Source organism: Manis javanica, chromosome 6 (assembly GCF_040802235.1).
Source record: "Manis javanica isolate MJ-LG chromosome 6, MJ_LKY, whole genome shotgun sequence".
In the NCBI taxonomy this organism is placed as follows: domain Eukaryota; kingdom Metazoa; phylum Chordata; class Mammalia; order Pholidota; family Manidae; genus Manis; species Manis javanica.
The window spans coordinates 148,240,337-148,365,646 of NC_133161.1; the positions used below are offsets into that span (position 1 = coordinate 148,240,337).

A 125,310-nucleotide genomic window follows, 5' to 3' on the forward strand; every position below is an offset into this window, starting at 1 on the left:
CAGATTTGCAAGACAGGAGGTAGAATTCATGAGACACTGTGGCTGGCCGCACATGGAGGGAGTTTGGCTTGCCTGCTGGACTGTGGCAGCACAGAGATGCGAGAACGTGCAGGGGACCTGTTCCCGTTTGCCTTTGTTTCCTTTTTGCCGAGGAGGGCAGTGAGGGAGATGATACACTCAGTGTGCAGGTCCTTGTGCTGGAAACACCAGCGCGCAGTGAGGCAGGGATAACCGATGAGCAGCACATACCCAGGAGCAGGACACAGAACAGGTCTCAGCTCTGGGAGAGGTTCTCAAACTTTAGCAGGCGTAACAATCAGCTGGGGAGCTTACTCATGCCTCATAATCTTAGGCTTGAGCCCAGAGATCTCTTTCTGCCACGGAGCAGAGCCCAGGAACCAGCACTTGACACGCACATGAGCAAAGACCGGAATTCTGGTGCAGAGTGCTCAGGCTTCACTTTAAGAAACACTAATATTGGTAGAAGACGGTGGGACCTGAACCTATGAATTAAAGGCCACGAGTCTAAGAGCTCTGTTATTCACCAGCTCACATCCTTGTCTGAATGTCCTAGACTCAGGGTTCTTATCTTGATCTGGGAGTGATAAACTTTTAAAAGAGGTTGGGTTCAAATTAGAAGGGCTTTGAATGGCTAAACTAAGGCATTCGACCTCATCAGGGCTGTCACGTGTGAAAGCCACTGGTAAAAGTTTTTATCAGGACAAGAAGATGATGAAAGCAGAACTTTTGAAAGATTAGTTTTGGACTAATTAACTGGGAGAAGAAAGTAGAAGCCAGGTCAGTTAAGAAAGACTGCAGAAAGGGCAAACTTAAAAAACATTAACTACTCAAAAAATAAGCAAACCCCTATGAAGATGGTGGAGGACTGAAACAGAGATTTAACTGGACTGGAGTCTCCGAGGCCAAGGTCAGAGAGCGTGTTAAGCGGTAGGGTTAGCAGGGACAAACGTACAGAGTCAGCTGCAAAGCCACCTGCCACTAGAAAAAAAACAATAGCCGTATATTGTCAAAGGGATTAGTGCTGAACAGAGAAACCTCTTATTCACATGTCGCTAACAGGATGTGCTTTTAACTTTTTAATCCTTGCCTTGATAAAGGTATGCATTCAAAGTTACCATGACCTTCCCTGAAATTCTAATAAAAGAAACAATTCCTACCTTTGTGTGGTCTTTTGAAGCCAAGTAAGTGGCCCAGAAAACTAAGGGAAGCATCAACCTCAGCAGTAATGTTGGAGCCACGGCGTTTGGAAACAGTGAGCAGAAGGCAGGACAGAAGAAGTGACCACACACCACATCAGACAGACATGGCACTGCTCTGAACAGCTATCTCTGGGGTTTCCAGAAAGTCCCATCACGTGTACCACCAGAAACCAGAAACAGCCTCCCTCCCTGGAGAAGGGAGCTGGACTAGTTGCTGACTCCCAGGCTCATCTGCAGTTTGGAGTCGCCCTGGGGCTCTGAGCCTGCCCCCCCACCCCCACCCCCGGAGCTCAGCAGGCCTAGCAAGGTGTTAGCAACTGTTTACCCTAAGGAGCATGTTTCTCTGGGGCCTTTCGAGAAATCCTGGCCTCTGAACACATTCACACACCCGCGTGTCTGGCGCCCTCCTCTCTCCTTGGTCTCATTTGCCTCCACACGCTTCCTTCTAAATCTCCCATTTGTTTTTTTAGGCAGCTTGTATCTAATTCAGGTTTTTAATCTCCTCACGTTAAAGTAGCTGAGAACTTTGCCATAAAGGGCGAAGGTGTATTCTTGAGAAAAGGTCATTGTTGAGTGGCCAGAGTTTGTTTTTTAAACCCAGAATTCCAAAAGTTTGTGGCAAAAAGCTAAATTATGACAACGCTGGTCAAGCATTTTTGCCTGGGACCCACAATGAGAAAACTATATCAAATCCCATTTCAGAGCCCACATGTGTGTCCACACACACACACACACACACTCTCATAAAATAATACTTATCCTTATTGCATGCAACATACTGTGATGTTGCTAGTTGCTTTTTATTTCTATTCCACTATATTCCAATTTTAAAGTATTTTCCATGCCCAGATAAAACCTCTTTACTCTTCCCTAATGGGTTACAATGCACCACTCGGAAAGCACGGCCCGATCTCTGGTTCTCCCTCACGGGAACCACAGCCACTCAGAGTGTCTTTGGTTAAATCAGTCTCTGCATTTACGTCACTGTTAAATATCCCTATAAGCTCCACTGACCAAAAGCTGATGCTACTTGCAGCCCAGCGCGTCGTCGGCTGGAAGCCCAGACCTTCTGTAATGACCTGGTCCTGCTCGGCCTGCAGAGCCAGAAGACAGGAGCCCAGAGGGAGATCTTAGGGTTCTTTCAGAGGTTGGACATATCAAACCCCCGCCCAGGGGCTCCTTTGGTTGAGGCCTTACATATTTTAATACAGAGTGTGTTTCCTTTGCCCACGCCTTTGTGTTGCTGTCACATGGGTGAGTCACCTCCACAGTAGCAGGAGAACTATCTGAAAAACGGGAGAGAAGAAAACAGAAGCTCACATCTCAAGTTCCTGAATGACTGAGATGGGCTGACTGGTTCCTCTCAGCGTCTGGAATTCTTTCTCTGCAAACGCCTTCCCTTGCCCCGACGAGAGCCAAGGTCTAAACCCCATGCAGTTCGGATCTCTAACAGGGCAGGAGAGAGTCCAAAATAACGAACTCTGGGCATGTGGGTGTCACTGTCACTGAAGGCGGTAAGAGGTCACAGTCCAGCCACCTAGCAGGTGGCCTGGTACCACCTATCACACTGGCCATGCTGTGTGCCCTGCTGTGCATGGGGAAGTCTATATAAAGGTATAGATACAGCTAGAGAGAGATGTAAATAGACAGATCTAGATCTAGAAAGAGATATCAAGATATAGATATGAATATGGATATACTTGCCTGTATTTTATGTGTGTGACATATGTATATGCATATAACACTTGCTTGCCTCTGTGCCTATCCTTCCAGGCACAGGTCCATACAGCTGTATGGATACTAAAACTGTGGTCACATCAGGCTGGAGACGGTCAGAGATTCAGTAAATAATTCCTAAAGGAATTGATTGGAAGAAAAGAGATACAGATCCTGCCAATCCTTCCCCACCGCCTGTAAGGCACGTGCCCTCCTCCTGCCTGGTACTGCAGTATTGTGACAATTAAGATGGGGGGTCTGGGATTCTTAAACTAAACCCTGGAAGCCTTCTACCCTGTGTGGAACTAAGAGGAAAGATTTGGCTCCATAAATCCTCGAGGGTGAATGTGTGCTCTGAGCCGCAGGACAATTGCCACAGCCACACAAGTGAGAGTAAACGAATGCTTTGTACCCCTAACATATATAATTAACTCGTGTTGTTTTCATAAACTGCTGTCCTAGTCAGGACACATACCACCACCTCTGTGTAACAAAGAGCCTGGACATGCAGAGGGGCCACAAAACTGGGCTGAGCTTGTGCATCAGCAATTCTGCTGAGGCCAGAGCTCCAGGCCCTTGACTTGTGCAGACCTGCAGCCACAGGGAAGGCTCAGCGGCCTCAGGGTACGACTCCACAATCCTTAAGAGTGACAGGACAGGAAATAAATGTAATGAAGGAGAGCTGACTGTCGCTCAGAGTGACACAGCCCTAGCTTGTGCTTCTCAATAAAAATGATTTTATCAGTTTCTATTTCCTGATTAACTTCTTAAACTATTTTAATAATTCTATGTGTTGAAATTTTAAAGCTCACTGTTGCTTTTCTAACTGGAAAACATATGGAATACACGGCTAGATGTAAGCTATTTGGAGATGAAAGAATAGAAAGATAATAGAATATAAAGCAAGTCCAGCAGGTTTTATGGATGAGAACTTTGTGAAAGACAAACTGTAGGAAGGAGTGAAATTCTTGGTGTCTGGACACTGGGAGCAGAGAGAGAGAGGAACCAGCTGTGATCTAGCGATGCGGGATCACAGCTAAGCAGCTGAATGAACTGGCTTGGAGCCCAAGAAAGCAGGCTGGGGAAGACATCTGTGGGTTGTACATGCTCAGGTCTCACACACAACCACACTGCCTACTGGAAAAGCCTTAAGAAATGACACACAAGCCCAGCAGTGTTGGACAACAAAGTCTTAGTGTACCTAGATTCAAACTACAACGGCGGAAGGCCTGGAATTGACAGCCTTGTCTCGGAGCTACAGGCTACGCTGCTAACCTCCAGTCGATGGTGAAGAGCCTGTACACTACTGTCTTTCATTTTCAGATTTACACTAGGCTTCGGGCTACTTAAGAGCAGGACATAATTTTTCCATCTCTGTATCCCTTGAACCTCACACAGCTACAATAAACCGGTGAGGAAGGAGTAGGCATGCAACCACCACCTGGTAAGAAGCATGAACTGAGAGATTCTCTGATGGTTCTTTGAGCTGAAACCTGTGCATGGGTATTAACATGACCTGTGCTACATTCAGACCTGCCGAGACCGGGAAAAACATGGTGGATTCTTCTGAAACTTGCAAGGGTATAAGAAGGGCTGTAACAAAAAGAGTGGCGCTGAATATTGCTAAGGAGGGGTGTTTGTTTCACCAGAGAGTGAAAAGGTGAATGAAAAACGCAAGAATCAGATAAGGCTTCATCTCCCGGTGACTACCCTTAGAAAGGGAGATGGATTTCAGAAATTTGCAAACACTGAATTAACACCATCAATGACCACTTGAAAGGAAAACTTACTTGCCTCATGAGAGATTCTATGCCAATAGATTTACAACTTCCCCAAAGTTTTTAAAAGTACAACTCTTCCTCTACTAATGATGTGGTTACATCCTGATCAGCCTAGTGTAAAATGAAAGTATCTTAAGTTGAAAATGCATTTAATACACCTACCCTACCAAACATCACAGCTTAGCCCAGCCCACCTTACACAGGCTTTGAACATTTACATTAGCCCACAGCTGGGCAAAATCATCTGACACAAAGCCTATTTTATAACAAAGTGTTGAATATCTCATGTAAATGGGTGAATACTGTACTGAAAGTGAAAAACAAAATAGTTGTATGTGTACAGAATGGTTGTAAGTGTATCGGTTGGTTACCTTTATGATCCCGTGGCTGACTGGGACCTGCAGTTCATGGCCCCGCCCAGCATCCCGGGAGAGGATCATACCCCGTGTCACTATCCTGGGAAAACACCACAATTCAAAACTCAAAGTACGTTTCCTCCTGAAGGCATATTGTTTTCCCGCCATCACAGAGTCAAAAAATCATTAAGCTGAACCATTGTAATTGGAGACCATCAGTACATTCTTCCATCCTAATTTTAAAATTGAAGCTTAGTTTTAAAGTTTCCGTAAGTATGGTCGTTCCGTGCTCTTGATCTTATTTGGGTTTATCCTAACCTTTTTCACTTTGAATTTCTATTTTTAAAATTTAATTTCTCCTCTCACGAGAAATACAAAAATATTTGTCCTCCTCCCATTTTAATGAAAAATTTTGTCATTGCAATTTTAATTCATCTGAGCTAGTATTCTGTCCTTTTTAGACAACAATGCTCTAAAGTTGATTATTTTACCACGTGTTTTAAAGCCTTACCAAAATCTAGGATGCGTTCCTTTTCTGCGCCAGGCTTACTTTAAAATTTGTTGAGCAATGAGATGCTTTCAAAACACCCATCAAAAGTGTTCACTCTTTTCCAGGGCAGCATGAAGCAATATTCTGATATGAAACCTCAGCTTTCAGCTTTTTGCCACAGAGTGATACCTTCACGCCACCCTCACACTAATCTAGGAGCCCCCTGGTGCCAAGGGTTAGACACCCAGGCTCTGTGGACACGACAGGGTGAAGGTTCTCAGTCCTTTTGCTCATTCCCTGGGATAGAAATCGTCCTTGGTGAATCCATTCCTAACCCTAGAATCTCATCCGAGGCAAGTTCAGAAGGCTGAGACTCTCTGTTCTCTAAATAAACAAGAAGCATCGTTTCTACAAAGTTATTTCTCAAATCAACCAAGCAAATACTGTACATTCTCTTCCCTTGTAATAAACACCATTCACTTTCCTGAAAGGAAGCATACTGCTCTTAAATGACTTAAAATTCAAGTCACAATTTGATTATTCCTCTTTTTTTTATGATAAATATAAGGGGATTAGGGTGGTGGGCTTTGGGCCCATAAAGGATGTTTAATAAACATCTCCCAGAACATGCAGTAAATACTTTAACCACTGGGTCACTGGACTAATTAGGGCTCCTCAGTCACTAATGACAAAAGCCCGCCTCCAATCAGCTTAACCGAGAAGAGGTTTATTCGCGCGACTAGGAAACACAGGATTCAGAGTGACGGCTGGACCCACGCTAACAGCCCACCAGAGCTCACCTCTCAGCTGTTTCTGGCTGGGCGCCAGCTTCCTTCCGCAGGGAAGCCCTCAATATGCAGCAAGAAGGGTGGCTGCCAGCAGACCCAGATTCACATCCTACCAGCTCAGCAACCACAACAGGAAAAAGTGTTTTCCTCCCCTAACCTATCCCGGGAAGGGATCTGTATTAAGATCTGCTCCCTAAGAAACTTTCAAATATGCAACACAGTATTAACCGTAGTCACATGACACCCCAGGACTTTTTTTATAACTGGAAATTTGTACCTTCTGACCCTCTTACATCCATGTGCCCATCCCTAACCCAAACACTTGACCCAGGGGGAGGGCTATGTGACTGTTGCCCACGTGGCGGGAGGCAGGGCACCAGGCCTCACAGCTCACCTGGAGGAATGAGGACCGGTTCCTGGAGAGATCTGGCAGAAACATGGCTACTGCGGTCAAACACATTAAAGTGACAAATGCTATTGTTTAAAAAATAAAAGAAGAACTCTACTATTAATTTACCATCAGCAGTAGTTTTGTGGTTTTGGAACTGTATTACTTAAGAAACATATACTTGCAATAATGGGCTAATACCAAAACATGTAAAGAGCTCAGACAACTCAACATTAAAAAAAATAAAAAACAACTCAATTAAAGTGTGGACAGAGGATATGAGCAACTGTTTCTTCAAGGAAGACATACAGATGACCGACAGGCACCTGGGAAGATTCTCAATATCACTAACAGAGAAATGCAAGTCGAACCACAATAACGTATCACCTCACACCCATCAGAATGGCTGTTATTGAAATGAAAAGACAATAAATAGCAAGGGTTGGTGAGGACGTGGAGCAAAGGGAGCCCTCCTACACTGCCGGTGGGGATGCAAATCGGTGCAAACACTGCGGAAAACAGTCTGGAGGTCCCTCAAACAAATGAAAGCAGAACCACCACACGATCCAGCAATGCCATTTCTGGGTATTTGCCAAAGAAAATGAAAACACTAGTTTGTGCGTGCACACACACACACACACACACACACAATGGCAACACTAGTTTGTGTACACACATACACACACAGAATACCATTCACCCACAAAAAAGAGATCTTGCCATTTACAACATGGATGGACCTTGAAGGTATTACATTAAGTGAACTAAGTCAGACACAGGTGGATACAGTATTGTATGAAATCTCTTACGTGTCGAATACAAAAAAAAAAAAAAAAACTAGCTCATAGGACAAATTGGTGGTTACCAGAGACGGGGTAGGGGGTGGGTGAAACGTGTGAAGAGGGTCAGAAGGTACAAACTTCCAGTTATAAAAAAGCCCTGGGATGTGACTAGTTAATACTATGTTGCATATTTGAAAGTTTCTTAGGAAGCAGATCTTAAAAATTTTCCTAACAACAAAAAAAATTGTAGCTATGAATGGGGACAGATGTTGGTTATAATTATTGTGGTCATTTTGCAATATATACAAATATCAAATCACTACATTGTACACCTGAAACCAACATTAATGTGTAAAATATACCTCAACTAAAAGAATAAATTAAAAAAAGAAAAAAAGAAATACCACTTCTCTGTTCCCACCCCAGACATCAGGGATGGAGCCTAGAAATCTGTGCGGGAACAAACCCTCCAGCTGATTCTGACCCATGCTAAAGTTTGAGAACCACTGGCCTACATGACTTTCCCATTTGAGTGAAAAGATTTCTTTATCGGCTTGGGTAATTAAGGAGAATTAGCCAACAGCAGGAATTGCAAAATTTTTCCATAAAAGGCTAAACAAGCAAGTATCTTAGACTATGGGATCAAGAGACAAAATCAAGGTTGTGTATGTATTCATGTAATCTGTAATCCCTTAAAACGCAACCATTGAAAAATGTTAAGACCAATAGCAGGTAACTGGCCATATTTGCTGACCCTGACTCCAGAGTTTGGAGTCAGCGAGACTACAAAGAAAAGAAACGTGTACTTCTTTCCAGATGCAGTAAAAAACATTTGCACTCAGTGGAAAAAGCACAGACTCCCATCTGTCACTCTGCAGTTCTCGGCGAGTGAATCACCCAAGATACTGACTGGCAGCAAAATGTGCAGCCACTGATGTCACCTGGGCCAGCACCTCAGACCCTCTCCTACCTATGTTTTCATCTAAGGGACAAAAAGCCCTGCATGAACCCAAAGTGAGATGGAAACATTAACAAAGTGCATATGCAAGGAGAGAGACCAGGGGATTTTGTGGCTATTGACTCACTTATCCTGAAGGGCGCGCTCTAAGATCTCCATGTCAGTGTGATTGGTGCCTGTAAAACCGTGCAAGTGGCACTAGGAATAGCCACTCTCCACTCTCCAGACCGTGTGACTGGAAAGGAGACTGAGATGATGTTACTGTCCTTTTGCTAAATCACAAAAAGAGGAAATCACCAGGGGCCGCTCTTCGTGGGCATCTGCATGGCTGCAAGGCCCTCCCAGCTTTCCTCCCCTCCAGCCATTCCTGTTCCGCAGCTACTGCTGGTTCCTCTCCTCTTCCTCCCAAAATACATCCTGACATTGCCCATGCTTTCCTCCCGACCTTCTCCCCTTCCCATCTGCGGCCTGACTGTCTCATCCACTCCCAGTCACTCACCATCTGTCGGCTGACCACTGTCAAGTCCCCACCCCCAGCCCAGCCCAGAGCTCCCGAGTTTCAAACTCCGTTCTTCCCACCGAACTTCTCAACGTGGCTGTGGCTGTCACTGTTAAAAAAATCAGCACCTCTCAACCCCAAACTGCTCTTCCCAGCATGCTCATTACCTCGGGAAATGACACTACCGTCCAGCCGGTACTCCGGCGAGGAACCTGGGAGTCACCCCGAAACCTCCCTCTCCTTCAACTTCTCCTTTCACATTTGAACCCCAAAATCCTATTCTACCTCCTGAATGCCTCAAAACAGTTTCTCGATGCCTGCTCGCCTAAGCTACCATCTCTCTTCCCTTAACTACTGCAGTAGCTGCCTAACTACCCACAGTCCTTCTTGTCCGGCCCTTCCTCCAATCCATTCAGATTCAATTATATCGATCTCTGCCTTTAGAAATCCTGCAAGGCTATAAAGCCCAGAAGGGATGTGTTGGGACTAATTGCACCAGAGTCCTATAGAGGAGCTTGTTAGAATGTCAGCCCTTGAGTAGCACTAAACTCAAAGAATCAAAATCTCTAGAGAGACCCCGAATACTGATTTTTAACCCCAAATCCTTCCTGTGGTTTCAGGCCTTCTGTAATCTGCCCTCTGCAGCTCCAGGCTATACAGTTGGGCACTTCATTCTTGCTGCTGTCCCAAGGCACCCTTATTTCCCCAGGAGTGGCACTTGTGGCAGTGGTTACTAGGTGGTGACATGTCTGCCTCCCTGCCAGGGGGCAAGCCCCAGGCCCTCCTGCAGGTTTACCTGTATCCCCTCGCTCAGGACCACGAGTGCTTCTGCTTAATATTCATCACCACTCAGGACCAAAGAGACTTTAATGTAAGGGGCTTTCTCAGCCTGTTTGGTTAGACACGCCTGAAAATGTCTTCATTTGTTGGCAGAGTGCTCAGACGAAGGAAGGGGCTGAGATACAGTGACTGGAGAAATTAATTAGTGGCCTGAAGGACAAAGTTTAATCGTCAAAATCAAAGTAATTATTTGGAGGTTGATAACAAGCTCTTCACAGTCTCCAATGAGATCAAATGAACAGAAATAAGCTTTGTACTACCTTCAAAGAGGTTCTGATAAGTACTATAAGCGTAAATACAAATCTTAATGGAAAAAAAGCTGGTATAAAAAAAAGTAAAAAGACTTTCCCCCCACCTCCCTTTTCTTAGGGCATTTCCTTTAGAAAACCTGTAAATTCTTTCCTGTCCTTTTGAGATGTATGTACATCTTTTTAAGAGCTAAATTCGCTTTCTGCCAGTTTTATAACCCAGGAATGTCTTTCTCAAAGACCTAGGAGTCATCTCTTAAAACATAAAACATAACGTAACATCCCGTTCATCTCCAGGAGAGTTTAACGTGGGGGTATCTGGCTCCAAATCGCACCTACCTACGTGTCGCAGAAACTTGAGAAGGTGCATTATTGCGGATTAAGGCAATCAGCAAACACCGGCGGTCGCCCCAGTCGCCAGGTGAGTGTAGGATGAGCTGTGCGACAGATGACGCTGCCGCGTCCTGCGCGGAGGGCTGGTCAGCACTGACCCTGCGAGCCCAGGGAACAGCGGCACGTGCCGGCTACGGGAAGGGGACACACTCTCTTCGGCGTCCACGTTCTCTGGCGCTGATGCCTCTGGCGCAGCCCGTCCGGTCGAGCCGCCCAGCACCAAAAGCCCCGCCTTTTCTGCCTCTGCGGAGAGGTTTTCTGCGTTGGCAGGTTTCGTTGGCAGTTTTATCTTCCCGACAGGACCAGTCACCGGCTGGACTGGCCAAATGAAAGGTGGTGAGTTCACATACACGTTACATTTACAATCTGTCCTATTTTGGGGGTTATCTTAAGTCAGTTTGGGGAAAATGAAGAAGCCTGTGCTGAGGCTTACCGACTTCCTAGACCTCTATTCTACACTACATCTTATTAAAAATATACCTTTTCTCCCCAGAAAGAAAACATTGAGCTTTTCATCAGTTAAAAATGTGGAACAGATTAGATTTTAGTACAAAAAACAATGTATTTAGAAACTTTTGGTAGGTACTAAAACAGGTTTAAAAAAATCCTACCAGTTTTTCTTACCACAATATAAAAATGCTACTAGCAGTTCATAGATTTATTAGTAAGTTAAATTTCTGAAGCCCTGACCTTTGACAAATGTCAATGTTTTTCTTTCACCATAGACGTATATGTTTTCCCTTGGATTGCTTGAAAAAGCATGACCACTGTATTTATGAGTCACTTAAGATAAAATTTTGTTAAGGGGTCAGAAGGTTATAGTTTCTTGACTCGCTTAAATTCAGGGTCACCACCCTATTATAAGGACGGTTGTATTTCGAGTTACGTCTTATCTGGAGGCTGTCGATACGTGACTTAGGGAGCTGGCAAGCATCGGAGCTCACATTTAGGAACTCGAGCTCGACTCTGAAATCTGGGCTACATCATTTCTACCAAATGATCATCTTCTCTCTGCAATAAAAGAAGACTAAACTTCTCTACTTGAAATAAGAGGGAAAAGGGTGGGTTATCTGTTCCTGAAGAGGAGGGAGAAAGAAGGACAAAAGGCGCTGAAGTAAAAGGCAGAGACCACACTGGAGGGGGGACTGCAACGAGGGGTGACTGCCTAAACATAAACAAGCTTTAAAAGTTAATTTAAAAAATCAGTGCTTCCACAATAAAAATTAGCAAAGGACACAAACATTTCACACAGAATGACAACTGGGTAATATATGGATAAAAAAGTTAAACTTTACTTATAACTAAAGGAATAAAATATAACTGATATATATATATATATATATATATATCCTTTAAATAGCCAGAAATTATTTTTGAAAGGTAGTTCCAAAACTGCTCACCAAGGGACAGGGTAATGGGCACATTCATATACTGCTGGGGGTCATCTAAATTGACACTTGACAAAACATAAAAACACAAAATCAGTACACCCTATAATATCATTATGGTTACAGTGCTAAGAAATTTCAGGTTATCAAAAACACATAACTAAAATCAAGAATATAATGGGAAGACAGATGGAATGGAGTACAGAGTTTCAGAACTGCAATACCAAAATTATTTTCACTGCAGGAATTTCAATAAAGGTACTTTTATTCATCTAAGTACATTTTGTTATTCCAAGGTATAAATAACAGATTTAATCAATGACTGTCAAAACTACCTCCAAAGAGACTATGTTTTATGAGTATAATATAGCACTATTACTAGAAAGACTGAACAATCTATGTGCCTGAAAAGTAAAATACAGTCTACTTAAATAACACCTGTTTTAAGGAGAAAAGAATAAGGAAATTTTAAAAAGAGTTCGAACTAAGTAAAAGCACATGAAAAATTTGTGAGATGCAGCTACAACCATATTTATCAGGAAGCATTTTGATATTGTTAGAAAACAAAATTCAACCGAGTAAATCTGAAGATTTAATTGGCTTTTTTAAGCAATTCATGAATCGAGCAGAATCCATCCAGCAGGTGGAGAGATGCTCTGAAGGGCCACCAAAGGGAAGGGTTTCAAAGGCAGGACAAGGACATCATAAATGGAAAAGACGTTAATTTGGGTGAGGTCACTTTCCTTTGGGGGTGGAGAGGGTACATGTGACAATTACATTTTAAGCTGACCAGAAAATCCCTGACTGACGGCGTTGCTGGGGGAGGCTGAAACTGCAGTTAGGGGAGGGATTAAAGCCCCAGTTTGGTGACTTGACCTAAAAGAAGTGGCTCCAGTTTGAGCCTGTGGTTTTCTTTCTAACACTAGTCATTAACAATAATAAAATGCATTTTCTATATGTCATGCATTTGTTCAAGTTCTCATATAGTATCCAATGTAAACTTTGTTTTTATTGTAAAATATCTACTGGTGAAAAAAACATGAGAAACATGCATATCTTTTCAAAGAATAATCACTGTTAAAAAGCAAGCACCAGAGGAAACGCATTTTGTCTGAGGATATTGCCAAAACGGCAGAAGCGACCTGGGCGCCCCTCCCCCTCCCTCTGTCCTGATTCGCTGACTTCATAGTTTGTCCCACCCATGAATTCCTAAAAACCCCTAAACCTACACTGCTAAATACTGGCTGTTCCTCTATCTAAATGGAATCATACTGACTGTATTCTTCTGTAGCCTGATGTTATTTGCTCAACGTTATCTTTCAGTTCATCCACGTCACTGCTTGTGGCCACACATGGTTTTCATGGCGATTATCACCCACAGGTACCTCCGCTAATTACACACTCACTCTACTGATGATCGAGACTTGGGTCATTTTCATCTGGGGGCTGCTATGAATAAACCTATACCCGTCCAGTGCACGCATGCAAGATTTTCTCTAGGTTACCAGAAGCAGAACTGCTAGGTTCTAGAGGTAAAACCAGGGATCTTAGGTTGTCCATCTTTAAATTTACTGAGTAATCCCAAATTACTCTCCAAAGTGACTGAACCGCATCGATTTACATTCTCACCAGGAGGGCTTAAGAGTTCCTACTGCACCGCATTCCTGATCCCAGGTATTAGCGGACATAATACTGCCAATCTAGTAGGAACGGCTTTTGTTGTGGTTTAAGTTTGAATTCCCTAATTAATAATGAAGTTGAACATTTTTCGTGTTTGCTGATATTCAGGTTTCCCATTTTGTGAAGTACCTTTTCTCATGTGTTTCCCATTTTTCTATTAGATCCCTTTTTTTAATTTTTGGCTATTTCGTAGGAATTCTTTATATATACTAGGTATCAGTTTTTATCAATTATATAATGGGTAAAAACCTTCAGCCAGTTTCTGATGTGTGTCTTTACTGTCTTTATGGTAGCTTTTGAGAAAAGATATTCATTTTATTATAACTGAATTTTACAACCCCTTCTGTTATGCTGTGCATATGTGTGTATGCATGCACACACACGTTCATGCACTTTATTTTGCTTTTGATATGCATGTGTCTATGCAGTCTTGCCTAGGAAATTCTTCCTTACCTGGAAGACACAATAACATAGAAGAAATTGAAATAGTAACCTAAAAATCTCTTGGGGGAAAAAAAAAAACTTTTCCCAAATGGTCTTACAGGGGAATTCCATTAAATTGAAATAGATGATCTCTGTGACATAAATTTATGAAGAAAAATTGTAAAAGATGGCCACTTCATTTTTTTAAGGTAGTACAACCTTAAAAAACAAAAAACTGATGAGAACTACATAGAAAGTTACAGGCCAACTTCACAACAAACACAGAAGCAAAGTCCCTAAGTGGCTAACAGGATCTGACAGGAGGTTTGAAAAAAATAACCCTAATAATACTTTCATTAAGTACTTTATTGAGTTTATTCTAGAAGTGCAAAGACAACTTAATATCAGGAAACCTATAATGTATTTATATGTATATATATGTACTTCACCACAGTAATGAAATAAAGAAGAAAATACTTGATTATCTCAAAAGACATAGGAAAGACATTTGCTGAAATTCAAAAATTGACCATTCAAAGCAAAGAGATCATTATTTTTGGAAGCTGACTTTATAATACACATAGAAAACCCAGGATAATCACCATCCAATCAAAAAACCTTATAAGAAATGAAGACATAGTGCACGAGCATGGCACAAACAAAAACAAGAAGACAGTGGCACAGGCCAGACGAGACCAGCGGACAGAGTGAAAGGCCCAGAGACAAACCCGCCCGCGTCCGAAAGCCTGTAGACAGAAGGCTACTTTGCCAACAGTGATGGAAAACGGCTTTACTGGAAAATGCGCTCTACTGAAAAAAATCAATTTGGAGCCTTACCTTGCAGTCTCCAGACGTGGACTCCAGAGGCATTAAAAACCCAAACAGGAAAAGCAAATTAAAATATAAAACTAATAAAAGGTTATACAGGAGAGTATCTTCATAATCTTTAGGTAAACAACTATTTCTTACACATATTCGCAAAGTACCTTACGGAGAAGTGAAAGATGTGACAGTAGCAAAATTAAAGGTCCCCGTCTAAAGAAAATCACCTATCAAAGTTGACAGTTAACAGATTGGGAGTAAATAACTGAAACGAAAATCACTCAGAAAAAGACAGAAAACCTCATAGAAAAATGGACAAAGGATACGGATAAACAATTTACAGAAGAAACAAAACTGTGATATGTATGAATACAGGCTGAAACTCACCTGTATTCAGGGAAATGCAAATTTAATAAGGAAATATTATGTGTACATTAAAAAAGGCAAAACTTGTAAGTTCATATCATTCTAAGTACTGATAAAGATCTAGAAAATGTTATGAATACTTAGAGAAATTAAGTAAGGAGCTATCCAGTGACTCAGAACCCCTACTCCTGTGTCTGTACTTCAAAGAAACCTCCAAAGTCCCACATGCAGTGGGACTTTTACATCAAGTAATAACATACCCATACAATATCATATACATTAAGAATAAAATAGGTAGAGTGGAGGGACATATATTCAATAAAACAGGGACAGGGGTTAGGAATGGAACAGATGGGGAATGTAATAATATAAAACAGAGGACTTTTGCACTGATCAACAATGATGTGCACGAATGAACTGAGGGGTGCAACTAACTCAGTTCAGTAAACGAAGAAACCAAAATGGAAAAAAAAAATATTTTGATAAAATGTGAGAAAAAGCAAACCTCCGCAAGCCTTTAAATGCATTCATTCACGGCCTTTTTGAAACCTGCTGTTTACCTTGAACTAGCAATCTGGTAGCCTGCTACTGCTAAAAGTAAACAAAGGAACAATAAAAATGTCATTCTTAAAGTCTAAGTGGCCCGCAGTTCAAGTGGAGTTACGTGTTCCTATGAGTTACTCAGGAAGCTGTTTTCCTGCTGGGCTCTGTTAAACCCCAAAAACTGTCCATTTGTAATAAATGGAGGTCCATGTAATCAGACTGTTCACACTGTAATCCCGAATCGCTCCATTACTTTTTATCCATTTTGCTTTATAAAAACTTGTATTTATCATGAGGAACGGCAGGACTCCAGCTTTCTGGGGTTTTTTCCTTAGGATCTAATGAAAAGAACTCAAACTCTTCGCTCTAGGAAACTCCGGTCCCTCCTGGAGGCTGGAGGTGCCGGGAGGGGCCTGGATTCCAGGCCCGTCTCCCCTCTCCCGATGACTGCTGCTCCACGGCTGCTGAGGCCATTCACCAGTTCGTTCATTCTGCAGCCATGCATGCGCCACTTCTGCTTTGCTTCGCTAATTAATGCCATGCCAGTTGCAGGACATTTAGCAAATGTCATTTAAATTGGGAATTGCAACACATGGAAAGAAAACCTGCAATTCTAGCCACGACAGCTCCTACAGCCCCTCGGCCAAGGGAGTGCCTTCGGTCATTCGTTTCCTTAACCGCCTCCTGGAATATCTGCTCAGCTGTGAGTCTCTTCTTCCACCTTCTACTCTACCAGCCCCAAGGAGACAACCAGAAAAAAATCATTTGACATCAAAAGAAATCTCTGGATTCCCCTCCTTCCTCCAGAAGGTGGAGTTTAACCCATCTCTCCTCAAACATGGGCTGCACTTAGTGACCGGCTTCAAAGAACTCTTTTAAGTATGGAAAGGGAAACATAGTAAAAAACCAAACCTAAATCTCATTGATTCACTAGATACAAATGCCAATTATAAATGGGAGATACAGAATAGGGAAATGTATATACTTACTGCATGATATTAAGAAATCATTGTTAATTTTTTTGATAAAATAACCCTATCATGTTGTTTTGTTGTTTTTTAGAGCCCTCATCTTATAAGGATACATGCTTACAGAGGAAATGATACACTGTTTGGGGACTGCTACAAAATGATCTGTGAGATGAGACACAGGAGTAGAGATTAATGTTCAGGCTGGTGAAGGTTTATGGGAGTCCATTATACGTGTCTCTTAACTTTTACGTATGTCATAAAAACACCATTGAAAAATTTTTCTTAAACTTTTGCTGAGAGCTTCCCTCAATGAGAAATATTTACATTATTAAACAGATTACTTAGTATTTCCATTTGACTTATTTACATTTGATTGCTTTACCCACATTATTAAAAAATACAAGGATATTTGTATAATAATGCTATAAGCAAAGAGGCACTGTGATCCCCTTACTAAAGCAGAGGTCTGTGCATGGTGTGGTGTCACCTCTGACAGTCGGCTTTAAATATTTGTGTTCAGAGAACTTCGTTTTCAAGTCCGCCCCCCTGAGCAGCCGGCTACGCATATAGATGCACAGGAAAACCGCAGGCACCAGAGTACTAACAGCGGTAGTCTCTGTACAGTGTGGTCATTTTCTACAATATTCACCTGTTACTTTATGATCAGGAAAAAACTGACATACAAAAAAATATATACAAAACAAAAAACTGTCAAAAAGAAGCAAGATAATGAAAAAGGAAGCCCAGAAAAAGCTAGCCAGTGACCTAAAAGTACACATAAATTGAGTTATATCCTAAAAAGAAAATAAATCCAGAGAACACTTGCAACATCAAAGGCTTCCCTCATTGTGGAGCAAAGATGTCTCAGCAAGCCTTAACTTGACCTACACAGAATATTCCTCAAGACCTCCCTGGTCCCATCCTGAACTTGCTCAGTGGGCTTCTGATTGCAAACTCATTTTCCCAGTGCCTTGATGCTGGAAAAGGCGGTACTCCTTACAGTGCACGCGAGTATGGTATTTGGGCATTAGAAAGGGAGACCCCAGTGCAAACTGATCCGCACTCAGAGTCACCCATCCATCCCTGGGGGTCCGGCTGGAATGAGTTCCTCCTTAAGGGACTGGTCTGTTGCTGTACTGATGAATCAAATTCCTGGACCTGTAATGTGGAACCTAAAATTTGGGTGCCCAACTGAGATATGCCCTAGCGTCTCTGTGCTGACCGGCTGACCACCATCCCCACCTCTCAGTGTCACCTTCTCTCAGTCTGCAAAAGGGCTCTGCCAGAATGAAGGCTATAAAAACCACACATTCCTTCACTCACTAAGCAAATCCTAGGGTCCTATTAAATAGAGCCTAGAGTGTTCCCTTCTCCCTTAGGCACTAAGCTCCATCCACGCGGACTTCCCGGCGGTTCCGAGAACACCCTGCATCCTTTGCTACCTCCAGGCCATAGTCCCCTGGCGCCTCCTGCAGCTTCCTTCCCGTCCTCCCGGACTAGACTGACACGGTACCCAAGCAAGGCGACCTGCACTGGCCGTCCTATTCACAGTGGTCCTTCCTCCTGCCCAGCTCCCACCGTCACTTGCCTTTCACAGCACTTTTTTATTTAAATAGCACGATTATTTTTTTGACTTCCGTATTGCCTCTTTCTCACTAGGACATGAACTCTGTGAGGACAAGGATACGTCCAAGTCCTGGCTGGGTTTCCAAGTTTGGAAACAACACTCGGCACAAATCAGAATCTGCAATGAATACGTATTTAAATAGTAAATGAAAGAACGAATTATTAAATTGTTTTCTATCAACTAAACACCTAATATTTTCTTCAGAAATATTGAGGCGTGCTATCACACTTAACTAGTTAAAGCTAAACATATTTAAGAGGAGAAATTCCCAAAGCATGAACCATTTTCCCGTATAATCTTAGAGCTGTTTTTATCGATGATCTATAACACTACATAAAAACATTTGTCATGTTTTCCTCAAAAACTAGTATTAACCACAGGGAACACTTACCCATATTCTTCAAATGTAAACTAGATTTAGGATTTAATTCAAATGAAATTAGTTTTAAGTCTCTCAGGCTTCATCTGGAACTCTAAAATAATTTTAAAACTCATAGCTGTCCCCTCTCCTCACCCATCCTCGGAAAACCAAGGTTTGGACATCAAAAACTTTATATCTGAAAGGTCACACAAAAACAATTTCAGAATGTCAAAACCTGAAAAACAAGGTTTCAAATAACCAAGGAATTCACAGCACTCTTAGAATTACCTGGGAACAATGCAGAGGGTCACCAGTGGCGTAAAACGCATGGACAAAGCATGTTCCTATGACGCTCTGATCATTAACACACCATACAATCTCCTCTCAACCAGGCTTTTTGGATATTTTTTTTTCCAAGTGCTTTCATTTAATACCTTGTAAAAAAGAATAATTTGGGTAATTTCTTTCTCTTCTCCCCCAGGAGAGTGTTTTGGACAGAAGTTCCAGTCATAAATACACCTGTGATTCTCAGACTCTAATCTGGGGACAGACACAGGCCCAGGACGAAGCTGGTAGGACTTTTAAATCAACCTCAAGTGCCATGAAAGAAATTTTTTGCATTAGATTTTTTGCAAAGCTAAATGTATTCAATTTAAAGTACCTGTCCTTTCTCCTGAGATTATGTCCCTTTGTATGTTTTAAAATATCTTTTCTTTTATAAAATAATGGTGATAGAAGACAGTATTTTTAACATCCTTATTTGGAAAAATAAAAGTTGGCAATCTCTAGATTCACAAATCATGTGAAAATTTTACTCTTTATAAAACCGAAGCTGTGTAAAACAAATACTTACAGTCTGAGGAGGGAACACGGTTTTCCAGTAAGAGTCGACTCCGGATGAACGCCAACCCGCACACCTCGGGAAGCTTATATTTAACATAGACAGTTCAAACAGGAGCAACCTCTGCTCCTTTTCCACTCCGGAGAGGCCTAAGAATTTTTCTTCATAGCGTACCTAAGATCTATCCTACTTTTCATCTGAAATTGCTTTCTAATAGTTGTTAAATATGAACATAAAATGATCAGGCTATCATGTCAACCTTTCTCACAAAACACCTCAAAAACAAAATAAAGGAGGATAGATGTAACAAGGTACTTCAGAAACCCTCAAAGGGTCAAGACGGGCGTGTCCGTAAGAAAAATCTATGTCTGATTTGGACAGAGTTCATCCAAGATGAAAGGTATATGCAGTCTCTAATTTAACAGTGAATTTGATTACTCAATGTCTAAGTTGTGTGCTGGTGAGAGGGAATGCAAAATGGAAAAGAATTTCCTCAGGAATAAAACAGGGCTGGGTGCCGAGGCAGCCTACGTGAGCCTCCTGACCTAGATTACACAAGTGCGCCTAACTCGGAATTCACAAACATCTCTCCCCTCCCTCACATGGCTAAATTTAGAGGTAGGGAGGCTCCTAAAGGATATTCATTTGTTCAGTCTCCATCATTGTAAACCAAACCTTCCATCCCTTATGCCACTTGGACACTGACGTAAGAGAAAGCACCTCCCTAAAGTGTCTGCTCCTTGCTATTCCAGATTGGGTAATAAAAAGAAGTCATTCTTCCCAACAGCACAAGCAAGGGTCCCAAGTTCAGCTCCTTTACGCTGGCTCCCATCATACATTGGTCCTAAGACAGCATCACTCTGGAAATGGGTTGTAGCAAATTACGCATTTTTTGTAGTAAAATACACATAAAATTTTCTATTTTCAAGTACAGAGTTCAGTGTCATTGGGTACATTCACATTATTGTGCAACTTGAATGACGCAATTTATCCTGGGTCCCCAAGGATTCTGCAGGCTGTTCGTGGTATGTTTTCATTTGCACAAGAATGTGTCTTTGCTCCACACTCCCCAAACTTCCCGTTCTCTAGGGCTTATTCCTAATGAGAGACGCTTTTGTTTTCTGTATCACAGAAGACCAGTGGTGTTATAACCCAAGTACAGAATCAAACGGGTTACATTATGCTGAAGACCAAGTCCAAGCTCTGGTCCTATACATTCAAATTAACAAGTCCATCATGAAAGGCGCGATCACATCCGCCTGCATCCTAGGGCACTGCAGACTTACAATCCCTCCTTTACAGCACACACACATTAACAACTTCACTAACATATAGAAATTATGTATTTAAGGTATACAATTTGATGTTTTATATATATGTGTGTAGATTGTGGAAAAAAGTCAACATCAAGCTAAATATCCACCACCTCTACGTAGTTAACCATGTGTGTCGGGAAGATCCAACTTAAGAGCTACCCTCTCAGGAAATGTCCGGCATCCCTCTACTCAACAGGAAATACGCAACTAGGGAGGAACTCTCCGTGGACATCACCACCACGGCTTTGGTTTTATCAGGAGCCACAGAAAATTAAAGGCTTTGCTCAAACTAACTACAACCCAATTAATTTTCACAGGAGATAGGCAGCACCCATCCGCAGGGATGCAACATCCCGGCTTGGCCCTCACCAGTGTTCGCCCTGCGGCTTAGCCAAGCAACAACTGATTCCCCTCTGTCCCTGCTGTTCATCAATTTGTCAAGATGTTAGGGCATCTGGATGTGCCCGGGAATCTCATAGGCACCATCACAAGGCGATCAGTAGGCTAAAATTGATCTAATGACGAACCTGTACTCAAACACTACAACTAGCTGTACTTCACTTTTTAAGGCTTACACGTCTAAGAACAGCAGTACTGCCAGGTCAAACCAGCGCTTTCCCTATGTATTTGGCAGCTGGCTCATTAGGGTAGGGAGAGATTATTTCATAAATGAGGTCCCATTCTTATCTTCGATGGCTAGCTGCTGACAGAAAGGGGTCTTTCTTTGCCCACATGCTCAGGACAAGGGCTCAATCACTGGGGATACTAAAGGACACTGCCTGGAGACTGTGACCACAGTACTGACTCACCACCTCGGGAGTTTCATGCAGGGAAACACACCCGGAAAATGCTAAGAGCACAGCCTGCAGGGTGATCACAGCACAGAGAGAAGACACCCCACGTGCACTGCCCCCAGGGGCACTGCAATGGTGGCTCTGCTAGACAAACACACTGATCGTGTTAAGGCTGCACTTACATTTAAACAAACCTGCACAGCCATTCATTTCACAGAAATTACTTCACAGCTTCAGGACTCCCCTGTGGAATCAGTCACCAGCACCACAAATTTAAATGTCTCACTTATAAGCAGACTAACAAATAATGAACTGATCATTAAATCATAATATCTTTATTCAGCCCTGCATCAGACCAGATTTGCTTATCTCACAAGCTGCCAATTATTGTACTAGAAATTAGCACATGCTCCATCAGGGTAATAGAAAATTCTTGTGCATAATGAAGATACAGAACAGAGGATTAAATCAGTAAGCTGGCCATTCATGTGACATTAGATTTCAAATGAACACCAGGAGTTAAAATTCTTAAGAAAACTAAATGGTAGGGTTCGATTAACGATGAATAAACAGGCCGTCTGTGTGGGAGATATCCTATAGCATTCATAGTAGTATCTACTGCCTAAGAACCTCTTTCTCAAGCCCAGGGGTTTTGTATCTATTCCTGCATTAGGATTTATAACATTCCTAACAGCCAAGTAAGGACAAGGACAATCTTACCAAATTTTACTTGGAAATACTAAGCCGCATCAAAGTCACACTGTTGGCGAAATGGTGCGCAGCATCATGCAGGCACAGGCAGTGAGTGAGGACGAGTCTGAGAGGACGGCCCGGCACCCCTGCCCAGAGGTCCTGGCCTGAGTCAGTCCGTTATCACTGCATCAGCTGTCATGACAGGGCGCTCAGTGTGTAGCGGGCACTGAGCTCCGATCTATGCGGGCAGCACTGAATCCCAACGATTCTCTGAGTCAGGTATCACCCTTCTCAGTTTATAAACTGAGGCTTTGAGAAGTGAACTTGCCAGAGTCACTCGGTGTGTCACAGAGCTTGGATCTGAACCCAGGGTTTGACTCAAGAACTTGTTCTGTACACAGAATCCTTCTTCCAACCCACTCAAGTTGGTACATAAGCTAAAACCCCTGCCATTCTGGAAGGAGAAACAACACTGGCCAGACAAATCAATGACTCGTGTTTTCATTAACTCACATCTTTACTACCTTTGAATTTGAGCCTTAATCTACCATTCACATAGTCTTTTTCCACTTAAAAGGTTACTGTGTAGGTAAAAGGATTCAGTAAATGAAATTATGAAATGACTCTGGTCTACCCACAGTCTTGTTATTTCTTACCTGTAACTCTCACCATATTAGGATCCCATTGCTCTGCTCATATAATGGCCATAATCGAGCAGGAATATAATTTGAGATTGCTGCAGAAGTCGTTCAGCCCAGTGGTTCTCCAGCACAGACAGGTCGCCGGTGTGCCTTTCCCGATTCTAATTACTTCTTTAAGGAGTATTTGTCACGATAAGATGTATTCTACAGAGGGTCTGAACGCACCCTCTGGCTGAGGGCTCACAGTAATGCTAGGCCCTAAAGTACATGCACTCGGGAGTGAAGATACGCAAACTGAAATCCCTTCTCAAATACCTACTGGCCACTGAGCCTGGGGCAGCCAGCTGTTCTCTTCTATGTAGATATAGCACAGGGACTGCCCTGCATACAGCATCTGGTCAATAAACCACACTCACTACTTCAGAATCCCTGTCTGATGTCTTACTTGAATTTCTTGAATGTAGGGGAAAGTAGCTATGCTAGACCTGTTAGTTCGTAACTACAGCAATGAGCCCACATGTGCTTCTCTGAATCGACCTCCAGCTATTCCATTCTTGACTTGTCAAGCAAGACCGGCTCCCTTCCTGTTTGATGTAGACTCCACCCATGCCTGATGGCATCATGAAAATCTACACATTAGCCATACCACTCAAAAAAGAAAAAGCCATCACTTTCCAATGATTAAACTACTAAAGAATAGATGGTACGAAGAGATTTGCATTTCAGTAGGACTCGCTTTATTTTATTATTATTTTCTTAAACAAAAGATGTGATCTAAAAGCAAATGCAGGTATGTACCCAGGGGTGGACATGACCTGGTACTTTCAAAGGGACTGCTGTGTCATAAAAGAAAACAGAATATTAGGAGAAAATAATATTTCAGGTGCTGTCTGCTTGAATAATCTGGAGATGCAAGGTAACTGAAGAACGTGCTCTGCCAAGCAATCAGCATGAACCAATAAAAAGAAAAAGGGGAAAAACAAAAAACCACCAGAAGTTGCTTCCTGAGAACCGTGTGGTGGCAGCATGAGAGCCGGCATCAACTCACAGTCTTCTCGTTTTCCCCATTTTCTATAATTTTCCTCTTCTTTTCATCTGTTTTCCTCTTGAAGATGTTATTCCGGTAAAACTGAAGCTCTCTGATGCTCTCGCTAATGTCGTCAAGTGCCCTACGAGCAAACACATGGCGCGGAGTGAGGCGCCCGGGAGCTCGGCGGGGCGGCTCGCAGAGAGCCCCTCAGCAGCAGCCAAGAACAGCAGGAGCCACGGTAAATGCCACCAGCTGGCGCCACCGGGCAAGCGTTTCAGGGAGGCAAAGGGAAGCGCTTTGTTTTCAAAATAAATTCAGTAACATAAGTTTTTTCTAAAATATAGCAGGTTAATGTTTCCCAAACTGTTCCATAAGATGGTGAGGTGGTCCAAGGAAAAAAGAATTCCACGGTCAAGTAAGTTTAGGACAAACTAAACATTTCTTTTCTGAAGTTCTTTGCAAAGCATTTGTAAGGCACTAACGTGCACCAGGAATCCCACAAGAAGAGGTTATGCTGTTTTCCCACATACACGGTATTTCTAAAACTTAACCGACCACATTTGTGGAATACTTACTAAGCTCATGGAACAGAGTTTGGGAAACATTGTGCAATACTTCATCATGTCCACAAAATATAATGACATACTCAAACTTAACTCAGACTCGGTCCGAGCAGTAACCATGACGACCAGGCACCACCTACCCCGAGAAGAGGACCGGCCTCCCCTCCCTGGTGGTCTGTGCTAGATCGGCAGCAGCCGGCCTCCACCTGCAGCCTTCCCCCCTCACCCTCAGCCGCTGCTCTTCCGCTGCAGTCTGAGCAATCAGGGACCAAGGTCATTAGCACAGTGTGCAGGCAAACCCACAGGCTCCGAATGACGGGCCTTGCACAAGAATAACCTGCCCAGACTTTAGTGCAAGGGCTTTACGAGTTACTTATGTGGCTAAGGGAACAACGGTGTGTTCTCGGCCCAAAGGACTTCCGTCACCTGTGGCCACCTGGCCAACCCTGATGGGAGGCTACTTATAGTCCGAAGTGATGCCATCTGTGGAGAATATCCCTGTTTCACTGAAGAACTATCCATGTGTGTGATCACGGGGTGACTGCCCAGACCTTGTCGGGGTGCTACATAATGGTAAACACTACAGAACAGTACCACGCTTCTACAAACCTGAAAAATGCTGAAGTCCAAAACATATCAACTCCCAGCCGTTTCGGATAAGCTACTCTAGCCCTGTCCCCCTGTGCTACCTGGGCCAGGTACATGTCCCCCCAAGACAACATTAGAATGCCAGTCTACAGAACAGGGACTTGCTTTCTGTTTGCCTAGAACTGTGCACAGCATGTGGCAGAGGCCCAGTAAGTGGGCAAGTCCTCAGTGGTCAGCTGCCCCCAAGCTTTATGTTTGTTCCTCCTGAAAAACTACAAAATCAAAAAGAAAGTGAAAGAGCCGGTAAAGGCCACTAGATAAACAAGCCCTTCCAACTCCTCGCGCGCTTGTGCCTGAGTCCGTAGACATAACAGAAGGAACCCACAAAACTTCAAAGTGTCAAAGGGAAGCAAACCGTATCACACAGCTACACACAAAGTGCTCTCGTTCTGAATGCCTCCGCGTCTGTATCCTTGCTGGGAAGAAAATTATTACAGTTCACTACTAGAAAGATTACAGACTATTTCACCACACCTACAAACTAAGTTATCTAAAAGTTTTAAGACTGCAGTGAAGACCTAAGATGCTACATATCTCAGAATGGGGTACTTGACTCCTGACAATCTTGGCGAAAAAAGGCATCCTTATGCTGGTTGACCTTGACGTTTCCCCCAAGGAAAGAGCGTGGAGAAGAGACATCACTTCAGCTGCCAGGAACGGGGGTCACATACGGGTCGGACCGCCAAGCACTAGGAAGGCCCCACACTCACCTGTGCGAAGCAGCCTTCTTTGGGACGAATTCATACTCTTCTGGATACCAGCGTCTATACACAGCAAAAATGGAACTCTCAAAGGAGACGGTCTCAAACACACCGAATAATTATCTCCCTCAAGTAATTGATTAACACTGAAAAAAGCATTTGGGTCGCGACAGTCCTCACCTGGGACTCTGCCTTCCACCCTTTCCTCCCTCCACTGCATGCACGCTCTTCAGGCGAGCCCACCAGTGTGTAAGACCCCTCAGCCAGTGCACTGCACCCCAGCCTTCCCCGAGTTTCGTCGGTCATGGACAGCAAACTGCCAGCCGGACTTCTCCACCCATAAATCCATCAGACATTTCTAATTCTACACACATAAAACTATACATTCCATTCTCGACACCACCCTGCCCCCATCCACCAAATCTCCTCTTCCTTTTATGTCCCCCTTTGCGCTGAACAGTTTCATCACCCACCTAACTGCCCAAGAATCAGTAACTTCTCACTCCCCCAACTCAAGCACTGACTACTGTGCCAACTGACTTTCTCAAATATTCTGTCTCCACACCCTTCTTCACCAGCCAGCTGCTGTTCCCCCAAGCTCACTCTTCTCTCCCCAAGGAGGCGGAAGCTGCCTCTCCCCTTGCGAGCTTCCGATCAGAATCTAATCCCAGCACTCACTCCTCACTTCTCCCCCCCGCTTACAAGAAAAACTCAGCACAGCCCTTCATGATTCGGCCTCACCTCCAACCTTGTCCAATGTCACGCTTTGCACTCCAGCATTAATGAACTATTTGCAATTCCTTAACTCCCTTGCCCTTATCTTCCTCCTCCCCCGTATCTTCATTTCTCCACCAACTGTCTGGAATGCTTTTCCCTGACAAATGCCAGGAAAACTTCCACTCTTCTTTAAATCTCAAAAGATGTTTCCTATATAAAGCTTTCACTCCAACACAGGGGCTCCTTCCCTGTGCCTTCCTTATTCTATACGCACATTTCCATCACAGATGTCCGCATACTGTGTATTTTCAGGGTCTTTTTACAAATTTGTCAGCTCACAAGATTCTAAGTTACTTAACAACTTTTCATCTCTATGTTCCCAGCACCTAGGCTAATGCTGGCACAGAACAGGTGATCGATAAATTTTTCTGGATTAAAAAAATGTTTACAGAAGATTTTTGACATTAGCTCCCCCAATTCCCATTATCTGGAACGGATTAAGGTCCTGCCCAGGCAAGAACGGGAAGAGGAATTTATCCACCCACTTGATACACTCAGTTCTACAGCTTTATTCAATTGTATTCCACAAATTTTCAATTGAAAAATGCTGAATGAGACAATTTAATGGATCCTACATACAGCCCTTACCTGCACAGTTCTTTTACAGTGCTCACGTCAATTATTCTATAATGAAGATGTTTCATGAACTGGGGCATGTATTTGTCAAGAAACTTCTTATCTGCATGAACTGAATTTCCTAGAAAGACACGAAGCACACTGTGTCTGTGTATTTCTAGTAGCACACAAGAGGACATAAAAATTCACACACTGCTTTTGAAATGGAGGTGATTTTTTTAATTCAAACAACCCCTAAAGCATCTCAAAATTTCTAAATTAGGTTTGAGTGCATCTGATTACAAGTGGAGATTTTGGAGTATTTAATCAGTCTAGCTCAAAATATATGTATAAATGGCCTCTCTACATAGACAAAAGAATGAGTCTGTCATCCCACACAGAGTCACACACAAATCTACTTGTTACTGAGACCATACAGATGTGCAGATTTTCCCCCAATGTCACCAAACCCACACTACTAACACTAAAAATTTAACTGAAACAGGTAAGTAAACCTTTATTCACATTCCAATGTTAACAAATGATATCCATATTCATGTTTCCATGTAGTAACATACATTAAAAACACTAAATTTTAAATGAGTTTTTAAAAATAGACACCACCCACATCGGCTAGAGGGAAAACTTCCACGCACATGCTCTCTGTACTCTGTGCCGAATTTAAGGAAGTGTTAGCGGCCACAACAATTTACATACACAAATGCACACACGCCTCCACAGAACATTCACTTCTCTCTGACAGCGGCAGACCTTTCAAAATCCTGGCAGAACTGTCCAGGTCTCTTTAAAAAGTCAATGCCACGAGGGAAAAAAAAATAGGTGGACATTTTAGATTAAGATATTAAATGGATTATATATATATAATATATAAGATATATAATGGATTAAATAACCAAGTAATAAGATATATGAGTCGAGTGAATCCTAGTTCAAAAACAGTCATTTCAGATGTGGACTAGATATCGAATGATGTTGCTGAATTTTTTAAATTATCTTAAATGTGATAATGATATGTTTACATAAGAAAATGTCCTTATTTTCAGGAAATGTCTGATGAAGTGTTTAGGAATGAAGTGTCAGGACGCCTGGACGTTACTTTCAAATGCCCAGCAGAAACCACACAGGTAAAACAAACATGACATGAGGTTAATTACTGAAGCCACCTTCTCTGTACATCTGAAATTTCTCCGTAACAAAATCTGGGGAGAAATTTTATTGAGTGAGTCTGTATATTCCAGACTTCATGGCAGATTTCAGGGTATTTTCCCAATATTCATGTTATAAATTATAAAAGGGAACTTGAACACAAAAATGTATAATCCAATTCAGGGTTAAGTACAGGCCACAGCGGCCTCAGCGGATCCTTCTCGAACTGCAGTCTCTTGAACCAGCACCACGGCCGACTCGCCACAAGCACACACAGGGTGGGGGTTTACCTGCAAGTGGACAGAGCCCCGGGGGAGTCTGCTGTCGCACAAAGGAGAGAAACTCATACTCTGCCTGCTGCAATGTCACTGTGCTCTCCTTCACTGCTTTGGTCAGACCGGACTGTAAGAGAGAATCCCCAGCCCCCCGCCAGAAACGTATGAGGTCAGCTTTCAAAGGCACCCAGAAATGAGACTTCACATCTAAAATGGGCAAATATAAGCACAGATGGACCATTTACAGAGCTCAAGTTCAAACTGAAACTGCCATCTTTGCACTGATTTTTTTTCTTAAGGAATCCAAGTCAATTAAGCTATGTTCTTGATTGTTAATAGCATTTCCACATGGTCAAAAAAGATGGTGCTCAATGCTCAACGTCCAGGGATATAAGCTTTGGGAAGAAACGACTGTAAACAGGAAAGCAGCATTCCCCCGCCTATGAAAGCTGGTGTCTAACCTTATCCAGAACACCGACTTGAGCAATACTCGACAATCCGCAATGCGTTCGCGACAGACTTGAAATGCAGGAGAGGAACAAAGCGGACATTCAGGAGAGGACGGCATCGAGAGCTCCCAAAGATGACAGGAAAACAGAGCAGTTCCCCAGCCTTGCCAAGCAATTTTCCTCTAACCCTTCTTTAATCCCATCAACAATGGGACAGAATCCGGGCGTGGAAGCAACTGGCGTGTCCCTGACCCCCGAGGCAGCAGCCCTGTCACTCGGTACTGTTACCTTGCCATGGTGCTCCTTACACCAGTCTGACATGCTGTCCAGCAACTCGTCTGGCTGCTTTATGATCAGGTTAGGGCCCTATGGATGGGAAAAGCCATTAGTCACCCAGAATCAACAGGAACAACCTCAGTGTCTGAGGTGAAGTTCAAGCTGCTTTGAGGATGAAATACGTATACCAGAGACAGTAAGTAACAAGGGCACTGTGCTAACTCTGAAACTGGGCCCCATGCGTGCCAGCGCTGTTTATGTCAAAAACAAAGAAGAATGAACACACAGACACACACACAAGTGAACACTTCAGTGCCTTTTGATAGAGGACACAGATACCTATCAAGGGTCAGCAAACTACAGCCCCAGACAATGGCCTTTTTTTTTTTTTTTTTCAAATTGCCAGCAAGCAAGGAATGATCTTTACATGTGTAGGGCTGTTAGACAAACGTGACAGGCATGCAGCACCCTTAAGCCTGAAATATTTAATATCTGGTCTTTAGGAAAAACTTGGCAACCCCTGATTATGAGTTCATCTTGGAAAGTGTCTGTACTGCCAGGTGAATAAAACAAATTGCAGAACAGCATGTATGTGCATATGACTTCATTTACACTTGTTTAAGCACACACACACACATTTATATATGCATATAAAATACCAAGAAAATACAGAAACTTCGGGGAGGATGAGGCAGGATGACAACAGGGTGAAAAACTAACAGCTTACTATACATATATTTTGGATAAAGTTATACCACTTAATTTTCACAGTATTTTTATATTAAAAAATTAAAAAGGTAATTGATGTCTCAAAAAAATAGTGGCCCTCGAATTCTCAGCTCCACCGTTTAACAAAACATTCAACTGTGAGTGTCTCGCTCTCTCATGAGATTCCCAGCAGGAACGGAAGCCCAATTCCTGGCATTAATGCAAATCACCTTGGGCTGACCTCCTTCTGTATGATGGCAGTAATAAACTGCTCCCCTTCCCTCACAGGGGTTCACAGGAATAAAATAAATCACAGATATGAAAGTTCTTTAACTCTCTGGAAAAGCACTCTATAAATTCAAGGTATTATAACTGTGAAGGTGTTTACAGCGTGCAGTCACTGAGAGAAATGGCTGGAATGTGACTAAAATATGCCTGACACCCTACAGCTAACAAGAACTTTTAGCCAAACAAGAAAACTGGTTATGGCAATCTCCACAAAGCAAAAAATCTGGTATGATAACATGTTTTTTTAAAAGCCAAAAACCTCATATTGTAAAAAATGATTTTACCATGATGGAAAACACAGAAACCATAATTCTAAGACTACGTAACTGACTTAGATCCCAGGTCAGTACACTAAGCCATCAACAGGAAAACTTCCAAGGTAGGATGTTTGCTCTCCCACCAGCATAAGACGTGTTCTTCAGACTCGTGTACAAGAATAAAACATTTTCCACAGACTGACACTTAAGTGCCAACAGGGCCTAACATCTTTTTTTTAACATCCTTCTCCTCATCTGAGTCTATTTACCAGTGCCACACTCATGAGCAGCGGTGGGAATACAGACCCAAATTCCCCCCAGGGTGCATATTAAGTAATGGTCCATCAAACTGACAGTGTATCAACAGCCCAACGGAAAAACTCTTCCTTGGCCAACGGCAAGCAGGGCTGACGAAATAAAAACACTTCTCTTCACTGTTCATCTCCAGTAAGTTCCAAGTGACAGGAAAAAACAAAACCTAAAACTCAGGGCTTCATTTATATAAAGTTAAAAAAAAAAGACCTAGTTGTTACAATGAAAAATACAGTCCCATGGTTCTCCTCCAGCTGATACCCACCCTCCACCCACCCTCCCACCCCGAGGTACTCCAAAACACAGAGGCCTGGTTCTCTACAAAAATAGCAATTCATCTGTAAACGCTGCCTTCGCCCTTCCTACACCTGCCCAGAAAGTAAGTGGAAGTCTTGAACTGTGGAATCATGAAATTTACCATGTAACCAGAAACATATCAATCCTACCTTCTGGAAACGTATTAACAAGACACCTACTGTGTTCCCATTTCACAGTTTCTCCCTACCTCTGACTCCTGCTGACAATATGAAACCGTCATTCAAGGCCGGGGATATCACTCTGGCCATCAGATGCTGCCACACACTTTCTGAATGCTTCCTGCCTGGCCCAAAGGCGACAGATGTGTTTTGTTTTGCTTACTGTTTCAGTTAAAAACAACATGTTGAAGCCTTCATCATGCCCCATGTCAATCAGAGAACATTTTATGCTCCTACATTAACATCAATTCTAAAATCTTTTAACACAGACCTAGAAGAATCACACATCCTTATTAAGAAGGCAGAGCCTAGAAATGCTGTGTATTAAGTCAAGTTAAGACTATGACAAAAGATTCAGGCTGCGGCCTCAATCACCGATCCTGATGGGATAACAACGGGTTGTCTTACCAGGCTGCCTGCCTTCAACTCTTGGCTCCCCCCAGGGGCCAGCCAGGTGGCCTTGGGCAAAGTAGACAACAGCTATGCCAAAATGTCCTCTATAAACTAGTACAGCAGACCTATCTTGGAGCTGTTGCGAGGACTAGGCTGTATGCATGTCAATCACTTAGAACTGTGCCTGGTACACAGTAAGTGTTGGTAAATGACAGCATTTATGTTTCTGTCACTTGGAGCACGGCCTATTGAAAAACACGAGGCTGTGAGATGGACTGCTTTGGTTCTAGACCCAACTCTACTACGACGGAGAGATGACTTGAAACCTTACTATGTATATGGACCTCAGGACCCAGGGTTACAATACACTCAACAGCGAGATTGTAATACATGGTATCACCTACTTCGGCCAAAATGTTGAGATCAGAGTCAGTTATCAGGCAGGCCATCTCAATAATCTGGTCCTTCTCGATGTCTAATCCTGTCATCTGCAATAAAAAGTATAGAACATACACCAAACCATTTTTCTGGCTCATTTTCCCCAAGTTCATTTAACAGCAATTCCCTCAAGCATATTCAGTTTATATCCCCTAGCTAGGATAAAGGATCCTTGGGCGAGTCCTCAAGGCACTAAATGTGAGTCATTTTTTCAATAAACATTTACCAAGGGCTGCTGTACGTGAGTCCGGCTCAAGTCTAGACAGATGCAGAGCAAGCAAAACTGAGCGCTGACGGCATTCAAGCTTGGAAGAGTTCGGTCACTAACATCACTGCTGCTCGGCAGAGTTTACAAAGTTTTCGTATTGACCACGCCGCTTGATCTTCATCCCAATCTAACGTAGGCGGTACTGTTCCTACCCCCATTTCACACCGGAGAAAATAGGCTCCTGGGCATGTGTGCTGGGGGGCCGAGGACGGAGGGGGCCTTGGCGTGAGCACGAAACCGGGACATCAGGACCGCGCTCCGGTCCCCGCGCGGACTCCGCCGAGCCGGCCCCTGAACGCGGGGACCCCCCAGGGCCCGTCTCCCCGCCGAAGCAAGGGGGGCGCGGCTGGGTCATCTCGGAGCCCCGCGGGGCGCCGCCCACCGGAGTCCCGAAGGCTGCACGCGGAGCCCGGAGTCCGACAGCGCCTCGGCCCCCCACCCGCCGCCGCCCGGTCCCACGCGCGAGCCCTCACTCACCTCCAGGTCCACCCAGACCATCCGCTGGGTCATGCTATCCGCGGCCGCCATGGCTGTGCCACCCGCGCGGACACCCCGCGCCCCGAGCCGCGCGCGCCCGCCGCCCACGCCGCGCAACAGCCTGGCGCCCAGGCAGCCGCCGCGCATCTCGCACGGGCCGCCGAGGCCCAGCCCGCCCGCGGCGCAGGCGCAGGCGCGGGGGCCGCCAAACGTCACAGAGCCGTGGGCGGTGCGGGGACCGGAACTACAGGCCCAGCATGCAGCGCGCCGGGCGGCCCCGGGCAACAGCGCCAGGCCGCCGAGGGGGCCGCTGGGACTTGGAGTCCGGCTGCGGCACCGCCCCGCCCCGCCTGCCACGCGGCTGCGGAGACACCGGGCGCGCATGTCTGTCGGAGCCGAGGCGCTACGACTCCCGGCGCAGTTTCCCGAATGTAGGCGGTTGCACGCCGCCTGGCTGGGAAAGAACTCTCCTCCTTGGATCCAACAGGGCCCGGCTCTCTGTCCGTCATGTTCTTCGAATCCACCCTCTCTGCTCGCTTCCCTCCGCACCGCGGCCCACTCCTCCACCCCGCGCGCCGGGTGCTTGTCTCCCGTGCGTGAGCCTGCGAGGCGAAGGACTGTCGCGGGGCCCTGCGGACGCACCGGGCCTGTTTCGGACCGCCTGTTGGGTGTCAGTGATAATGACGACCTCCCACTCCACCCTTTCAAGTTCTCAAAGCTCAAATCTTGTCCTTGCATGACGAATCTCTGCAGGAAATTAACTTAAAATTAACTTAAACAGCTCTGCTGCTCTGGAATCTGCTTCGATTTTGGTCAAACTTCGTGAACACACCGGCAAGAACAACTACATTTACCACCGTTCCCACCAGGAGAGACGACCACCCACAGGACCTTCCGATCCTGGAATGTCAGACTGCACGAGTCTCTTAAATCTTGGCTTTTTAGTAGCAAATCTGTGCGCGGAGTGCGACTTGGTCACAAACACTGGTCTCAGCCTAGAATTATGTATCTGTATGTTTTTCTGAAAGCCGTATTGCCACTAATTACAGAGCTTGTGGTCCATTCGTACCTGTTGAGCCGGTTTTGTGAGCAACGCACTGTGGCTGCTCAGAGCTGCAAGGACAGGGTATGGGAATGGACTCACGTCCGGCTCCTTTGGTATATCCAACCCACCCCCTGCCGGGCGCATAGAAACTCTTTCCAAGGCCATCCAATCGCGTGCACAGATTACATACATACACGGAAGTCACAGGGTGCACACATTGTAACTGCACTGCTGTGAGTCACGTTGTTCGGCTATAGCTTTTTTTAATTTGTAGCCTACTTTATAGTAATCTACATTCCGTTTTTTCTTAGTTTTTAACTTGATTCATAGAAAGTAGAATCGATTGAAGTGGAAAAACTATCATTTGGGCTTTTTATCATCTTTATTTCTTAAATTTTCAAAGAACACCTCTTTTTTTCGAAGTTACTACTGGAACACTGTACAGTTTTATCAGAAGTTACAACTTACAAGAAGCTATTTACACTGAAGCACTAATATCCTGAAAATTTATTATAATTTTGAAATATTGGGTACTTGTACACATTTTTGAAACTTCAGTTTCCATAGTGTACTTTCATTGTAGCAATAAAGGTAACATTTTAGGTGAATGGTATTATAATGTAAGGATATTTATAGTTTATTGGTTTGTGTGTAGTATCTTAAGTTAGTAATCTTAAAGATTAATGCCCCCAAGCAGAGTAATGTGTGCACCAAATTCTCATATCCAAACCTTGTAAATAAGGGGGACTGCAAATACAAAAATATGGGGTCCCGGAGTCTGAAAGCAGTCTCATTCCACAGCAGACTCAATCATTTCTTTCCCTTTTCCTTTTTTAACAGAATTTATCTGAAAGCCATACCATTCAGCTCACTGTGTTTTTTCAATTCTTCTGTGAAACTATAAAAACTGCTTTTGTTCATTTAATATCAAGGGGATATGCCAAGAAATGTTCTTTCAAATCATACACTTGAGAAGCTTTACTGTTTGAAGTCATTTCAATAAGAATAGCACATCTCCTCTTAAAGAATCCGAACCATGTGGGTCACTTGGACATAGAAGCTGCCTCAGTTCCCAACCCAGGGGCAGAGATTGAGTGAAAGGGTTTTCAGACACAACATCACACCTGTGAACAGTCCTACTGAGTGTCTATAGAGTTTTTTAATTGGCAGTGAGGACTCATGAATATTTCTCTGTTGCTGATATCTCTTCTTCTACTTTGTGGAACTCTCGTGAATAATGTTGATTTCGGATTTACTGCTGATAACTGATAACGGCTGTTTAGTTCCTTCTAGTGGTCTGAGGAGGAAACAAGGATGATAAATCTTTTGACTTTACCCTCTGCCACTGTAAAAAAAAAAAAAAAAAAGAAAGGTAAAAATAGAAGCCAAACTTAGAATCTTCAAAATGCACCTTGTATAAAATAGACAGTTTAAAGGTTTTCACAAAATTTGAATTGTTTTATCTCAATTCAAATCAGCAAATACTGACTGAATACTTAGTGCCTTTCAAACACTGTGCTAGAAGGCCAAAGTAAAAATACATTTATTAAGCTGATATATATTATACCAGACACTATAGGTATTTGAGATATTAAAATAGACTTACTATCTAAGAATAAGACGGTTCGTTTTGGGATTAGAGTTGTCTCTTTCACAAATAAGGAAACAGCTTTAATTTTAACATCTGTAAAATGGGTTGTAGGGTGATTAAAAACATATATAACATCTAATATATTACATAGCAGGTGCTCATTTATTTCTCTAAGCAAATCAGGAGATACAAAATTTAATACAAAGCAGATAATGCCAATGTTTTCAAGAACTAGAGAGTGCAATGGGAATATAGGGGAAAGGGATTTTTGTCTTACGAGATATGGGAGAGTGGAAATTGGATTCTATACTGAAAGAAGCAAAGTTTGACAACAGATATTATGAGTAAGAATATCCCAGATAGAGTATCTTGGACCTGAGCAACTAAAATGACTACCTGTAAAATAGTGGAGAGAACAAAGTGCTGGAAGAGCAGGTAAGAGCTGAGTCCATTCGGGAAAGGTTTAAGTTACGCATCAAGAGGGACAGCTACGTGAAGACGCCCAGCAGGCAGCAGGGATAGAGTCATGAACTTGGAAGTCATCTCCATAGAGAGGATAGCTGGAGCTATGGGAGTGAAGGAGACGAAAAGTGGTCCAAAAAAATACAGCTATAGGTCCACACCAACCTTTGAATTTGATTTTTTGAAAATTGTTAAACCTATTGGGTACATAAGAAAGGCTCTCAGCTTCATTTGTGTCTCTCTGAGTAAGAACCCTCCTAGGAGAACAATCAGCTGAAGGAATAAGCAACCAGAAACAAAGCACAGCGTCACACAAAACTAAGCCAAGGGAGAAAAGGGTAATTCTGAGAGCACAGCATCCGCCCCCCCGGGTGTGTCTGTCCCCTGGCTTAGTGCCTGCTACATTCACTTCCCAGTGATGTGGGGAGCAGGCGGTTGCAGGCCATCCCAAAGAGCTTCCTCATTAAAAAGCACCTATGGCAACCGTGCCGCCCAATACTGAGCTCCCCAAGGGAACAACAAAGTAAGACAAGACTGGGAGCGAACAGAAGCGTTTCTTCTCTCTCCTGGTATTGTCTTCCATGTGAGAAGTGCCACTGGCCTAGTATTCCTGGCTGCGTCCTGAGGGCGGGCTTGTTCAGGAAAGAATACCTAGAAATACTTAGGCAGGAAGCTTTGCAGAAAGCTGAGGCCCCATGTTACCCAGATAGAGGGCACCGAGCATTTAGCTTGAGTTTTTTCTGCCAGTTCGACCTCATTCACACCGACATGCTACTGAGTTTTAACCTCCCTGTGTTACCAACTTACCAGGTGATCACTAGATGTCTAGATATTAAGCTTGAATCAATTAGTTAATTGTCACTGTACAAATTTAGACAATTCTATAATTTTGAATAGTCCAATGTAAATGTCCCTGGAAATTATGATATCAAGGTAGAGTGGTCTAAACAATTATCAGACAAGAGTATGGGCATGAATATTCAGTGTGGGCCATGTACAATGAAAAAGAGAATAGGCTTTGGAGCCCAGCTAGGTGAATTCAAACCTACCTCAGCTAATTTCTATATATATTTCCTTCAACAAGTTGACTCTAAGACTCGCTTTCCTCATCTTTAGAACAGTGGTACCACTACTACATTTGAAGAGTCACTGTAAAGGTCTGAGATAATAGGTATAAAGACCACACAATACCTGGCATGTGGTAGGTGCTTAATAAATAGTGTAAATAAATCATCATTATTACTATTTAACAGACCCTAAATTTAACAGATCATAAATACTGATGGTTGCTGATCATGTAGCCAGCATTTCAGAAAACAGAGCATGGCAGACACTGATTGGCACCCAGCAAATACACTTCTGTCTTCCTCCAGACTCCTGGGTGTTGGGAAGGCACTCTGCCATCCCTGTGGCTGGGTGTGGTCTGGTAACTAAGTTCTGACCAATGATATTATCAGGTTTCCAAAAAGTTCCTTGGAAGGAACTGATGCGTAACTGGAAGGTGTTTTTTACCCTTCCTGACACCTGGAATTCTGGCTGAAGCCCCATCGTCTACGTTGGAGCGTGATGCAGTCTTGAGCATGGAACCAGTGGTGAGATGGCGAAGCAGAAACACAGGGAGCGACCGTGGTCTTCCCGTGCGTGAGGACCTGGGGGGCTTCCATACTTGCTAGACACTGGCTTAGGTGAAAGAAAAACTCCTACTTTGCTAAGCCACTGTTTTTGAGCCTCTGTTTTTAATATCCTAAGACAATTCCTAACCCCTCACTTTGGATATGCCTGTATTTAAATGGTGAGTGAAGGAATTCAGAAAGAGACAGATAACTGTTGGTCAAAATGGTAGGAAGAGGTCCAAGAAAAAGCGGCATTACAGAAAAAAAGACAAGGTTTGGATAAAGGTGTGAGGTCCCTGGTACCCAACATGGGATGAGGCCTGAACGATGTCATTTTACTTGCTTACTAGAGCACAAAGTTCTGCTGCAGCATGAGAAACAAGAAAGAGAATTACGAGCTGACAAAGCAGGTAATAAAGGTTCTTTCTTAATATCTTGGAAGAGAAGTAGTAAAGGGTCAAACACGTTTGTATAGCTTAGACTATGTTGCCACTGACAGGAAGAAGCCCCAGAACTACAGGGAAAGCTGTGGCCAGAGGACTGACACTGAGGAACAGGCACACGCAAAAGGCTCCGGCAGAAAAAGACACAGAAGCACAGCTGCTGGGGCAAACCTCAGAATTCCAACAAAGGAAATCTTCTCCTTTGAATGATGTTTTTTAAAATAATTAAATTGTCCTGACAAATTTTTCTCAAACCTAAGTGCTGACAACAGTAATTTTATTTCTACATGGTAAATTAAGGACCACCTTCAAACACTTGCATTAAATTTTAAATAAGCATAACCACGCTCAGTATGTAATTTTTAAAGGAGGGAAATCATGCCTCAGCAACAAACTTTATGTGGAAACATAATGTCGAGAAAATTGCATCATTAGCTTAAATCAAATGGGTTTTCCATATTTTTTTAATTGTCATTAACAACCAATAAACTAAAAGTAAACTAATATAATAGAAGCATGTTCATGAAATCAGATTATCTTCAGAAACTGTCATAAATTATCTTTGAGTTCCAGTCATTTTGCACAACTAAAATTTTTAATGACCTATTTCTGTTTCATCTAATGGCACATATTTTATTTTGCAGAAGTTATCAAAGGGATGCTGCTAATGTAAGCTTTAAACACAAACCCTACAAACTCCTTATACTATTTCATTCATGGGATTTATTGTATCTGCTTTGTTTCTTTCAAAAGCATAAGAAATATGTACTTTACTTTAGCAAATACTCTGATTGCTAATTGTAAATATTCTAAATAGGAACATGTTCCATTTCCTATCATCTGATTCTGCACTGTCCTCAAAGTAGTCTTTGAATTCCATTTTGAGGGGAAAAGATAGAGACTAAAAAATCACAGGTGTGAAAAATGAATGAATTATTTTCACTTTTTTTTGGCCACATCTAAATAATTGTTTCCAAAGCAAAACACTTCACCTGGGGAAAAAGAAAAGATAGTACTGTGTGGTACTAGGGTGTTTTTAATAAGAGTATGGGTTTACGAGGCAGAAAGACCTACACTCAAATTCTGACATTACCTGAATGAGGTTGGGCTGTCGAAATGAAATGAAAAATGAAAGCCATCCAAATCTCTTTTTCTTCACTTATAAAATAAAAGTAACAACTACTTCCTACATTTTAGAGTTGCTTTTAAGTAGCTCATGTACCCATCACATAAACCCTCAATAAACGACATCTATTTGTTAACTATATTAACTACTTATAAACATTTCTTATATTTATTATTATTTTCTTCACCCTCAGAAAATATGTTTTGGCAGATATTTGAATGGTTTGTTTTAACTGATGAAAGTATTTTGTCTTCTTTTTAAGCTCTTCTTAAAACTTCCCAAGGGCATAGCAAACCGTACAAGCTTTGAAATTCAAAAACTGCTTTCCTTCCCATTCTTTCTTTTGTGTTGTGTGTCCAGAAAAGTTAGTTCAGGGAAACAGGAAACAGAACTGTACGTAGGTACAAAAAACTTCTTGGAACTGGGCTTCTCCCACTAACCTGTTTAAGTTGACAGTTTGGTTTTCTTTTTTAGTTCAGTTGATTTTAAGGGCTGTGCAAAAACTAATCACTTATTTCTATCTTTAGAAAAAAATATGGGAGCTTTTGGATAAACAAAAGTAGAGTCATTTCTATCACGGTAGCCAAACGTGGGAACAAGCTACATATACATCAGCAGATGAACGAGTAAACAGAATGTGGTACGTATAAGGGAAAAGCATTCAGTTATAAAAAGAAATGGAGGTCTGACACATGCTACACTATAGATGACACTAGAAGCATTGTGCTAAGTGAAATAGGCCAGACATAAAAGGACAAATATTGTGTGGTTTCACTGATTTGAAATATCTAGACAAGGTAAGCTCATGGAGACAGAAAATAGACTAGAGGTCCCCAGGGCTGGGAGTTGGGGGTGGGGAGGGCAGTAGGGATGCTGTGACTTGATGGGCAGGGAGTTATTGGGGCAGTGAGAATGTTTTGGGATACACAGGGAGATGGCTACTCACTGTGAATGTACTAAATGCCACTGAACTGTACACTGTAAAATGGTTAAAATGTCAACTTTGATATTATATGTTTTACCACAATAAAAATTTTAGTAGAATATTTCCTTATGAATAGGAATTATAAATTGTGATTTAAAACTCAGACAGACGGTCATATCTGGGGGAAGGCCCATCTTCTTAAACAGAAACTAGAGGACCTGAAATCTGACGGCAGTAGGTCATCTCCCCACCGGGCCAGGCTGTCAGTCCTTCCTGTGTTAGTTTACAGGCTCTGCACAGTCACCGTCAAAGTCATACGTGGGTTTTTCTTCAAACTTGAGAAATGATGTTTTCTTGGTCATATTTTGAATTCCAGAAAAATAAACAGTTAAATAAAGGCCTTTGTTTAACTGTTGGAGAGACTGACAAGGAAAAAAATCTGGTTCAATCAGAACTTCATACAATTTACTAATAAATGCTAAATGGATTAAACAGTTAAATATAAAAACAAAGTCATAAAAAAATATGACTTTATTTTGCAGCAGGGAAAGAATGTATAAACCTCAAAATAGCAGGAGAAACCACATGAAAGATAATCAGCTTCCACTCCCCTGCCCATGCATGAGCACACACACAAGAGTACCATTTATTTCAAGACCTCAAAAAGCATCAGAAGCAAAATTAACTATAGTAATCTCCCCTAATCTGCTGGGAATATGTTCTAAGACCCCCATGGGATGCCTGAAACCACAGATAGTACTGAACTCTACAAATATACTGTTTTTTCCTAAATAAACATACCTGTGATAAAGTTTGATCTGTAAGTTAGTCATAGTGAGAGACTAACAACAATAACTAATAATAAAATAGAACAACAATATAACATGATAAAAGTTATGGGAATGTGGCCTCTTTTTCTCCCTCCCTCTCAAAGTATTTTATTGGACTATATTCATCTTTCTTTTCTCCTTCTTCCTATGACGACGTGAGATGATAAAACACCCAGGTGACGAGATGAAGTGACGTGAATGGCGGGGGCCCTGTGATGAAGTGTCAGGCTCCCACTGACCTCTGACTATATGTCTGAAGGAGGACCATCTGCTTCTGGACTGTGACTGAAGGCGGGTAACTGAAACTGTGGCCAGTGAAACGTGGATAAGGGGAAGCTACTGTAATTGGGGAAACATTTAAGAGAAACATTTCAAAGCAAGCTCTGGTATTCTCAAATACAAAGAGCTTTCACACATCAATAAGAATCAAAACCCTAATAGGAAAAGAGGCAAAGGATGTGAAAAACAGTTCATGAAGAAATATATTTGACTGATGTAAAGAAACAAAAATACCCAATCTCATTATTCATAAAAGTAATTTAAAAATCAATAATCACCATTTTTACAGGAATAACAACAGACTGGTTTAAAACTAGAAAAGCTGATGATAAAGTTCACGTAGAAAAATAAGCACGCAAGAATCAGCCTGCACAAGTCTGAAAAAGAAGAGCGATGGGATAGGTGCGGGACGAGTAGCCCTGCGATAACTAGGTTCTAGGGCGTGAATAGATGGTCATCTCTGTGCAGAGGATCAAGTCCCCAAGGAGACTTACTACAATGGGGGGGATTTAGGATGTGGTAATGGCACCATTTCAGTAAGTAATGAAAAGATGGAATGATAATAAATTTTGTTAGCCACTGGATAGCTATCCTGAGAAAAATTTTAATTGGCTTCTGACTTTATTTTAAAAGATAAAATCTAAGTGGATTAAGCATTTAAATGGGAAAAATTAAAAATAAAGTTGCTAGAAGCAAACAACAGTAGCTGTTTTTAGTACTATTGTTTGTAGAGTCTGGGTCCTGGAAGATGGTGTAGCAGATACAATTGTTAAAAGATGGTCACAGCAGGAGCTCCGTCCCACAGTCTTCTCTTACCACGTGACCTGACTCTCCTCTCTCATCACCGGGCTCTGACTTCTTAAGCTAGGTCATAAGATACCAGGCACCTCCTCCTTCCTCTCTTGGGTCCCAGTCACCATGCTGAAGAAAAACCCAAGCAAGTCCCACGGGGAGGAACCACCACCCAGCTCACAGCCCTGGCTGGGCTCCTCGCCAACAGCCAAGACCAGCTGGACAGTCATATGAGTGACCCGCCTGGGGAGTGGATCTTCCAGCCCCCACTTGAGTCACCCCAGTGATGCCACGTGAAGCAGAGAAGAGCCATCCCTGTGGAGTCCCGGCCAAATGACTCTTCTGCAGCCACTGGGTTTGGGGTGGTTTACTGAACTGCAGCTGATAATTAAAACACATGGGTTAAATGCATTTTGCCTTCACCAACAGGAATTAGGCCACCCTCTTAAGAAGAAATATCTCTTCTTAAAGAAATATGAATGCATTTGAAGAACATGATACTTATTTGTTTTTTAAAAAGAAAGCTTAATGTACACTGATGTCGAAATAAAGCAAAATAATAAGGCACACAAAAGTGATAATACTTATGCAAATTGCCAAAGGATGATCTTTACCAGAGCTACAAAAATTGCATTCAAATAATCACAATTCAAGATCTCCAAGTTAATATTGTTAAGTGCAAAAAGCAACATATGAAAGAAAAGAGGGAAAATGAAAATACACTTGCACAAGGAAATGACTGAAGGACACCTGACACACTAGCAAGTGGCTGCTTACCGGGAACTGGTAGGGAAGGAGGCAGACGGACAGGAGTGGCTGCAAGACTTCTCAACAGGTATCTCTTGATACAGTTTTAGTTTAGAACTGTGAGAATCTATTATCTTTCTAAGAAACAAAAAATTTTTTAAATAACATTAGTAAACATTTTAAACAGTCTATCAATAGATCTGAAAAGCCAATATTAAAAATACTAAGTTAAACATAAAAAAAAGATTCTATCCAACTTGTTTTTTTACTTTTTGAGAAAACTATCCATACCCCTGGCATCTTTCCTATTATTTACAGTGCTAAAATTATAAAAATAGATAATTTCCTATTTTTAAGCACAAAATATAAGAATTTCAAACATTAGGCCATAAAAGCAACTTGATCTACCTGTGGCGCAGTCACACATCATTAAAATCAGCGTAATAGTTCCGAGTTTGAGCTCTGGAATCGCACTGACTGGATATGAATGTGGTCTCCCCCACTGTGTATCTTGGGGAAGTTACCTGATTTCTCCAAGTCTCAACTTCCCTTCCGTAAAACAGTTATAAGTGGCTTAGCACAATCCTTAGCATGTAGTGAACGCTCAGTAACTGCTATTAGAAAACAGTTGTTCTCATCCACACTTCAGTATCTCAGGACCCAAACGAAGTATGACATTTTCAATTTGTCAAGTAATCTTCCTTTCTACTTAGAAGTGACTAATTCTTAAAAGTTGTTTAATAGATTACAGATTATGGTGCTATAATTTATAGTTCTAAAAAAGTTATAGTATAATAGATAACATATAAGGAGTTAAGAAATAACTCCTTAGAAAGAGAAGGTAGCATTTTTAAATGATGGCAGTGTCAAACCCAAATCCTAGGGATTGTGAAAAAGCTCTGGCGGTGGTCTCCGTGCTTTCCTCACAGCAAGGAAAATGAAGCTATGCACAGGGTATTAGGGGAGTCAGATACTGTGCTTTTGAGGTGGTTTTGCTTCCTGTCAACCCAAGAATTCCCGTCCCGCCCAGCTCCCATTTAGAGTGAATGCACTATAGTAAATAATTTGAGTGGCCTCTGTTGCTGGTTCTGGGAGGCAACCTCTAAATTCTTGGAATTTCCTAAGGGACAGGAATGTTTTGTTATTCTCTTTGTTAAACTAGGTGGGCCACTGGATGGGAGCAGCCTTGCTGGAAAGCTCAACCATACAGTTAAGAGTTGGGTCTCTGAGCCGCGTGATATCAGTCCAAGCTCCTGGGAGGGGAGGGGACTGGAGACTGAACCAATCACATTCCATCAGTCATGCCTACGTAATGAAACCCCACTGACAACTCCTGACCCGAAGCTCAGGTAAGCTTCCCGGCTGGTAAGGCACGCTGATGTACCAGCAGGGTCATGCATCCTGATTCCACGCCAGACCCTGTGGAAAGCTTGCCCTTGACCATCTCCTCTTTTGTCTGGTTTTGATCTGTATCCTTTTTGCTATAGAGAAGGCAGCATACAGTTAAAACCGTAACTCTTAAGTATAGCTTTTCCTGAGTTCTGTGAGTCATTCTAGTGAATTATCAAGCCTGGGGAGGTAGTGGGAGCCCCGGAATTTGCCACAAGCATAGGTGGCCTGGGGACCTGAGCTGAGGCTGGTGTCTGAAAGTGAGCCAGTCTCTAGAGGACTAAGCCCTTAACCTGTGAAGTCCGGCCCCACTCCAGGTAGCTAGGGCCAGAGTCACAGGGCAGCTGACCACAGAAGAAATGTGCCTGGGATCTGCAACTCCTAAGGGAAGCAGCTACCATGTTTTCATGCTCTAGCAGGCGGGGAGGGTGCCTGTGTCCTGGCTCGCCACGCTGGTGTGGGGCAGCACCCAGTCTGAGCTCCTGCTCCTACCACCTTTCTTTCAACTTGTCTGAGTCACAGGCCAAAGACACGTGCAGTTCTACAGCCAAGAGTGTCAGCTCCACCTACAGCTTCAGGCTACCACGTCCTCCACGGTGGAGCCACGGGAGACGCAGGCTGCGTTTTCTTTCCCCTGGTCCTATCCAGTGCTCCCTCCCGCCTGCTGGGCTGGTGAACTTCACATGACTTCAGGCCCAACACCAGATGCAGGGCAACAGGTCCGGCCACCAACAGCCACAGCTGCCCGGTGACCCTTCCTCTGCCTCACTCCTAGTTCCGCCTCTCTGATTTCACCTTGACTACGACAGTTGTTTCTGCCTATCCACCAACAGAAAATTATACATTTAAATGTGACTGCTGAGAATTTGAAGCAAAGCACCAGAGGAATAGACGTAGTGGGACACTAGGCTTCTAAATGCTGACTTCACGCTACAATCTTTGAAGACATACTGATCCCACTCTCCTCCCCTGGACTGCAGTAGAGTTTAGGCACTAAATTGTTTTTTGAAAGGCTTCTAGGAGATTCTAGTATGCCTCCAAACATGCAGCACTAGAGCACTAGAAGGATGGAAAATAACAAAGAAAAGGTGGTCCGGCTTATAAACATACTTACACGAGGAAATGTAAGAGGAATAAATCAAAACATCCTAATATGAGGCATTCCTAAAATCAAGTGACATAAAAGTATTAAAAATTAACCAACAAAGACATAGCAGGCAAATATTAACAAAATTAAAGATGTGAATTAGTAATATAAAACAAATAGAAGTCGAGGTTAGTAGCATGAAAAGAGGTCAAAGATATTTACATTGGCAAGAGTCATAGTAGGTGGTGGAGAAACTTCCTACTTACTCTGGCAGGAACATAGCTTCAGGGCGTATACAGACTAGGATATATCACTCAGAGAAAATGGCAAAAACTAGAATAACCCCTCTCAGAATGAAGAGATTCAGAAGAGAAAAATATATAGGATTTGAAACATCACAGGCCTTACCTACCATATTAGAAGCACGTTTAACTCCTTTTATTGGATTAACTTGTGTTCTCTGTCCCTCCTGTAATAAACGCCAATGTCTCTGACACACTGCAGGCCAGAGACGAGTCAGCAGCTCCTGAACGTTCACTCACTCTTGCTTACTTAAGTTGTTCCAAACCTGCTTACACGAGTTCCTATTAGTATGTTATTAATTTGAATACATATAAACCAATGAAATATGAATGTGAAAAATGCCCACGAATGAGAAAAACAGTAGCTGTTTCTGAACAAGTTGAATACTTTGTAAAGTTTCAGTAAAAATAAATCCTTACAAAAATGTGCTGTCAGATGTGTGAGGACAACTGTAAACAAATGTTGGACGTGTGCCCTAGGAAACTTGAATACTCCACATGTTCTCCACATTCACATTCCACTGTAAATAAACCCCAACCAGAAATCATGGGCCGTGAAGTCCAGTACTGATTCATGCAAGAAAAGCCCAGTGTTTTGCACCCCTAGACTTAAGGAAAAGGCCTTGACCCTGCATCAGGAGATGGGAAAATGAATGTGTATTTATATGCATTAAATTAAAATACATACATCTTAATTTTCATTTTTTAAATGACTTCTCCTGACTTTCTTAATTTACAAATCTTGCCAGATAAGGCAGCATTTTGTAAAGACAGAATTTTGAAAGAGAAAAGTAAGTGTGTTTTAAACACCGTGTGACCAAGTTGGGAAGAGAAACCTGCAGGCATCGCCCATGTGGACGGAGCTCGCAGGCAGAGGGTCAGCAGAGGACGATGGCCGTGGGCCCCGGGTTCCTTGGGAACTCGAGCGGCGCGCTTGGGCCACGGGCGCCGTCCTGCTGGTTCACCGCCGGGCAACCAAGGGAAGTCCTGGGATCACCCGGCTAGCGATCTGGTTTGTCTCTCTACAGACTTTTATCACATAGGCCACATGCTGTGTCTACAAGGATATAAAACGAGAAGTTATAGTAGAAGACTGGACAAAAGTCATTTAGACATAAAAAGCATGTAAAGAGGTGAGAAAAATCAAACCTAAAAGTAGACCATTTAAAATGAAAAACTGTGAGCGCATTATATACCCACACCCATGATTATCTTTCACTTCCAGTCAAGATGGAGTAACAAGGATTCGATTTCCCTCCTGCCTAAAAAAACCCATATGCAAACCAATGCAGCCTGACACTGGACATCAGGTACCAAGGACAGCGATGCTAGAGACATGGACAGCAAACAAGGCGAGCCCCACGGTTGCCTCGGCTTGCTACCTTTAGGGGGTTTTCAGGCTGCAGCCCTGGGGGGTGGGGGGTGGGAAGAAAAGGCAAAGCCCTGCAAACTGAGCTGCAGAAATAAACCTGAGGGTCCAGGGAAATGAAAGCGGCTAGAATGCCAGCACACGTGCTGAGGCAGGTGCACAGGGAGCCAACCTGGAGGTCTGGTTTCCTCTGGGAGTCATGAGAGTACCAACCAGCACACAGGTTTGAAGAAAGTACCCAAAACAGGAAAGAACTGCCCCAAAGAATCAGAGGGAATACCACACAGCACTCAGGACCAGGAACACTCTGTTCCCACCGGCCAGACTGAAAAAACTTCACAACATGAGATGCCTATGAGTATTCGAGAGTCTTGCCTCAGCAATGGGGTGAATTAATCCTGGACTAAATATTTCTCCAAACCTGCCAAACGAATCTTAAAATCATGTCCTGAATGGATACAACTGTTTGCAAGTATCTGTGTCCTAGAAGAACATTCAATACAAAATACCAAGCATCCAAGGTAAAAGTCACAACGCCTAGCATCCAATCTAAATGACAAGGCACATAAAGCAGCAGGACGATATACCCAATACAGTGACCCTGTAGAAACCAACTCAGAACTGACGAACATTTTATGATTAGCAAAGAAATTTAAAATGACTATGACTTTATTCCCTATGTAGAAAATTTCAGAAAGTGAAGATATAAAAATGATTCAAATCCTGTGGTAATTAATGGGGAAAATCCTTTCACAGTGTATACTGTGTATCAAATTATTATGTAATACACTTTAAATAGCTTTAGTCAATTGTACCTCAATAAAGCTGAAAAAAGGAAATGATCAGAAAGAAGAGATTCATATCAAACTTGTAGAGAGAAAAACTACAACAGCTAAGACAAAGGTTATATTAGAATTAATTGCTAATGAGACACTGCAGGAAAAGACATGAAGACACAGCAATAGAACCACCCAAAATAAAACAGAGAAAAAAATAATAAACAGCACACCAGTGAGCCATGGGACATCAAGCTGACTTGTACCTATAATTGGGGTTCTGAAGAAAAGTGGGGACAGAAAATTCTTTTGAATAATGGCCAAAACATTTCCATATTTGGTAAAAACCATAAACCCAGAGACCCATGCAGCTCAACGAACCCAAGCAAAAGGAACATGAAGAAAACTACATTAAGGCACATTATGATCAGATTGCTCAAAACTAGCCAGGGAAAAATGACACATTAAGTTTATGACAGAATTCTTATAGGAAAAAATGCAATCAGACAGTACAGCCTCATTTTTTTGAAGTATTAAAAGAAAAAAAATCATCAACTTAGAATTCTATACCCAGCGAAAAAATGTTATTTCAAAAACAAATGTGGTTTTTCAATTACAAAAGCTAACATTACCAAGTAAGCCTGCACTCTTAAGAAATACCAGATCCTCTTCAAGCAGAATACCAGATGGATACGTGGATCTACACAAAGAGGGAGAGTTCCTGAAATCGTAACTGCTGGAAAATAAGGTAAGATCTTTTTCTTATTTAAATCTCCTTTAAAAAGAATCTTTTTTTTAATGCCATGTGGGGCTTCTTATACATATATATAAATATAAAATACATAAATATAAAATGTCCAGCAGCACAGCCTCTAGGCAAGTCTGACCAGGGTGTAGAGGGAAAGTAAAACACATCAGAAACTAACACTGGACTAGATACAGTTTTACAAAAATTATAAGAAATACTATGTACAAACCTGTATCAATTATTTTGGAAAGACTGAGAAAATGGTTGATTTTTTAGAAAGGTATTATCCAAATTGACTCCTAAGAAAACCTAAATAAATCAATAACCATAAAGGAAATTGAAAAGTCAAAGAGGTACTCCTAAGACCCAGGCAGTTTTATAAATGATCTTCAAGAAGTCTTAAAGAAACAGATAATCCCTAAGAATTCAATTTTTTTTCAGGGTATAGAAAAAGATAAGCTTACCATTTCACTTTACAAAACTAGCAGAACCAATAATCTCAAAACCAAACTAATAAACAATTTTTAAAAGAAAACCCCATTAATACAGATCCAAACGTCTTAAAAATTTGAAGGAGAACCAAGCTGGCGGCGTGAGTAGAGCAGCGGAAATCTCCTCCCAAAACCACATATATTTTTAAAAATACAACAAATACAACTATCCCTAAAAGAGAGACCAGAAGACACAGGACAACAGCCAGACCACATCCACACCCACGGGAACCCAGTGCCTCGCAAAGGGGGTGAGATACAAGCTGTGCCCCGCGGTACCTGAGCGCCCCTCCCCCCAGCTCCCAGTGGGAGGAGAGGAGACAGCAGGGAGGGGGAGGGAGCCCAGGGCTGCTGAGCACCCAGCCCCAGCCATCTGGACCAGAGCGCACAGTGCATGCGTGGGGTGCTGGAAACTAGGGAAACAGGACAGTAAGACCTGTGAGCGGGTCCCGCAGCCGGCACCCCAGGACAAAGAAAAGCGAGTGCTTTTTGAAAGTCTTAAAGGGACAGGGACCCCACAGCCGGACAGAAGCGCCCTGGGACACTTAGCCCAGCAGCTGCGAACCTCAAGGAGCTCTGGGTGCCCAAACCCCCGCAGCCCCGCTCAGACGCCCCTCACTGCGATAACCAGCCTCCCACCTGTTCCCCCTCCTATGCAGCTCCGCCATTTTGGGGCAGCAGCCCGAGCCAGGCCACGCCCACAGCAACTGCAGCGCTAAACTCCATAGCCGCGGGGCAAGATCAGAAGCCCCGTCTGCACGCAGCTGCCCAGCACAGGCCGCTAGAGGCCGCTGTTCTCCCAGGAGAGGAAGGCCATAAACTGGCAAGAAGGGACTTCCTCTTACCCAACACACGCGCCAGCTCCCCACAAATATATCTATCGCCATGAGAAGGCAGAAGAAATTGATACAGACCAAGATCACAGAGGCAAACCCTGAGAAGGAGACAGACCTAACCAGTCTTCCAGAAAAAGAATTAAAAATAAAGCTCATAACCATGCTGATGGAGATGCAGAGAAATATGCAAGAGCTAAGGGATGAAGTCCAGAGGGAGATCACAGAAATGAAACAATCTCTGGAAGGATTTATAAACAGAATGGAAAAGATGCAAGAGGCCATTGATGGAATAGAAACCAGAGAAAAGGAACGCATAGAAGCTGATGCAGAGATAGATAAAAGGATCTCCAGGAATGAAATATTAAGAGAACTGTGTGACCAATCCAAAAGGAACAATATCCGTATTATAGGGGTACCAGAAGAAGAGAGAGAAAAAGGAATAGAAAGAGTATTTGAAGAAATAATTGCTGAAAACTTCCCCAAACTGGGGGAGGAAATAACCGATCAGACCATGGAAGTGTACAGAACTCCCAACAGAAAGGATCCAAGGAGGATAACACCAAGACACATAATAATTAAAATGGCAAAGATCAAGGACAAGGACAGAGTTTTAAAGGCAGCTAGAGAGAAAAGGTCACCTACAAAGGAAAACCCATCAGGCTATCATCAGACTTCTCAACAGAAACCTTACAGGCCAGAAGAGCATGGCAGGATATATTTAATGCAATGAAACAGAAGGGGCTTGAACCAAGGATACTGTATCCAACACGACTATCCTTTAAATATGAAGGAGGGATTAAACAATTCCCAGACAAGCAAAAGTTGAGAGAATTTGCCTCCCACAAACCACCTCTACAGGGTATTTTAGAGGGACTGCTTTAGATGGGAGCACTTCTAAAACTAAATATAGGTCACCAGAGAAAATAAAATCACAGCAAAGAAAGCAGACCAACCAACTACTAACTAAAGGCAAAAAATAAAATCAACTACCCACAAAAGCAGTTAAAGGAAGCACAACAGAGCACAGAATAAAACAACTAACATATAAAGAACAGAGGAGGAGGAATAAGGGAGAAAAATAATGACCAGACAAGTGTCTAAAGTAGCTCAATAAGTGAGTTAAGTTAGACAGTAAGATACTAAAGAAGCTGACCTTGAACCTTTGGTAACCACGAATCTAAAGCCTGCAATGGCAATAAGTACATATCTTTCAATAATCACCCTAAATGTAAATGGACTGAATGCACCAATCAAAAGACACAGAGTAATAGAATGGATAAAAAAGCAAGACCCATCTCTGTGCTGCTTACAAGAGACCCACCTCAAACCCAAAGACCATAGGAACAAAGAAAGACTGAAGGAACAAAACAGCAGCAGAATCATAATAACCTAAGAATGGACTAACAGTTACCAAAGGGAAAGGGACTGGGGAGAAAGGGAGGGATGGGGGGGGCCAGAAAGGGGGCATTACGATTAGCATGTATAATGTTTGGCGGGGTATGGGGAGGGCTGTGCAACAGAGAAGACAAGTAGTGATTCTACAGCATCTTACTATGCTGATGGACACTGACTGTAATGGGGTTTGTGGGGGGGATTTGGTGAAGGGGGGACCCTAGTTAACATAATATTCTTCAAAAAAAATTTTTTTGAAAAATATAATTCTATAGTGTTTTAAAGGCATAATATATATTGTGATACATAGCTCTTATAATAGAATGCAATAGTGGTTGAAGGTTAGAACAACTATTTTTGAAACAATTTTCTATGCTGAAGCCTCCATTTTTTTAAATTCAATTCTTTGACAAATGTTCCTTTGCTCATTCATCAAAAATTCACCAAGCATTATACATATGCCAGGCACACTGGATACCGGGACTTCAGGGGTAAGATACGATTTCCGCCTTCCTGGAGCTGTCTAGAGAAACACAAAGAAAAAGAAAATTATAATCCCACAAAAGCAGTCTCTCCCTTTCTGTCGCTCTCAATACCTTGGTGAGCTATCTCACCAGCTATATTCAGCTCTTTAAGGGTGTCCTTTTCTATCCCTGCACACAGGATTTGGGCTGCTTACTTTCATCTGGCTCTGGGGTGAAGCACACCTCACAGGGGTGCTACAAAGGCTGTAAGAAAAGATGATCCTGAACCGGGATCACGAGGGAATCAATATGAGAGGCTCTGACCCACAGGTAAGCTACAAGACAGCACTATTAGTATGTGTTTGTATCTACAAATGCTATGGAATATGGGACACATGAAGGTAATGGACTCACTGGAAACAAACTGTTCTACTAACCTGCTTGAGCAAACACGTTTTACCTTGACGCTTTCTCTGCTGAGTAATCAGATCCATTTACCTGCACACAGGAAACTCCATACATTTAGAAACAGAAAACCTGAATGTGTATCGACTCCTAGGGACCCGGGAGAAGCTAGTTTACAGTGCTCAGAATAATAATCCATGTGTCACTGAAAATCTGATTCTAAAATATTAAGTCTATTATGTACAAAAGGTGTATTTCTCGATGCTCCAAATGGGAAGAACTGCCATTCTTAACACCAGGCAATCATGGAATAAAAGTATTTTGTTAACTTTTTGTGTACAATGTCTCTAAGTTAAAAAACAGGTCAGACCCCTTTTTTGTATTTTCAATATATTAAAAAGCAACATAGTACAAATATTATAGTTAATATTAAAAAGGACCCAAATTTTTCAAGGAATGGATTTTTATAAACAAGTTCCACAATGAAAGGGAATTAGTATCTTAATACATGAAAGTTTTGTTGAATTAGATTTAAAAATTTTTTAAATCAGAAAACTTTTAAGACTAAATTCTATCAAATGTTCAAACAAAAAAAGCAACCTATACATTCTCCATAATAAAATGTATGCTCATACATACACTGGGTGCTTTGAAAATGTTCAAATTTTTAAAGTTTGAGTGATAGAGGCAGCACTTAAAGGTTTCATGAACCTTTTTTTCCAAAAAAGTATACTTTCAGTGAAACATTTTACCATTTTATCTGACCATGCATTAAAATTGTTCTTCTTCCTAAAAAAAGGGATTTATAATAATACTGTATTTTTTATGTAAAAAAGTTCATTTAGAGATATTTAATTTCCTGAGCAACTTCAAACATGATCTAACGAGCAAGTTCTAAAATTTCAGAATGAGAGCATGTGCAGATTTATACTTGTATGTTCAGTTAGGGTAAAACTCAAAAGAGAATGTCACAGAATGTGTGTTTAAATTCTCTAAAGCATTTAACAATATGATTCATCCCCAAACTTTATCAATAGGCTTTCTCCAATAAAATGTTAGTAAAATGAATCACTGAAATTACATTTTCTCATGTATTAACAAAATACTGATAGTCATTTCAGACTAACTGGAATGTTTTCTATTATATACACCAATTATCTTACTAACAAGAAACTTCTTGCATTACAAAAAAGATAACAGATCATTAAAATATTTGCTTTATAATACAACCAATCCATATGATACATCCCTTCCTCAATTGTCTAAAATGAGTAGGAACTGTGGTTCTTTCTTATGTATAAAACCCTTTCCTCTTCATAAAACCCTGAGGTGAAAGGTCATTAATGTAATAAAAATGGAACAATTATTCTCATTCTGTATTAGATTGGACCAACAGGTTTTAAAATTTTTATGAAGAAATATGGCCATCCGTAAAGCTGCTCTGTACAGTTCTAACAGAACATCCCCAGATCATCTTGGCCAAAAGGGCCTAGAATGACCCTCCAAGGACGTCTTCCTTTCAACCCTCGTCAGTGTCGAGACGAACGCCACTTCCCCTCTCTACTGGCGTCTCTCTTGTTCTCGTAGTCATGGCCCCAGCCATCGGGACTCCTGTCTTCATAGAAGAAATCATCTCTGCGTCCTCTGTAGTGGTGGTCAGGCCCAAGGTCAGGGTAACGCTGCTCGCGGGCATAGTGTCTGTCCGCCATGTAGGGGTGAGGATTCTGCCGGACTTTCCGCTGTGGTGATGGTGTATCTTGGCGCCACTGGGAGCTCGAAGAGTGGTTAAAAGTATGATTATGTGACTGAACTGACGGGGAAAATCCTGACTGATCCAGGTGCGGAGAACCAAATTTCCCGCCATACGGCATCTGCCTCAAAACACTGTTCATCTGAGGGGAGAGGTAAGAGAATGTCAGCTGCAAGTATTTCCAGACATCACCACTAACAGGTAACCGGTCATGGTCAGCCAAACAAACAACGATGGAGAAACAAAATCACTCTTGCCCAGACACGTGTTAAGTTAAACACAACTGAGTAGCACAACAGCCTCACTTATTCCAGTGCACACCTACAAGCTATCTGTACAGTTACTACGCCTGCCCTCAGGAATACAACTTGGAAGGTAAGACATCTTACAAAAGGACTCTAATGTGCATCCCTCTGCGATGAACTTACAAAGAACCACGAGCTCAGTGCCATTTGCACAAACAAACAACAGGGAAACACAGAATGGGTTCGCAGAACAGCAAGAAATCCTGGCTGAGGCAGGTTACCGATCTCCCAAGCAGTGAACACAGACAGTAAGGCTCGGAAGGTTACTGGAACCAGGTAACAGGGTTGCCTAAAAACAAGGCTAGAGAACTCTTATTTTATCTTGCAAATCCTGGAAAGCCAAATTGCCAGGAAGGTTAGCACAACAAGGTTATAATACTAATTCTGAAATGTGTGTGAGAGGTTAGCACAACAAGGTTATAATACTAATTCTGAAATGTGTGTGAGATGGACTCGTGAGAGAAAACAGATGAGTACTAAGTGACTAGACAAGGATTCTCAAATTCTGCCCATGGCTGGACAGGAGCCAATGATGATTTTTTTCTTGGTCTATGGCCAAATGAGAAACCTAGGTACAGGCACACCACGGGTACACAGCAGGTTCGGCTCCAGGCCACTGCAATTCAGTGGGTTCACAATGAAGCACGTCAAATGGATTTGTTTCCTGGTGCACATAAGTTGTTTACACTATACTGTTGTCTATTAAATGTGCAATAGCATCATGTCTAAAAAAATGCACACACCTGAATTAAAAACTAGTTCATTGCTAAAAAATGCTATCTTCTGAGCTTTCAGTGAGTTATAATCCTTGATCACATATCATAACAAATACGATGAGAAAGTCAATATTGTGAGAATTACAAAATGTGACACAGAGACAAGTGAACAAAAGGAAAATGGAAAAATAGTGCCAACAGACTTGACGAAAATGGCTGAATGCAGGGCAGACACACACCTTCAAGTTGTAAAAAAACCACTATCTGTGAAGTGCACTAAAATGAAGCGTACTACACAGGGTGTGTTGGACGCGTATACGGAAGCTGCCCTCGTCCATACCGGTCTCTCAATTTTACTTTATTTCACTCTTACTCTTTCAGGTCTGTGAAATAGAAAAGCCTAGAGACCACAAGCCAAGACTGTGATTTGGGCTAACGATAAAAAGGAAGAAATGAATGTAAGAAAAGGAAAAAAGTGAAGGATCTGATGACTGGAGACAAAGATGAAACAGTAAGACAGAGCAAACATTTCAAGCCCACTTTCATGGGGGTGTCATTACGGAAAGATGGCAAGTTCAAAAGGGAGCTCGTCGAGACGATGCCAGGAGATTTAAGTAGTGAAGAGAACAGACGATGAAAAGCCACAGGAACATCAGAGAGCCGATCTCCAGGATTTGAACCCACATACCAACAATGGCTGAAGAAAACTACAAGCGTGAAACGCAGCTCTACCTTCAATCTGCTAAACATGCACCTCGGCCCGGTGAAAACTAAAAGGAAAGATCATCTGCAAGGATCACACTAGTTCAACTAGAATTTAAGAAGTTAACTTACGAATTATCTCAACATTTTAACTTTTTTTAGCAACTCAAGTTGAAAAATCAGCCTACCACTGCTTGTCTCTGAAAATTTTCAGGAGATCTCTGAATTGTCTGTGCTGATGGACTCATGTTCTCCACAGTCCTTTCATACCTGTGAGAAATAAGAAAACCAACACATAATCATTCATTCGGCAAATACTACCCAGCTGTCCTGAGAAGGACAGGTCTTCGAGGCAGGCCTGAGGAGACATACAAGGTGTCCGCTCTCCGGATCAGACACTGGGACGACTCCACATGGTCACTAGTGAGGTGACAAACGAGTGAAGAGCTAGTAGGCGTGGCCAGGGCTTTAGTTTGGCTGGTCAGGAACGGCCTTTCTAAAAAGGGGACATTTGAAGCAAGAGCTGAATAACAAGACCACCTGGGGGCAGAACATTCCAGCTGAGGGAAGGCCTAAGCGGAGGGGTGGTGAGCAGAGTACAGGGCGGGTGACAAACCCAGTCTGAGTAGACAGTTTCAGGGGAACAGAGCCACACTCCTTTCCGTGTCACCTGCGCAATGCTACGATGACAGAGCCCAAAACCGCAGAGCCTGCGAAACCTACAGGATTGATTTTCTGGCCCTTTCTAAAATAAAACCTGTCAAACCCTAGGCTAGTACCAAGGCTGAGACTGAGAAACAAAATGAAAACGATCTGATTGGTTAGATTATGAGGGAAATAAATTAAAGGGTAGAACCTAGATTTTCTGACTTAGCAATTAGGTGGACATTTACCGAGACAGGGAAGTCGGGGAGTGAGCGATGAGAGCTCAGAGACATAGACAGAACCTACCAATCTGCGGGGCTCACACCTTTCTCCTCGCTTCCTAAAGGGGTAACTTGCTCTGCAGAAAAACTCACTTAGAAAATGTTTTAATTTTACTTTAAAATATCCCTTCAGAATCAAATCACCAATTGATCTATCTTACAATTTAGATCTTTTCATTGGGGCTTTCTTAAATCAGGTTCTATACCTGTATACTAAGGGGGTAAAAAGTATAATTTTACTTTTTATATTATAAAAAGAGTATAAAAATATAAAAATGTTCACTTCAGCCTTCAACTAAAACTATTTACCTGTACATTTTTTTGCCAATGAAGTTGTAAGGCGGGTAAAAAATTTTTTCTCCGCCTAAGATACCATTGGAGCTTCTATAAAAGTGGTGGAGATGCTTCAAATTCCAACTGTGCTGAGAAGTATTTAACCCAATTAATTTCAGCTGGCAAGAAAGGCTGCTAAGAGGGTGTTCTCCACACTACTGTTTTTACACAATTTCGCCTTCTAGTTCTTTCCACATGCATCTACTTCTCTCTTTCTTTTGGTGTCACCCGAATCCAAACGATTATCCTCAGTGCTTTCTGGCCACTAACACCGATACTTGGTACCAAGAGCTTCCTACTTGGTCTCTGTTCTCACTCTGGTCCCCTCCAATCCATTCTCCCATTGCAGCCAAACAACTCTTTAAATTTTACAAACCTGTTCCTATTACTATCCTAATACAAACATTTTTCGATGTCTTCCTACTGTTCTGAGAATAAAATCCCTAAATCCTACTTAAGGCCTGTAAGAAAGACCCTGTATCACTTGGCCTCTACACACTTAACAAGTACCGTCTACCACTCTCCTGTCTTCATTCATTATGACCCAGGTACCCTGGGCTCTTGCAGTCCCTCACTCATTCATGGAATCTCTCCTTGTTAAATCCTTCTCCAAGCATTTTCTACTCCTTCTCTAGAGAATGCATAATAGCTAAAGAAATAGTCACAAAATATATACAGTAAGTGTTTTCATCTAGACTTTAAGCAGCGTATCAGAGCAGCTGGGGCCGGATCACTTTCCTACGAACAGTTCAAACCCACACAAGTTAACCTCCAACCCGTGTTTTTCTCACATATAGGGTTGCCTCAGAAGCTGCTGAGAGGCACACGTGAGGTCACAACACAAAGCACTTGGGGGAAGGCTGACATGTGAATGAGGCCCATTATGACTGACAAATGGTTCTATGGCCATTTGTCAATGGCCATTGTAAAACTGTCCCTAGTAAGATACTGGCCTCCCCAAGCAAGTAATTATTTAAGTAAGTGTAAATACTGTACTTTTTAGAGATCATTACACTTCTTTCCTTTACAAACGAAGGACCAAAAAGTGGGACTAGCTCAACATTACTGAATTGGCCGAGGGAGACCTAACACCCAATTCTGCCTGCTCCTAGTCCTGTGGTCTGTTTCCTAATGGGTATTTTTAAACTGCACGTGGCAACCAATTAGTAGCTATAAAACTAACTTGAATTTAGCCAGTAGTAAGGCTAAGTAATGTTTCGAGAAATTTTTTTAGTTACACATACAGACACAGGTATGCCTGGATCTGTATCTTTACACATGAACATAAATGAAATTCAGTGTTTCTATTCTAAGGAGACTGTGTATCATGTCTGTCTACAGTCTCCTTAGACTAGATACATATGTAACCATAACCCAACATAGCAAAGAACATGGAAGAACGAAGAGGTAGGAACAGAAAGGAAGCCAGTCACTTTATGCACTTTGGGACCACTGCCTAGGAAAATGCCTGACAAGTGATTTTAACAATCAGTGAGAAATATTACCTGCTGGGAGATGTGGAGGTAGGGCTCAAATCTCCAACATGATGCCGGGGACTTGACAGACTGACATCCTGTGAGGCATGGCTACTTCCTAAAATACAATTTGAGAAATTCTTCTTGAGAGAAAACTTAATTTAAACTTTTGTCTCTCCCACCCCAAATTACTCTAAAAAGGCAGACATAGGCTAAAAGAGAAAACCTCAAATTTCAGTCAACTAAATTTATAGTTTCATTGGAGTGAAAATTATAAGTGGTGAATCCCTGACACATACAAAACAAAGGGTTCCAAAGAGTACTATACAATGTACAAATATCCAATCTGGCCATAATATTCTGATCCTGCGCTAAACAGTAAAACTGGATACATCCCAAATTTCATCCTCACATGATCAAGGATCAAAATTTGTAAAAGCAAAGTACAAAGCACCTAGGAAGAAGTATTTCCAGAAAATAACTGTTTCAGAGCATAGGACCAAACCCAAGGCCTCCTAACAATAAAGTTCAAGCTCTTTTTGCTGACCCAAACTGAAATTTTAATCTCAGCTTTAAAATTACAATTTTCAAAAACAATGTTACCCATCTTCTGGGATATATAAAGGTTACTTTTCACAAAGCTTAAAGTATTTTCATCCAAACAGAGGTTCTTTAAAGCTGACTGATAGAATGAAAATCACAAACAAAGCAGTAAACCACCTCCTCTCCCCAAACACCACTGAATAATTACCTGATCTAAACTGAATTTTGATGGGTCTTCCAAAAAGCTTGATTCCATTAAGTAGATTCATTGCATAAGGAACAGATACTTCATGTTTGAAATTCACAAATGCAAACTGCTTTGGTTTACCATCCTTATCTTTTGGAATTTTTACTTTTATTACTGGCCCAGCCTATAAGGCAAAAAAGTGTTAAACAAGTTAAATGAGGCATTTTCAGGAAAATACTCAAATTTTACAAAGTTTAAAAGCAACAGAAACGTAATCAGGAACTCTTAAATTAGATGAACTTGGGGGAAAGGAGCCCAAAAGAAATTGGAAACACGATCACTAATTTACATTTCACAGCACCTTACGCCCTTTTAATAAAGTGACTACCATCCATCATTTTCCCTCTGCGTGGAAATGAACGTTCAGCACGAGCAAGACAAGGTGGTTTTCATGGACTCAAAATTCCCTTTTGCATAGACCAATCAGTCATTACCAGGTGTTGGAGGGCAAAACCGGAGGGAACAGGATACTTCTGAGTTAACACGTGTTAGTACAGATGTGAATACGGAAACACTACTACGCTACTTTTCTACGGAGTGTTTATGAATGAATGCAAGATATATAGTGTTGCCATTTTATAAGAAACTTAGTGGAAAACGCACAGTGACAAGGAAACTGAAATAGTGTATCAGTCCCGTGAAGCGAAGGCAAAGCGCGCCGAGCGGAAGACGAGCAGAGGGGCCCTGCGCAGCCCGGAGCCCGCCGCCATCCCCGGGGCGCTTCGCGAAGACCCGACCGCCCGCAGGGCCGCGCCGGCACCAGCTCACCGGGGTCCTTCGGGTCCAGTCCCGCCCGGGCCGCCCGCCCGCCGGACCCCGGGCCCGTCTGCGCCGAGCGGGAAGGCCGGAAAACGAACGCAGGGGCCCGGTCCGCGCCGCTCACCTGGTGGAAGAGCTCGAAGAGCAGCTCCTCGGTCACCTTGGCCTCCAAGTTGCCCACGAACAGGGTGCAATCCGCTTCGGCCGCCGCCGCCCCCATCGCAGCACCACCCCTCCCCGAAGAGGCCGCGGAGCCGCCGCCCCTACTGCGCACGCCCAGAAACCTCCCGCCCCGCGCGGCCGGCGTCGCCGAGTGAACGTCAGCGGCCGGCGCCGCGTGCGGACGGGCTGCGCATGCTCGGAGGGCGGCGGTCCGACCGGCCCGGCGGTGCCAAAGTCTTCGGGAGCCGAGGGCGCGACGCGGACGCTGCGGGCAGTGCTTGAAGATGGCCCTGAGCCGCGCGTGCCTGTCGGCCGGCGACCCGGGGCACCGGGGGGCCTGGCGCGCTGCCCACGGCGACCTCGGCCCCGCGACGCTGGCGTCCGGAGACGGCTTCCTCGTCGCCAGGCCCCAGGCGGCCCCTCCGGCGCCCGCTCCCCGGCAGCCGCGGCCCAGCGCGCGGACCGAGGGCCGGGGGGGTGGGGCCCGACGCGCGTCCCGAAGGGCAGGCACCGCCCGGCCAGCTTCTCCCCGTACCCGAGGCGCGCGCGGCGGCCGCGCCTGCAGGGGCCCCTCCGCCCCCGGTGAGCGTGTGAACGAGGCCGCCCCGAAGGCCCTCGGCGCCGCGACGGCGGGCTCTGGAGAGGCGCGCGGGGTCCCGCTGCTCAGCCTGGCGCGAAGGGCGGGCCCCCTGTCGTTTAGTCCGGATGGTTTTAAGCGGCGGGAACGATGAGCTCGAGGGAGGTGAAAGGTCAAGCCGGGTTACCGGGACCGCCCGCCCCGGAGGTCATCGGTCCTTGCCCGCCCTTCGTGCGCTGCGCTCCGGCGGGGGGTGCGCGGTGTCCGCTGTGCCCGAGCCTGGCGGACCCTCCCTGGGGCCCGGGCCCGGGGCTTCCTGAGCTGCGTGCCTCTGTCCCAGACACTCCTTTGCCGTTGCTCCCGTGGGAGGGCAGGAAATGCGTTTACCACCCTGGCTTGCCCGCCCCACGGCCCAACACTTACGCATCTTGCCCTCAACTCCCTCTTCCATCTCCTCTGCTTTTTCTTTAGGAATATCCACGAACTCAGAACAACAAAGCAGGAAAATAAACCTGGCTGCTCTTTGAAACTAGTAAACCCATTTACGTGTCTTTCTTTGCCACTGGCTCCAAGTGAATTTTTACACCTAACGTACGCCATGTTATTGTTCACCTTCGAGCCCAGCTTCCCGTATCTGAGCCCAAGTGCATTGGTGGAAACCGTAGTCCTACAACCTTCTGCTAGGAGGCTGTCCGTCTCACTACCGTATCTTCCCTGCACTGAGGTGTTTGACTCATTCGACCATTTGACGGTATTTGGAGGTCGTCCCAGGGGTAAACACTGTGGGTGAGCCACAGCCCTGCCAGCGGGGGGCTGCTCCGGGTGGGGAGGCTTGTCAGGTAACCGCCGCCCGCACTGCATTAGGTGCTGTGCCAAGTCGAGCTCCGGTTGCAGCGGGTTCGCCATAATGCCCCGTTACCCTGGTTCTCCCCTTACCTGACCGACCACCTCTCGTTGGCTGATGTTTGTGTTCTCTGAGCCAGACATTCCCAAGGTGTAAAGGATGTACTGGGAGAAAGTGCATTTTCTAAGTGCCAGTTCCACACCAGCAGGAAGACTAGCTTTTTCCCAGTGGACGTTGGTCTGTAATTACATTCAGATAAGACCAAATTAGTGCACACACACAGTATCAAATTGTTAGAACCCCAAGTGAAGAATGTGTGAACTGGGAGCGTCCTTAAGAAAGGGATGAATATTGTGAGAGGTCTGGAGACCAGGTCCCAGGAAAACCGGTTGAGAGGGTAGTAATACCTCCCTGTTACTGAGTGATACGGGCAAGGCAGGGTGCCAGGGCCTCGCTCATTGTTTACCCGGATAGTTACCGAGCACTCACTCTGCTCCTACCCGTGTGGATGACATAGATCATGTCTGTGCTGTTGAGGAACTTCATGTATGTCGTTAAGCTCCTCACAACTGCCCAGGAGAGACATACTACACTTTGATTTTATTGCTGAGAAACCAAGGCTCAAAGAAATGTAAACTTTCCAAGATAGTATAGCTGGTAGATATGGGAGTCTCACAGCCTTTCCACCCGGGCTCCTCATTTGAACCACGCAACACAAAATATGAATTCAGTTCTCCCAAGAATAGTATATATAACTAATGTATTCCAGATAAAGAAAGTGAAGTCATAATACACAGTAGAAGCCTTAGGGCATTCCAAAACCCTGTGGGTGAGAAAGGGGTCCCAAACCTATACACTGTGAGTTCTAGACTGGGGAGGAAGAATAAAGTCAAGGCTGAAGGTAAGAAGGATTTTCCTAAAACCTGAAGATACCTCAGTAGAAGATGCCACCTCACAAGGTAAGGTAAATTCAGCCAAAAAGTTCAGCTAGAAGCCGAATCCTGCCATGGATAAAATAGGACTAGATGACTCGGCTCTCTCCCATTTAACCTATAAATCACACTGGGTGACTATGCTACCCTAATTCCACTGGTGACCAGCCGGCAGCAGTGGCCAGATCCAGTGTGAGCTTTTGTTTGGCTAACAGTCTTGTTTTTTTCTCAGAAAGATGCATTATACGGTATTGAGTATGTATAAAACGCTAAGCAAAATGCAGCCAATACCCCTGTGCTTACCCCCCAACTGAAGTAAAACACTGCCCCGCAGTTAAAATCCTGTTTATCTCACTTTGATAACCTCCTGCTCACATCACTTCCTGGCCTCATGTAATCCCTGTCCTGAATTTGGTATTTTGCATTCTCTGCTCTATTTTTTAAAGCACCTCATTGCATGTGGATACCTAGTGTATCTCTACGTGTAACATGGAGTTGTTTTGCCTATTTTAAAATGACACAAACGGCACCATACTGCCCGTCTTCTGTGGCTTGCTTATCCTCTCCACTTGCTTTCACCAGCACCTTTAAAAATGAAACGAAATTTGAATGCCCTTTGGTAGGATGTATGTTTTCAGTTACCACCATCCGCTATGCCATATACCCAGCTCTTTCACACTTCTTAATTACCTACCCAGCCTCTGAAGCCATCTGGCTTGTAACCCGATATAAGATGGCATTCCATGTAGCCATTCAAATAAGAAGTTTTAGTAACATAAGAATTTGTGTTAACATTGTATTATAATGACATTTACATTACATATGACAAAAACTGGATGTAAAATTGTACATATCATATGTTCTAACCTATATGAACATTGAAAAGACTAGAAATCATTTTGCCAAGATGTTAGTTTGGGTAGTGGCACGTTGTGTGATTTGTAATATATGCTCATTATATTTTTCTGAATTTATAAAATAATTGCTAATTTTTATCAGTGTATCTCCAGGGAAAATCCCAGGGCAAAATATCTCTGAAACTGAAATCAGTCATAGGGAGAAATAAAGTTTAAGAAACCCATTTATTTCTTACCAGCAGTCATCCCGTCTGTCTCTCCACCAGGCTGCAGCAGCAGAGAGCCCCCCTCAACCTCTCAGGTCCAGATAAACCCACACCCTGTGATCACCTATTGATATGTAGATGAGAAAGCCAGGCCAGAGATGCTGGAAATACTACAATTTTAACCACAATCAGAAAAACAATTTTTTAATTTAAAACACCTGTAAAATATTCACTAAGGCCATTGTTGTCTGTATTTTTTAATCATATTAACCTCAGTTAGGTCACGTTGATGTTTGTTTCTACTTAACACAGATCGACCAATTCTTGCATTTTCCTCCCAGTAGATCCTTTCCGACTAATTACAGACGATATATAGGGGTGGGAGCCAGGTACGAGGTATAGTCTCGATTAAATAACACATGTATTAGCTGTGCTGAATTACTTGCCTTAAGCCCTGTCACATGAAGATTGCATCAACAAAAGTGATAGCCTATGTGGTATTTCTACATAAGCCATCCAATAGGTAAGGATTTGCCAGGTTTTCTCCTGTTGAAGGAAAAGCGGGCGCCCCAGTGGGAGAACAGCAACACTCACTCTGTCAGGATGGATTCATCACCAGATAAAACTGACAAGTGAGATACATCAGCTTTTCTTGCTCTGGCTCCAAGCTAACCAAGCAAACGTCTAGTTAGCATGTCTGTTGGGGGAGGGCCCGGGCCCATCGGCCCACCTGAGCATGACAGGCGCCATCATTATTGGCATTCTGCTTTATGTCAGCTTGAGACTGGTTAGCACTGAACGGCCCCGGAGACCCTGACTGCATTTGGAGGCCCTTGCAAAGAGTCCTTTGACATCTGAAGTCTTCCGGTCAGATCCTGGAGCAGAGGTCTACAGCAAGGTATTGCTCTTCTAGAGTCTTCTCTGGACAGTGCCCTGATCCTGCCTCTCTCAGGCCACATTCCCTTCACAACTGTGCTTCCCGGGCGCAGTGATGATACTGCAGCTCCAGCTCTGTGTTTTCAACTCATTAACAAGCCTATGTGGCCAAAATGAAGGCTTGGCGACTGCGGGTGCCAGTTAAAGTACTCTCCAATAAAATCCTGACTTGCTATTAACTGGGTAATGAACACAATGGTATCTTTTTGCCTAGGTTATCTGGCAATATCTGGCCTCTGACAGTGTTTCACATGTAAGATGCTATTCATAGCCTGCTTCATTTCAGGCAAAGCAAAAGATGTTGCCACCCCACAGAGAATTTGAAGATTGTTGTGGGGAATTCTGTAAAACTTGCCAAATTAGGACATACCAGCAATTCTGGAAATAACCCAATATGTTGATGTGGAAGACTATGCATATAAATTCTTTAATTATCTCTCCTTCTGGCTAAATCTGAGCTCTGCAGTGTGAGCGTGGATCTGCGTTTGCACTTCTGCCACAATATTTGATGGCAGTTCCACTTGGCTCCTTTCCTGGCCTGCGTGCAGAGCAATACGGCAGTTCTGTGGTGCGGACACAGTTTCTGTGCTAAAGCCATCCATTCTAATAAACTAAAGGTCTAGCCCACTGAGCCTGGCTGAATACAGCTATTGCACTGATGCCTTCTGATGCTACAGCCATCGAGTTCATTTCCTTAATCACATTTTCCATACGGGCAGAAGCATGAAGCTACTTGGTATCTCCCAGAGTGCATGCATTCTAATTTCAGAACTTAATCAAATGGAACTGGCTCCCTGACAGAGTAAACAGAGCAAAATACTATATCCAGACCAGCTGCCAAGCTAGCAGCCTGAATTTATTTTTTCCTTGCTTTGCTAAATGCATCTTGAATTTTTGAAAACATAGTCCAGGCTCAGGAAATTTAGCCTATTTGAACCAAGACCAGTCTCCTCTAATGTTCTTCCATAAATACATCCATTAAACTTCAGAAGGCAGGTAGCTGAGTTGATTCTTTCTCACACCCATGGCCAGAGAAGAAAACATATTCCTCTTTTCTATTGAACACAGGGATGGTGGACATTGACCCCTGCCACTTGAGCTAATCTAATCAGAGAGAGTACCTGTAAATATCCATACATGTTTCTTTCAGATTACTACCTCTGTAGTTGTTATTTGAGTCTTATAATCTAACTCATATCTGAAATCTTGCCCAGGTATTTTCTAGGCGGATTTTTGTATATCATTCCATGTATAAACATCAGAGCTTTATTTATAATACAGACTCAGCATAGCAACCAGGACACAGAGAGAGAATGAGTCAGCCGGGTAGAGTACCTCCTTCCCGGACGGCTCCTCTTGTGAGAGGCTTTAAGAGGTACAGAATATACTGCCAAAAACCCTTTGCTTTTGCTAACCCTAATTCTTCCATCTGCTATACAGGCTCTTCGGTTGCAAGTGTATCTTTTTTTTTTTTTTTTTTTTTTTTTTGAGAGGGCATCTCTCATATTTATTGATCAAATGGTTGTTAACAACAGTAAAATTCAGTATAGGGGGGTCAATGCTCAATGTACAATCATTAATCCATCTCAAGCCTAATTCTCGTCAGTCTCCAATCTTCTGAAGCATAACGAACAAGTTCTTACATGGTGAACGAATTCTTACATAGTGAATAAATTCTTACATGGTGAACAGTACAAGGGCAGTCATCACAGAAACTTTCGGTTTTGATCATGCAATATGACCTATAAACAATCAGGTCAAATATGAATATTCGTTTGATTTTTGTACTTGATCTATATGTTGATCCCCCATTTCTCCTACTATTATTATTATTTTTATTTTTAATAAAATGCTGAAGTGGTAGGTAGATGCAAGATAAAGGTAGAAAACATAGTTTAGTGCTGTAAGAAGGCAAATATAGATGATCAGATGATCAGGTGTGTGCCTATGGACTAAGTATTAATCCAGGCTAGACAAGGGCATCAAGACATCCACGGATGCAGAAGATTTCTCTCAAAGCAGGGGGGGTGAGGTTCTGAGCCTCACCTCTGTTGATCCCCAAATTCTCACCTGATGGCCCCCCTGCGACTGTGCCTGTCTTAGGTTGTTCCTCCCTTGAGGAATCTTACCCGTCTCTGGCTAACCAGTCATCTTCCGGGGCCATACAGGGAAATGTAAAGTTGGTAAGTGAGAGAGAAGCCATATTGTTTGCAAAGGTTAGCTTTTTACTTCTTTGCAGATTTATGCCCTGTGGCTTCTATGCCCAGCACTTGTCTCAAGGTATCTTTACCACCTGGAGGAATTATGATACTCGGTAAATTCGATATGAGGCACGAATTCTATTTAAGGGTTGTAATTAGGAAGGAAGAAGAAAAGCTATAGATGTAGCATACGAAGGAAACTTGGGAGGATTGATTATTTCTTTGACATATCTTCTTGTATAGTACCTTAAGTATGTATAGGTTTTAAACTACTAACTAATTTGCACACATATATTAACATAATAGGAATACGGTGACATAAACAAAGCAAATCTATAATTACCATCCATCTCCAGTGAAGCCAAGAAAACCATTTAGGCACCCTAGGCATTTGTGAAAATTTATCTATGATATGATGGATATTGTCCAACTGTACTTGAACCATCAGACAAATTAAAGCAGCCCATTTCTGGGATCTGTTCACATCCCATATGTTCTTTTAACCATAGATAGTCTATAGTCATGAGATTTTGGAGTGCTACAACTTGCACCCCTCCCAACTCCTGGTTGAGTTCCAACAGTACAGATCCGGTCAAATTCGTTGTCTCACTGTATGCACATGCCAGCCTAGACATCTCCCTCCTCATTCTTATGGCAAGTCCAGGAGACGGTGGGCTGGACGCAGCCACAACCGCAGCATCGTCCGGATCCCTGTGGAGGCTTTTTGATGATCATCCCCCAGCACAAGTCCTCCAAGTGTATCTTTTAATGACCACAAATACTTTATGTTTCAATTTCATTTATCCTTTAGCACCATATCAGGGTTGGCCTTTCAAGGAGGTATATGTATGGACTGAGAACTTTATCTAACTCAGGAGATTTAAGTAGGAGTTTAAATGACTCAGGAGATACTTAGAAGTGTATATGACCTCAAATCAAGAGGACACCATTTTCCACAAGTAGTTTATTGGCACCCTAGCTTCCTAAAGGCCCTGGAATTCCTCTTCCCCAACCCCAGCTCACACCCCCAGGTTCTTTTTCAGGGTAACTCCTGGTCAGATATCAGCATTCAGCTCAGTTACCACCTCCTCCAGGAAGCCTCTCTTCTGTTTCTTCACACTTTTTCTTGGTTTCAAATACCATCCATATGCCACAGAGTCCCAGATTTCAACCTCCAGTCCAGCTCTCTTCAGAGCTTCAGACATTTTGTGTATAGCTGTTTACTCGGCATCTCCACTTAGATGGCATCTTAAATGGAACATACGCAAACTAACTCATCTCCCCTCCTTCAAAACACCCAGACCAAGCACTCATGTTGGATCAGTTCTCTCTCTCACTATGAAACAAATCACCGCAAAGTCCAGTGCCTTAAAAGTGCAGAAAGCATTTATGATCTCATGGTTTCTGTGGGTCAGGAATTTGGGATTTGTTTACCTGGATGTTTCTGGTTCCGAGTGTCACGCGTTTGCAGTCAGGATGTTGACCAGGGCAGCTGTCATGGGGATGGAAGGTCCCCCTTCCAGAACGGGTCCCTCACGGCAGGTTGGCGCTGTCTGTTGGTAGGAGACCGCGGTCCTGCTCCCCGTGGACTTCTCCACTGAGCTCCCCGAGCGTCCTCCCAAAGCACGGAGGCTGGGTTCCCTCAGAGTAGGCAGTCCAGGAGAGCAAGGAGGGAGCTGTACTACCTCCAGGACTTGGTCTCATAGGCAGACACTGGCATTTTCTTGTATTCTAGTGGGTACGCAGGTCAGCCGTGATTCAGAGTGGAAGGGCACGACACAGGGTGTGACTACCAGGAGACGGGATTCACTGGGCCCCCTTGGAGGCTGGCCACCACCACTGCCTACCAGTCGCTCGCATTAGAAGCCTGAGAGTCATCTCTGGCACCTGCCTCTCCCACCTTCGGTCAGTACCAAGTCCCATGTACCCCAGTTATCATCTGACTCTACCATCACCACGCTGGCTCAGGCCGCGTTGTCTTTTGTCTACAGTACTGCAACAGCCTCTAGACTGTTTTGTCTAATCCCGCTCTTGCACCACTTCAACCAATTTCCACACAGATGTCACCCATCTTTTATGAATGCAAATCTCACCATATTACTGTCCAACTTAAACATGCTTCCATCACTTCCTGTTGAATTAACCAGAAGCATAACCCTGGACAAGTTAACAACCATCTTGAGACTTAGCTGCTTCCTCTGTAAAAGGGTAATAAAAATAGCCATCTCATGGATTTGTAGGAATGATCAAATTAAGTATTTGATCATAGAAATGTGACTGGAAGAGCAGCTGCGCCGTGAATGAAGAGCAGAACGCCTGCGGGAGACCCCATCACTTTGCTGTGATGGCGCCTGGAGGAGAAGCCTTACTGGGAGGAGGAGATCAGCTTGGTGGCTTGGGGAGGTCTGGTGAACTGCGCCTTCTGTGACGCCGCACGAGCTCAGCGACCCTCAGTTACCATCCCCCGCAGCATCGTAGGGAAGAAAGGAGAATGTAACTGCGGGAGGTGCTGGCCTACATGTGGGGCCCCGACACGTTAGAAGTGGGTCAACTCTTAGCATGGCGCAATCTCCCAACCAGAGGCTTTTAAACTTTTCTGGGGTGAAGATCCCCTTTGAGAATCTGCTGAAAGAGAATGACTCTTTGCCCTGGGAGAAAAACACTGCTAGTCATAGGTGTGCAGGTTGGCAAGTAATTCCAGGGAGCCTGGGTGTCATGTAAGAGTTCCTGCTGTAAACATAGAGCCCTTACCTGTGCTCAAACTTAAAGGCTATTTCATAACAAATGTTGGAGAGGGAATTGCCGCATGCCTATGGTGCACATGACTATTTCAGTTTTGCTCTACAGATCACTGAATAGAAGTTTCTCTTTCGAAAGACTCTATTTTATATTTTGAAGGTATAGTTTAAAGACTGAGAAACATGCTATCTCTCACACATAGTCCTGTTTATACCTTGTCCCATTGTTTGACACTGACCTCTCCTTTAGTCAAATATATAATGAAGGCTCAAATTAGTACCAAATGTTGGGCCATTTGGAAACACATAGTTTATCTTAGCTTTCTTTAAAAAGTTTTTTTACTGAAGTATAGTTTATATGCAACATTATATTGGTTTCAAGTATACACCATAGTGATTCAACAGTTAGATACATTATTAAATCCTCACCCCAGCTAGTGTAGTTACTATCTATCAACACAGAAAGGTGTTACACAACTATTGGCTATAGGCTCTATGCTGTACTTCAGTCCCCGAGACCGATTTATATTACACTGAGATTAACACATGGTTTATCTTAAAAGACCCAGATGAAAATTCAAGTGTGCTTTGATTTAGGAAAGTTCAAATACAGTTATTCAGAAGTTTTTTTTACTTAAATTAAAAAAACAAGTGAACGATCACATTGCATTCTCTTTACCAGGTCGATGTCTTAGTTGAGTTTTTTTTTAATAACTGTGGAGTAATTTCATTAATATCAGGCTTTCCCTCTGCTGTTTTCATTTGGTGGGATCCCATTAGGACTAGAGCCTCTGGCTACATGAGAGCCAAGCGCTGGAAGGGAGTCGCCATCTCTCCTGGAACACTACTTTGTGTTTTACAGTGAAGAGTCTTGGACACATCTCAGGAAAGCACGGTCTTGTTTGTCTGAATCGTTACTACCCCCTCCAAATTCCTTGCCTACAGGCTGTTGGAAATGAATGAAACTAATATGTATTATGCCTGGTACTTAACATGTGCTCCATCTTTTAGTTACCCCACCAAGCCCTTGCGAGACAGAATCTGATCCCCACTTTACGGAGCAGGAAACTGAGTCATGAGATAATTAGCCCACATCGTCCCAGCTAGTGAGTAGCCAGGCTGGGCTCCAGATCCTCCTCGGAACGCCGGGTCCTCGTACCCACCTGCAGGTAAGGCAGCAAGCAGCCTGTCTGATTGGAGTGGTCCTCCAATAAGGAGGGTTCTTCTCGCTCCAAAGTGAAAGTGAAAGTTTGAGTTAAAAACAAGCTTTTAGACCTTTCTTTCTCACCTAAAGAAGTAAACGACACTTGCGTCAAAGAAAGGCCACTTGACCGCAGGCTGGCAGGAAGCGCTGGTCTTGAGGACGATCAGGCAGGGGGAGAATCTAAGGGTCACAAGCCGTCGTGGGACAAACAGAAAGATGAGGGGAATGGAAACGACGTCTGCCTCCCAGGCTGGACCCATGCACTCCGACTGTGCCTTTTCATGTAAACACTTGTCAGCAGACAGGCTGCGTGGGACTCAGAAGGAAAGCTTGGGCCGCAGGGGCAGAGCGCCGGGCCAGAAACACACCTGTCTGCCTGCACCCCGGGCCCCAGCCCTTCTCCCCTACCAGGCCCCGTGGCCAGGCTGTTGGCAAAGGGCCTCCTGCGCAGCAACAGGCAGAGGTCCTGTCAGGAAAGCAGGGACCGAGTCCAGCGGAGAAGCCCCTGCAGCGGAGACGGGAGGCCCGCCACCACAGACGGAGGGGCTTTCAGAGCCTGGGCCCCGGGGTCCTGCCTAGCATCCTCCTCCACTCAGGGGCCCAGTGCGGTGAGGGGAGAGGCTGGGAAAGCAGGGGCTCCACCGGGAGCGGGATCCCCATGAGCTTCCCCACCTCCCCACCCAGCCAGCGCCCACAGCCTCCACGGGACAGCAGGAAGGGCAGAGACGGGGAGAGAGCAGAGAGTGGGCAGAGAGGTGAGAGGGGGCCCTGCAGCCCAGGTCAGATGTGGGTGCCGGGCAGCAGCGCCAGGCTGCATCCTATTCCCGCAAGCCCTCACCGGCTGGCTCGCCCTTTCCCCAAATATCTGCTTGCTGTCCACTTAGGGAAGCTACACCTGCTTTCCACATCCCCTGAGGTGTTGACACAATCCGTGAAGGGCCCTAATGAAGGCCACCGGGAGATTTCTCCACACAGATGTGGCTTAATGGCTAAGTTGTGTCTGGGAGCCGGCTCCGCTGCAGAGCGCTGACAACGGCCCGGGGCATCAGCCAGGGCTCTTGGCGGCAAAGGGCAGGCATGGGCAGGCCCAGGCAGTCAGGCCTGCACCCCCTGCAGCCGGACAGAGGTGCACTCCATCCAGCCATCCTCCACTGAGCTGGCTGCACGCAGCAGTGGGGACAGGGGACATAGCCCCTCAGGCTTCATGTCCACTGCCTCCCCAGACTCCCCAGACTCCCCAAAGGGGACAAGAGGTGTTCACCTGAAGACAGGGTGAATAAACACACAAATGGCACTGTGTGTCTGTTACCCTTTCTTAATCACCTGATGTACTATTAGGCTGGATAATTTAGTTCAACAGTAGGGTATTTTTAGTCTTTCAGAATTTTTACTTCCATCAACGGTTCATTCAATTATGTGGCAGCAAGAAGCTATTTGTAAAACACTAGTTTATAAGGGGATGTCACATCCTCCATTTCCTTTGGCTTCTAACAGTTCTGGGAAATATACCCAACATGGCTAAGGTCAAACTTCAGGGCCTCCCCAAGTGCACCTGCTCAAGCATGATACCTAATTTATTCCTCAGGTAGGCAGACCGGCTCAGCAGGCAGTTCTCCTCCCCACAGCCCATCAGGGACTGGGGTCCTGCCCATCTTGTTCTTTGTCTAATTGTGAGTGGGCACCTCATCTGGGCAGCAGCCAGTGGAAAGGGGAAGGCACATGACCTCTCCTGGCCTCAAGACGCCAGGCTGGGAACAGGACGTGTCACTGCTGTCAAACGTCCTTGGAGAGGCCATCACCTGCTCTGCACAGAGAGCTGCAGAGCGGGCGTGTCCTGGGGCTGTGCGTTCCCCTTGCTGCAGCAGGGGGAAGCCACACTTACAGTAGGTCTGTGTTAGTCCCTCTTCCTACAGATGAGGAAAGAGATTGAGCTAAATGGACTTGTCCAAAGGCACGCGGCCAGGCAAGGGCGAGCCCTGAGCAATGCCATTGGCAGTGTGGCACCTGGGTCTTCCCTTCGTCTCTACCATTCTTTTGAAACTAGCACTGCCCTGGAAAAGCTAGGACGTATAATCAACATCAATACGTGGAGCTGACAGGGGCAGGTGCTAGATGGTGGCAGAAGTAGGCTCGCCGCCTCTGCCTTCCCTCCCGGCTCAAGCACAAAGGCACTGCAGCAGCGAGGGGCCTGGTGCACCCCAGCCTCCAGACAAGGGACGTGTGCCACGTGGAATCAGACAGAGGGATGGCACTCTCCCTCCCGGCCCTTTCAGGCCATCTATCTTCATCACAGGGCTTTTCTGTGACCATTCCAGTGCCCATTGGCTTCTATTCATCTAGAATACCTTATGCTCTTGACTGCTTTCTTCCACAGTGTGATCAGCCTGTGGAGAGGTCCTTCAGTAGGTGAACAAGACCCAGACCAAAGCAGGCATGGCCATCTTTCTCCTGCACGGAAATGCCCGGTGCCACCACCCTGGCCACTTCCTCCCTCGAGGACTCCTACAGGAAATCAATGATTTTGTGGAAGTGACTCCAATTTTCCCAGCCATCACCAGCCTCTGGGCTCAAGCTGGGGGATCCTTGAGATTCATACCTAAGTTTTATTAATTCTTGGCTTTGATGACCCATAAAAGTGGTTCAGGTACCTTGTGAAATCTCATCCCCAAAGTCCTTCTGGCAGTCTGGTGGGGCTTACATACGTCTCACACGTGCTCATGCTTCAAGGTGACCCTCTCTGGCCTCTGTTGCTCTGAAATACACCTGCATGTGGGTCTGTGTCCTGCCAAGGACAAGACACTCAGCCCCCAGGGCTCCAGTCTTTTGTGCCCTAAGTCCCCTCACCTGTTGAGTCAGACCAGAGAAACCCTTCCCTTTCCTGTCTCACCCGCGGGGACACCACAGCAGCGTGGCTCAGCCACGGTGCTGCAGAGTCCAGTGAGGTGGCTCCTTTAGTCATGCACATTTCCCAGAGTGTGTGCGCCCCCAGGGAGTCTGGGCCGCGTTGAGCCCAAGGAGAGGGGGCTGCACGTCCCTGCACACACCCTGCCCCTGCACACAGATGCTCATCCCATGGGTTCACTCACCTCACCATGAATTTTGGTGCCCTACCCTTCTCTGGAAGCTGGCTGCCTTACATCCTTCCACCCCCAGTTACTCAGACAATTCCGTGTGTATCTGATCCCCAGGCACTGACATGATTTAAGTTCATTTTCCAGAAGGAACCTTGGCTATTGCCCAGGGAATGAGGTAACTTTACAAGCCTTACTCGGAGATGTACTCAAATCTCATCTGCAGTATGCCACCTCATCAGTGCCACCCCACACATCTCAGGGTGCCACTCAGATGAAAGCTTTCCTTAAATTCAGTGCTTTACTAGGGTTTTAGATAATAACCTTCCAGCCATGACTATTGCTTTATTGTTGGGCCCCATCCTCAGATAGAGTAAGAGATAAAGGAAGCATTTATGCACAGACTGTATGGCTACAGAAATTACCAGGTAGCCCACACATCTGTCGTTATGGGAAATCATTGAATTGTTCTGTCAGTCTCCAAAAAGCCCACCAGAAGAAGCTTTTGATTGAGCAAAGCTGTTTGTCAGACTCACGGCAATACAGGAGAGTACCAGTTTGGCATTCTTAGTAGTGTCTCAGGGGGAAATCAAGGAAGGATACTTTTAGTATTTTGGGACCAGGGCTCATGGCTTCAGGCAGGTCTTACGGGGGCGGAGAACCAGTTAGAATGAAGTAGTTAATGAGAGCTTTGAACTGATGGCCACACAAAGCAAAGGTCTTAGCATATTGAAAAGCAAGCTGTTTGGTATGATAAGTGAGCTATTTTAGCCGGTTCACACACTAACTTCCAGAAGTAAATCTTCCCAGGTACAAATAGTTAAGTTACTTTTCCCTAGACCCACTCTTATTTGGCACAGAAACAGAAAATACATTTCAGTTCCAGAAATTTCAATGTATTTGTATCACACATGCAACCAGAGGTCATCTTGTATTCTTTATTTCGTGCATGTGTATCTTACCTCCGTGATTGCTTCAGAGCTCCTTCTGGACAGGAGGCAGAGCTCACCTTAGGTCCTTCAGCAGTATATAGCACCGTGTTGAGCATAAACATCCCACTCAATAAATGTCACCTCTTCCACGAAGCCCCTCATGGTGCCCCCAAGCTCTCAGTAACTTCACAGCACTTTGCTCACACCACTACTTTGGTGCGTGTTGTCTGTGGCAAGATGGGGCTTTCTGCCCTCATCTTTCCCTCCTTTACACTTTCTTGGGAGGGAATTCTTCGGTAAAACAGAATGAAGAGGCAAAGATGTGGTTCGTGTGATCACTCGCCGAGGTCAATCCTTGAGAAGCAATCATGTCAGGAAGGGAAAGGGGGTATTTATTTACGAATGTGAAAGCCTGCAACCTCTTCAGCGACCCCCACACATCAGGAGTCGATGCTGCCCGTCCAGATGGAGGTGGGTCTGGGGGCAAAGTGGATAAATGGGACCGAATGAAGGGAAGACTAGGAAAAGGTGGGTCACCCTGACCCTGACAGGTGGCTGCCGGGTGATTCCGTGGGAAGGTCGGGGAATATTCTGCTCCATCCTTTGGGGCTACGAACAGGCTGTGTGCCTGCGTATTCCTTGGCTAGACTGTGAAATCCAAGGAGGGCATGGCTTCTTCATGTTCATATCCCTGCTGCCTACCAAGGCGACATCCCTGCACAGCAAGGAGTTTTGGACAGAACTGATTATGAAGCCAACTTCCTCCATTTCCGGAGGGAGAATCAGCCTTCCGACAACTGCATCACGGTGGGATATACGTGTTGTTTAGACATTAAAATTTTGCCTAAGTGGCCGTACCCCGTTGTATCTACCTTCGTGGTTTAAACAGGGTAGGCACGCACAGGAGCCCCCCGTGCCCCACCTCTCTGGTGTCCTGCATCACGTGTCTCTTCGAAGCGCCGTCTGAAGTGCAGCATCATTTTATCATTTTTACTGATACCCGCCTCAGCACTAGTTTTCCCTCCGGCAGTTTCCTGATTTGGTGATTTGGCAACGCTGGGGTTTTTTCTTCCAACCTGCCACTTTCCTTCATTTAAAGCAAATTCTGTCAAAGGAGAAAGAGCCCATAGCACAATTACCAAGCACAGAAGGTAGCTGCAAATATGCATTCGCGTACCGTGGTAGCGCCTGGTATATTAGAGAGAGAGAGACGAGCACACGAGATTGACAAGGGAATGGAGCGCTTCATTTTTTCATTGTTTTATTGCTGCAATATCCCACTTGGTGGCCTCCAGCTTTCACAGCGTCAGCTTCCCGCAATGACACTAATGAAGAAATGCTGCTCTGTGTTCATTCTTTAACCAACCGTGTTGCTCTTTAATGGGAATGGGGCACTTTCCCCCTGTGCGTGCAGAGTCGTGAACAGTGTGGCGCCTCTGGGAGCCCCTGCTGCGCTCGGCTCTCATCTCCCTCTAGGGTTTCACCGATTAGATGGTAAGTACACTTTCTGCAGTAAATTCGGTGCTTTAGGTATTTCAAATTAGGGGCAGGAACTGGAGATTTTTCCAGTTCAGAAAAAAATAAAAAAGCCCTAGAGGGAGGAGGGATCACTTATTTTTCACCCCATTTCTCTGCTTTGTGGGACACCCTGTTTTAATTATTTCCTAATCATTTTCTTCAGTCTGTGCCTTATGGAGGCACCCACGTTTATAACCATTTTGGTTAATCACTGACACACGACTGACTCCTAAATAGATTCTTATTTAAGCAGAAAGTGATTCTGCCATGGCCAGAGGGTCTGCTCTGGTTTGGTTTCCATGGGATCGTTTATTTTCTTCTCTGTTTTCTTTTTTGTGTTCCTCCCACTTGCCCAGAAGTGTGGAGCTTGATCCTGCGTCAGTTCTCAGAGACGCCAAGGTGACTGAAGCTGGGCTTAAGTGGGCAGGATGGTGAGGGAACCGGGCACACGCACCGTTTTCTACTCAGTCTGATCCCTGATCATAAAGGCCACTCCTGGGTTAGGTCCAAACGAGCTGGGACACGGCCTAAAATCACTAGCGGAGGGGACCGGCTTCAAGTTCTAGGAATGAAGGGAATGAGTATCTTCTGGAGAATAGGAAACAACGTGGGTTTCCCACACCCCCACTTGGGGGGCATTTTATTTCTACAGGAAACTAGACAGATTTTGATGTCTATCACACGGAGCATCAAATTGAATAGAAATGCGCAGGGATTTCAAATGAAGCTTCTTCCATTACATCAAAATAGGTAAATAGATGAAGAAATTCGTTTTCAGTTATGGGAAAGGAAAACTGAGACATGTTTTACTAAAAGACTTTATGTTTCAACTATTTCTGAAACTATTGAGTATTACTGCCTAGCGAAGGCTTGCTGGTGTCATTAAAGTGGTTATTATTGCTGCTATTAGCAATTCAAATCAGCAAACACTTATCGAGGTGCGTTATAAAGGATGGGAGGAAAGAAATGACACCACCGAACGGCGGAGTCCATGAAGCAGGACCGTGGGGGACAGGAACCTGTCAGTGGCTAGCTCTAAAGCAAGGTGGGATGGCCTAAGGTCTAAGTAGGCGACCCCAAGGAAGCAGCAGGAAAACTCTGACTTGGAGTACTGGTGAAAGGAGCCACTGGTAAGCTTGGCACCGAGGTATGCCAGGGGTTTGGGGCAGTGAAATGAGGTCATGAGGCAGGAAGGTGAATCCACATGTTCTGGGAACGGTGTGCAGCCTGGTGAGCCTACAGCGGAGGCCGTAGATGAATGCACAGGGAAATGAGGCTGGGGGCAGCGCTGAGGGCTGGCCCTTGTGCCTTTCCAGGGCTCCATATTTGATGGAGCTGTGCTTCAGGGAGTGTAGTAGGGTGGGTAGGACTTCACCTTTCAACTCTGACATTTAAGAACTTTGTGAACTGGAGCACCACTTCTTTGATCCTTAAAGTGAAGATAATGCTCATAGTTACCACTTAAAATTGCTGTGAAGATCAAATACATGTGAAAGAACTTGGCACATTTCTAGGCACAAAGTCAGTTCTCAACAAAGGGTAACCTCTAAGTACTTTAGTGTGATAGATCATTGCAGCAGGCATGAAGAATTAACTGGAAAGACAAGAAGGGTGGACAAAAAGAATTGCTACAGGTGTTCTTACAATGGTCCAGATGTTGCAGGGAAAATGGGATAGGGGATGGCATTAACACAAGTGATGATTGAGAGGATGGGAAGGGTGAAGAATGTAAAATAAACCCAATTTTCTAGTTGAATGACCAAGAAGACTATAGACTATCATGCTATTATTTGAAAGAAGACTTTAGGAGAAGAAGTGAGTTAGGATTATTGGTAAAGAAAAGGGACATTTGCTTCACTTTTGGACATGATGAGGGCTTCATGCCTCAGAGCCGCCGTAACAAAGGACCGCGAACCAGGCAGCTTAAAAAAGCAGGAATCTCTTGTCTCACGCTTCTGAAGGCCGGACGTCCAAGATCAAAGCAGCAGGGCCCCTGCTCCCTCTGACAGCCGTGGGGCCAATCTGTCCGGGCCTCTTCTCACTTTGGCAGTCTGGCAGCACTCCTGGGCGAGCCTGGGCTTGTGGCTTCATCCCTCCAACCTTCCCCCTCCACGGGAAGTGGGTTTTCTCCCTGTGTGTCTGTGTCTGTCCTCTTAGAAGGATGCCAAGAATTGGATTAAAGGCCCACCTAGTCCGGATGACCTCTTCTTAACTAGGTGCATCTGCAATGAGCTTCTTTCCAAATAAGACCACAATGCAGGTGTTGGGGGTTAGGACTTCACCCTATCTTTCTGGGGAACTCAGTGCATCCCATACAGCGAGGCCCCGAGGTCTACGGCCCATCCAGGAAGAGAGGGCTACCGCTCAGCTGAGGCGGGCAGTTCTGGAGCTCAGGAGGGAGGCCAGAGCTATAGTCGTATGGCTGAGGAGTCAGCACCTCAAGGTGACAGTTGAAACGGGGAGGTGATGGTATGAAATTGGTCAGAGGAGGAGCATAGTGTGAAAAGAAGGAGTATAAGCCCTCCCATGATCAATCCCTGAACCCTGTGCCCGGACAGACCAGGAATTGCTGGAGTGGGTTCAGAGGTGGCCCTTGCTGAGTAAACACTGAGCCAGAACTGGCAGGAGGTAAAAGCTGACAGCAGGAGAAGCCTGGAGAGGTCTACCTAAGGGGGTCGGACAAGGCATCTGGATTTCCGGGGAACAGCAAATCCACATGGAATAGAAAACCGTGTGTACGACAGAAAGCCAATTCCTGCTTCCTGGAAAAAGCGGGACTGAACGGTGACCCAGAGTGGTGGTTTCCAAAGTGGGTCCCCTGGACCAGCAGAGGCAGCTTCTCATGGATGCTTCTGGAAATGCACGTTCTCAGGCCCCACCCCAGACCCACCGACCTGGAAGCCCAAGGCCAGGGCCAGCACTCTGTGTTCAGTAGGTCCTGCAGGGGCTCCCGACGTCATGAGAGCCACCGTGTAGGGAGCGTGAAGCACCGGGTCACACACTCAAAAACGAAAGCGCAGGAAGCACGCTGCCGGGTGCGGCACCGATGCCAAACGGCTGCTCAGCTGCAAGGTCCAGAGCTTTGAAGATTATTTTCTCTTGAAGACTGAAGATAGCAGCAGAGTTTTTAAGTGACCACCGTCACTAATGACACCTGAAGATTAGTGCAGTGGCATCAAACTGCTGTTCCCACTTATTTTTATATAATGCCAGCCCTAGTCATTAAAGATTGGTCTTATCATGTTTGTTAGCATAAACAAGGTCCGTATTTTATTAGGGATGTGGTATAATGTAAATGGGCCACAGGTCATTCCTTTAGAAGGCATGGGGGGCATATTCCAGGAGGTGGGCCAGACCACCCACTAGGGGACTGAAAGCGTACGTCAGGTCGGAGACATTCGGAGTATCATTAACGGTCCTTAATATAGAAATCGACCTGCTCCCTCCCTGAGCCGTCCTCTCTCAGAGGAACGCTTCCCTCTGCTTTTCCTAAAGGGAAAGTGGGAATTCCGGAAGGCTGGGAGGTTGACAGGGGCGCCCTCATGACTCAGTCCCACTCATTCCCTTGCAATATCCTGCCGCTTCCTCGTGCCTGGGTAAGGGGACTTCAGGGCGACATCAGCTAGTCTTACCTAAGCCGCTACACCCTAAACAGACAGGTAGCTTTCAAATATTCCTGAAAAGAAAGTGCGGACGAAAGTTTAACTGTAGTAATGAAAGTAGAAGGGAACAGAAGGGTTCAGTTTAGCTCAGCGCTAAGAGCCCCCGAGTCAGGCACCCAGCACGGCTAGGGCTGGAGTTTTTGAGGTGTGAGCTGGGGGTCGGGACAGTACCCACCCCGCAGGGCTTTTATGAGAATTAAATAAGTCAGTATTGTTGAAACACTTAAGGCATTGCCTGAAACAGAGTGAACAGTATGAGTTTGTTGAAATAAAAAATAATTTGAGGTTTTTTTCCAGCAACATTAAAAAATAAAAATAAAGACCTATTTGGGTCTAATAAAAAGTCAGCCAAAAATGTGTGAAATGATCAAGAAAACTGTTGGGAGCCACACAAAGACAACAAGATGGCCACAGTTCATGAGGTTCCTGCTTCACTTCTTGGAGATTAGCTACGAGCCCGCGCGCGCCAACAAGGAAGCCCGCGCGCGCCAAGAGATACTCTTCTCCCCCTCCTTCCCCATTATCATATACCAATCAGAATGTAACTCGCTGCGCCACCCCTGCTATGCAGCCAATCCCCTGCCTACAAGTATCCTATGGCCCACTCTGCCCCTGAACACTGGTGTATATCTACCCCCGTCTTACAATAAAATTTGAAGGCTTGATCAGAATACTGTCTTGCCTTCGCTCTTCTCTCGCCCCCATTTTCTTTCAGGTCGGATCCCCCTCGTCCCCACAAATAACTAAGTCCCGCTGGACGGGACAAGTGGCGCCCAACGTGGGGCCAGAGGCGCGGATCCTTCGCAGGCGGACCCCCGAGTAAGATATCGTCTGGCCAGACCCCTTCTTGATGAAACAATAGGAGACGCCTTTCGCCGCTCACGGAGGTCGTCGTCCCTGGTGAGTACCGGCCGCCTTATAAGAAAATGGGAACTAGATTAAGTAAAGAAGCGGTCTTCATAAGAGACCTAAAAAGTTCGCTTAGGGAGAGAGGAGTTCGAGTTAAAAAGAAAGACTTGGTAAAGTTTTTTATTTTTGTTGATGAAGTCTGTCCGTGGTTTATTGTTAATGGCCCCGAAATTCATCCTAAAAAATGGCAGAAAGTAGGTAGAGATTTAAATGATTATCTTATCAAAAACGGCCCTGACTCTGTTCCTGTTTCAGTATTTTCCTATTGGAGTCTTATCAGAGATATTGTTGAAAATACTGACCCTGATAAACGTCAACTCTTGTCAGTGGCAGAATATTGCCTCCGCCCCCTATCTCGGGCGGCCTCAAAATCGTCTCTTTCGAGTGATCCCCCTGCTCCAAAATCAGCTAAATCCCCCTCCCCTAGCCTAACACCATCTTTGCTCGGTGCCCTCCATGATACCCCTCCCAAATGTTGCATTTACCCGCCTCTCCCTCGAGATTCGGACTTTGTCGATACACAAAAAGTTTTTCCGGTCGTGACTAAGAGCCAAAATAGCGAACCTTTAGATCCGGGAGACGCGGCCGAACTAGAAGACGAGGCGGCCAGGTATCACAACCCAGATTGGCCCCTTGCCGCCCCGTCGCTTAACCCCCCTTCTTACACTCCCCCTATTCGGCCTCCCAATGTTTGCGCCTCGGCCTTTTTGCCCCCGTCGGCCCCTCCGCTACCCCCTCCGGCTCCCGGTCCTGTTAGCCCCCCTACCAGCACTGAAGACCTAATAGCACAGATAGTAGAACAAAGAATAACTTGCCATCTCCAAAAATTGGTTGGCTCCCAACCAGTTCGTCCCTCATTACCTTCGCAAAGGAGCCTCTCTAAGAAACCGCTTACAGCCACAAAACCTAAAAAACTGCTCTTTCCTGTTCTTACCCGGGCCTCCGCCCGCTCTGGCCCCACCTCCACAACACGTAGCCCGGAAGAGGGCGATCTTGAAAGCGATGGTGAAGACGCCCCTGCTGCTCAGGAATTAGAAAGTGAGGGGGAAGAGCAGGCTGAGCCAGAGCCGGCCGAGCCTGCCGATGGCCCTAGAGAATTTCACAAAATCCATTTCAAAAGCTTAAAAGAGCTGAATGCGGCCGTTAAAGCTTATGGCCCCAATGCCCCTTTTACCCTTTCAGTTCTTGATTCGCTGTCTCGAGGAGGACATTTACTCCCAGGTGAATGGCTGCGTATAGTCCAGGCTGTGCTTACCCGTGGTCAGTTTCTAACTTGGAAGGCAGATTTTGCTGACCGCTGTCAGACCATCGCTGCTGCCAATGTAAAAGACCCTCATTCCCCAACAGCGTCCTGGACGTTTGATAAGCTTACGGGACAGGGCAGATATATCTCTGAAACCAGACAGCAGCGCCTTCCCCTTGGTCTTTTATCTCAAGTGAAAGATGCCGCTTTGGGCGCTTGGATATCACTCCCTGCTTCCGGGACTGCTAACACTCCTCTAACTAAGATCACTCAAAGCTCGCAAGAAGACTATAGCGAATTTGTTAGCAGACTGTTAGAGGCCGCCGAAAGGACCCTTGGTTCCGCGGCTGCCAATGATAAGATTGTAAAACAGCTAGCCTATGAAAAAGCCAATTCGGCATGTCGAGCCGTCCTCCGCGGTAAGACTCGAGACAAAACTCTTGATGAAATGCTGAGAATGTGTAGAGATGTCGATCCTTTTACATCCAAAGTCCAAGCCCTTTTAGCTGTAGGTGCCGCTGTTCAGACTCCCCCGGCTTCTTATCCTCCTTCCTTCCCCAGGGGCGCACCGCCTATGCGTAACTGCTTTAAATGTGGACAGCCAGGCCATTTCGCTCGCCAATGCCCTACCACAGCTCCTCCTCCTAGAGTCGGGTCAGTCCCCGGTATTTGCCCTCGCTGCCATAAGGGGCGGCACTGGGCCAAAGAGTGCCGTAACAATCCAACAAATCCTTTTTACAGTACCACAAATCCTTTCATCCCCCCTTTTCAGGGAAACGGGCTGAGGGGCCAGCCCCGGGCCCCCCAGCCAATTCCATTTCAGCCGGCCTCGGGGAACAGCCTAGCTGTAGCACTCCCGCCCTCTATCGGGCCACACCCGGGAGTGCAGGACTTGACCTCTGTGCCTCCTCCTCAACAATATTAACGCCTGAAGAGGGAGTTACAATTATTTCCACAGGAATTTATGGCCCACCTCCCAAAGATACTTATTTTCTAATTTTAGGGCGAGCTTCCACCACAATAAACGGCCTTATTGTCCACCCTTCCTTAGTTGACAATGACTATACTGGAGAAATAAAAATTCTTGCTAGTGCTCCCCAGTGCCCTGTCAGCATTATGAAAGGTCAGCGCCTTGCGCAGGCACTCCCCCTCCCTTTAAGTACATCTCACCCTGCTATTCATAAGAAGCGAGGCTCCTCTACCCCAGGTTCTTCAGACTTATATTGGATCCAAGCCATTACTAAAGAACGCCCCACTCTTAAGCTTAAGATCCAAGGAAAAGTATTTGAAGGAATTTTAGATTCGGGGGCCGACTCTACGGTCATATCTCAGGCTTCATGGCCCTCCAGCTGGCCCTTACACGCTTCCTTGACCCATCTACAAGGAATTGGACAGTCAAGAAACACCTTACAGAGCTCACAGTTACTAAACTGGGAAGACGAAGAAGGAAATACCGGATTCATTCAACCCTTCGTAGTTCCTGGGTTGCCAGTAAATCTTTGGGGAAGAGATATCCTTTCTCAAATGAAAGTCATCATGTGTAGCCCTAATGAAGTTGTAACACAGCAGATGCTTTCACAGGGTTACCTCCCTGGTCAGGGGTTGGGCAAACTAAAACAGGGAGATCCCAACCCGATACTGGCCACGCCTAAGATAGATCGCTCAGGTTTAGGGTTTGAAAAACATTTTTCGTAAGGGCCGTTGCTCCTCCTGCACTCCAGGCAGACAAGATTACTTGGAAAAGTGATGTTCCTGTCTGGATCGATCAATGGCCCCTTACCACTACAAAATTAAATGCAGCCATAGAGTTAGTGCAGGAACAGCTGGCTGCTGGACATATTGAACCTTCTACATCCCCTTGGAACACCCCAATCTTTGTAATCCAAAAGAAATCAGGCAAGTGGAGGCTCCTACAAGACCTCAGGGCGGTTAATAAGACCATGGTCCCTATGGGCGCATTACAACCGGGAATTCCCTCTCCAATAGCCATTCCTAAAGGGTATGTCAAATTAGTAATTGATCTAAAAGATTGCTTTTTCTCCATACCTTTGCATCCTGATGATTGCAAACGTTTTGCCTTTAGTATACCCATCACCAATTGTGTAGGGCCTTCTCCCCGGTTTCAGTGGAGAGTTCTCCCACAAGGAATGGCCAACAGCCCCACTCTCTGCCAAAAGTTTGTAGCCCAGACTATAGACCCCTTTAGGTTGCTCTTCCCCACTTTGTATATTATCCATTATATGGACGATATTCTTCTTGCCGGTCCTGACCAGCAACAGCTCTATGCAGCCAGTCAACAGCTAGTCACTGCCCTCCGAGATCGAGGACTACAAATTTCCCCAGAAAAGGTCCAGGTCCACCCCCCCCAACTATTTTTAGGCTTTGAATTATTTTCTAATAAAATCCTCACTCAAAAAATTCAGTTAAAGAGAAGCTCCTTAAACACTCTTAATGATTTTCAGCGTCTGCTAGGAGACATCAACTGGCTCAGGCCTTATTTAAAGCTGACCACCGGAGAGTTAAAGCCTTTGTTTGATGTCCTACGTGGAGACCCTGATCCTTCCTCCCCCCGCTCGCTTTCATCAGAAGCACAAAGGGCATTAACCATTGTAGAGCGGGCTATTTCTGAACAGACCATTAGCTACTTCTCTCCACATCTAAGTTTGTGGCTGCTCATTTTCCCTACCCCCTTCTCCCCTACAGGAGTCCTTTGGCAGAACCATCCACTATTTTGGGTTCATTTGCCAGCCTCCCCCCCTAGAGTCTTAGCTACCTATCCTCAATTAGTTGCTGCCCTCTTACGTTTAGGCCGAGAGGCAGCTCTCAAGTTGTTTGGGAGAGACCCTGAAGTTATAACCCTCCCATACAATACATCTCAATTACAATGGCTTATTCAACATGATGATGATTGGGCAATTAGCTGCACCTCCTTCCAGGGGACAATAGACAATCATTACCCTGCAGACAGATTAGTCCAGTTCCTTCAAAAGACCCCGGTTGTCTTTCCCAAAAGGACTAAAACCACGCCAATTGCTGGGGCTGTAATGGTGTTCTCTGATGGGTCCTCCTCCGGTATAGCCGCTTTCAGTATTAATGGGCAAGTTACTCGAATACAGACAGACCTCTCTTCTGCACAACTTGTTGAACTAACTGCAATAATCAAGGTTTTTGAGCTTTTAATAGATGCCCCCTTTAACCTTTACACTGATAGTGCCTATGTAGCAACCTCTGTTCCCCTATTAGAGACAGTGCCTTACATACGTCCCTCTACAAATGCTTCCCCCCTATTCGCAAAATTGCAAAAATTAATTTTAAGCCGCGATGCCCCTTTTTTCATCGGGCACATACGCGCTCACACTGGCCTTCCAGGGCCGCTTGCCAAAGGCAATGACAGGGTTGATCTGGCGACTCAATTAGTAGCCTCTGTCACGCCAGACTCACCCTTGGCTGCAGCCCAACGGGCTCATGAACTACATCATCTCAATGCTCACACTCTTAGACTCAAATTTTCAATCACCCGAGAACAGGCCCGCCAAATAGTTCGACAATGTCAAGGATGTCTAACTCTCCTCCCAGAGCCTCATAACGGAATCAACCCCCGGGGGTTAGTTCCAGGAGAGATATGGCAAATGGATGTCACTCATTACCCTCCCTTTGGTAAATTAAAATATATCCATGTGTCTATTGACACATGTAGTGGTTTCCTATGTGCATCCTTGCAAACGGGAGAGGCAACTAAAAATGTTATTACCCATGTTCTCTCATGCCTGGCATATCTACCACAACCTAAAATCTTAAAAACTGACAATGGGCCTGGATACGCCAGCTCTAGCTTTAAACAGTTCTGTGCGCAGTTAGATATTAAGCACGTAACAGGAATTCCCTATAATCCCCAAGGCCAAGGCATTGTTGAAAGAGCCCACTTAACCCTTAAAAACATGTTATTCAAACTTCAGTCGGGGGGAGAAGTACTCTATCCGAGAACAGGTAATGCAAAGACACTCCTAAATCATGCACTGTTTGTTCTCAATTTCCTTACTTATGACTCCGCGGGTAAAACCGCTGCTGATCGCCTTTGGCATCCCTCCACGGCAGATAATTATGCACAAGCTATGTGGAGAGATCCGATGACCAATACATGGCACGGGCCTGACCCTGTGCTCATATGGGGGAAAGGACATGCTTGTATATATGATGCTAAGGCACAAAATGCCCGATGGCTCCCAGATAGGCTCATTAAACTCCTAGACACAAATAGAGGCAGAAACAATAATAATTCCAGTCCAGGGCATATTAACCCCTGAGAAGCCTTCCCTTTCTGTTTATTTTCAGGAGGCAAAAATGAAGATATGTACACTATTGACCCTCGTCATGACCTTTCGCCCCGTTTGGACCCATCAGATTTCCAATTTCACCTGGACAGTCACCAATGAAGCAGGAGACGTCGTTTTCAGTTCTTCCACCTTAGCAAGTACCCCCCCATGGCCTGTTCTTGCCCCTGATCTCTGTGACTTGGCCGCTGGAGCTTCTGCGGCCTGGGGGACCCCAGACATTTACTTTCCTTTTTCCACCTCCCCTGAGACCTACCCTGAGGGACAATCTACCACCTCTCCTGGGTGTAACAACACCCCTAGGAGAACCTACCTCAGAGAAACAGAATTTTATGTCTGCCCGGGAGCTCATAGAGATCGAGCCCTTAACTATAAATGTGGATATAGAGACTCCTATTTCTGTGACTCCTGGGGGTGTGAGACTACGGGAGATGCTAGTTGGAAGCCTAGCTCCACCTGGGATTATATAACTGTAAGTAGGGCTTGGAATCCCAAGCCTAACTCAACTGTTACCCCAGAATGTCAAAGCACCCAATCTACAAGGGGGCGATGTACACCGCTCTCCATTACCTTTACTGACAAGGGAAAAAGGGCCCCTATTGATGGATGGCTCAGGGGACATGAATGGGGGCTAAGGCTTTATGTTTCAGGAAAGGACCCTGGGCTCACTTTTAAAATCAAATTAATTCGATCCATTCCAAACGCCAACAAGCACGTTGTCCTTGGCCCTATTGCCCCTAAGGCAAGAGACCCAAGACCTTCTAACCCTTCTCCCCTGTCTACTAGTACTGTTTTCCAGGCCTTGCTCCCCCCGGTTTTACCCTCCACAGGCGAAATCCTTAAAGGCCTGGCTAATGTGACTGCAAAATCCCTTAACTCCACTGGATATAGCGAGTGCTGGTTATGTTTCTCCCCCGTTCCCCCGTTTTACGAAGGGATAGCAGTTTTAGTAAACACCTCAGCAGACCTCATACTTACCAATGACTCCAGCAAGACTCGCTGGTCAGACCCCTCCCGTTTTTCAGAAACCTCTCCGGGTCTCACATTGACGCAGCTTTCGGGAATAGGCCTCTGTATACATAGCCCCCTCTTGCGTCTACCCCCTCAGCTAGTACCCATTTGTAACAGCTCCTTCTCACCCCCGCTGTCCTATGAATTCCTTGTCGCGCCCAACGGTACTTATTTTGCTTGCTCCTTTGGCATAACGCCCTCCGTTAACCCGCGCTTATTAATATCTAACAATGAATATTGTGTTTTAGTCATGCTCATGCCCAAGATTTCCATACATCCCACCGAAGACCTCCTTCCATATTACTCGGGCTCTACTCGCACTAAGCGTGAGCCAGTAACCGCCATTACCTTATCTGTATTATTAGGATTAGGAGCAGCTGGGGCTGGAACAGGCATTGCCTCCATAATTACTTCTAAACAACAATATTATGCTCTTAGTCAGGCTATTGATAAAGACATACAAAATCTGCAAGAGGGTTTAGACAGCCTGAAAGAATCTGTTGTCTCTCTCTCTGAGGTAGTGCTCCAAAATCGCCGAGGGTTAGACCTCCTTTTCCTGAAAGAAGGAGGTCTCTGCGCTGCTCTTAAAGAAGAATGTTGCTTCTATAAAGACAAAACAGGGTTAGTGCAAGATAGCATTGATAAAGTTAAGAAAAACCTAGAAGCCAGGCAAAAACAAAGAGAAAAGGATGAGGCCTGGTATAAAAACTGGACCTCTGCCACCCCTTGGTTAACTACTCTGATCCCCACCATCCTTGGACCCTTGGCAGGATTTTTCCTTTTAGTGTCTCTTGGCCCTTGGGCCTTAAGAAAACTGACAGTTTTTATTCGAGAGCAAGTTGACCAGCTCGTCAAGCCAGCGGTTGCTGTTCATTATCACAGACTTACAGCCTGTGATGAAGAGTCTTACACCGAGCCAACCAATGCTCCCGGTCTCCGGTTTTCAACTTTACAGGCGCCTCAACCATGGTACCATCGATTCTGGCACCGTACTTAATGTGGCCTATATGCTGGTCAGCCAGAGCCAGACATACCCCTAACTATGAGGGTATGGGCATCGAGATGAGTGCGAGACAAAGTACCGCAAGGGAGGGTTCTTCCTAGAACCTCTCTGGTCCTCCCTGAGAATACGCCTGGCTTGCATAGAGGTTGGTATCCATATGTACATAAAGCCTTGATATATTAAGGTCAATTTGGCTTTCAGCTCTGCCTCTCCTCCTTAAAAGATACCGAGAGCATTTGCAGGATGTTACCCTGCTGGAGGAGCCAGGCCTCTATTCCCTCACTCGATTAAGGCCCACCTTTCTAAAATAAATAGAAAGAGAGGAGATGTTGGGAGCCACACAAAGACAACAAGATGGCCACAGTTCATGAGGTTCCTGCTTCACTTCTTGGAGATTAGCTACGAGCCCGCGCGCGCCAACAAGGAAGCCCGCGCGCGCCAAGAGATACTCTTCTCCCCCTCCTTCCCCATTATCATATACCAATCAGAATGTAACTCGCTGCGCCACCCCTGCTATGCAGCCAATCCCCTGCCTACAAGTATCCTATGGCCCACTCTGCCCCTGAACACTGGTGTATATCTACCCCCGTCTTACAATAAAATTTGAAGGCTTGATCAGAATACTGTCTTGCCTTCGCTCTTCTCTCGCCCCCATTTTCTTTCAGGTCGGATCCCCCTCGTCCCCACAAATAACTAAGTCCCGCTGGACGGGACAGAAAACTATTGAATCATGGATTTAAATCCACTGCTGTTAATCGTGAATCTGTCGCTCAGCATGCGCAGCCCTCTCAGAGCTCCGGTGACAGGGACAGCATGCTTATTTCCAAAATCACACCTGACAGAAGTGTGGCACCTACAGCTCATTTCTTAAAAATCCAATTTATATGTACAATGTGTGATGCCCTTGTGCAATTGTTACATAAACAACTTTTTATCTTTTTATTTTTACAGAAATAAGTATGTATTGGGGGTATGTATTTAAAAGTGTTTGGGGTCTGTGTGTGTTGCTTGGCTGTTTAAACTGGCAGCACACACAATCAGAACAACAAGGGGCAAGGCCTGCAGCGGCTGGCACTGTCTCATGGGCCAAATCCTGCCCCCTGCCTAGCTTTGTAAAGAAAGTTAATTGTAACACAGCCATGCTCATTCACTGACTATGGACACTTTTTTCACTACAATGGCACAATTGAGTAGCTGTAACAGAAACTGTATGTCCCCATAAAGCTGAAAGTATTTACAATCTGGACCTTTACAGATAAAGTTTGCAAACTCCTCGTCTCCACCACTCTTTGCCTGCCGGTTGCTTAGCTGAATTGCAGACATCAAATCTAGGAAGAATTAGATAACCTCAGAAAATCAAGCCTTACAAAGAGAAAGCTGCAACTTTGTGGCAGACGTGACACCCACCAGTAGTTAAGGCGGTGACACTGTGGCAGAGAACACAAGCATCGCCTGTCCCCAGCCACCAGCCTCTCCACAGGGAGGAGAGCTACTCCAGCATCTGCGGAATGCAGAGTTCTGTGCGTCCTGGGCTTTCCCTGGGGCCAGGAAGGTGCTCCCTGGGGGCCTCTTCCACACTGGCCCGAGGCCATTAGCCACCGCACACCACCTTCTGCTCAGACCACTTGTAAGGAAGAGTCAAGCCAACGTGGTCCGTTGGCAGTAGGAAGGTGTGTTCTGCCATTATTGTGGTACCTGAGGCATCAGACTAGAAAAACATGGCTCATGGTTGGGGTCCCTTAGAAGGACAGTTCAGATCACAGAGAAGGTGTTCTGCCACCATTCACATAAGATCAAAGATGAACTGGAAAGTTAGGAAGATATTTGGCCATGTCTGTATGTGTTGCATGGAACCTACTATTTTAGAGTCATTTGTATCAATATTCTCGGCCTAAGACATCAGTTAAACATAAAGCAAACACCAGTGAGTTTGGTAAAAAGGATCGACATTTCATTCATCAATGGGTTGCTGGGCAATGAGACCGTCAGGGGACTGGAAAAAACGAATCAGCTGAAGGACTTGATTTAGTGATGCCATACCCAGGCTGTAACTCCTGAGAAGCTGTTCTTTCTGCATTCACATAAACAAAACCACAGGAAATTCACTCGAGTGGGGAAGCACATTGGAATGGTTCTTGATCACATCCCTCAAATGTTAGCAATAGAGTGGTTTGGTATTTATTGACAAAATCCATCATTTATTAGATAGCAGATCTACAACATGAGATCATCTTTTTGCTGTATACATTCTTTTTAACTTTAATTTTACTGTATGAATTGAAATGTTCAGGACTAAGTCGTCACCTAGTCTCAGGATGCCACAAGTTAAGATTGTCCTTGACAGAATGACAACCTGATAGAGCTCAAAAACATGAAAAGTGGAAACTGTGGGCCTTCCTTGATACAGGCAGTGAGGACACTTCTCCATCGACACAGGGGCCTAGTCGTCTGAACCCAGGGGAATACAGCAGAGCTGGAGAAAGCTGGAGTCTCGGGCATAAACAGCACGGGAAGGAGCCCCATTTCTCAGGCTCTGCCAGTGCAGGGGTGGGCTTGGCTCTGGGGAGAAGCCGTCTGCTGTTTGCTCCTGATGATGGGACTGCACGAGCAGGCCAACGCCCGGCCTCACTGATGGCATCAGTGGTGCTGGCACCACCACCCCCTACTGATGCAGCGGGGCTCTGCGGCTCGCGCCCTGACAGTGCCTGGGGCAGGGGCGGGAGGGGAAGGGTCTGGCTGCGTGGAGTCATTCGGAAGAGCCGTAGATGAAAGGGCAGCGGGAACAAAGAGCTACTGACAGCAATCCCTTCCTTACATGCCCTTCACCCTGTGTGGCGGCAACATTTCACTTTATCACTTTCTCCTCTGACCTGGCAAAATACATCAGCTTCCAGTCCTTAGGACTTACGTTCTCCGGCGAAAAATATAAGAGGCCGAATACCCCAGGGGACTCCCGGCCCAGGTGACGGGCAGGTGGGACGGTCGGCCGACAGCCCCGTTACTGGTCTCCCCTCCGCGAGCGGTGCCCATTACAGGTGTGCGCCTTCTGTGCCCGCCTCGCCGCCCGTGCCCCTCGTGCTCCAGGCAGACGCGGCTCCCTGGGCGACTCCCGCTGCCCAGAGGCCGGCCGTTCATGCTCCGCGGGCCGCAGAGACGGAGCTGTGCTACCGCAGGAGGAGGAGGAAGATGGCTGTCCCTGATGCCACGGAAGGGCAGTGAGCAGCTGACAGAGACCCCCGCAAAGACCGGTTATTTCTCGGAGCGACGCCCTCACCGACACGTTGACAGCACCCTTCTCTGGGTGCGCAATTTCTGTCATTCTCCAAGTGCTTGGGTGCTGATTGACATCTACATGGAGCAAACAGCTTTTTCTGTCTCCCCGTGGCAACCGCAGCCCACGCATGTACACACAAGGACTCTGATTTGTTCTAGCGTGTGAGCCACGCATCTGCCGTAGGAGGCAGGAAGACAGCTTTGAGTTGGAAAATGAGGGATGTGGGGCATCAACATACTCCATCCACACAATAAGGCTTTAAGAGTAGGGAAGGGGAGACATGCATCTTCTGTGTCTGGGCTCCATGAACAGGACCCCCTGCAACTGTCAATAAACGTTGGCCCCACCCTGTCCCCGAGTGTTTCAGCCCCTTGTTTAAATTTTCTGGACAAGCAAGTAAAGATTGAGCTGAAAAGCGGGCCATTGGTTGGTTTCATTATCATCTTGACTATAATAGATGTCTCACAGGGCCAAGTTTCTGAATGAGAGACTAGATAAGAACTTTGCCAGATCTGGAAAAACTGAGTCCTGGTTGTCACAGAAAATGCCGTTGAGCGGAGGGGTTTGGGAAGCTCAGCTCTCGACCTCTGCAGGTCAGTGGCTCCGTCTCCAGGAGTAGCGGGGGTCAGGCTGCGGGCTGGCTGCCTCAGGAGACCCACCTCTGTCCCTGGGGATGCAGGACTGTCCCCAGAGAGGCCGTTCTGGGAGTGCAGCCGCTGCTCAGGATTGCACCACAGGATCTTTGGGGCGACGTTTACTACAGGCCGACTCAGTTCAAGAAACGTGCGTTGGGCATCTGCTATGGGCTAGGAATGGGGAAGGATTAAAACAATAAATATGTTCTCAAGGGGTACAGAGGGAGGGCATGTCCCCACATTCTCAACATGCTCCCTGCTGAGCAAGTGACACCTGTTACACCTCCAGGGTACGTGTCCACTAAGCAGGGGACAGCAGGGAGCATAACAATGCCAGCCACGAGGAGCTGCCCTCCCAGATACCAGCTCACTGCACGGCTTGCCATTGTCAGGGTCACCAAGAAAGACACGAGTCACACAGGCCCTGGAACTTCACTCACGCAGAGAAGAGACAGACATAGTAAGCACGCACCCCCATGGCCAGGGGTCTCATCCCACAGCCAGTGCAGGGAGACGGTCTGTGAACTGCCGCAGTATCCTTCCAATAAACGCCATTTGGGGTTTAAACTAGTTTGCACTGGGCTTCTTTCCTTCCTTTCAAACAAAAATCCTTTATAAAAGTACATCTTCTAATTCTGAACTGGGAGTTAGGACATTCAAATTCTAACTCTCCTGTGTGCTTCCTGACTTACACGTCGCCCAGCCTCTCTGACAAGGTCTATCTCCTGAGCGGAAGTCCTCACGTTTCTTACAGATCTGTAATTCCATCGCAGGGAAGCCTGACCTACATATTCAACCAAGAAATTCTGACATCTAAGATGGGCTGCTGGGAGGCCTATTTGCATAAGGACATAAAGTAGACTCTCCGAGAAATTATCGAGAGGCCCTCAAGACAGATGAGGCCTTAAGCCACCTCATTAAGACTGTAAAGCAGAGGGACAACATTGTCTGCTTCCAAGAGGGCCCAGGAGAGGGAAGCACCCGCCCCCAGGTAAGGGGGCCCCAGGACGCCCATTGACCAGCAGGGGACAAAGAGTTCTGAATGGGCTGCTGTGTTCCCAGAAGTCCTCCAATCAGACCGAAGGGGGTTGGACTCAAGGTTTTGGATGGAAAGGGGAAAACGGGAAAAGCAAACCCCTCTTTAGTGGAGCCCCCTAAGTACTCTAACAGCAGCTCTGCTGAGGAGAGAGCCCCTCCCAGCCCGGGAGGCATGCCCTTGACCAGGTGGCGCTCCTCGGGCAATACCAGGGCCAGGCTGTGGGGCAGAGGGACAGGCTTATCCTAGCACCAAGGACACCCAGCAATCCTCACTCCATTTCTCAACTAGTTTCTGAACTGAAAAAGAGTGAGGCAGATGAAGAGCCTTTACTACTGGCTAAGTTGGTATTGAAGAAGGTGAGTTTCATCTGGAGGCAATGGGGTTCCTAGGACTGAATTCCAGTAGACAGACTTACCCTTCCAATCACAGGTCGCCTTGGACCAAAAGCTATTCCTATAATCCAATCCCTTGTCTATCCTCCTGCGATCACTACAGTCTGAGAAAGCAAGGAAATCTGATGAATTTTTCTATGAATGTGGTTGCTTTGTTTTGTTTTTAGATTCTACATATAAGTGAGATCACACAGTATTTGTCTTTCTCTTGCTTGACATTTTTTAAAATTTCCTGGTACATATTCCAGCTCTAAGTCCTTTGCAAATATATCCCCTGGTATGTAGCTTTTCATCTTTCTCAACAATGTCTTTTGATGAGAATAGTGTTTCAGTTTGATGAAATCCTAGTCGCCGACACATTTTTCTTTAATGCTTTTTGCTTTCCATGTCCTATCTGCTTACTTTCAGGTCATGAAGCTATTGTCCTGTTTTCTACTCAAAACGTCATTGTTTTAGTATTTATATTTGGGTTTGTGATCTACTTCAATTTAAATTTTGTGTAGGGTATAAGGTATAGTTCAAAATGTTTTTTTTTTTCTATATGGATATTCAGTTGTTCCAGTTGTTGAACAAACTTTCCTTTTTCCATTGAATTTACTTGGCATCTTTGTTTGAAATCAACTGACTATGTAAGTGTAGGTCTACTTCTGGACTCTGTTCCACTGGTCTAGCCACTGATCCTTCATCCATCCTTAGGTGCCGTTACTATCACTTCGTAAGTCTTGAAGTCGGAGTATAAATCTTCTAGATTTGTTCTTCTTTTCTAAGATTGGTTTTGGTCCTCTAGATCCCTTGGGACTTCCACATAAATCTTAGCATTAACTTCTCATTTTCTATTTTAAAAAAAGGAACAGCCTGCTGGTATTACCACTGAGTGTGCGTTGGCTCTAGAAATCAATAGGTGAGGAGTGACATCCCAGTCCTACTGAGTTGCTGCTCCGTGAACATGATACATCTCTCCATTTGTTTGGGCCTTCTTTAATTTCTCTCAGTCATGTTTCATAGTTTTTGACATAGATATTCTGCATGTCTTATTAAATCCATTTCTGAGTATTTTGTTTATTTTTGACACTGTTGAAAATGGATTGAACATTTTCCCAATTATTTGCTGCTAGTATATAGAAACACAATTGATTTTTATACATTGATCTTGTGTCCCGAGACCTTGTTAAACTTAAGTTTTATTTCTAGTAGTTTGTTCATTTTGATGTTTTGGGACTTTCTACATAAACCATCATTTCTACATGAACCATAAACAATCTGTCTGCACGTAGAGAGTGTTCCACGCCTGCTTTTCCAATGTTTCTCTTTTCTTTCTTCTTCTTGTGTCCGTGCGCTCCTTAGGACCTCTGGTACAATGCTGAACAGAGGTGCTGGGGGCAGACATCCTTGCCTTGTTGTTGCGTTGGGAGTTCAGCTAATTTGACATTAGCTGTAGGTTTTTCACTGATGTCTTTCATTAAATCGACGAAGTTCCTTTCTATTCCCAGTTTTCTGGGAATTTTTATCCTTAATGGATGTTGCATTTGCTAATTGCTTTTCCTTTACCTTTCCTGGTGATCCTACTGGTTTTCTCCTTTATTCTGTTAATGTGATGGACGACATTGATTGCATTTCAAATGTTAAACTCACCTGTATTCCTGGAATGAACCCAACTTTGTCATTATGTTATTTCTTATGTATATTGCTGGATTCTATGTGTTAATATTTTGAAGCATTTTTGCATTTATCCATGAAGAATTTTAGCCTATAGTTTTCTTAACATAAGGGCTACATTTTATGAGTAAATAATATGGAAGTAACTGGGTCTGTGGGGAAGCACAGTGAAGTGGCTGTAGCTCTTTGGTAACTCTCAGCTTATACCAAAGGACAGTCAGTCTCTCTCTCTCTCTCTCTAGAGAGAGAGTTTGTTTAAACATTGCTATAAAAACAGAGTCGGTGTATCTTAGGTAATTTCAGTGACTCAGTACCACTGAACTACACAGCAGATTTGATAAACTGGGCATTAAAATGTCACCAAATTGGCAAAAAAAAAATTTAGCTATATATATTTAGACAGAAATCCATTTTCTTGCATTTAGATTTGTAAATTTCAAAATAAGGAAATTCAGCTTACTTGGATTGGAAGAGAAAGTGTTCCGGTCACCTCAGTAATCCTCAGGCAGAATCCTTATGCAAATCCTGACTGGCAGGTCCTTATTAATGACAAGTCTGGATATTTTTGTGTTATTTTTTTTCCCCAGTTCTTTGGTTTAATTTACATTTGAGGACCTCCTTTCACAGGCCACTGCCCACATTGCTATCTTAACTGGGAGAAAAAAAGATATTTATGTCTGGCTAAGAACTACCAGCAGGATGGAAACAAACAAATTGATGGGAAAGAGACAAGATAAGCATCTCACATTGTTTTCAGATGTGAAGACAGCCGGAAAGGTATGACACTAAAGAGATAAAAACACACATTTTTGACAAAGGTGACACAATGTCTTTGAAGAGGGCTGCCCCCTAAGACAAAAAGCATCCATGTCCTTACTGAAGATGGATAATTTTGAAACCAGAGATGTGGACAAAGACATGTGTACAAGGCTATGCTTTGTGAATATAATTATAACAGCAAATTTTCTAACAGTAGCAGAACTATTAAATTATTACAGAGCTATATTATAGGATGTAACGCAACGGACAGTCATGTTCACGAAGCATATGCAGTATCACGGGAAACACCTGTGATGAAATGTAACCAAAAAATCAAGATATACATACATTCAAATACGGTGTGCTCAGTGAAAAGCAATTAATTAAAATCAATTAAAAGGGACAACCCTCAGACACTGGATACATGCCTAGATTAAATGCTAGAAGGAAACTGCTAAACTGGTCATGGGGGTTATCTCTGTGTGTTAGGACTATTACGTAGTTTTGCTTTTCTCTAATGGTTTATTGTAATTTTGGGTTCTTTTTTAAACCTATATTATTTTTCTGATAAGAAAAATACATAGAAAACATATTTGTTTTTAGACTTGATTTGGGAAGTATGTCACATGTCATATAAGATACAAGAGAAAAATTTTCCACTTTGCTTTAGAGACGTACTTGTGAAATAGCCAGGGATTTAAGATCAAGGGATGGCTGTGTTTCAGTACAGATGACTTACCTGGTCCCTTAGTTTTCCAGTGAGAGTTCCTGTGAGCAAGTTCGGTTTTTGAAGGTAGGTTCAGGCAGCCACACCCTGACACCTTGGCCACCCTCATTTCTGGCAGGTAGGGCTGCCCACGCCCTCACTCCCTGTCCTCTGACCATCGCAAGCTGACAGTTTCCAGTAGCTCTTCCCTGTTGGTGGTCTTGTAAGCAGGCTGCTGTGCTGGACCTGGGTCCCGGATGAACACTGAGTACTGTGCTGTGTGCGCGGCCAAGGAATGTACTGGACAACTTAGTCTGAAGCCAGTTAATACACATACTTGATCCTATAACTAGACACAGAGTGGTGAGGAGCACACAGGTATCAGGAGACCTGAATTTGTACCTGTGCTTGATGTTGGGCAAACCCCTCAGTGCCCAGGGCCTCACTCAGCTCATGGACGGGCGGGTAAATCAGATCCCATTTTCCATATGTCAGAATAGTGAATTTCAAGAACTGTATGTGCATTCTCAATAATTCTAAATATTCTAAACAGAATAGCCAACATAATACTGAAAGAGAAGAACAAAATCAGAGAAATGACACCACTTGATTTCAAGATTTACTATAAAACTAAGTAACCAAGACAGTGTGGAACTGGTGAAAGGAAAGACAAATAAATCAATGGAATAGGGTAGAGAGCCCAGAAGTAGACCCACTGATACCCAAAGATATAGTCCACTGATCTTTGACATGGAGCAAAGATAACACAATGGAAAAGGAATCGTTTTTCCAATAAATGGTGTTGGGACAACACAACATTCACATGAATAAAAAATCCTAGCACACATCTCACACCCTTCACAAAGATTAACTCAAAATGGATCACAGACCTAAATGAAAAATGCAAAACCATAAAACTCCTAGAAGACGACATAGGAGAACATCTAGGTGACCTCGGGTTTAGCAATGATTTTTTAGATTCAATAACAAAAGCACAGTCCATGATAAATAATCAATAAGTTGGACTTCAGTAAAATTTAAAGCTCTGCTCTCCTGAGACACTGTTAAGAAAATGAAAAGACAAGCCTCAGACTGGGAGAAAATATTTGCAAAACACATATCTGATAAAGGACTGTTATCCAAAATATACAAAGAAGAGCTCAATATACAAAGAAAAACTCAATAAGAAAATAAACAACCCAATTTAAAAATGGACAAAAGATGTGAATAGATATCTCACCAAAGAAGACATACAGACAGCAAATAAGCATATGAGAAGATGTTCAACATCACGTCTTTAGGAAACTGCAAACTGCAACAGTGAGATACCACGACACAACTATCAACGTGGTTGAGATCCAAAACACTGACACCACGAAGTGATGGAAAGGGTGTGGAGCAAGAGGAACGCTCATCCACTGCTGGCGGGAATGCAGCTGCGTACAGCAGCACTGGAAATCAGTTTGGCAGCTTCTTAACAGAACTACACATGCTCTTACCTTATGATCCTGCAATCATGCTCCTTGGCGTTTGCCCAACGGACACAAAGACATGTCCATACAAAAACGTGAATGCAAATGCTTATAGCAGCTTTATTCAAAACTGCCAAAACTTGGAGGCCACCAAGATGTCTTCCAATAGATGGATGGAGAAACAAACTGGTACATTTAGACAGTGGAATATTATTCAGTGGTTTAAACCAGTGGTTTTATATATTGTTTTATTATAAATGACTACCAGTAAAAAATGTTTGAGAATGTACTCAGCAATTTATACAACAGATACATTTATTTACTTGTTTATCTATGAGGTATATATATTACCTGTACCAATATATTCTATATATTTCATAGATGTATTCAAAAAATAGAATTTTTAGCAGTGTAAGTAAAATAAAATATGTAATCTCTTAAAATAATTATATTCTGCTATCAGTATTTTTGGTGAAAATATTGCCTTTTTACTTTTGAGAGTTGAAATATTCCTTTGAAAATTTTGAAAAGCTCTACTTGGAGGTCTAATTTTAAGTTGTGTGCTTTGATGTTAGGCTTTGGTGACTGTCAAGAGTAGAAAATGATCCCTGACAAATATTCACAGAAGCCCATAACTGGCTCTCCTTCCTCAAGCATGATACCCTATTTCAGTCCCAAACCCAGATTGTAAAAGTGGGCAATATATTGCCAACTTCTCTAATGAAGCTTTATTCTTGAAAAACTAAATGGAATTTCAGTTTTTTATTTTTAACAAATGGATCCAAAACCTGAAATGTTTCATTAAAAAAAGGCCTTTTTTAGGTGGGTAACTTGACGATCTTATGGTTGATGACATACTGACATAATTTTTAGCAACAAAATATATAACCGTAAAAACACTTCCAAACATCTATTTTAAAAAAACTCTCTCAAAGTTTTGTAAAAATTCTACTACTTAGGATAATATAATCCTTGAACCTGCTTACCTGGGCAGGTGTAAATTGTCGTATGTCAAAATATGCTACAAGCAAACCCAAAAACGGAGGAAAGCCTCCTTCTGCTGCCTAGAACCCCCACTCCTGTCGTGGGGGACGCCTGGAGACCCGGTGGTCTGACAAGTGACAGACAGAGCAAAGCTACTGATTTCACTCTCTGTTTTAAATACACATAAAGATTTGTGTGTTAAAGCAAATTGAAATATATTCTATGACCTTCTTCCTCCCATTTGGAGATGGCTGGCTTAAATCAGAAGAGGTTCATCACCTCCAGGAAGTTCAGAATGATCCCAGTGGCCATGTGACATCACAAAGACTCAAGTTCTTTTCTTTTCAATGCTCTGCCACCTTCCTTCCGGTTTTATTTTTTGTCCCCAGTCTGTCCCCTCAGGTCAGCAAGATGGCAACTTCAAGCATCCCATCCTCATCCCATAATAATCACAGACTTCTGGGTGACAGGTTAACTCAGGTCTGTGCGAGGACCTCAGACCAAGTAAGGTCAGACGTCCTACAAAATCCTTCAGTGGGGGGTTGCTATTTCTCAAACATGAAATTACCTGTTTCTTCACTTTCTCCCCATATCATAGTTCCTGGCCATAAATATTTATAATTATAGCTGTATGGAGAGTAGGAAATTGTTTTGAATTACCTTAAAATATTTGGGGAGTGAAAGTTACCTTGATGTCTCTACAAAAGCCATGAGGAGCAGGACCTTTCAGTGCAGGCTGTGTCCTCCCTAATCATCCAAGTGAGGGTGGCCGCTGTCCACATACAGTTGGTCTCTACTGCACCAACTTAAATCAGGTTCAGGGGCCACAGAACACTTCAATCTTTCAGGGCTTCCATGCAGGCATGGCTCTGGAGCAGGCATGCGCAGTAAACACGTGCAGTTCCCTGGCACTCTCCTGGGAAGACCCCTGAGGCTCCCTGTGAGGGTTTCCCCATGAGAATGAGACCCTAGCCTGAGGAGGTTTAGAATGGGGAAGCTGGAGTGGGGTCTGAGCTCTTGTCTTGGGGGGATTAGAATAGCGGCAAGTCGGGAAGAGATGGTGCCAGGCCTGGACCACTGCCGTTACAGCTTCACTGGTTGCTAGAGGCATGGAGTGTGAGGACGCTCGGCCCACCCACAGATCCCAGTCCAGTCAGTCACGCCCAGGCGCCTCTGCCCAGAAAGGCAGTTTTGAGCCACCTCCACACTCTCCCCGTCACTGCTCGCGATGCACTATTGGGCATTAGTAAGGGGCCACCGGCTCACAGGATCACTCGTTGGTCAAGCCCTCGCAACTGCAGCACGCGCAGGAGCTGGTGTCATGCCAGCTCCAGTCCACTGCCTCCGGCTCAGACTGCAGAGGCCAGCTGAGGTGCAGAGCGTGGCATCTGCTTAACCCAGGCACAGCAGGCAGCTTTACTAGGTAACTTGAGCCTTCATAGATGGGGAGGATTAGAGATGAAATGAATCACAGAAAGGAGGGTCCTAGAAGAATGCCCCAAACAGTGCTGGTGGTTTGAGACTCACTCTTACTGGTCAGCTTCTTGGAAGCCTCATCAACTCTGGAATAAACTGATAAAATTCACCTTGTGGTCATCTACAGTGAGGGCGATGACTTGGGTCACTTCCTGTGATGCCATCGACATCTTGACTTTTAAAAGTCCCCCCGGTACAGTTAACAGCATTCCTAGTTAGCAGCATTGATATTTTCTATTTTTTCCTGAAAATATCTTCTGATATTTTAAAAGTCACTCTTTTAAGAATGTTGTATTTTGCCAATATTATATGTGTTAATGAAGGGTGCTTCAACACGGTCCTTGGGAGAAGGGAAAATATCAGCAATGAAGCCACTAGGCATAGACTCAGAAAAGCAGGAAATCATCAGAAAGCATGGCTGAGAAATTCTCCATAAGCAAAGATAAAAACATGCATCATATCTCAAAGCTAATAACCCAGGAGGGTAACTGAAAGAACAGCTTCATGCAAACCTTGAGGAGTATAAAGTCGCAGTGGGGGTGTTGAATAGAGGGGGTTACAAGCAGAGCTGCAAATTCAAAGCATGCACATACACTTGGCCACACTAATAAGGGGTGGGGTGGAGGGCACTGTTAGTGAGCCAGTCTGATAAACCAAATAAATGGTGCTCTATGTTCGGGCTCCCAGGGGATCGCCTAGGACAGGCAGATGATTTCTACTACCAGGTAATTAAAAGTGAGAAGCAAGTGTGATGTGGCTGAGTTTATACCCAAGTAAACATGCCTTTGGATTGATTTAGAATAGCTCTTTAGCTTGAGAGCACATCAGAATCCCCTGGAGGATTTATTAACACAGATCACCTGGCAGCCCAACCCCAGAGTTCCTGATTCAGTGGGTGTGGAATGGGGCCTGAGAATTCACATTTCTAACAAGTTCCTGGGAGACGTGATGCCTCTGGTCTGGGACCATTGGTTCAGAATGACTGATTTAGACGAATGGCAAGAAGACTAATAACAATGCTGTTCTTGACTTTACACCTCAGATTCCACAAAAGTGAGGGATTTTTCATTTTATGCATGTGTATCTGAATTAAAAAATCATATTGCAAAAAAAAGGTGAGATAGAATGCTTGTTCTAACTATAAGGAGATTATCTTTTTATGATTTAAAATGGAAGAAATTCAAAGTAAAAAAATAATGATGGGTAGAATTACATAAAAATGCAAAACCATAAAATAATGAAATTCCACAGAACCAGGACAAAAGAGATATAACAGAATAAGAAAATGTTTGCTATAAGTGTGGCTGCATATTTAAAGTTTAACATCTAACATATATTGAGTCATTCAAACCAGATTCCCAGTGGGGACAGAGTCTGGGATACACACAGGCAGTTCATACACCCGGAAAGGCAACATAAACAGTAAACCTCAAGAGTAATTAAAGAAATCCAATTATAAGAGGCTGCTTAACACATACCAGATAAACAAGTATATGGACAGGTGATAAGACTCAGTATCAGTGACTGGGGGTAAATGCTGCTGGTGAATGTGTAAACTGCTTGGTTTTTTTAAGAGCCATGAAAATGATCATACTAGGAAAACATGTCCCATATATGTAAATTCATAAGAACAAATGTATAATTATAAAAATATTTATAGCAGAGTTATTTATAATAGCTAAAGAATGCAATGTTCAAAATACTCATCATAGGGAAATGGTAAAACAAATAATGTCATATTAACTAATATTCATTCATTAGCAGTGAAAACTCACGAAGACTGTGCACAAAGGGAGGCATATGCTATGTTGGAATGTGAAGGGGAAAAGCCCTGTTTGTAGCCAGGAGGCCTGAAATTAAGTGACCTTCAGCTGAGGATTCAGAATCTGTAAACACTGGCTTTTCAAATGTTTTGACCACTATCAAAATGTAAGAATTGTACATTCTGAGCCACTATAAATACCAAACACACACAGCCTCACCCTTACTACTGGTAACACACAGTGGTCTATTCCATTCTTGTCTCCATGTCATTCCTTTTCACTCCATTTTGAGGTGCTGCTCAACAAACTGATATAAAACCTACTAATATATCACAGGGAGCCGTAGGTGGCAGAACTACAGGACGCACGCGCTTGTGAGACCTACTGGCACAGGGCGAGAGGTCAGGAGGAAGCGTGGTTTCTGACGCAGCTGCCCGTCTATCTTGTTTCCCCCAGGGCTTTCACAGCCATCTAGAAACCTGCTTAGGCTATTTCTTCCTTCTCCCCTCCCATAGCTCAAAACCCACAAACAATATAACTTACGTGTAGAAACGCATCTGTTTCTGCTGGTTTGATGTGGTAGATAAGGACCGGGCTGTGCATCCGGCCTCTCACATGGGAGGAGCCTGCGGTGGTCTGGCCCAGCCCAGGAGCCCTGGTAGCGCCGAACGTTGGTCTGTGCATCTGCTATGACTTAGGACTCCCCAAACAGTGGCTCTCAAATTTCAACATTCTTAAGAATCCAGGTATTTGTTGAAGTTGCAAACGCATGTGTCCCATCACTGAAGAGTCTGATTCAGGGACGTGGCAGGGTCCCAGAAACCGCATTTTAAATAAACACCCAGCTGCTCTCTCCAAATTGGGAGAAAATGCTGCTGCAGCCCCTTTGCCAAGGCCGATGGGATTCAGGTGTGGGTGGATTTGGCCGTTGCTTTCTGTCAGGCATGTCCAACGAACTTTAGTCTTCTCACCTGTAAAACAGGGAATACACCCTATCGTTAGGCCTTCCTCAGCTCTACTCTTGTGTCTATAAATAGTTACATGAAAGAACAAAGAATTCTCTGTACATTGTTTCCCATTTATAGTGTTAAAAAAACTATAAATATGGCTAAAGGCTAGAAGAGATCAAAGAGATATATGCAACTACATTATTGTGAAACTGTAGGTATGCTTTAAAAAATAAGTGATTGAAATAGTAAATAATTTTGAGAGAAATGACAATCACCAGGCACAGGGGCACCAAGGGGTGAGAGCTAGGAAGAGACCTTTGAATCTGGTGGCATGATCATGACATCATCGGAGACATTAGAGGGGGCGCCTCAGTACCGTCCTGGCCATGAACATCATTCTGGGCGAAAGGACATGCGGGTGGATGGTGAAGGGAAGTGAGAAGAAGCGGGGACAGTAGCTCTCAAGGGAGGGGCGGAGTTGAGACAAGACACCTCTCAGGGCAGCACAGCCGTTTGTAGAGGGACCCAAGTCCCAGGACACTGAAATGCAAAGCCCATTGTAAGGATACAGGCTTAGCAAGAAGGCACGTGTTCTCGTGGAGGAGGAAGAGAGGATTTCCTACTGTTCCCCCAAGCTGGGGGCGTCACTCAGCCTCTGAACAGGGCCTGTCTCACGCCCTCAGATGCTTCCAATCAAGCCCCCCTGGGAGGAGAAACTCTCCAGCGAACAAGCCAGGTCTGGTGTCTGGAGCGGGGAGGGTCCAGAGCTGCCATCCGAACAAGGCCAGTGTGCAGAAGAGCGCATCCCTCCTCGCACGTCATGCCCAGGGCTACGGCCCTGTCACATGTGGGCTCAGTTTCGAATTTTCAGGCAATTTCAGGCAATGTCATACCTGATTTCATTTCACCGTTACACCTCAGCAGGGCCGTAGGGGGACAGGATGGGTGTCACATTCGTACTTTCCCTCCTTCATCCTCTCTCAACCCCAAATCCTTACCGAGATTCCTGACGAAGGGGCCTATTCACAAAGGCCACCAGCCAGACAGGGAAAGAGGACTAGTCATTACCGTTGGCGGGACAAGGACCCAGTGTTCTATCGCCGAGAAAGCCTGAAGCGGGAGCGACCAGCCCAAGCCAGACTGGGGGCCCCTCTCTCCAGACTCATCCGCATTTAAGAACGGCGCCTCCGAGGGCACCCGGGCAGGTGCGCCCGTCACCGTAAGGAGTCCTGGGGGCGGGGGACGTTTGGTGGCGCCGAGACAGGTCCTGCCGCGCCCACTTCGTGCCGGGAAAGGAAGCAGATGCGGGTGTGAGCACCGACCTACAGCATTCCCACACGTAAGCCCACCCTCCGGTGTAGCTCAGTGAGTGACAGGCGTCTGGCCAATCAGCTGGTAGCTCCTCCTCCTCTTGGGAGGAGCTAGTAAGGAGGAAGACGAGTCCAGGGCTGGGGGGGGGGGGAGTCCCGCCATTTGGTCAAGACCAACACGTGGGTTGAAGAAGAGGAACATTCCCTCCTTATGGAGCGCAGAATAGACACGGAGGTCATCATGTCCCCGTTATCCCCATTTCACAGGAGGTGAAGGAATAGAAAGGTTAAATGATGCCGCTGTTACCACCAAGCTGGGGATCCTGGTAGGGGCCTCCCCACGCCTCGTTCCCAGCCAGCGGCGCCGCACTGAGAAGGTGGCAGATTCTGGCTCCCCGACTCCCGGACGACGCTCCGAGCGAGCCGCCTCCCCTGCTGCCCGGTGCGGTTTCCGGGCGCACACAAACGGGCTCCGGCCGAGGCACGCGGGCCGTTACCAGCCAGGGCTCGTCCTACTCGGGCTTCCGGCCAGGCGGGCCTGGTGGCCTCGCACCCCGGGCTGGACTCGAGGATGGCCTGCTGCGGGCCCCTCTCCTCGGGCCTCGCCTCTGGGCTGACTGAGCCCCAAGGCAGGGACGGAAAGCGAACGTGCCTCTCCCCCTGAGGACACATGCTGGCTCGGAGCAGGGCCATCCGCACCCTACCGGGGCCCGGCCCCCATCTGCACGCCCCTCGGCCCTCGCGCAGCTCGTGTGCTCGCGGGGACGCTGACGCCACAGTTCCAAGTATGGGCTTCGCCTGCGGGGAGGCTGCCAGTGGGCCCGACTGGCTCAGGGACGGATGGATGACCTAATTCCGGTCGACCAAAGACAAAGACACGTTTCCAGGACTGTTCTGGGGAAAACAGCTCGACTGTTCCTTAGAAACCATCCAAGAGCCGGTTTTTTTCTTTTGGGTGCGAACAAGGAAGTCCTCAGTCCTCGCAGCCCCTTACAGCCACCTTGTGGCCACTAGAGGAAACACATGCGGCCGGAGGCAAACCCTTGACGGACGTGTGTATTTCTTGTGTTTTCAAGCACGTGAACAAATTCCCTTTAATGTTTAAGCCAGTTTGAGTTGTATTTTCAGTGATTGCAGGTTTATAATTGACACACATTGTAACACACAAGCATATGAGTTTAGGGAGCCCCTCCCTCTGTTTCCCCTTATCCTACTGAAGTTTTCCCAGGACAAGATGATTGTATCAGTCAGATGGGTGGGAAGAGGGAAGAACCTAGTTTAGGAAAAAAGACAGATCCTTAATATTCTCCCCCCCAACCCCACACACACATACCCAAATGAAACAAGGAAAGGGCCTGGTATGTAAACTCACAATCAAAACCCAATGATAATATTTTTTTCTATTTTTGTAACAACTTCCCACCAAAAGTTCCATCCCCTGCTAGGGCGGCTCCAACACGTGACTTTGCGAATCCCATTTCAGCCCAGTGACGGCGCCTGGAGGGCCAGGACAGACCTTCAACTACTGTCATAAGTTAGGAAACATGACCTCTAGACCCCACGGAACTAGGGTTTCTTTAGGGACAGGGACCATTGCAAAAGATACAGGGCTTTGCCACATGGTGTCTTGTGTCATCCGAGAAACAGCTCATTTTCTGAATCTTTGAAAATGAAGCCAATGAGGACAGAGTTATATAGCAGGACTCCCCCAATTCCAAACCCAGTAAGGATGGCTCTTCAACTTGCTTTCAAACAAAAGTAGCCACCAAAAGCCTGCCAAGGTGGGGGAGGAAGTGGTAGGAGAATACAAGCATCCAGTGATCCTTATCCTTTGTGAGGGAGGGCTGGGCCCTTTCCCCTCCTAATGAGTGTTTCTTCTTACTCTAATGAAACCCAGATGATAAAAAGAATGGCTGGCGTTCAAGCCATTTGCTAACTCTGCCTAGAGATAGAGGGAAAGAAAAAAAAAGCTGTGCCCCACATCATTAATTTTAAATATCCTATTTTGTTTTATTTTCAGAATGAAATGGTATGGAACAGTGTAATAAGCAATAGAAATATGGAACCAAGAAGCAATTATATCTTCAAAGGAGCAAAGTGAAAGCAAATAGAAGGCCGTGCATAAGTTGGTATACACACAGGCAGAGCGGGGCGTCGTTTGCAGAGTCCAAATACATGCTTTTTGGTTCTGTCTGTAAATTATCATCCACAAACATCATGGCCTATCACTGGAGGCTCATTTCTGGTTTACAGTAAAAATTGGATTTCTCAAGAGGTCTCCAAACATCTCAACTTCAATTTCACCAATATCTAGTATCTAACCTGCAGCTGTTGGGCCACGTACTCGGGCAGCAAGATAAACAGAGCACGGTCTCTACCCTCAGAGTGCTAGCAGCCTAGTTAAGAAGACAGAGCAATATGCAAATAATCGTTATGTGTGCTTGGTAACACAGAAAAGGACACATTCAATTCTGTTTGAAAAGGTAGGGGAAAGCTTTACAAAAGGTAGGCAGGCCCTGGAGCCATGCAGTGCAAGCAAAGCTGGGGCCAGGTAGAAGGTGTTGTCTTGCCCGCCAATGGGTTTCAGCCCAAGGCAAGTTCACTATGGATTCAATGTAACCAAAGAAATGACAGTAAAACATTATTGGAGTAAAAGGGTTATACTCAACTTTATTTCCATGGTGGCAGGTCAATCACTAAAATCCCATCCACTCAGAGCGAGTCTGCGTGCTCTGGGCCTCTCTGCCCGCACAGCCGTTCTCTGGCTCTGTCCTCGGTGCTGCCACCACTCCAACCTCTGCTCTGCTCTGCTCTCCTGCAGCCTTACAGTCATGCCCCCCTGTGGCCCAGAGCACTGGGTGAAGCTCTTTATATAGAGTCAATAGCAGCGCATTGCCCACACGTGTGCAGTGAGCTAGCCAACCAGGGCCAGGTGAGAATCCTGCCCACAGGAACGTTCACTTTATCCACAGGTGTGGAGGCCCGGCCTTCAATCATTCAGTGAGAAGAGTGCCCCGGGGCATGTGAGCGCTGGGATCAGCATCCCACTCGGCCAGAAGCCTCGGGCCAAGGCGGACTGGGACTCAGATAGCGCCAATGACATTCTTCTGTTTGGAGTGACAGGAAACAGTGATTCTTGTATTAAAGGGGGAATTAGGTCCATGTAGTACTGGATCAAGTGGCTGTACTACATAAAATGGATCAAAATGCCCAAATCCTTGCATGAAGCCTGGGGCGGGGCTGTGCGTCTCAGAGCACGAGGCTGAGGCACCAAGAAAATCATCCAAAAAGGAGGAGCAAGCATGGGAAAAAAATCCTGTGCATGATCAGCTTTCAGACAAAACTTACGTCCACATAATGACGTCCATCACATTGAAAGCTGGTTGGCAGATGCAACAAATAGGACAAATGGCACCTAAAGAAATAGAAATGACAGTATGACTGGCCAAAGCGTTTAAAACAAGCCTGTTTAGAGTCCTCAGAGACGAATGAGGAAACAGTATACTTAAAATGGCAGTAGGTTATTCAATGGGAAAAGGCATATTTAAAAATAAGCCAAAATCATTGAAAACAAAAATATGAGTAAAAAATGCAGTAGATGTGATAAATAGTAGACTAGATAAGGCAAAAGAGAGTCACAGTGTATTGGAAAAGAGAGACCCAGCAGTTCCACCTCCCCGTCCTTGGCACAGCCTGGATGCCCTTGAAATGAGAGCAGGACCATGCAGCTGGAATGTGAGAGAGCGTGAAAGTCAAGTGTCATTTTCAGGCCTGGACACAAGACGCCCTGGATAATCATCTCCTTCCTCGGGGATCATGAATACCACATGTTGATGGTGGCACCACAAGTTGATGCTCTGCCATATCTCAGTGAAGACCTGTCTCAGAGCTCCCCTTCCTGCCTCAAATCGGGACATGAGCAAAAATAAACCTTTGTGCTGCCTTCTGAGTTTCTCTGTTGCACAGCATAGCACAGCCTATCCTGATATGCAGCAAATCTCCATGAATGCAATAAAACAGGATGAATACATAGAAAAAGGAAAATGGAATTGAAGAGGATAGACTGAGAAACTCCAACACATGTACAATTGATATTCCAGGTGGCAAAAGTAGTTAAAATGGGGGAGAGAAAACATTATAAGAGATGATAAGCTGAGAATTTTCTGGAAATAAAGACATACATCCTTAGACTGATTCAAGTTATTTGGTGTGCTGATTTACTTGTAGGAGTGATTTTCACAATGTTTTGTGAAATAGTTCACAAGTTTTATTTTTAAAAACTTAACCAAAGCTTAGAAATACACGGTCATCTTTTTATAACTCTTCACTCATTCATTAATTCTTTCATTTATCTGTGCAAGAAATACTTTTAAAGAACCCATTAACTGCTAGATTCCTTGTTAGGGACAGGGAGTTTACAATCTAGTGGATAATCAGAAAAGCAGCTGGCAATTATTTTAGAGGCATAGGATAGAGAAGTGAGGGGTTGCGGGGCATTGCGACATAAAATGGCATGATGTAACAGAAGAGATGTTTGCTGACAATCTAGTAGGGCTAGAGGGAAGGAAGTATGTGGGCAGGTAAGTAGAGGCAATACTAGAATAGCATAGCTGGAAACCTTAGAAGGACATGCTTATAGGATGAGCTTAAGAATGGTGAAAGTTTTCCTACAAAGAAAACGCGCCCCACTCACCTGTCCGAAATGCCAGCGCAGTTCTAAGTAGCCATGGATTTTGACTGGGAAAAATAATTTGCAAGCATTTTGTATTGTAAACAAGCTTGTTTAAGTGCACTGGGCATACGTATCATTCTATCTATCTCCTTACGTATGCATTTGCATACCGTCCCCCCAAAACCCACGTAACAGAAGCGTCTTAGCCAGGTACCCCCACTGCTGTGACCCATTCCTCTTACTGCCTTCCTTGCCATCTCAGAACCTTTCTCTCTGCTGCTCTGCTTCCAGGCTTTTATTGTGACACGTGGGAAAATGGGTGAAAATGCAAAGCTGAAGAAGCCCAGACCATGGGGCAGAGTCTGGGGCCTCGGGGGGGAATATCAAGAGGCAGGACAAAGGGCGACAGCGGGGCAGCTGGGCCAGGAGGCGGAAGTGACAGCCAGGGCCTCGGGGGAGAGGGGAGAGGGGAAGGGTGCCTGTGGGGAGAGGCGCCCCGGGACACCCAGGGTAGGAAGTCTCTCCGTGTCCTAGAGGGGGCGCAGCCCCGCTGCCCGAAGCCTCTGAGAACCCCGGGCCGCTTTTCACAGCTTTGCGGGGTCGGGTTTCCCTCTCATGGGAAGGTAACGCTGATGGAGGCGGGCCAGGGCCCTACCGGGTCACATACCGAACCTGGGTTCCCACCATGAAGGCCCCGAGGGCACAGCGCCCCGCAGTGGAGGCACCCGGTGCTGCCTGAGAGGAGAAGGGTCGGCAGCCGCGCGGGTCTCCGGAAAAGCAGGGCTGCGGGGCACGGGGGGTGGGGACGGGCACACGGACCCCGCCGTCGGGGCCGCTCTGTCCTCGCTGTGCTCCCGGGTGGAGGCCGTGGGGAAGGGAGGGGCGGCAGGGACGGGATGCACACGGCGTGGGGGGCTGGTCTCGCGGGGGCCTGGGCACAGCGTGGCCCGCATCCTGAGACGCCCCTTGAGCGGGGGGCGGGGGGCCAGGGCCCCAGGAGGCGGGCTGTGGGGGAGGCCCGGGGGCGCGGGCGCCGCACCCGAAGTCCGTGGGTGCAGCGGCAGAACCTGTGCGCGGGCAGCGGGCGGACTCCCTGGCCGAGAGGCCGGACCATGGCTCTGCGGCCCCCTGAGGACCCCCTGGCAGTGCGAGCAGCCCCTGACGGGAGCAGAGCCAGCGTGCCCGGGGAGCAGAGAGAATCAGAACGCCTGCCGCAGACAGGGCCTCGAGCCTTGGTGCCCTAGGAGAGGAAGGAGCGCGCCCCCGGCCAGAACCCCACTCCGTGATGCGGCAGGAGGCCGGCAGCCGGCCAGGGGCCCAGGTCCCGTGTCAGGGGCCCCGGGACGGGCGTGCCGCGGGGGCTCGGTGTCTGGCCCCGCACATAGACCAGTCCGTGCATCCAAGGGTCGGCGACACGAGCGAGGGGCAGTCCGTATGCGGTGTCATCCAGCTTGGGCGTCCACGGGCATGCCTGGCGTATGCAGTCACCTGGTTCGGGCACTCCCCAGCGCACCTCTCAGGGTGAGGATGGGCACAGGGGCGGTCGGCAGAAAGCAGGCAGGCCTGACAGGAGCACTCCACGCTGGATGCCCACATCAGTGCTCCAAGGTCATGCCCGCTGTGGGCCCCAGGCTTCGCTGCCTAGGAACCAGTCTTGTTGCCCAGGGCTGTCGTGTAACCACGGAGACCACCCCAGGGCCCCCCAGGGCCTAGCCTAGGCCTTGACCTTCGGGCAAACAGGTCCAGTCTGGACAGTTCACTTGCCACAGCTCTGTACAGACCCTTCCTGTCACAGCCACATAAACCCTTCCTTCCAGACAGCGACGGCCTTCGCCACTGGCCTTCCTCAGACCAGCGAGTGCATCCAGTCGTCCGGCGACCACCTGTAAGGGCACCTGCCACCAGCGCTGCTTCCTCCTGGGGCGACTCTTCCTTCCCCTCTCCCCTGGGGTCTACTGCCGCTATTGGAGGTTGGCCAGCCATTTATGCTAAAAGTGCTGTGTTTCCTGTCCAGCCAAGGGCTGAAAGCCACAGGCAGGAGAGCCCACCCATCGTGCCCATGAGTGTCTGCGTCAGAGAGCTTGTGTGCGAATCCCACCTCCACTACTCCGTAGATCGCCACAGGCACTATTACTGTCCCCACTTAAGCCTTGGTTTCCCGTCTGTGAAGTGGGAATAATGACAGAACATAACCCAGAGATTGCTTGTGAGAACTGAGTGAGAAAACGCATATGGTGAACCTCACAGAAGGAGCCCCGGGTTCACTGTCATTGTCCCCCTACTGCATGCCAGCTACTCAAGAAGCCCGCGTGTAGCCCCTAGACTCTAATGGAAGAAACAGGCACATAAATTACTAACTTCAACTCAGAACAATAAATGCTGTACTACAAATACAATTGATTCTCATTATTCACGGACTCTCTGTGGATACACCTATTCACTAACATGTACTTGTAGCCCCAACATCAGTACTTGGGGTGCTTTGGCATCATCCTAAGCATGCAGAGTAATGAAAAATTCGAGTTGCCTGACATGCACATTTGCAGCTGAGGTCAGACGAGACAACACTTGCCTTCTTGTTTCAGCAGTTCTGCTATAAATAAATGTCCTTTCCAGGGTCTGTTTAGTGCTACCTTTTTGCAATTTTGTGCTTTTTGTTGGTGATTTCACTGCTTACAATGGTCCCCAAGCATGGTACTGAAGGCTTTCTACTGTTCTTAAGCACAAGAAGGCTGTGATGTGCCTTACAGGGAAGATATGTATGTCACATAAGCTTCTTTCATGAGATAAAGTGCTGTTCACCCTGAGTTCCACGTTGATGAATCAACAATGTATATTCAACAGAAACACACATGAAGTCACGCATCGATCGGCTTCTGAAGATGCTATGAGCAGAGGCTTGCAGGCAGCTGACCCGGTATTTGCCACAGGAACAGTGGTTCAGTGTTTGCTAGTTCAGTGCTCACGGTGACTTCATAGAATGAGGACAACAATCAACTGCAGGTAGAACTGGCCCAGGGAGCCCGGAGGAGGACCTATCAGCTCTGCCAAGAGAGGAAGATTCTCAGAGGAGGGACTTCTGAGCTGATTTAGGAAGGGAAGAATGAGTGCTTCCTGGCAGCTCACAGGGCTGGTGCCATCCAGGCGTTGGGTCAATGCCTGCAAAGCAGGAAGGCCGGGGGGCACATTTCTGAGAGACTGACGTGGACACCCAAAGGCAGGGCATCATTCTCCCACCCAACAGCTAGTACTGAGCACATCCCCAGTGTCAGGCACACATGCCTGAGGGCGCAGTGGGGGGCAGCAGGTGGGCCACTGAGAAAGGCCCTGGAAGCCAGGAGAAGGGGTCTGGAGCCGGTCCACGAGGGCTTGGAGAATCACCAGAAGCTTTTCGGGCAGGAGTGTGGAGCAACCAGTGTGTCCAGGAAGCCAGACTTACGTAACAGTAGAACATTTTCTTCCAGTTACCCCAGAGGCTGAGCAACCCAGAGAAGCCGCAGGGCATCCTCCCCGGAAACACCGGAGGGCGGCATGAGTCTCTGTTTCCCAAGCCGGGCCTTGTGATGTCCTCACTTACCACCTTCCAAGGGTTCTCGGTGTGCTGAGAATTGGGTACAAATGCCTTCAGCCTTTCCAGCTCGGCCTCAGTTCCTCTCTTTAGCCAACCCCTCCCCACCTCACGCCAGCCCCACACCCCAGCCCCACGGAGCTTCTCTCCGTTCCTCGGTGAGCCGTGTTTTCTCTTGTTTGAAGTCTTGGCTGTGCTCTGTGAGGGCTTCAGCTCCCCTTCTCCCAACCCTCTGCCTGCAATATGTGGATGGCTTACTCTTTCATCCTCTAGGGCTCAGATCAAAAGTCACTTTCTCAAACAAACAGAGGAATAGACACACAAATACTGACAATAGTCTGTTGGTTATCATAGGGACAGGGGTGCAGGGATGGGCGAACTAGGCGAAGGGATAAAAAGGAACAAACTTGAAATCATGAAGTGAGGCAGTGATGGGGACAGACGCACAGCCCAGAGACCACACCCAGTAATACCGCAGTATCTTGGCCTGCTGCTGGGCTGAGCGCGCTTACTGTGGCAGGCATCTAGTAAAGGATATAATTATCGAGTCACTATGCTGTCCATCTGAAACCAACATGATATTGTTTATCAACGACATCCCAATTAAAAGTTAAATTTCAATTTTAAAAAAGTTGCTCCTCTAGGAATCACACACATTCCTGTGCTGAATTGTTTTCCTTGATTTACTGTCATCCTTGCAAAATAGACCATAGCTCTGAGAGGCAGGACCATGCATGTCTGACTTCCTGTCTCAGAGTGGGTGCCTAGCACTCCGAAGGGGCCTGTGAGCCCGAAGACAGGGAGCTCACAGGGACCCTGGGGGACTTGGGCATCCAGCTCACCTCGCTGCTGGGCTGCTGGGGTTTGCCGTGATGTGGAAGGCTGAATGTTCCAGTCTCCACCCTGGGGACTGTGTGGTCCCCCGGGATCCAGGTTTCCTAAGCCCATACTTTTCTAATGATTATCAGTTGCTAATGATTATTTAGTGTTCCTAGAAGGTGTTGAGTGTGTCCCCAGCCAGCAGGACCCTCTATGAACTGTGGAACAATTGATTTTTCTCCGTGTGCTAATTGCACCTAATTGCTTTTTCTAGAAGGACACTAACTACCTCTCATTCACGGGTGACACCCATCGCCTGAGAGGAGAGGAAGAGGTGGGCAGTGTGGCTGGGAGGTGCCATGCTTCCCATTTCGCGAGGGTCTTCTGGGAGTTCTTCCTAACCCCCCTTCATGGTCCGGCACCCCTCCCGCCCCACTCTGGCCGGTCACCCACCTGGTCTCCAGGGGACGAAGGGAGACAGAAAACACGGCTGTTTCACGTCAGTCCCAAAGAGTGTGGGCATCTGGCTTCAGTGTCTGGTCTTGTACATTCAGAAACTTCCTTTGTCATTGCATCTGTTGCTGCTCTGGTCACAGGTTCCAATAATCAGACTCATAAGACACTGAGTCATAACCAGAAAGTAGACTTTCTCACTTGGCCGAAGGAGTGTGCGTTCCCAGAACCCGGAATACTGGTGGTTGTGATCCAAGCCAATCCTGTCCTCATGTTCCAGGTCAAAGGACATTTTTTATTCTCAAGGAGTGTTTTATAATAATACTCTTCTAGCTGAACGCTGACACAGCAGAGAGAGCACATTATTGCTCCTTCTTTCCAAAGAGACTGAGGCTCAGAGAGGCTTTACCCAAAGGTCATGATTTCCTGGGTCTCATGGTCCTTATTTACAAATTAAGGTCAGAGCTGAGTTTTACTAACTGCGATCCTAAAAATCAGGAACCTAAATGGATACATCAGAATTTTTATTAAAATTAGTAATAACTTCCTTCAGTAAATGGATGAGGCTTAAATTCTGAGCCAGGTGAGTATGGAAACTTCCATCTCAATAAATTTCCCTTCGTCCCTGTCTGAGCTCAGTTTCTCTAGAAGCAGAGCCCAATTCAGGGCTCTGGGAACATGGAATTTATTTATCTTGGATCAGTTTATTTATTTTTGTTTACTTTTTCCTGAAGGGAAAACTGGTCATGAGGGAGAAGGGGGCTGAGCAAGGATGTGGTCTCGGGTGGAGTCCGGCCTCGGCCTGACCTGCTGCGGGAGGTGCAGAGCATAAACTTGTGCCAGAAAACCAGCCTTGGGGTCCTGTGTGAGCCGCTACTGGCCGGGGCAGCCCCTGGGGGTGGACAGGGAGCAGCAGCCTGTGCCTTCCCAGAGGAGATGGGGCCTGCCAGCCAAGGGCAGCTCTCCAGGAAGGGGGCTGTGAGCCCTCGGCGGCCGACACTCTGCGCAGCAAGAGCAGGGGGCTGATGTGGGGCAGGGGCTGACGTGGGGCAGGGGCTCTGGCGCGCCTGGCGTCTGTGCTCAGTAAGAACCCTGTGCGTTGCCCTCTCACCTCGGGCATTTTGTGTGAGTTCCATTCTCTGCCCAGAACTTGTTCCCCTCATTTTTGCTCAAATATATCTTACTTCCCCTTTAGGCCTGATCTTAGGCACTGCCTCCTCCAGGAAGCCTTTGGCAACCCTTCCAAGCGCATCCAGGCTTCCCCTCTGTCTTCCCGTTCACACCAAGTCAACACAGTAAAGCTGACCCCTGCTCGTGGAAGCTCCAGGTCTGCACCAGGTCCGTGTTCCTCTCTACCCAGCGCTTAGACGCCTTCCTGACGCTCCGTGGACGAGCGCTCTTTGTGTTCAGGAATTAATAATACTCTTCTAGAGGATTCAGACTTGAAAAAAGTCAGGGTACATGCCCTGAGCTGAGCCAGGATGCCACAGCGGGGGGCATGCCGTGGGGGGCGATGCCCACACGGCCCCATCATCCTGTGCTGCAGGAGAGTTTTCGTGACCTGGAAAAGTTGTGCTCATGCTGAAGAACAGCCGGTTTGTCCGTTTGTTCGGAATCTATAAGCATAGTGAGACTTGTGACCGCTAATTTCCCTCTGCTTCGGGCGCGACTAAGCTCAGAGCCCAAGCCCCCGATGAAGTAAAAGGAGTGAATTTTCTCATTCTAAATAGAGACACTAAAATCCCTTTGAAGGAAAACACCCCAAAGACTTGAGGGAAGTGAAGCCCCAAGGGTGGGTCCAGACCTAAGGAAGTGAGTGAAATGCAGAGATGAGGACAGGTATTTGGGAGGGGAGGCAAGAAGCCAGTGAGGGGGGCACTGGAGAACAGAGAAGGGGAGGAAGACAGAGGAGCAGGCGAGGGGCAATTGGAGAATGTGAGTCACTGAGAAATTCCCATAAGGTTAAGAGCAAGGATGCTTAATATTTTAAGGTGCTTCAGTCCTACGTGTGAACCCCTTCTATTGTTCTGAAGCTTCAGTATAATCTGGTACTCACGTATGTTAGGGCCAGTGAGACTTCAGAGAAGGCAGGCATCAGGATGGGTCTGATCAGGGGTCATGTGGCACCAAAAAAGATCAGCACATGCTTGAAGTAAGATGGTTTGCAAACAGGAACTCAGAACTAGCAGGAGCTTAGACCCAGGGGTCAGCTGAAGAAATACAAGTTGTTACCCCCCAGATTTCTTGGAAGATTAGGGGAGTCATGGTTTGTGTGAAGAATAGAGGTCTGAGCCAATTTCACCTGGAGCTCAGTGAATGAGATTAATTTAGGCCACACATGTATTTAATTCTACTTTAACAAGAACTGTTCTTTAACTCAGAAGTCATAAAATGTTGACCTCAGAGCTGCCTGGTGCAACCTCTCATTTTATAGTAGAGACTAAAGTATGGGAAGGTGAAGTTTCTTGCTTCTGGCTACTGGCTTGATTTTCTCACCTATAAAAAAGGAGGTTTTGATGATTAGTTTCGCAAATCTTAACTCACAAGTAAGATCATAAATTCCATGAAGGCAAGGGTCACATCACATAATTGGAATTTCCAAAGCACTTAGCCAATACCACAGGGCCGTGAGAAGCAGACAGAAATTGGCCCTGAGAAGAAAGGGGGCAGTAAATTAACAGCTCACCCTCCTCCTCGAAACGTCTTCGTCCCCTTGTGGCACGTCGTGCACCAGCCTCCCTGCCCTTCAGAAGATCCGTCCCTTGGGTGGTGGGCTTCAGAGTGGATTGTCCTTATTGTTATTGATCTTGCTGAAGATAAGCAGAACTACTGTGTATAGTTCCTTAACTCCTCTTCAGTTTAAATGTTCAAAAACTTTTCTCTGAAATACAGAGAGATGCCAGGGAAGAAATTATCTCTCGATCTTCTACACTGAGGTCAGAACAAAGGCCATATTAATGCATAACTATTTGTGGAGAATTTGAAATGGAAGCCCAACATGCCCCCTGAATTCATCAGACACTATTAAATTAAAAACTAAAGTTTTAAGCACAGTGATTTGGCCAGCAACTGTAGAAAGACGTCTTCACTTTTTAAATATTAAAAAACTGGGTTTTGAAAAGCTCAAAAACTTTTTTCCTTCTTTGAATAAACTGGAAATAGGAGGTGATGGTGAATGAACTGCATAATCTAATAGTTAACATTTCTTATGCTAATCCGGCCAAGAGGCTCTGTATGGTGTTATTAAATTTTGCAATTTTTGTATAGACCTTTTGTATAGAGGACATTTTTAATGTATGCATCTGTAAAAATAATTATATGTATGTTTTGTCAGAGAAAAAGAGGCTGTATTCTCCCTTCCCCTTTCCCTAGCAGCCTCATAAGTGGAGTGGAACAGAAGGCAGTAAGGTGGAGGGGCCTCTTGTTTTGGAAGGTTTAACTCAATTTAAATTCCTGGCTGTGTAAAGTGGCAAATTCAGGAACGAAGGGCTCCCAAGGGCCAGGCGCGCCCCCTGCTGGCGGCCAGGAGGCCAAGGAAAGCGTTTGCACGGGGGCCAGCGAGGCAAAGCGAGAATGGTGGGTGGACAGGGAAGGAGAAGCCCGTTTCCATCGGAAAATATGAAGTGATTCGGCCCGCGATGGTGTTTTTCTTTGGGATGATCTCCCTGGAACGCCTGACCTCCAGCTGCTTGTTTTTTTTGAGCAGAGGGCATGGGCATCCTGCACGGGAAGGGGCTGCTCTCGGAGGGCCCTGCCGGGAGGGGCACGAGGGTCCCGCACGGCTGGTCCGAGAACCAGAGAAGCTGAGGGCTTGACCTCGGCTCGGTGGGAGGGCGCTACTCTCCGGTCCCCTCGCAGGCCCGAGGTTCGGGGTTCGGGGCACCTGCAGGGCGGCGGGTGCCCTCCGCCCCTGAGCCCAGTGCGTGGGGGCCCAGGCGGCGTGTCCCGGACAGGCGGGTGGCTGCGAAGGCGGCTGGGTCAGGGTGCTGACCCGTAACAGTGGTGCTGACCCAGACCAAGGCACACAGGTTCCCAGGCTCGGTCACGGGCTCTTCGAGAGCTTTGAAGGCTGTGCCCATTCAGCACAGGAAATCCTAGTGTACGTAGGCGACACGTGGCTGTCCTGGAGGGGGTATCAACTTATCTAACGGCTGTTTACCACTAATAGGCTCTGAGATGCCCTGCAGCTGCCTCCTGAGATCTCAGCGGTCCTGAGAAACGACCACTGCCCCATGTCACAGGAGAGCCCTGGGCTTGAGGAAGGCCAACCGCGTGGTGGGGCAAGGTGCGTGCATGTGTCCTGCCCCCACTGCCGGGCTAGCCCCGCCTCCCCCCAGCCTGCCCGGGACAGAGTGGCGCCCTCGCCTTCCCGGCGTCGCTGAGGCTAAAGTCAGAGGGGCCGCCACAACTCTTGGAGGCCAGCTGCGTGAGTCACAGCACGGGCATCTCCTCCCACCGCCCTTGAAGGCCAGCTGATGGGGGCCACAGGGGCCGGGCTGCTCGGGCTGCAGGGCCCCAAACTGTCCACCCAGCTCTCTCCTCCCTGGTCCCTGACCAGGACCTCATGCAGATGCACGTCTTCCAGCATCATAACAGTTCACTCAGGGCGACATATCCCCAGAAAGCGGGCTGAGAAACGTGTGTGCTGGGTCAGTGGTCAAAGAGATTTCTAAGTTAGTGCCAGAGGGACCCGAGGTCAGTGTCTGCCGGTGACCTGGCTGCTCTGTTTGATTTCAGGGAACGAGAGCAGAAGCCCAGAAGCCAATGTGTGCTCAGGCCCACTTCACGTGTGGAGCAAACCTGTAAGGGCAGCGCCAGCAGGCGCTGGCATTCCACAACGCTTACGTGGTGCTCCTCCCACGTGTCCTTTCTTCCCCATCTGCCCAACAGACCCAGAGCGCATGCCACCTTTCTTGACATCCCTCCTTTGGAACACCCCGTGCCCACTCACCTCAGAGCCCTCAACTCGCTGAACTGTAACTAGGCGCATGTCCGTTTCCCCCAGTGACCCAGAGTTGGCTAAGAACAGGGACCACGCCTTCCACCTTTGCATGAAAGAGAAATGTGGGCTCTCCGAGCTGGGGCCCAGACGCTCCAAGTGGAGTCCAGTGGCTTTCCGACTCCTGTGATCACAGCCCAGTGGCTTTCCGACTCCTGTGATAACAGCCCACAGTTATAAATACATTTTATACCACAATCCAGTAACAAGAAGTTGTGGTTTTATATGTGTGTGTGTGTATATATATATATATGTAGTTTCATAAACTGAAAAAAACTTCACAAAATAATACCATTTAAGTGCTACCATCTGGGAACTTGTCTTCTAGTGTATTCTTGGTTCTTCTAAATGTTACAGTGATGCCCTAAATTGCTTTCCAACAGCAGCTTGTAGTCTGAGGTCTATCGGGGAAACTGACTCCACCTAGCCCCCACCTGCATTTTCTGTCTGCACACACTGAGTGCCTTCCCACCGCAGCAGCAAGGAGCTCTGGCCGGGGAGGTGGGGTGGGGGGTGCATTGGGAAGGGACGGATGGAGCACGAATGGAGTTTGGGGTAAAACAGTGTTCTCCTGATTTCCCCTTCAGCCCCTTGGGCTGGGTCTGAGCTCCTCTAAGCAGAACTAAGTATTAGAAACTAACTGGAATGTTCATGAGAAACCTTACAGCAGGTTGGGCACAGGCAAGGCTGCTTCAGGGTCTACATAAGGGATCAGTAAACCACAACCTTTGGGCCAAATCCACACATCTATCTGTTTGTGTAAACAAAGTTTTACTGGGACACAACCGTGCCCATTAATTTGCATATTGTCTACAGCTCTTTTTACTATCGCCTCAGACTTGAGAGGTTGAGCTCGATTATGCGGCCTGCAGAGCTGAAGATATTTGCCATGCGGCCCTTCGCAGCAGAAGTTGCTGACTCCTGGTGTGGATGGAAAGCATCCCTCCCTCTCTGGGAGGAAACCAGCAGGGCCCTGGGCACCCAGAGCCAGGCACTGCAGGTGATAGTACAGCCTTCGAAGGACCCAGACACCCTCAGGGTGTTGCTGTGTGAGCGAAGGTGGACAGAGACCCTTGAGCGGCTCACACTTGGGTTTCACTTGTGACTCTCTCTGCCTGGAGCAGCGAAGGTGAAGGAGGTGCTAATTTAACGTATGTGGGATATTTCTTAAATGAGAAAGGAATGGGTGGTGTGTGGTGTAGACACTACTGTCCCAGCCCTTCCAGAAGGTAATGCCACAGAAGGGCCACGATGCCTGCAGCCCAGGACTGAAACACTCCTACTTAGACATCTGTTCTAGGCTGCTCGGCAGGTCCTATCAAAGCTGGAGATGTGAGGAAGATGATTATAGATTGCAGTAAATAAATGGTATGTGCTTATCAAGTGCTGAGCATTATTCTAGGTCCTGTTATATGTAGTTTATTTTTATTCTCTGGATAAGACCTTGTACGTTAATCTCATCTTACAGATGCGGAAACTGTGACAGAGAGGTGACCCAAGGTGTCCAAGGAGAAGTGGCCAAGTGGCAGAGCCAGAATTTGAACATGGGGTGATCACTGTGGCTGGGAAAAAAAAAAGTGGGTGACTAGGATGACAGAGATGCTGGTGCATTCACTGGCCCCAGTGAGTTTTCTCTTTCCTTGATGTTATCAGCCAAGAATTTATTCATTCTTTTACCAAATCTTGAGGAACGTGCCTGTGTCCTCTCTGTTCTGTCTGGGGCTGGTCTAGAGGTGGGAGTGTTACTCAGTTTTGGTCTGTAAGATGTAGGAACCCTGCTGGGGGCTTCTGGAAAAGCTTTCTTCCCGTGAAAATCCCGCTCACTGCAAAGGCCTAGTGGAAGGGGGTGTGACCATGATGGCTGGGGAGGCTGCTGAGCCACCGTTTCCTCCTGGAAGCACCTACCTCTGAATTTCTTATTAATGAGATCGATAAACCCCTATTGTTTGACTCAGTCCCATTCCCTTACCCTGTTATATCTCTTTCACAGCTCTTATCCATCAGGAATCCTTACTGCCTCAGTTTCCCTGTCTGCCCACCCCTCCACTCCCTGCTCTAGAACACAGCTCCTGAGAACAGGGTTCTTCCCCCAGCACCTAGACCCTGTTGGCCAAGGTGCTGAGGAACCCAATATAAACCCAAGACCCTCACAGTTCAGAAGGAAAGCAAAAATAAACAGCTGTGAGACGATGCAACGAATGCCGCCCTAGAGGGAAATCACAGAAAACTTGTCTGCTTCTTGCCTTATGAAGCTGTTCTTTCCAGTCTGGTCTTGGACTTTTCCCCCCAAAACTTTCATAGGAAAAGTAGAAAACCTGTCACTTTAAAGCTCATTTTAAAAAGAGGTTGCATAGCATTCCTTTAAACCAGAAAAATACAGTAAATATGAGTAAGGGCCATTGTTTGGGGAAGTGACCCCACACAGAGGGGAAGCTCTTGCTCTGGGTGGGCAGGGTTCATGGCCCATGGGTTTGAGGGAGCCCTGTCCCCACAGACGTGGGCCTCTCTGTGGTTCGGTGGCTTTGGCGCCGGCTCCCCGGGGATCAGATGTCTGTCCTCCTCAGAGCTGTTGTTTGCTTGGCCATTGCCGCCTGCTGGTAGGAACAGCCGCACTTGGCTTTCCCTGGCCAGCCTGGACTGGCCTGTTAGGACAGAATCTCTAGAAAGTGTCATCAGGTAATATTGGGTTGTGGTGGAAATGTCCCAAGAGATTGAACAGCTGAAAATGTCCTAGAAATGGCCCAATATGGTGATGTGACATTGTCCGACACAACCACGCAAGCAGAAATGCTCCGATGTGGGGCTGCGGAAAGGAAGGACTCCCCCAGGGGAAAGCAGGAATGTCCCAGTTGGTCGGTAATCCTGGGAGGAGGGGAGAAAGGAGGGCTGGGGGCAAGGGCCTCTGCCCTGTGTGAGGAGGGAGCCCCTCTCCGGGGTAAAGGTGGGAAAACTTTCCATAAAGATCCAGGTAACAGATTTTTAGCTTTGCGGGCCATGCACGCGGTGCCGCCACAATTACTGAACCCTGCCGCTGTACCGTGGAAACAGCCACAGACAGGACAGTAACGAATCGCGTGGCTGTTCCAATAAAACTTCACCGAGCAGGCAGCAGGCTGGGCTTGGCTCACGGCCACAGTTTGTCAGCCTGTTTTAGAGCATCACAGTGACGGGCCTCAGAGCCGGAGAGGGTGGACATGCTGCGGGCATGTGAGCTGACCCCAGGCAGAGGCTTGGCCAGGAGCTACACTAACCGACTACCGTTAGGCCCCGCTGATGAGGGGCGCTGGTACTTGTTTCCAGTAGCAGCTGCAGGATACCGCCTGGTGTTTCTCTTGCTGATGCCCAAACCTCTCTTCAGGCAGGGGTCAGAGTCCTGCTTGGACGTGGGAGGGGGGAGAAGGGCCTGCCCCGTACTTGGGACCCAGGAGCAAAGGGGCAGCTGTTTTCTGACCCTGAAGGTGGGGGCGGCCCCAGAGGGGCAGTTGCTGGAGAGCAGAAGCCTGCCCCTGGGAGAGAGGGCTGCAGGCCCCCAGGAAAACAAGGAGGGAGGGCAGACAGTGCTCTGTGGGCAGGCGCGGGCTTGAGCCCCCAGAACGGCCATGCTCAGGGAAGACACGGCTTCTGCGACCACAGGCAGGAGGCCTGGGCCTGCCGGCTGTCATCCTTAGGCCCGTGTAGTACCAGCACACTGCTCCTAAGTGGACTGGCCCTTCCAGCGCCGCCTAAATGAGTCCCAGGGCCCCACCATCAGCCTCCTCAGCAAGGTGCCCAAGGCACCTGGAATCAAGGATTGAAGTCAGCTGGGCCAAGAGAAGCACTGCTTTAATTGGGATCACCAGCTTTCACGCACAACGGCCCAGCTTCCGCCCCACCAGGATGAACAGCCCCTCATTGTTGCATATGGTGGAGGAGTACCCTTGAGGGAGCACCTCGAATTGCTCGATGGAGTAGCCAGCCTCTTTCATGGCAGCCTCGATCTCCTCCCGGCCCAGGACAAGGCTGGAGAACCTCTGCTCGCCAACCATGTAGAAGCTGCTCTTCAGGGCATCCACCACCACCAGGAAGCCCTCCGGCTTCAGCAGGCTGCCGAGGTACCTGAGGGCTGCGCGGTAGGTAGGTAAGTCTGGGCAGGCAGCGTCCAAGCACAGCGTGCTGAGCACACAGTCGGCCAGGGGCAGGGAGACAGAGCCAAGCGGCCGGCTCTGAGTCACATCACACTTCAGGACCTGCTTGACCGCCTGCCTCAGCTTCTCCTCCTTCTCTGGCACCTTGACTCTGAAAGACACGAAGGAACAGACGCTGTCATCCGCCCCTCCCCAGGGACCCCAGAGTCTCCGGTGAGGGCTGAGGACGGCAGTGTTGTCCCAACCCGTGACACCCCTAGCGCTATGACTGTTATAAAAATGGAGAAAGAAGAAATGAGGGGCTATTTTGGTATCTGAATGTGACATTACCCTGTGCTGGTATCTCTTCATAAAGTGATTAATAACATGGAAATGACAATAAAAGAACACAGCTGCCTGACTCTATGACAGGTCGCCCCCGTGAAATTGTTCATCCTCCGCTGCTTACAAGAGCGCCTGGCTCACTTGTTATCATTGTTGTTATGATTATTATTGATTACCCTTGTCCCCTCTGCCAAACTGCGAGGTAGCAGCCATACATGTCAGGTGATAATGGGTTTAAAGTGCTGAAATGGTATTTTTGTGGTAGCTGCTGATCGGCGGCATGGAGGGGAGTCTTCTGCAGATGTTGATGGGGCCTGTTGATCACCGTGGCGAACTGCGGCCAGGTCCCCTCCAGGGGGCAGAACTACCAGTCACCATTCTCAAGCCCCACGTGTACTGCACGTAGAGACCTTCTCCCTGAATGATCTCATGTTCTTGGTAAACTCACTAGGAATCCCATCGTTTCCTGCCCAGTCAGTGAGGTTTCTTGAGGGCAAATCAGTTAATGAAAGAGACAGAGAAGGTGAGGACAAGAGATGAAATAGGGCACCTGAGAGCCTTCTGGAATTTGTCAGGGGAGGATTGAAGGAACAAACTGATGACTGAACAAAATTAGATAAACATACAGAGTGCACAGGAGAAACCAAGGAAACAGACAAAGGAGGAATAAATGGTGGGACATCAGGGAGGTCAGAGGGATGAGCAGGGGACACGGGCGTGAAGTGGCCAGAAGGCCACAGAGCCCACAGGACGGGAGTGGGATTGGGATTGGGTGCCCAGCCCTTTGAGGAGGTTAATGAACAAAGCACTGGGGGTATAAATCCAGGCTCACATTCAAGAAACACACAGTCCAGGAGAAAAGGTGGCCACTTGGGCACCAAGGCTTGTTGGAGAGAGCAGAGGCCAGCCCAGCACAGAGCAGGTAAGAGAGAGACTTCGGGTGGGACCATTTCAGGTGATGAGAAAAAAGTCGAATGGTTTCAATAAAACTTGGGAGATTAGTCTCCAGGTAGAACAGTTTGAGATAAGAGCAATTAGCTGTGGGCATTCTCTGTAAATATTTAGTTAAAATCTTAAGCCTAGTGCATATAATCAGTTATTTAGACATCCTTTATGTTTGTTATAATTTTCCATTTAAGAAGCTACGAAAAGATGCTCAATATCACCGGGCATCAGAAAAATGCAAACCAAACTGTGAGATAACCACTTCACATCCACTAGAATGGTTGTAATAAAAAAGACATAATAATAAGTGTTGACAAGGATGTGGAGAAACTGGAACCTACACACACTACTGGTGGGAATGCAAAATGGAAAACTTTGGAAAACAGTCTGGCAACTTCTCAAAAGGGTAAACGTGGAATTACTACATGGCCCAGAAATTCCACTCATAGGCATATACCCAAGAAAAATGAAAACCTGTACATGAGTATTTATAGCAGCATTATTCATAATAACTAAAAGATGGAAATCGAAACATCCATCAGCTTATGAGCACATTAAATAAAAGCTGGTATATCAATACAAAGGAATATTATTCAGTGAGAAAAAGGAATGAACGATACAAGCTAGAACATGTGGAAGAACCTTGAGAACATCACAGTAAGTGATGGGAGCCGGAAATAGAAGGCCACACACTGTATGAGTCCACTTACACCAAGTGTCTGGAGGGGGCAAAACTACCAAGTTAGGAAGAAGACCGGCGGTTTCCAGGGATCAGGGGCTCGGGGGCATGGGGGCGACTGCT

General features: G+C 45.7%; 3 protein-coding genes and 1 long non-coding RNA gene across 9 annotated transcripts in view; 1 reads left to right on the plus strand and 3 right to left on the minus strand.

Moving 5' to 3' along the window:
* Nucleotides 1-23,639: 23,639 nt before the first annotated feature.
* Nucleotides 23,640-33,175, minus strand: REXO2 (RNA exonuclease 2). 2 transcript variants are annotated; one of them, XM_036992788.2, is made up of 7 exons: nucleotides 32,984-33,175; nucleotides 32,205-32,288; nucleotides 29,379-29,456; nucleotides 28,657-28,768; nucleotides 27,233-27,341; nucleotides 25,877-25,930; nucleotides 23,640-24,094 (listed from the first exon to the last, which is right to left on the minus strand). In XM_036992788.2, exons 1-7 carry the CDS (start codon nucleotides 33,128-33,130, stop codon nucleotides 23,965-23,967), a joined length of 714 nt encoding a protein of 237 aa, XP_036848683.1. In that variant the 5' UTR covers nucleotides 33,131-33,175; the 3' UTR covers nucleotides 23,640-23,964. The 2 variants fall into 2 exon arrangements, with proteins under 2 accessions (XP_036848683.1, XP_036848684.1); XM_036992789.2 differs by lacking the exon at nucleotides 27,233-27,341.
* An 8,006-nt stretch (nucleotides 33,176-41,181) lies between these two features.
* RBM7 (RNA binding motif protein 7) lies at nucleotides 41,182-104,508 on the minus strand. 3 transcript variants are annotated; one of them, XM_073239760.1, is made up of 8 exons: nucleotides 104,293-104,508; nucleotides 102,888-103,315; nucleotides 59,054-59,216; nucleotides 58,333-58,420; nucleotides 55,757-55,838; nucleotides 45,340-53,987; nucleotides 42,867-42,974; nucleotides 41,182-42,470 (listed from the first exon to the last, which is right to left on the minus strand). In XM_073239760.1, exons 2-6 carry the CDS (start codon nucleotides 103,026-103,028, stop codon nucleotides 53,625-53,627), a joined length of 837 nt encoding a protein of 278 aa, XP_073095861.1. In that variant the 5' UTR covers nucleotides 103,029-103,315; nucleotides 104,293-104,508; the 3' UTR covers nucleotides 41,182-42,470; nucleotides 42,867-42,974; nucleotides 45,340-53,624. The 3 variants fall into 3 exon arrangements, with proteins under 3 accessions (XP_073095861.1, XP_073095860.1, XP_017523944.1); XM_073239759.1 differs by having other exon boundaries at nucleotides 42,867-53,987; XM_017668455.3 differs by lacking the exons at nucleotides 102,888-103,315; nucleotides 104,293-104,508 and adding an exon at nucleotides 59,976-60,278 and having other exon boundaries at nucleotides 42,867-53,987.
* LOC140850032 (uncharacterized) lies at nucleotides 67,326-88,809 on the plus strand. The gene is made up of 2 exons (XR_012132759.1): nucleotides 67,326-88,333; nucleotides 88,412-88,809. It is a non-coding gene; the product is annotated as an uncharacterized lncRNA (long non-coding RNA).
* Nucleotides 104,509-122,919: 18,411 nt separating the features above from the next.
* NNMT (nicotinamide N-methyltransferase) overlaps nucleotides 122,920-125,310 on the minus strand; it is a 15,022-nt gene continuing 12,631 nt past the window's right edge. For all 3 annotated transcript variants that reach the window (XM_073239758.1, XM_073239757.1, XM_017668446.3), the window contains one exon: nucleotides 122,920-123,390. In XM_073239758.1, the coding sequence (XP_073095859.1) occupies nucleotides 122,958-123,390 (433 nt within the window). In that variant the 3' untranslated portion in view covers nucleotides 122,920-122,957. The remainder of the gene's footprint in view (nucleotides 123,391-125,310) is intronic.

What these genes read in the sequence shown, in the direction of transcription:
- REXO2 (XM_036992788.2), bottom strand. Translation starts at nt 33,130, where the DNA reads ATGCGCGGCGGCTGCCTGGGCGCCAGGCTGTTGCGCGGCGTGGGCGGC. An exon ending in TGGTCTGGGTGGACCTGGAG is followed by an intron (nt 32,289 to 32,983) that starts GTGAGTGAGGGC and finishes TTTTTATTGCAG; the next exon opens with ATGACAGGATTAGACATCGA. An exon ending in AAGAAGGCTGCTTCGCACAG is followed by an intron (nt 24,095 to 25,876) that starts GTGAGTGTGGGG and finishes GTTTGCTCGTAG; the next exon opens with GGCACTTGACGACATTAGCG.
- RBM7 (XM_073239760.1), bottom strand. Translation starts at nt 103,028, where the DNA reads ATGCACAGACCAACGTTCGGCGCTACCAGGGCTCCTGGGCTGGGCCAG. An exon ending in CAAAATTCAGTTTAGATCAG is followed by an intron (nt 58,421 to 59,053) that starts GTAATTATTCAG and finishes ATTGTATTTTAG; the next exon opens with GAAGTAGCCATGCCTCACAG. An exon ending in ATTTTCAGAGACAAGCAGTG is followed by an intron (nt 53,988 to 55,756) that starts GTAGGCTGATTT and finishes CTCTCCCCTCAG; the next exon opens with ATGAACAGTGTTTTGAGGCA.